Consider the following 126151-nt stretch of genomic DNA (forward strand, 5'->3'; position numbering starts at 1 on the left):
TAGCCTCGTTAAGACCCGAAGCGTGAAAGAACAATAAAAAATAAATAAGCCATCGTGAATGTGTAGATCGATGCACACTTCATAATATGATCGAACTCAAGAAGGGACGAAACAACCCCCGAACGCGATTAAACTATTATAACTTCAACAAAAACTCAAGAAGTTTTCCCGAAAGTTTGGGACAAATGATATGGATGAAAGCTAATTCGCAAAGACAAAAAAAATGCTGATTAATTATGTCCAACAATTGATTGGTCAAAACCTATTAACACCACGACCCAAAATGGTTACAGTGACTTATAGTCAACATAATGTTACTTCTAACTCTTCCTAACCTCGCACTATGTAGCTTACAGTTAACATAATGTTGTTGTTTGAGTTGCTTAATACTCCAACAGTGGCTTCTTAGCAAGTATAGCTATTTTTCGTTTTATACAGCAGCAAAAGTGACTCATGCCAATTTTTTAACGGAGATGCTTTCAAAACAAGAAAGTGTGTGTTTAATATATATGGAAAGACTACCTCACTCATTTACTTACCATAAATGTTTGGCACAAGTTAGGTCGTGACAGGCACGACACAATACTAGTCCCGATAGTTTTGATAATCCGAGTAGACTGTAATGGCCACAACCCGAAGTGGGTTGTGACGTCCACGAACCAAAATGAGCTACATGATATGATATGCCCACAGAGATGATCTAAAAACGAGGTGTACTGTAACACCAAAAACATCATCAAACATGGAAACGGTCTGCTATAAGGAATGAACTAGAATTTTACTGTCTACAAGAGTCATACTTACCATCTAAGTTGAAGACTTGACCTAAATCTAACCCCAGACTCGGCATCTTTATAAAAGGCTTTATCGCTCAACCTAAAACTACCATTTTTTGGTTTGATTCTCTAAAATAAATAGATACGTACGCATCTCGATCCCAAGTGCAGCCATTCAAGTACAAAAGTTAACAACCCTAGCATTAAATACAAATGAAACCTTAATTTTTATCCCACAACAATTAGTTTGATATTTAACTGTTAAAGAGTTATAAGGGCTAATTAAAAAAAAATTATGTGTGGCCATAGTGATAGTCTTGAAATAATTTACACATGAGTTTCGAGGTGAGATATGGATTGACACTTTGCTTTGTTAATGGAGTTCGGAAAGGATCATGGTATTGTTGTTTCTTATCTTAATCCTGCTACCAGTCAGGTTCTTTCTTATTTCATGATTCATTGATTTAGTTGTTGATTTATAAAGTTCTTTATTATGTTTGGAATAACTGTGTTTTTACATACCGGCCAGTCTATTTTATTTCATGATTCATCGATTTTGTTAATGATTTGTGGAGTTTTTGTTTTTAATGCTAGTCATTTAAGTTATTCTCAAATTGCTTTTAGCTAGTCTCTGAAATATGTCTCGAATAACGTAGTTAACATGGCTTAAGTGCGAAAATTATCTTGTTACACTACATGCTTACAATTTGTACACAGTGAGCTGCTATTTTGTCTTTATATAGTTATTCTCATAAATTAGACAATAGATTCTCTCGTGTAAGAATTATCTTGTTATACTGTATGCTTACAATCTGTACCTAAATCAGCTACAATTTTATCTATGTACTATTATTTTTATAAATTAGACAATATGTTCTCTTGTGAATGACCCTAACAAAATAATTAATAAATCAAGAAAAAAATAAAAAAAAACAAAATTAAAAAAAAACAATACCAAATCATTCAAATACACCACTGTATCCGCACAGTAAATCAGAGGCCGTAGTAGAAAAGTTTATTAAGATTTTAACTATTTAAATTTTGAATCCTTCAATAATATGTAAATATTATAACTTCATTAATTTCAATAATCCATACTTATTATTTTTCTTAAATTATTTTGATATAAAATAATAAAATTACAAATATTATAATCTGGGCATCGCCAAGTAGTAATTTAATCTCCACCCACCCTGTACACTATACATGTACTAATGTACTGCTCGGATCGAAAATGGGTTATGGAAATGTAATTCGGCCCAATCCATAAACTGAGAGTCTGGTCCGTTCGTTGAAATAGTGAAGTATAGTTTATTGTGTCATATTGTGATTTCAACAAAATATAAACATGGTGGACGTGCCGGAGTGGTTATCGGGCATGACTAGAAATCATGTGGGTTCGCCCGCGCAGGTTCGAATCCTGCCGTCCACGTTTTTTACCCATAATTCATTTTTGTTTTCTTTATGAACCATCTATTTCAAATTCTGTTTCTGCCAAAACTAGATAAAGGGTACGAGCTCAAAGAGTCATGGTACCTATTCAAAAAGGACCACTGAGTATCAAATATTTAGCTTATTTAACGAAGTTAAAAATTCAACGTCATGTTCGGAGTTTGGATCCGATTACTTTTATTTGACGAGTTTATTCATTTTTCGAGATGAATTGTACACCATCTATCCTGTATACAAGCCTGATTTTGCTAGCTTGCCTGGCAGCTGCATGCAAGTAGGTGAAATAGCCTGAGGCCTCTCGCCCCTTAGCAGCCGGCTACTTTACAAAGTGCATATGTATATAAAACTGTATCTCCAGCTCTTCTTCAAGGCATCTCCCTCTTGATGTATATAAAACTGTATCTAGCCTATGTGGCTCTTCTGCAAAGTGCATACAACTTGTCCTAGCTTCCTTTAGCATTCCTTTATCAACATATCTTCACATTGTTTAATGCATTCCTAAAATAGGGTCTGTTAAACTCCTCAAAACAGAAAGTAGTCAGAGGCCTATTCCTTGTACTTCAGCCCCTTACAGCTTACCCAAATCTCCAGGTCCCCCCCACCTATGTTTATTCAAACATTATGACTTTATCAAGATCCACCACTACATTTTAACTAAACTGTAAAAACTTGTAAAGATGAGATCTGCATTCATTTTCAACTGTATTATTTGGTAGCATGAAGTTGGTAAAATGATCATTTGGAATGATTTGGACTAGCTACTTGCTCAATGTTTTATAAGGATTACGTTAACCGAGTTGAAATCTCATTAAAATAACATTTCCGGATTTTGTTTGACAAATTCATGACTAGATAACATGTACAAATATAAGGCCAATACAGGAGGTTGTAACATATCATCAATGGAAAGAAAACACTGAAGCTGATAATTAAGATTTAATTAAAGCTGTAATACAATAAAGGCAAATACCCTGGCAAAATCTTAGTATGAAGATAGAGAAACAACTGCTCCAAAAATATCAGAAAATGTATTGCCCTATTACAGATGGTGCACATATAATAATTTCAACAAAAGAGGGCATAATAATGCAGTCTTTTGGTTCTTGGATCACATGCACCAAGACATAGATAAGTAAAGACAAACTTAAAAAAACATAAAGTAATATCCTGTTTTTGCTAATCAGTAAGAAAGCTTTAGTGACAAGTCAATAGAACTGGAAGAAGCACCACCAAAGCCAGCACTAGTATTTGTTGTAGAGAGACAAGAATTAGCTTCACCATAGCCTCCTGCTGCTGCAACTGAAGAAGATTCTGAGCCCAGTCTGATCCAGTCCTTAAAAATAGAACCTTTCTCTCCTTTCTCTTTCTTTGGAAAAAACTCATATTCCATCACCATATTTCTGCTTCCTCTCATTGAACCCTTGCATTCATCAACAGCCCCAACATCCTAAATAATGCCCCAGTAGAAAATCACAATTTATTTGCAGGCCAAGTGATCAAATAATATATGTACATATCTAACAGAATGGAAAAGCAAAGACACAGTACAAACATCTTTAACCTACTTAAGTAATGTAAATGGTCATGTAAAATCTACAATGAAAAAGAACACTTGCAGGTGCAGATAGATTTAAGTGAATGGCTATGGTGATAATGCAACATAATGAATACGAAAACACGAAATAATTAAAGGAATATGCAGACCTGAAGATCAATCTTAGAACCAGGAAAAGAGTGATGCATAGATAGTTTGGTGCCAAAATCTTGACTTTGTCCAAGATAGTTGCCAGCACTGATAATAGATGATCCATTGAAACTCCCATAGCTATCTTTCCTAGTCATCTCTCCAGAACCTCCAATAGTACTCTCAGAAATTTTACCATTGTAACGCTTCTTCTACAACCGAAATCAAAAATCAATAACCATCAGAAAGAATTAAACAACAGTCACATAAAATAAATATATCTCTCCACCAGACCTTTTACAACAAAAAAATTTGAACTTTAGACTAGAACAACATATAAATAGATATTTTTGCAAGCAAACATGATAAAAAGCACAAGAACTTTTTACCTTAGGGCAAACACGAGCCGCGCAATGTTGAATGCTTGGAACATAAGAGATCATGTCTTTGGACATGTCACAAGAACTCACATTAACATTCCCAGCAGTTTGAGGTCCAACTCCATACTGATCAAGAACCGGAAACTGATCCGGATAGACATACCCAAACCCAGAAGAACCCTGCCCAGGTGATCCAACAATCAAATTACCATTAGAACCAAGCCTCTGAACAACCAAACCTTGTTGCTGGTTCAAAGTACCAGAACTAAAGCTTCTTGATGCTGCAGCTTGATCAGTGAAATAAGAAGGGTAATATTGATGAACTGTTTGTGGAGCATAAGCATGAAACATGTTTGGGTTCTGGTTTGTTTCCTTCTTTGACAACAACCCTTCTGGTTTTGGATGGTTCATGTGCCATTCTAGCTGAGCCACTCCCATTCCTCTTTGTGGAACCTTTCCCTCATTTGACTTTGTCTTCTTTCTTCCACACTTTCTCCTTCCATTTTCATTACCCATTGAGAGAGAGAGAGAGAGAGAGAGAGATTTACAGAAGCCAAGAAATGCAAAGTAAGTTGATGCCTGGACTATATAAAGCCTAGTGCTTCTCTGTGTATGATCTTATATGTAAAGCTGAAGGGTACTTTATATTAAAAACCTATGTTGATATAAACACAAGTCTGATATCTCCACAAGTACTTTATATTCCTTCCACAAGTATGATTTGTCTTTTGTAATAAAACATATATTTTAATAACCCAAACCCTATTGGTCCCCTCCCCTATATATTTTTACTAACAAATCATTACTTGTGTTTTAATATTCATTTGTGATTTTTATTCTTTTTCTTAGCCTAACAGAAAAGCATGAAGACCTATATATGTAGCTAGCTAGTTAGACAAGTATCTCAAGCTATGTCTGTTTTTGTGTGCTTAGCCTGGACTGGCAGTTCAAACTCACACATTAGATCATAGGTCAAATATATAAAGTAAGATAAGCAATTATATAAAGCAAGAATGGACGTTACAGAAATCAGTCGATTTTTCAAAAATTATCGATAAATCGTCAATATATCCTTCAAAAATATAATACTGATTTGATAAATCGTCGATAAATCACAGATAAATTTTATGATTTTCCAATTATCGTCGAGAAATTACAAATCTGTAAATCAATCAATAAATTCCGAAATTTGTAATCACGAAAGTATATTGAAATATAAATATCTACTTAATTTGGGTGGCAAAAGAATCACAATGAAGCATGCATGCCAATTATATGAAGGGTTTAGGATAAATCAAAAGGATGAACAAATCCAAAACTTGTGATCCACCCAATAGAAACACACAATTCTTTTCATATGCATGCTATAGCTAGCCTATCTTCCTAGAACATAGCCTAAATTGTGTGTATAACTTAACGTTTGATGTTGTAAAAAGTGTGATGAGTGTGTGTGTATGGGGGCAGTTCAATACAAACCTTAAGTGGTCCCCACAATCCTAAAATGAATGTTGATCTTTTTAGGATTTCGACCAAAACTAGGCTGTTGATGGGATGGTGGTGATTCAATGGGGATTTGCAGGGTCAAGATTCAAGATTTTAGTTTGCCTTTTTTCTTCAACTTAATTTTTTTACCTCGAAATCAAGATCCAAGCACAAAACTTATGACATTAAGAAATACACGCATTTTTTAAAACTTACTCCGTCCGTCCCAAAATATTTTTCCCATTTTGACTTTTTGTACTGTTCATGATAAACGATTGATACTAATTTACGTCTAATATATAAGATCAAATATAGTAATGAGTGATTTTGTTGAATTCGTATTTATGAGTACTTTAATACAATGAAGTTTTTATATTTAATAATAATACCAAATTAAAGATATTAACAATCAAAAGTGTGTATTGGCAAACGTGTCCAACACAAAGAAAAAACATTTTCAAGGACGGAGGGAGTATAAATTAAGCCAAACTCCTAGAGGTCCGTTTGAAAAATTGGATTTCATTTAAAATTCTTAATCAACTAATCTGTTTTAAAATTTGGATTTGGATATTATTCGAAATCCAGTACATTCAAATATTAGTATAAACATGAGAAATTGAAATGACAACTCATATCCTGTCATTTGAAATGAAATGCAAGTTTTTAAACGGCATCCAAAGAGATTTGTTACGGGTTTAAGGGTAGTTGTGGGGTTTTAATTAAGATTGTTTCTACCTAAGAAAACCAAGAAACTAGCAACTCTAGCTTTATTCATCTTGTACAAAAGGCATACCATTCTGAATGTTATTTATTTTGTGTATGTGTGCATCTCAAATGAAAACACAAAAGAAGAGGGGGGGCAAGTAAAACTGAGCTTTTAGTAGAGGAACTAGATACATATGGATCTGGAGTGAGATATGGTGTGTCCATAACTTACACCAAAATGTGTACAAATATAAACACATCATTCCAATATCTCTAGATAGTTTGATTTTAATGGCAGATCATAGAGGAGGACTGTAACAAATCTGGACCATCCATATTATAGTCCACAGCTCATCTATCACACACAGATGTGTCAGTTTGTGTGTGTAGATTTACATATATGTGTCTGTATTGTTGTTATGAAACTTGTACTGGTTACACTCTTCAACCCCTTTATAAATCCCCATGCATTTATGAAAGATTTATAACTAGTCCTTTTTCGCCTGCAGGGCTGCAGTTCGTTGCTTTTGTACTGTAAAAGTAACCAGGCCCATCCACAAACACATTAACAACTTTTGTCCGCTTAAACATTAACAACCCTTCTTACCTCGCTGATTAAAGTCTACGGAGTCCACATTTTAATTGGATTACTCGTAGTGCATATATGTTCTGCAAATAAAATATCTTCTAAAACATGTTATCTTGAAAAACATGTTTCACAAATATCATTAATTCAATAAAATCATGCAAATATCATATATTTACAAGTACAATATGTATATTCTGCAACATGAACTTTATGTTCTCCAAACTAAGCATGTTTTGTAGAATAATATATTTTGCAACGTTCTACTTTTAAATCTATGCAATATTCAATATTTTCAATAAAATTGTGATATTTGTAGAATATCATTCAAAAAATAATACGTTTTACAACAATTTAAGCTATATTTTACTTGCAGAACATATCTGGACTCCAAAGAAATATGAGACTTCATAAAACCTAATCCTACGTTACTAATCATTTATTCGCTATAATTTTTTGCGATTAAGCAAAAACTCGAGAGTGAATATATTATGCATGGAGAGACGACGTGTCATGGTTGTTTTTACACAAAAAAGAAAAAAATAGATATTAAGTTTATTTGCGAAAAATTATAACTGATAATTGAATCGGACAGTTTTGAATGTAAAGAGATGTGCATACACACAATTACACATATGAATGTAGGGGACCTCAGACCTGGGCCTGCTTTCCTCTGTGCAGACTCCAGTACTTGAGTCCGCAGTACATTAGTGATAAGACGAGCTTTACATATTTAAATCTTAGCACTACGATCTTGTAAGATCAATTGGCTCTATGGTTCAAGAAATATATGCAACACAAACCGGTTTTTAGAAATTCCATCTAACCAGGGACAGTGTTTTTTGGTATCAATCTCAAATTATAAAGCCTAAGGTCATCCAAGAATAAACTATTGGCCTAAATTTGAACCGATTTCGGTCCAAATCAACCCAACAGTGATCTATTGTCATGTTCCAATTTAGACCGGTATATAGTGTCGGCCTAAATCTAAGCCGAGCCTAGCCTAAATCTTTTTATTAATAAGATATTAACTTTTTATATTTTATATATTTGTTAATTTGTTGATTGAATGTTATTATATATGTGTATTAAGTAGTTTTTAATTATATTTTTTGATTTTCACTTATTTACATTATAGTTATTTAATAAAATATATTAAACACCATGAATTGTTTTGATTCAAATTAATAATATATTAAACATAAAATAAAGATTACACTTGATAACAATTAATTGCACATACAACTTATGCAAAAGTATAATTTGAACTTAAATATCGATTCAATCAAATAAATTATTTCTTAATCCTGCAAGATAATGATAGCATTGATTATAATTATGATCGTTTGGGGATCCTTGACCTTCATCTTCCGAGCCAAATAAAATATTCCAGGTCCATTTGAATTAATAGGTTTGTGAATTAATATCAACTCATTAAAATAATAATATATTAATAGTTGAAAGAATAAAATATTGATATATGAATTTGAACCAAAATTTAGACCGAACTGTTGGAATAGAGAGTTGTCTCGGTCCAAATTTACGCCAAAAAACTTGTCCACCCTTGGAGTTGCCCTAACAACTAAAGAAAGTGTGATTATTTTTGTCGAAAAACGCGATTTTGGAAATGCTCGATATTTATTTATTATGATAACTGAATTATACCATGATTGTAAATTATTTTCGATATTGCAAGATTCGTTTAGAAAAAAATGATGAATAAGAAATTGGTGAAATAAATGAAGGGATCAAATAATTAAATAAATTTATCTCTAATTTATTATTATATAGGGATGACAATGTGTACCGAACCGATTGATACCCGATCCGTACAAATCCGATCGAGTTTTACCGAACCTGAATATTTCGGGTTTGGATATTCGGGTTCGGATTGGGGTTTGATTTTTAAACTAGAACCATTTTCGGGTCGCATTTGGGTTTAAGGCATACCATTCCAAACCCGACCAGAAAACCTGAAACCCGTTTTGTTCCGACCCGAACCCAAACTCGATCTGAAACTCGTGTTATTATATAAATAATATTTTATATTTTATAAGTAGTAATATAATATATAATATAATATATTATTAATATTAGTACGAAAAAAATATATTTTTTACAAACTATTGCATTAAAGTCTTTTAAATATGTTTTTAGCAAGTATGTTTAGTATACTGAGGGTCAAGATTGTTGCATTATTTCACTAACAATTTTATTCATAGAGTTATGATCCATTGTCTTCTATGAACCCTCTAATTCAACCCCGGAAATTTCAATATCGTCATATTTATGAGCACTTCGCTCAAATCGGATCCTAGTAATTTTTCAATAGAGTTTATGCAAATTAAGGTGCAATTTGATAGTGATCTACAAACCCGAACACGAACCGATCCCGATGGGTCCGGGTTCGGGTTTGGCAAAAATAATCGGGTTCGAGTTTGGTTTTTGCTAAACTCGTTTCGACCGACCCAATTGTCATCCCTACGATTATAGGAATGTGATAAATGTTGAGCATCTCTTAAATTATACAAGCGAAAATGGTGTGGTTATGGAATCATCTATTGATGGATAAATTATTGAGTCTGTAATAAACACTGATGAATGGACTAATTCTGAACGGACCAATAGCCATGTCATCCAAACATGTCATCAAATGAAGTATTTCAAGTAATCAAGACTTTAATAAATTACTTGTTACAACATGAACAAAATATATCACGAGTTATTGTTAAGTGGCATTTATATCCACTTCAAATGCTCTATAAAGGCTTGGATTGATGTTTTGTACTCAAGTTATTTGTGTTTTTTATGTGTTTTTGTAGTCTTTTGCATTTCACGCATATATAACAGGGATCGAGGTGATTTAGCATTGCTTTGATGCTAAAATGGTGTTAGGAATGTGTCATGAAGATTGCTCGTGCAAAGCCGTCAAGAACCAGCTGAATAAAACAAGCAGAAGAATTTTTTCCAGAAGGTCGGCGCGCACGCGCTGTGCTAGCGCGCGCCCGAGCCAGAGAAGCAGAACAGGATTCCAGATTCATATTTCAATTAGAAGACTGTTACTCTGGGCTTTTGGATTAATTGGGCTACTATATAATGACAACTTAAAGACGTTTTCAATAACAAAGTTTAAGGAGAAGACATCAAGAAGACCTATAGTACAATTCAACCAAGGCGGAGACGATCTAGTTTATTCTTGCGATTCTTTGTTCTAAGTTGTAATCTTGGATGCTCGTTCCTTGTTTTATTGAACATAATACTCTTGTTTAACGTACTTTGATTATTATTCATTTTTATAAATACCTAGTTTATTATACCATGCTTTCATCGGAACCCACGGTGATGATGAGTTCGGTTATGGGCTAATCGTTATCGTGAGGTTATAACGGATTTATCTATGGATTTCAATAGCTAATATGTTTTGATACCTTAGTATGTGGTGATTGTATGATATTCTAGTATTGGTTGTGCTTATTCGTCTTATGAGCGTCGCGAACTTATAAGATAGCGTGTTAATCTTTATTGAAGCGAAAGTGAATATAGGGGTTTAGAAATTGTCATGCTAGCATAAGTTCATGTATTTGCTATGCATGATGCATAGGTAATTTTAACCATCTTACTTGCCCTATGTAATCACGATAGATAACTTGCACATTAAACCGTTATGTTGTCAAATTCTATAGACATATAGGGTCTCAATATAATTGGTGTATATTCAGCTTCTATCTCTTTTGTGGATGTATAGTAGTAGGGTATTCGTACAACGAAAGTTGGCGTTTACTAGTTTCATGTTATCTGATTAGTATCATCATCATTGCATGCTAAGGTTAAGAACAAAAAGGCTACTGCGTGAAGTATTTACTGAAGTTAGAATCTCATGTTTGTGTTATAAAAGTTAATCAACCTTAATTCTCTTAGTAATATTAATTAGTATAATCTCATAGTTAATCGTAGTTATAAACACTCTCAATTTGTTATCATCTTAGCATTGAATAATAACCATATCATCGTTGCATAAGTACATTAATTGAAATTAACATAAACCAGTCTTTGTGGGAATGAACTAAAATTAATTATATATTACTTGCGATCGCGTATACTTGCGTGAATATTAACGCGTATTTTCGTCCTAACAAGTTATTGGCGCTGTTGCTGGGGACTCGGTGTTAATTTTTAGTTTATGTGCTTGACATCCGTGGTCGTTAAAGTTCATTGACTCGGATATTTTACTTACTTGTTTTTTGTTGCTTTTTCAGGTACTCTGGAGAGCGTGTATGCTAACGCGTTCTCAACTTCGAAAGAAAACACTAGAAAAAACAGAGGAGAAAGTTGAAGAAGAGGTCTTACTTGAGAAAGAAGAAGAAGCTCTTGTTGCAATGGGTGAACCAGAAGCGAATACAAAGGCTTTGATGGACTATTCTTAGCCGAAGATCAATGATATTCGGTCTAGCATTGTCAGACCAGCCATCGCGGCTAACACTTTTGAAATCAAGGTTAACACGATTCAGATGTGGTAGAACTCGGTTCAGTTTGGGGGTTCCCCAACTGAAGATACCAACATGCACACTAGAGATTTCATCGAGATCTGTGACACTTTCAAATTCAACAATGTGTCTGAAGATGTTATTAAGCTAAGGATTTTCCCATTCTCTCTGAGGGATAAAGCTAAGTGTTGGTTGCATTCTATACCACCGGGCTCTATTACTAAGTGGGAAGATATTGCTCAAAAGTTCCTTACTAAGTTCTTCCCTATGGCGAAGACTGCTGCAATCAGGAGTGCCCTTACTCAATTTGTGCAACAGTCTGGAAAGTCTTCGTGTGCGGCTTGAGAGGGATATAAGGAGATGTTTCGAAAGTGTCCTCACCATGGGATGCCTGAATGGATGATCATTAACTATTTCTATAACAGGTTGGGTGCAACTTCTAGACCCATGCTTGATGCAACATCAGGTGGAGCCTTATGGGCTAAAAGCTACGATGAAGCTTATGAGTTGATTGAATTGATGGCTGCTAATGAATATCAGAACCCAACTCAGAGACTACCTCAGGGCAAGGTAGCAGGAAGTCTAGAGGTAGATGCAGCTACTGCTATAACTGCTCAGCTTAAGCCTTTGACGATGAAGGTGTATTCTTTGTCTAGTTATTGAGTTAATCAGATTACTAGTGTCTGTGAGCTTTGTGTTGGTGCCCATGATACAGAGCAGTGTGTTATTTCTAGTGAATCAGCTCAGTTCGTGAGCAACTTTCAGAGGTCGCAGCAATCAGTTCCAGCCACCTATCATCCTAACAACCGCAATCACCCTAACTTCAGCTGAAGCAATACTCAGAATGCAGTACAATAGCCTTATCAACAGTATGCTGCAAAGCACTACAACCCTTCTGATTTTCAGCAACCGCAATATGCACCAAGACAACAAATCCAGCTGAAACAATCTAATAAAAAATATGAATTGGAGGAGTTGAGGCTCATGTGCAAGAGCCGAGCGGTGTCTATCAAGAACTTGGAGTATCAAATTGGTCAGATTGTCAATGCCTTACTGAATCGTCAACCTGGTACACTACCTATTGACACAGAAGTTATAGGCAAGAAGGAAGCTAAAGAGCAAGTTAAGCCAATTACATTGAGGTCTGGGAAGGTTGCATATCCCGAAAAATCTCAAGTTTCGGAAGATGAAGTTGTGGCCGAGGAAGAAGTGCAGAAGGAAGCAGATGTGGAACCAAGGAAGACTACTGTGGAACACACTCCTCCTGAGGGTAATACAGGGGAGAAATAGATCTATCCTCCACCTCTTTTTCCTAAGAGGCTGCAGAAGAAAAAGTTGGATAAGCAGTTTGAGAAGTTTCTAGAAGTGTTCAAGAAACTTCATATCAACATACCTTTTGCGGAAGCTCTTGAACAAATGCCTAGCTATGCGAAGTTTATGAAAGGTATTCTCTTTCGGAAAGTGAAGCTTGATGACTTAGAGACCGTTGCTCTAACGGAGGAGTGCAGTGTTGTGATGCAATAGAAGTTGCCTCCGAAACTTAAGGATCCTAAAAGCTTCACTATTCCTTGTACCATTGGAAAAGTGTCATTTGACAAATGTTTATGTGACTTGGGGGGCTAGCATCAATTTGATGCCTTTATCTATCTTCAAGAAGTTGGACTTAACTGATCCAAAGCCTATTTATATGACTTTGCAGATGGATGAATATTAACGTGTATACTTGCGTGAATATTAACGCGTATTTTCGTCGTAACAGTTATTTATATTTTACGTAAAGTTATGAATGAGGTTAATTTTGACTTTAGTGGAAAGAGAAAACAAGATACCACCAATTCATATTTTAAAAACAATTGATTTTTGTAAGTCATATGCATTAGATATGTATACATATATATAATCATGGAACTATTACTTTACATATTACCTGAGCCCTTAATAAGTTTCTAATCTTTTATTATCTAATACTTTTAGCGAGAATATTATATACATGTAAAATGGGTTAATTATCAACCAGGTCACTTACTGCGTCCAAATGTATCTAATGAGTCACTGATTGCAAAACTGACTCAAATGAGTCATTCATTTAAAAATTTGTATAAAAAATATCACTTTATCGTTAGTCGAAATTTTTAAAAATATTATATATTTAGTTTCGTATATTTTTAATGAATGATATTACATCCAAATGAAAAATTCAGAGTTCAAGTATTTTAGATGATATTTTTAGATTTTTAAAAATTAATCTACTATTTATTTTTATTTTTAATTCAAATAAAATGATCAAAAAACTAAAAATAAATAGTTGATAAAATTTTAAAAATCTAACAATATTATCTATAAAATAGTAGAACTCGGAACCTTTCATTTGGATGTAATATCATTCATAAAAAATGTGCGAAACTCGATATATAATACTTTTAAAAATTTTGACTAACGATAGAGTGATATTTTTTATACCAATTTTTAAATGAGTGACTTATTTGAGTCAGTTTTGTAATGAGATGACTCACTTAATACATTTGGATGCAGTAAGTAACCTGTCTCATAATTAACCCTATGTATAATACAATAACATGGGAGTTTGATGACTAATTTATTAATATGACGATTATATCCCTACATTAATAATTATATACTATTTATTTCACCTCATCATTCATTTATTAAAAATTATTAATTGTTGTATAATTAATATGTGCATACATACATATATACATACATACATGCATGCATGCATGCATACATACATACAATAAATATATATATATATATATGTAATTGTTAATAGTGAAGTATAAATGAGACATATGTATATAAATAGTTTATTTTATTTTTTATTTCGTATAATTTAATATAATATTTTGGCATTTCATTGTGTTGGAGAACGATATTAAATTGATGACAAATAAGAATATATATGAGTATTTATGTATATATAAATATGTGTGTGTGTATATGTGTGTATGCATGTATGTATTATGTATGTATGTATGCATGCATGTATGCATATATGTATGTATGTATGCATGCATACATACATACATAATACATGCATGCATACACATATATATATACACACACACATATTCATACATACATACTCATATATATTTTTATTTGTCATCAATTTAACATCGTTCTCCAATACAATGAAATGCCCAAATATTATATTAAATTATACAAAATAAAAAACAAAATAAACTATTTATACACATATCTCCGATTTATACTTCACTATTAATAATTATGTGACATATATATCATATATTCCCATCACCCCATAGGTTGTTAATATTGTTAGGGTGGTTGGCTGAGCAAATTAATTCATATGATAATTCTACTCCTACATATATATATATATAATATTTAATTCAACTCGTCATTTATTTATTAAAATTATCAATTGTTGTATAATTAATATGTGTATACGTATATAAAAAAATATATTCACACATATATAAAATAATACAGGGACATACAAACACACATATATACTCGTTTATTCTCATTTGTCATCAATCTAACCTCGTCCTCCAATATAATGAAATGACAAAATATTACTTTAAATTCAATGAAATAAAAAATAGAATAAACTATTTAACAGATATGTATGATTTATATTTCACTATTAATCACTCTATGACATATATCATATACTCCTATCGCCCTATAGATTGTTACCATCGTTGGTAGACACCGAGATTAAAAAAATGAATTATGTTGAAGAAAAACTAAGGAATTGAGGGTAAATTTTGGAATCATTATAAAGATGCAATGCTATTTTAGGAAAATTTAACAATTTGTTGAAATATCTTAAAATAGAAAGTTATCGAGACGGAGAGTATCACATGTCACTCAGTGAGTAATATTATCGTATGATAATATTAGATAATATTTTTTTACTTAAAAAATAATTAAAATATAAATATTCTCTATTAAATCTGAATTGAAATCACAAATAATATTTTTATCCAAATTAATTTAATTTAAATACTATGCAAATAATTTTAAATTATATATATTTTTAAATAATAATATCAAAAGATATCTATTTTATCAAATATATATGTATAGGTTTTGATATCACTTTTTGGCACGATCTTTATAATTTCTTATTTTTGTTTTAATATTTTTATAATAAATCTCTATTAAAATTATAAATTTCCTAATTTTTCAATTTTTTTAGTATTACTAAATACTTCATTTGATCCCTGTTCTTATGTTTATTTTTAAAATAAATTTGCTACAAAATATGTACCAAAATAAAAACTCGTAAAATGCATGCAATGTCATTAGACGTTATTTTTCTCGGAATCCACTGAAATAAGCTACTCAAACCAAAATTTTCTACTTTAGTCGGCTTGGTTTGGATTTCATAATATAATAATCTACTAAAAAACATCAAATTTTATTTTTATGTTGGGGTTCAAGATTTTGTGAATTTTCTAGCATTTGGTTTTGATTTGGATCGTTTTATAACATTAATTTTGGGTTTCCGTTTATTTATTTTTAAAAAAAATCACACCGGGCCCTAACTAGTTTTTCTGTTTATGTTTTGTTTTTTAATTTAATTTTATAATATATATTTTTATGGATTTCAAAAGTTATAAAAATTTAAAATAAAGTATAAATTATAAAACTATTTATGGTGCTTATTGTCAAAATATTAAAATTACGAGGTGCATATCGTCGTTATATAAATTTTTTAAAAAATCCGACTTTACTCATGCTAATAACGGTTATTTTGGATGAAAATTATTAAAATGGTGTAATATTGAGTGAAATTTATAACTAAGGGATACATTTTGTCAAAATTAAAAGTTTAAGATCAAACCGAAAAAATGAATATTTATAAGGGGTGCAAAGTGTCATTTACTCTATTATATATAAAATATAAAATATATAAAAATATATTTATAATTCAATTATTTTAATTAAATGGAACCAATAGTTTGAAGAACCAACTGAACCGGTTTAACTTCGGTTCAAACTGAAAAATAAAATTAATTGGAATTTTTTTAAAAGAAATTAAACCAAACCGAATTGAAATGTGTCGGTTTTATTGGATTTCGGTTTGGTTGGGAAAGTTTGAAGTTAGAAAACCCCTTGGTTAGGGCAAAGAATAGAAACACCCAAATCCAGTTGTATACGCAAGTGATATTCCTCCTCTATATTACTTCACATCACATCAGTTTTCACTCTCACATTTTGTAAATTTCAAAACCCTAGAAAACTGCAATGGAGCTTCTCCGATCAAATCTTCACCGGGTCAGAATTCCGGAGCCTACCAATCGGGTCTACAAACATGAATGCTGTATCACTTTTGATTCTCCGGTACCGACCTCTCTCTCTCTCACTCTATCTCTCTCGCCCCCCCTCTCTCCCTCTCTCTCTCTCTCTCTCCCTCTCTATCTCGCTCTCTCTCCCTCCCTCCCTCCCTCCCTCCCTCTCTCTCTCTCTCCCATTTTATATGATACTTGTTTGATAATGGAGTTATAACATACACTTAATCAGCGTAATACATGCCTTCACTATATATTTTACTTGTTCAATGTTCGATTGTCGATGTATATAAGTTTGATGCCTTTTAAATTTAATTTACACAATTACTCGCTGATATTATAAACCTAGTATGTGTCCATTATGTATCATACTTGTCTCGATAATACATAACAGCATTCTCTTATTAAATGCTTATACACACAGTTGTGCTAGTACCTTCGGTAGAAATTTGTAAAATGATTTGCGGATTACGTAAAAGCTCCTGAAGTTTTTTAAAATTTTTGGGAATTTCAATTGTTTGTAGGTGTAGTACTTTATTCGGACTCACTTAATTTATTGTGTGAATTTGTTTTTTGATTTTTCTGATGTATAAGCAGTTTGGCAAACAGAATGGGAAAGTTCGGTTCTATTTAATTTACTTCTTATGATCTGATTGATACCTCTGTGTTGTGATGTTTCCAGAAATCAAATGGTGGGTTATATATTGACATGAATTCATTCCTTGCCTTTGGAAAAGACTGTGTTGATTGGAACTTTGAGAAAACCGGAAACCCGGTATACCTTCACATTAAGCACAAAAAGAAGCCAGATCCTGAAGACAGACCTTTGAAGAAGCCAACTCTGTTGGCAATAGGTATTTGAGCTTATATGGATTCTATTCTGTTTACTGTTTTAATACTTGTAAATGTATCATCCTTGAGATGTATGCAGTCGTACTAATTTGAAAATTAAACGCTAAGTAAAATTATGACATGATTTGTTATTTCACCAACTCCATGAATTTTTTTCCCAGTTCTTGAGGTTAAATAAAATATGTTGCGCGGGGGGGGGGGGGAGGGTTTCGATCTTGTTTTTCAACCCTGAGCTATACATGTATTTCACTATTTTCTTACAGCTGCAATTGATCAAATGCAACACATTTTGGCATTTTTAAGATTTCTATCAGTCCATGTAATATATTTTAGGGTAAAACAATCTTGGTCTCTGCAGTCTGCATCATTTATTCCTAGTTCTTGAAGTTGATTTATGTTTTCTGTATGATTTCTGCCGTGCCCAAGGACCAAGGTTGTTTTAAGTGTAGTTTGTGCTGCTATTTTAGAATATAATGAACTTTGCATTAAAAAAAAATCTCTGTACCTGGTAGTACATTCTTGTTGCTATCTGTACCTCAGGTTATGCGTCACGTATATTGAACATCTACTTCCTCTGTTCCCCAAAATTTGTTTTGCTTACTCTATTAAATACTGAAAGTCGCTCTATGGTTGAAATTGAAACAGGCATACTAGTAATTCGGTATTGAATAAAATTCTTTTGGTAAGTATTAATAATAAATTACCAATATTAATAATTATGATAATTAACATATATCTTTAGGAATTTGGAATTGATAGTGGGAATGGTTTTGTGAAGTTGAGTTAGTAGTGTCTTGTAAATATTTATTGTTGACCTAAAATTTTTTTGATTTGTACATTAGTAATACGTTTAAAGATTCCATATGGTCTGTTTATAGGTGTTGACGGAGGATTTGACAACCATGAAGCTGAATATGAAGAAGAATACTGTATAGTTGTTTTGCCAGATTATGCAAATATAGCTTATCCTTCAATTGACTTGCCTGAGAAGGTAAACTGTCTTCTCACCAATTATGTAGTGATTGGAAGTAATTACAAAATAAATAATTAGAGAAGAGAATATCTAGGATATGACGTTCATCTATTTTCACAAGTTGAAATTTTCTTAATGATATGCAGGTAAGGTTGGCTGTTGATGCTGTTATTAGGGCCGAGGGTGCTGAACGGAAAGAGCAAGTTGCATCATGGACAGCTGATAAGAAGCTAATCAGTGAACATGCATTGACCCTCCAACAAATTGATAGCGGTGTAATTATTCCTCCTTCTGGTTGGAAATGTACTAAATGTGACAAGACTGAAAATCTTTGGTTAAATTTAACTGATGGAATGATCCTATGTGGCCGGAAAAATTGGGATGGAAGTGGTGGTAACAACCATGCTGTTGAGCATTATAAAGAAACTGGTTATCCTCTTGCCGTGAAGCTTGGGACTATAACCTCTGATCTGGAAGGAGCAGGTATTAGCACTTGCTTCTGTTAGAGAAGACATTGTGCATTCATATTTTTGGTTATACAATTTTAGTTGTTTATGTTAAAGAATGTATTAAAGCATAATATACGAGGATGCACTGTACTGGAACCGAATAAAGCTAGCTTTTCTACATATTACAATATTTGAATGGCTTGACCTTCTTTTTCTTACTAGAATTTATCTGTTTTTTGTTTCCTAAATTACATGTACTGGTATTTTATTTTATTTTATTTTTTAATTCTGGTTACAGGCTTTAAATTACTTAGTTCTGTTACTGAGTTGGCCTCTAATAGTCTGGTTCAAATGTTGGTTTCTATTTTTGTGTTTAAACCCGATTCAAATATAATTATGAATGAACTATTTTGGCAGCTCAGATGTTTTCTGTTATCCGGAGGATGAGAGTGTTTTAGACCCCCTTTTAGCGCAGCATTTAGCTTTCTTTGGTATTGATTTTTCATCACTGCAAAAGGTTAGTCACGTGTTAGGTTTAAAATTCTAACATATCAAATTTACCTAGATATTGTATCTTATGCTTTTTTATGCAAATAAATTTACTGTTTAGTTTTTTCCACATGATCATTCTTTAATTATTTATTGATTTGCTTGGTTCTGAATTTGGGTATATTTTTTCAAACTATAAAGACTGAAATGACTACTGCTGAGAGGGAACTTGATCAAAACACCAACTTTGATTGGAACCGAATCCAAGAAAGTGGACAGGAAGTTGAACCACTATTTGGGCCAGGTTACACAGGGCTTCTCAATCTTGGGAATAGGTAATGCTGGTCACAATGCATAGCTCTAGGATAAGAATAATGTGCCTCTTGTACTTCTTACATTGTATAATAATTTTACATCTTTGCAGTTGCTATCTGGCTTCCACCATGCAACTGATATTCTCGACTCGTTCCTTCTGTTCAAGGTCAGTAGTCTGGCTGAAGAATATGAATTTTTTAAAATTTTGTTGACAGTTAATCAGTTATATATTCACATACTTGTTCTGTTTCATGTTTGACATTTGTCATTTTGTTTTATAGATATTATGTGGACCAGACTCTAAAGTCTGCTTTTATTGCTGCTCCTGCAGATCCGACTATAGACTTGAATATGCAGTTGTAAGTATTAATAATTTTTTTTTGTAGTTTGTATCATGCGAGTGCTTTTTAGTTTATGCTATATTTTGTGATAAAAATATATTATCAAATATATTTATTGCAGTTGGCCTTATAACAGAACTTTTTGGGCAGAAGTTTTCTTGAAAAACGTTTGAACATCATCAAATAATCAAATTAATGTATTAATGTGTCTATGTCGAATAAATGATTTTAATCTTTGCATAAGAGATCATTAGTTTTAAATGTGTGTAATTAGTGTGGTGACAGAAGTTATGGACCCGATTTTTTGTAATTTATTATCTACAATTTAATCTTAATCCTTGAGGTTGAGGGTAACATGATAATGTTTCTTACTTAAAAATCTGTTAGTCTGATGTTATTATTATCCATATGTAATAATCTAATTAGGAACGGGAAAGTTTTTTAAGAGCATAATGCCTGACGATATTAAGCAAACCAAAGAAAATCTGCACTTCATGTTTATTTACAAATATTTTTCTGTTTCTGTATGTTATTGTTGATGTATGTCTGTGAAGATCAATGCCTGAAGCTTGACGAATAATTTTTGTTGAATTTTCTTTTCTTTATTAGCTAATTCATTGTAATGTTATCTGAGTTCATTGCTCACGGTTATCTGAGCAAATTTTTCCTGCTGCTGAAGGAGAATGTATGAATTTAACTGAATTACTGACCATAGGACATCAAACTAGGGTTGATTCAGACTATTTATTTTGATTGATTTTGTGGTAATTTCTTTTGATTTTTCTTGAAGAGGTTTTCATCTAAAAGGCATTAAAACTGGTCATTTTTTCCATTTACATGCACTGGTTTAACTGCAAGTAGAGTGCTTTGAAGGCTAAATTAACGGCTCTTTTTGCGCCTTCCACAAGAACAGCATAACGCAAAAGAATATGCTTAGAAGCTTGTTTTCTTTTCACAGTATTTGGATCTGTGTTGTAATCATCAATAGATGCATAGTTATAATAGTTTGCCAAGGGGTATTCAGGGGCAACTAAGTTGGGTGGATAAGAAAATTGAACGATTTGTTCAATTAGGTGTGTCAGTTGTTTGATGTGTCAGGCACTCGGGCTATATGCCTAGTGGATGACTTTGCAGGATAGATAAGTTACTTGGTGTTGTGAGGAGTCAAAACTTAGACATTTAAGGCTGTAGGTGACATGGCATCACCTTTCATTTATTGGGTATTAGGTGCCTGTATCCCTATCAGTACATTACATCACCGCAACTTATGGAGTTGGACTTTGAAAGGGTGATAATGGAGGCGTAGTACCATCATCGCTCACTTAAGCCCAAAGTCCAGCGTAACTCTGCTGCTCCTGATATATATCACAACTCATCCATACATTTTAAGTGCATATATCATTTTTGCCGGTGAATACAGAATAATAACAAGTACTTATTTTGGTAAACCATGCTTCTCTGAACAGTCAAGCCGCTTTTTAGAATTGCTGCTTAAGAGCTTGTACGGGTTAAGCATTGCTCCTTGTTCTTCATTCCCGGTCGGGTCGCAGGCGAAAACCGGCTCTTTTGCATTTAACAACTACGTGCCTGTTACGGGGGATAGGGTGTAGGATGTGTCTTTGCCACTATGCTATGCAATATGCATGATTCTTCTAAGCCTAGATGTTTATCCTTATTCATTGAAGTTCCTCGTATTGTCCCTTCTCTATGTTTTAGCTGACATGGCGAAGCATTGCTCCTTGTTCTTCATTCCCGGTCGGGTTGCAGGCGAAAACCGGCTCTTTTGCATTTAACAACTACGTGCACGTTACGGCGGATAGGGTGAAGGATGTGTCTTTGCCACTATGCTATGCAATATGCATGATTCTTCTAAGCCTAGATGTTTATCATTATTCATTGAAGTTCCTCGTATTGTCCCTTCTCTATGTTTTAGCTGACATTCTAATATTCCCATGATATGGTCATGGACTCATGGTGTAACTACTAGAGATTGTAAAACATAAATTGATGATTTACTGTGATTTTTATTGAGCAAGAAGCTTAGTGACTTAATTTTTTTTTTTTGCAGAACAAAGCTTGCTCACGGCTTGCTTTCTGGAAAATATTCAGTTCCAGTTGAGGAGGTATGTTGTGTTCAAATTATTTTATATCTTATTTTGTTCGTAAGTGTTCCGATGGTAATTGAATGGTAGTGCAGATGCCACTGCGAACTCTATTGTAAGTGCTGTAAGCTCAGTGACTAAACATAAAACATACATACTACTGAGAAATGACTGTTGGTATCATGTTAATGATTTGTAGTTGTTCACGAAGTTTTTCTTCTTTTAAGAATTTAAGAATCTGAATATTCTTATGAGAGCAAATTTTATTTGTTCGTCTCCAAATTTAACCATGTTCATGACTTTGTCTTTTACTATTATTTATGCGTATTCTAATACATATTTACGGATCTAAATATAATAGACTTTGTGAGTTTGTATTAATAATTTTTGGAGTATTATTTCTAATTACCTATTTTTCATGCTCATTTTTCCAGAAGCAGGATGGTATTCCTCCACGCATGTTTAAAGCAGTGATTGCTGCCAGCCACCCAGAGTTCTCTACTATGAGACAACAGGTATCTCTGGCACTAAACATGAAGCATATAAAATCAATCTCCCTCCTCTTTTTAGGTTCTTTTTGGATCATAATTCCTATTAAATACGTAATTTTATACTTTTTTCTTAGAACAAACAAAATATACATAGTATCTCTTGTAGTAGAGTAGGATCTGGGCAGAATATGATGTATGCAGTCCTTACCTCTACTTAAGGTGTAGATTGGATTTTCCAATTAAGAGCTATGGATTGAACAACTCTTTTTTTCTATATATTTATATGATTATTTTTTGCAATTTTTTGTGTCTGAGGTATAAGTTGAATAAATAATAAAGAATACTGTATTTCTAGGATGCCTTGGAGTTCTTCCTGCATTTCATTGACCAAGTTGAACGAATGAATTCTAGCAACCCTCAGTTGGATCCCTCAAGGTGCTTTAAATTTGGTATTGAAGAGAGACTTCAATGCCCATCTGGGAAGGTTGCTTACAATAGCAGACAAGACTATATTCTCTCTCTCAATATTCCACTGGAGAGAGCTGTCAACAAAAGTAGGTGTTTTGTTTTCTTCATTAGATGATATATTCATTTGAATTACCAATATTTTTTGCCTGGTTCAAAATGTAGAAGAGGTAGACGAATTCCACAAATTGAAGACAAGCAGAGGTGTAGAAGACAAGGAAGTGTAAGTTCTAAATTTGATCTTGCGTTTCTTGCCTAAATTATTACAAATTTCTGATATTTTAGCTGTCCCAGTTCTCCGGATGAAATTGTTCGGCCACGTGTTCGTTTAGAGGACTGTTTGCAGAATTTTTCGTCTGAAGAAGAGGTGCATGACTTTTATAGCACTGCTTTGAAATCCAAGACAACTGCTTTGAAGTAAGCTTTCTAATATTTCCAGTTTAAATTTAGATAGTTCAGTGTGCTGGTGATTAATATTTTTGCTGGAGGATCTTTGATGACTGTATGTCCTAAAATACAACCCAAAACTTCTATTCAGTTACATTATATAATGGATTTTAATTCCTACTTTATGATATGCTTTAAATATACGGAAAGTTTTCCAAAGTGATATATTCGCATATTCTAAAAGTAACATATTGTATGAGAAAGGGAAGGGTGAATTTTTCTACTGCAAGGATTTGATAACACAAAGTTGGCTATCGTACGTATTAATCTGTAATGGGTTCTGACCAGTATTAGTAATGGCGAAGGCGCACCGAGGCAGAAGACTCGCCTCAAGCCTGTGCCTCATCGAGGTCAAGCAGAAGTCTACATAAAATTAATAACTGTAAAAATTAAAATTGGATGTATACCTTAGAAAAGAACTAGAGAATCAAGAGTGGCCCAGCGGTGGCAAAGCTGATACTGGCCCTGAATGAGGGGTATAGTATGTTTCTTACTCCTTTCCCTGTGTACTTGATAAGTTGATATTATAACTATTGAAGAAGTTCTAAATTACCAAAACAATTTATGATAAATATGTACTATTAAATCAAGCATATAAAAAATTAATTATAGTTCATTAGCAGCTCAAAGTGATAAGAAACAAGTTATAGTGCTAATAATAATAATAATAATACTAATAACTAGCATGGATGCCCGCTTCGCGTGGCGTTGGTTTTTTAATAAATTAAAAGGACAATCAAGTGATTACACGGAACTGGTTCTCCAAAATTAGGAGTTTGGAGGCGTATTGTTATTTTTGGTATGAGGGCACCCAGGAAATGGAAGAAGGTTAAATGAATGGGATTACATAATTGTGAAAACCGCTTAAAAAGGATTGAGCGCGACGATTTTGTATTTCTTGGTTTTTTTGCCGGATTACTCCCTCTTCTTTGTTATTTTTGGTCCGGAGTGGAACTTGATATCGAAATCAGTTGAAGATTTTAACATTAGTAGACAAGAGTTTTGTAAATAATAAAATAAATATAGACAGTGAACAAAGAACAAAAAGTTAAAAAATTATAATAGTTTCATAGTTAGCTTATTGAAATAATTTTATGGTAATATTTAAAAGTTATGTAGTCCCATTCTTGATATGTTACACCGGTTATATTAGCAGCCAAAATTTGACTTAATATTCTGTCAATTGATGTTAAATTATAAAAATGTAATCCTACACATGCCAATGGGGAAAACAATGGGAAAAGCCTCTAAGTAGATTTTTAAGTAGGTGTTTTTGGAAAACGAGTAAAAGGGCCTTCACCCATTGAAAGGAAAAATAAAATTTGTAGCATATTTCACTACCGAGTACTGACATCACATGTCACCAAAAATATTAAATTTTGATCGCAAATTTTGTTTGTAGTGTTGAGTTATTCCTTCATATCATCTTCTGAGCTTTATTCATACAATTTACTATAAATAAGTATGTATATATGTATATTTAAATTTTACCAGTAATTAGAAGCTCGAGGGACCTTCCTTCCGCCTAGGTATGTGACACAGCACTCCTGTAATAACACTGATCTTGTCCAACTTGCTACTTTAGGAATTTGGCTGATTCTCTAAGGATGTGTTAAGTCGACAAGGGATTGAAATGGAATATATGGTTTTATTAGTTGGCTGGATTTTTGCATATTATCCATACTCCATTCCTATAGTAATTTGATTGTACTATTTGGACACCTTGTTCCACAAATTTCTCATCCCATCTTTCTATACTTCATCTCGTACATTTTCATGTTCTTTCACCTCTTTCATTTAATCATTTCACTATTGTATAACAAAATCATACACTGCAAATTTTATCATCTTGCTTTACACTTCAACTAACACATTGTCATACATCTTATAATTATTTGGGTACAATACATATTGTTATCGGTGCTTTAGATTTGTAAGTAGATTGGGTCAGATAGGAAGGGGGGAGGTTGGGATTGGAGCCCATGTGGCCTTGCCAACTAATCACACTGTAATAGTATGTGCGGACATTTCATTGGAGAGACCTAATTTGTGAAAGTTTACTAAGTTTGTTGAAAGAGTTGAAACATAGACTAGACGTACGTGATAGTCAGAAAGTGCTTATCTTTGTGACTAGATACAATGGATTTCTGAATCTCCTTTGCGATTCTGACATGCAAATATCTCTGTTCTTTCTGCAGAACTGCTGGTCTCACTTCTTTCCCTGATTATTTGGTGTTGCATATGCGAAAATTTGTCATGGAGGCAGGCTGGGTGCCAAAAAAGCTTGGTATAAATTACTAATGCTTTAAATTTACTATTTAACTGAACACTAGATGACTGATAGTACTGTTGTTATGGTTGGCTACATAGATGTTTATATAGATGTTCCTGAAACACTAGACATCAACTTCATGCGCAGTAGGGGTCTTCAGCCAGGGGAGGAGCTGTTACCTGAAGATGGTATGTGCTACGCCTTAGCATTTATTCGCTTCATCAACCTGAAAAATTGTATTTGTTATGTTGAAAAACAATTGTAGCCACCAGAACATTTTGGCGGCGGTAGTGGACGGATGGTCATTCTTACTCTTAGGCTGTTACAGATGTCTATGTTGTATTATTCTATATGATAAAACTATCAATGTTATTAGCATGCAACATCAATTGATTTTTTTTTAAATAGATGGGCATAAGAATTGAGGTCTTTCCTAGTTATGTTAAAGAATATATCGTGTTTTCGGTTTTCAATCAAGCTACCTTTCTTACATTACCTATTTATTACTCTTTTATTTAGGTCAGTTCCTATTTTATTCTTAAACATTACCTACTTTTGCTATCTATCTTAGGTTTTTTGATATATATATATATATATATATAATCTCTAAAAGTTTCATCACCCTATATTTACACTGATATATTTGAAAAATATGCTTGTGCAGTTGGTGATTGCGAGGTAGAAGTGCAGAGAATCTTACCTAACGAAGACATTGTTTCACAGCTCGTGGCCATGGGATTTAATTACTTGCATTGTCAAAAGGCTGCTATTAATACTTCAAATGCTGGTGTTGAAGAGGCAATGAACTGGTTGCTTTCACATATGAATGATCCAGGTGTCTTGCTCTCTTTTTTCCTCAAAAAGTGTTAGCGCAGAATCCAAGTTCATGTATAAGAGAATGTTGGCTGTGAGAAGATTTGTTAAACACAATTTCTTTTCTTACCAGATATTGACGCTCCTATTTCACAAGGTGGTGGAAAAGATGAGGTTTTTGTTGATCAGTCAAAGGTTGAAACTCTACTTTCCTTTGGATTTCCAGAAGAACTTACTCGGAAAGCACTAAAAGCAACTGTAAGCTCACTTCTCACCTATGACCAAATGTATGACGTATCTAGGATGTTGACAATGCCTAGCATGTATTGCGTAGATAAACCTTGTGGTTAACATTCTTAAAAAGTTGTTCCTTTGCTTCCTGTATAAATGAGCAGATGGGTTTGTCTTCTAGGTATCACTAGAAAACCCACCTTTCTCTGCCTTCTTACTTGGAAGTAGTATGCTCTGAACTCTCTCTGCAAATAATATACATGTTTGTATCCATGATATTTAGTTTTCGATGTTATGAGAAACAAGTTCATTATTTTGATTGTTTGGAGATGCGATGTATCTGATGTTGGCCGAATTGTTATACTATCAAACGTAAGATGTTTCTCACAGGCTATGCGAGTCCCCGCATTCTGCTTCCTATGTGCATACATAAGATTAAAGTTGCTTATGTAACTTTGATATTGCAGCGTGATAAATTTGATATCTTTTTTTCCTGTTCTTTTTTCCCCACAGGGTGGTGACATTGAGAAAGCAACTGACTGGATATTTAACAATGATGCTGCTGGTTCATCCGACATGGATGCTATATCAAGCGCAAGTGTTGATGCTGCTTTGCCTGATGGAGGAGGAAGTTAGTTTCTTATTCCTTCTTCAAGTATTTGTTGAACACATTTTATAGATCATGGATGCATGTCTTCCATTTACAGGCCAATTATTAAATTTTTGGGAATATGTCAAGGGGCTGTAATGGTGTCATTTCTGATGTGCCATATTTATAATATTTAGATATAAAGGATAAAAATATTTGTGAATATTGTAGCGGCTAATCCAAATTTTGTTAACTTTGCTGGTTTCTCGATTTGACATTGTTAATCTGTAGCCATAGAAGATTCTATATGCTTGTTTGGTTGCTTAATTTATGTTTAGTTTGGAGTCCTCTGATTTTAAAATATTCAGCTTAATTACTATTTTCCTCTATCCTTTCTTACAAAAGTCTTGGTTCCGTGCCAATGCAGAGTACAAACTTATTGGATTGGTGAGTCACATTGGTACTTCTACCCACTGTGGCCATTATGTTGCTCATATTTTCAAAGATGGAAGGTGGGTGATATTTAACGATGCAAAAGTTGGGGCTTCGAAAGATCCTCCAAAGGACATGGGTTACTTGTATTTTTATGAGAGAATTGTTTCTTAGATATTGGAAGGTAGAAAGTAAAAAAGGAAATCCTTAGATCAAGAGTTTACAAAGAAGCAAGTTAGCGTAGCAAGCCTGTTACTGAAGTCATTGGTAAAACACCTTGTACCATTGCCCCCGTCATCCGGCGTGGTTTACGCATTCGCATCTGCTGTTTTATTTCAGTGACGTATATACTATGTATCATGCGCTTTTGGTGGCATTTTTAGAAAGATCTTACTGCGAAATGGGTACATATGTTAGCATCAACTTGCAAAATCATGCATGCATATGTGATCATATTTTGGGTAAAATAGATTTGGAGAATATATAATTTGTTTCGATCATGAGCCAGAGGTGTGGTTAACTGATTATACAGGGTACATGTATTCGTATATCTAGACTTCCTGTTGCATTACAAGTTTAAAGTATTGTAGCAGGAAATGGGACATGAGCAATGTACCTATGTTTTGTTGAGTTTATGAATCTTTTTTATTGTTAAAACTTGAATGATTGAGTTTATGCACCTGCTGGTGGTTTGATTGATTGTTTAGCGCATGTATTGCAATTGTTTAGCCTAGCTCATAAGTCATAATATTTGGAAGCCTCGGTCCTGATTTTATAGTTTAAGCCGAATAAAGATGTTAATTGGTTTTTTACTTCAGCAAGACACCTTTCATTCTAGCTATAATTGTACAAAATAACCCCCCTTTACACGATTTCAGGCTGGCCGATTATACAATGACACCCATGTGAATTAATGGTATCGGGGCGGATAAATAATTTATATTAATCTATCGAGGTTTTCAATTTTACGACTGAAAATAATTATAGACGTTAAAGTCTATAAAAGGGAAAAAATCCAAAATATGGATTAAAAAGTTCAATACTTTAAGACTTTCAATTAAGAGAGAAAAAAATGACAAAAATTAATAATTTTTTTAAAAAATTAATCAAAAAAATGGTCAATTTTTGTCGATATAATATTTCACTGTCAGTTTGCTATTTCATATACGGGATATCCTAAGTGAATACTCTAATTATTATATCGGCTAAAGTTGAATAACTTTTTAAAAAAATAGTCATTTTTTTAATTTATATAAAAATAGGCTAAAATTGTCTTTTAAAAAAGCAGGAGAAATAGTGGCTTATAACAACAGTGCTTATTGTTTAAAATATAAGGGTATAATTAAATAGTTTTGATTTAGTTATTTTCCTTTTACTAAATTAAAAAAGATAAAGCCCTCATCTTATTACACCCTAAAATCCTATTCCTTTTGGATATCAATTATACACTAAAATCTTAATCCTTTCTCCATATCAAATAGTGTACAAAGTACAACGTAAATCCTATATATACCCTACAGGGCTACATCTATTTTCTCACACAACACAAATCCTATATATTTTTTTCAAGCTTCATCCTGTAACTTGTTTGATCGAGCATGGCACCTTTATCACATCCCAGAATTCTGAAACTAGGAAAATCAAAGTTAAGTGTTAGAATCAGGCAGACTTTTCCCTATGATCATCACCCTCCTTGCCCTTCTCCTTGCTCTTCTTCTCCTCTCCACATCACCTTCTCCACTCAATCCATGCACCGATTCCTGGACCCTGCTCGCGTCTCGTTCTCATCAATGTCGAATAAACCTGCTGTCATGGCCGAGCATGGAAAGATTGTCGGTGAAGAGACTATTTGTCAAGATGGAAACCTCTTTTTTGAACTTCAAGAAGAGGCTAATTCTAGGGTTGCTGTTAGGACCGCGCTTCGTTCCTTGAAGGTCAAGAAATCTCGTCATGGCAGAATTGTTAGAAAAGTAATGGCGTTTGGGCGACGATTCAACGATGAGAAGACGGTTTTGAAGGGCTTAATTGTTAGCATAATCATTGCCAAGAGTTTTATCGGTGACAGAGATGCGGTTCATGAGGTGATGGAGAAGTCGTATAATGCAAGCAAGTCTGAAGCAGGCGAAGATGGAGATACATTACTAATTGTCAATTGAAGAGTGCTTTTAAACTGATTTGTTCATGATATAGTATAGTTTTACGGCCATGATTTTTTCATCTTGTGTGTTCTAATGATCTGCTGTAGTATTGCTTACCTATATCAAATTTAAAATTGTCCGGTCTAGATTACAGTCGGTTCACTAATCGAGCTGTTCGCGAACAAATGCGAGCTTGACTTGTTAAGAGCTCGTCCATTAACGAATCGAGCTCGAACTCGAACTGACAAATGTGTTTGTTAAGTAAAACGAGCTCGAGCCGAGTTTTGAGTTGTTCGGCTCGAGCTCGCTCGTTAAAACTCAAAAAAATTATAATATATGCTGAATATTTTTAGTCATGAATTGGTATTTTGAATTTTTTTAAATACTATTTATTGATCCAACCGTATGAATGTCAATATATATATATATATTTTAACGATATTAACAAAATTTCAAAAAAAAATAATTTTATTTGATAAGTTATTTTCACATTCATATAGCGGTTAACCTGAATTTTTTGTGGCTCGGCTCGTTTATGTTCGCGAACAAACTCGTGTTCGGCTCATTAGTTAATGAACTCGAGCTCGAGCACAATTTTTGTTCGATAAAAAAGCTCAGCTCGGCTCTGTTTTTCTAAAAAAAAATATAACTCCGCTCTATTGGATCAAAATGCTCGACTCGATTCGTGAACAGCTTATCTAAATTTATGCAGTTCTCTGTCTTTTTAAACTCCAATCTTCATGTTAGGTCACACTTTCACTGTAGAGGGGGTGAATACAGTGTTTATTACAATCAAATCAAACTTCAAGAACTTATGTAACAGAAAACAAACTTTATTTAATCAATAAACTCTGTTACAATCTGGAACTGTTATCTCTCAGTAATGAACAAAATATCACGAGAGCTGCTAGGGTTATAGTAAATAATATTCTCGATAATGATAACACTTATAGTGTAAACCCTATGTCTGTGTTTATATACTACACAGTTACAAGATAATCGCTAATTGATATGGAATATAATTCTGCTTCCTAAAATATATCAATCAGATATCTTCTATTCCAAGTATTCCATTCTTCACGGAATTCCTTCTTCATGCATATCTCTTCTTATGTTTATCTTGATCTTCTTAACTTTAATCAGCTACTGTCCTTATCTGATCGTCCTTCAGCACTTAAGTTCTGATATCTATCTCCTGATAACATAAGTACTGATATCCCTTAAGTTCTGACTTCCAGTATAAGTACTGATCAATTAAGTACTGATTTGTTCTGTTCAAATAAGATCTGAAATCTAAACATAAAACATATTAGCCATGACATTATCAAATATATCTAACAATCTCCCCCAACTTGTAAATTAACAAAATATACAAGTTTAACAGATATTTGATGATGTCAAAAACATTAAGTACAAATGCATGAGAAATAGACAAGATAACTACAACTTACAGTCCTTAAAGTTTTTACCAATTCAACTTCTGATAACAACTTCAATCTGTATAAATATCAGAATTTAAGCAGTTGTAGATCTTCGACTTGGCTTCATCATTTTCTGATCTCTCTGATGTCAGGAGTTGTTCTGAGATAATTCTTCAACAAACATTTCTCAGCATATCTGAGTTCATCAATCATTCTCCGTTTGACATCTTTAAGCTCTGCAGTATCTTCACCAGTTTGAAATATTGCAGCTCTGAGATCATTAATCTTTGCTTTTCTCAACTCCCGATCTAGTCTTATGACATAAGCTTTATTAGACTCTAGATTGAATTCAAGCCCCTTAATACCAAGATATGTTCTGATCTGCGCAGTATTAGGCTTCATATCAACAATATCACCATTGTGATCTCTGTACTTTGGAACATATCTGCTGTCAGACTTAACAGAATAAAGTCTTTTCTGTCTCTGAATCTGTTCTTTTAAGTAGTTTGCAGCAGTCTCTGTTATTCTGTCATCCACTTGAAGTAAGAAAAGTACATGCTCCAATTCTTCAAAATACTTCAATGGAATGGCATTTTGTCTTATATGATAAACCCTACCATCTGTCATGAAATACAACATGATGTATTCTTTCAAGTAGGTATGATAAACCATCTGTACAGATTCTAGTTGATTCAATCTCTCAGGAGTTGCTCCAATACCTGGTTCACTCAAGGAAGTTGGATCATCGGTAGTGTTGTGTACTCTTCTTTCATCAGCACTTCCCAATCCAGTTTTATCTCTAGCTTCCTTTCCAGTAACTACTCTTGCTTCAAAACCACTTGAAGTAGTCTTCAAAGATTGAGTCTGTTTTGCTTTAGTGAATCCTGGTAGGAGTGTTTTAGATTTATTTTCTGATATCAAGTTAACTTGAGCACTGTCAGAGGTTACTTGCTTCTTTTGAATATCAGAACTTACAATTTCTTGACTCTGAACAACTTGAGCCATGTCAGAGGTTGTTTTAAGAACTTTTCTTGAAGTCAGAGCAAGATTATCTTTTCCATCAGTAATTTCTTCTTCATCAGGAGGTACATAAGGCTTGATAGGTTCACCAACCTTTTCTTTACCCTTGGATCTTGGATCTATCTGTGGTTGTGATCTAGCCAAAGTTTCTTCAGTATGTATCCTTTCTTTGATCACAATGCCTTTAGGTTTTGGAAGTAACTTTTTACCAGAAGCTTCAGATTTAGATGTGACTTTCTCTGATTTAAGTCTGGCTTCTTCTTCCTTTAAACTTTCCAAGTCCATCCCTGGATTTTCTTGAAGAAATAACTGTCTTGACATTTCCTCATCAAGATCTAGAAGTTCATCAGAACTTATCCTTTTACCAGCAGCAGAACTTATTCTTTTCCCAGTATCAGAACTTGTTCTGTGACTAGCTTGTCTTGATGTAAACCTTCTACCTTGACTATGACCACCACCCATTCCAGAGTTTCCTTGGTCATCTTTTCCATCATCCTTTCCTTGCAGTGACTTGTTGGTTTTGCATTTGGACTTAATTACCTTCTCCCCCTTTTTGGCATCAGCAGGTAATAAAAGAGAGATAAGTAGTTCCACTGAGGTCTGGATTTCAGTAAGTTGCGATTGCTGAGAAGCTTGATTTGTCAGAATTTGATCAATCTGAGCTTGTTGCTTCTCTTGAGTTTTCTCAATATAAGCAACCCTGTCAATGGTAGGTTGGAAGAACTTTTTCTTATCAAGTTTCCAAACTTGTTCCTGTTTAATAAAGTTCTCCTGAATCTTGTGTAGCTCTGCATGAGTGTTGGAATGAAGACCTTGTAGATGTTTAGTACTCAATGCAGTGACTCTAAGCTGGATTTTAAAATCATCAGAATGTAACATTTCATCAGCTTTAGTCAAGTGCTCAGCAAGATGTAAAGCATTTGGAACACATGAAACTGAGTTCCATTCCTTAGTCCACTCCTGACCTGCAGGAGTTTCACTCCAAGGTACTGGTGCATCCCTGATAACAAACTCCTTTAGCAGTTCAGACTTAGGAAGAGTCAGTGGAGGAGTATGTCCTGAAGGACCTGCTTCATCAGCATCTACAGTTGTAGCAGCTTCACCAGTATCTCCAACATTTGCAGCATCAGAACTTAAAGAATCAGTATCTTCTGATAAGACAACTGTGTGAGTAGCAATGGAGGCTTCAACATCCTCTAATTGCTGATCTGATACTAAGTTCTGATCAACAGCCATATCCTGATGCTCACCTAAAATCTGATCATCAGCATCTTGATGCAGAGAAGGTGTTAGTGATAACTCAGGAGTTTGAACAGCATCAGTAACAGGTGTTGTGGAAGGATTATTTGCTGTTGGAGCTTCTAAGAAAAGTATTTCAGGCACAACCAAGTTCTGAATATCAATTTCAGCACTTGTGCCTGGATCAACAAGAGACATAGAAGGTGAATTAGCCTTGTCAGATACAGGTTCCTGAGATGGAGTTGATGGAGAAGAAGTGACTGGAGCAAATTCCTTGTCTTGTGAGATCAGAGATTCCTGATCCCCTTCCTTAGCTGCTTCCTCCTCATCATCTGAAACTGGCCTCTGTGCCCTCTGTTTCTTGTACTTCCTTGTTGATTTGGATTCCTTGGGAGTTGCAGGAACCGTCATACGTCTAAGCCTCTTGAGAAGCCTAGAACCCCCAATTGCAGAATCCTTCTGAGAAGTTGCCTTCTCAGCTTCATCTACCACAGGTTCTGAAGAGGAAATCTGATCCTCAGAATCTGATTCATCTCTCAAAGTAATCCTCTTCTTCTTCTGAGATGTTTGAGGAACAGTCTTTGTTCTCTTTGGCTTAGAGGATGTAGGCTTCACAGTAGGTGCTGAAGAAGAAGGTTGAGCAGTCTGTGAAGTGGAGAGATAGGATTTGAGATAAGTTCTGAGGGTAGGTTGAGTAGAATGAGAGGTAGGGACTGAGGTTGATGGATTTTGGTTATGGTGAGTTGGTTGAACATTTGAGTAAACAGATTTGTAAGTAGCAGGATCAGCATTTACCAGAATCTGTTTCACAGACTGAGGAATCTGTAATTGTCTCACCATTGATTTCTTTGTGTCAGCATTTATCAGGTCGTTAAAGTACCTTTTTGCAACCTTAAAAGGTGGGGTTTGAGTGCTGACTAACTGGGGTTCAGCAGTACAATACGTATAAATAAGTTGACAGAATCTAGCAAAATAAACAACATCTCGATCCTCTGTCATCCTATCCCCAATAGAACCAATTATTCCAGTTGCAAAATCAAAATGAGTTTGATGGATAATAGCATACCCGATGTGCTGACTCAGAATTGGGATGGCATCAAAATTTGAACACTTGTTGCCAAAAGCCTTGGTGATGCAATCGAAGAAGAAACTCCATTCTCTTCTGATATTAGCCCGTTTCAACTGTCCAAGTTTCGTCAGACTCTTTTCATATCCCAAATCAGTCATTAACCCCCGAAGGTCTGATTCCTCTGGTATAGAGAAGGTACAATCTTCTGGAAGATGTAATGCTCTTCGTACTGTACCAGGAGTGACTACATAGGAAGAATCACCCACTTGGAAGATAATACTGGGAGTTCCTCGTTTACCACCATCATCATAAACTCCAGTCCTCCAGAACCGCAGAACTTGTTGACTTGAAAATAATTCAGGCTGAGTTAAGGCGTACCCAACCTCACTATGTGCAAGAAGATCTTGCACAAAATGCAATTCAGATGGAGCTTCAGCATGATCAAGAATTGCAGCATAGTTGTTTGGAACAAACTTTGCTCCATCAATGATTAAATCCTTTGGTGCCATGTGAAAAAATATTGAAATTCAAGTATGCCTGTTAGGTGTGTGAGATAATGTCTGTATGAAAAACCAACGTGAGAAAGAATGAGAAAGAGAGTAAAAGTAAGAAGAGAGATAAAGTATAAAGAAAGTAAAAGATTAAAGAAATCTTCTCTCTGTTGTTCTTATACTCTAAAAAAAATGTTACCGTTGGACACCTGTCAGACATGCAGTAATAACGGATAGTTACTGGGCTCGAGAAAACAGGAATGATTACTTATCCAGTTGCCTTGTTTCAAGGAAAAACCATTTCAGTTATCAAGAGACACAGGTTTAATTCAAAATTGAAACCGTTAGCACTGATTGAATTGTTTTTCACTGCAACATTAATATTCTGAAAATGAATCATGTTAAAAATGACCGAGATAATTTCGATGAATAAGTGCTGACAAAGAATCAGAACTTAAATAAAGACAAAATTTAAATGGTCATCAGAATATCAAGCAGGATTTAACAACACAGATAAAATAACTCAGAGACAAAATCTTGAAGTAAAAACAGTTTTCATTAATATATCAAGTCAATACATATATGAAATAGAAATTACATCAGTACAAGATTTTTCCCTAAGCTTCTAATTCTAACGTCAACAGCTTTAGTCCTAGCTAAGAAGCCTGACAAAGCTGAGGATGAAGAAGAACAGGAAGAAGACGAGATTAAGTCATCTTCCTCTTCCTATCTTCGACAAACAAGATGGCGAGTCGTATGATTCGCTCTTGCTGACGGATACGACGAAGGTGAAGGTCTCTTCGAACGGCCACCAGATCACGTTTGATAACCTCTGGAAATTGAATCCAGAGATTGTGAGGGATGTTGGTGATAGGGTAGGGAGTTGGAATTCCATTCAAAAAGACATGCACAGTCTCATCACCGTAATTGTAGAACCAGCCAAATTCAGCCATTTGTGATAGTAAATGAAAAACAAGACTGAATTTGTGATACAAGTGTGATGAGAAGACTAATGTGAAGTGGCTGTGTATATAGGCAAGAGAATGCCAAGAGACGCAAAGATATTTAATGCTGACAGGTAGAATTAATTCTACCTCGTCTCCCTAGACTTTGAAAAAGAATAACAGTCATTGGAAAAGGAATGTGCACATATAACAAGAGTGAACTGTTCAAGGACGAGTGCCATTATGTTTTAACCATAGACTATTAATCTTCCACTTCAACATTTCGAAATTGAGCTGAGACTGTTACCAAATTTTACTCACAGATAAGTCAAGTAAAGGGTTAGACTGAAAAATCAGAACTTAGACCTATACCAGAACTTAACAGTCATCAGAACATAATGTCGTAACTCGAACAAGGAATATCTATCTTAGTAAATACTCATCCAAGTTCTTAGTTATGAACGTCAGAACTTAATCATCAGAACGTGTAACTAGAACTTGTCCTCAGAATTTGTGCAAAAGTGACACAATGACTGTTTATCTAAAATAACATAGACCACCACAGAAATTTCATCATTCATATGGAGTGATGTGTGTGTGCATTAAGCTAAATAACAGACAAAGAGTAAAGTCTGATCTACTTCAGTACATCTTAGAAATAAGTCATAATTAAAATTTTGCTAAAGAGCTGTCATTATCCTGAAACCTACTGATAAATGAGTTCATGCATGAGTCCACCTCAACTGTTTTTGTGCTAATTTTATGCATCTTTTGAAATTCTATTTTACAGAGGCTTCTCAGTGTAAGTGAGTCACGACTGCTTATCAGAATTTATGCTATTATCAGAGTATTTCTCCAGTAATCATAGAGTGTGAAAAGTCACCAAGAAAAAATATTTTGCTTTTCTAATGCATATTTACTTAATACCAGCAATGCACTTGGGTCGTCCCATTCACATTTTTACTCTAGATCTCAAAGGAGTACCTGATATTATTCTTTGATTCTTTTTCTTTTTCTTTTGATAAGTGAGGTTTATCAGCACTTAGTACATTCAGCAGTTTTACTAGAATCAGAACTTAAACAGATGAGTAGCATTATTCTAATTTGGGACTTAGTAGTAAGATGAATAAAGTAAACTAAACTAAGCTCAAGTATCAGAATTTGCTTGTGTCATAAGATTTCCACAGAAATAATTACTTCTTTCATGGGATCATTTGTTTATTGAAGACTAGTAGGTCAGTAGTATCTAGCACAATTATCCTCATAGGGTAGAATAGTTACTAAAACAGACATATCACTTATCAGAGTTTAGAAATATGTATCAGACAACAATCAGTACTTAAAAACATTTATCAATTAATGCACAGAATATACAAAGAGATTAATTCTGTAAATACTGATCATAAAGTCTGATAACATAGAACAAGTTTAAGCAGATTTAGAGAAAGAACCTGAAATCATTCCAAGTTCATTTACCAATTTTGTAAAGGTAGCTTCACACAGTGGTTTTGTGAAGATATCTGCTACTTGTTGATCTGTGGGAACAAAATGCAATTCCACTGTACCTTCATCCACATGTTCCCTGATGAAATGGTACCTGATGCTGATGTGCTTTGTCATAGAGTGTTGAACTGGATTACCTGTCATAGCAATAGCACTTTGATTATCACAGTAAATAGGGATTTTAAAATATGTTAACCCATAATCCAGTAACTGATTCTTCATCCAAAGAATCTGTGCACAGCAGCTTCCTGCAGCAATATACTCTGCTTCTGCAGTTGATGTGGAAATTGACTTTTGTTTCTTGCTATACCAAGAAACCAACCTGCCTCCAAGAAATTGGCAGCTACCACTTGTGCTTTTCCTGTCAATTTTGCAACCTGCAAAATCTGTATCTGAGTAACCTATTAATTTAAAATCTGATTCTCTAGGATACCATAATCCTAGATCAGCTGTTCCTTTAAGATACTTAAAGATTATTTTTACAGCTGTTAAGTGAGGTTCTCTTGGATCTGCTTGAAATCTTGCACAAAGACAGGTAGCAAACATGATATCTGGTCTACTAGCAGTTAGATAGAGAAGTGAGCCAATCATACCTCTGTAATCAGTAATATCTACTGAATTACCAGTATCCTTATCCAGTTTTGTTGCAGTGGCCATGGGAGTGGATGCACTTGAACAGTCTTGCATTCCAAATTTTTTCAGCAAGTTTCTGGTGTACTTAGATTGACAAATAAAAGTTCCTTCTTCACTCTGCTTGACTTGAAGGCCCAGAAAATAACTAAGTTCTCCCATCATACTCATCTGATATCTTGACTGCATTAGGTTGGCAAACTTTTTGCAAAGTTTGTCATTTGGAGACCCAAAAATAATATCATCAACATAAATCTGGATCAAAAGTAAGTCCTTGCCATGGTTGAGATAGAACAATGTTTTGTCAATAGTTCCTCTGTTGAATCCACTTTCCAGAAGAAACTGAGCTAAAGTCTCATACCATGCTCTAGGAGCTTGCTTAAGTCCATAAAGTGCTTTATCAAGCCTGTAGACATAATCTGGATGTTTGGAATCTACAAAGCCTGGAGGTTGTTCAACATATACTTCCTCTTCCAATTCTCCATTGAGAAAAGCACTTTTCACATCCATTTGAAAGACAGTAAACTTTTTGTGAGCAGCATAAGCCATGAATATCCTTATGGCTTCTAACCTAGCAACTGGAGCAAATGTTTCATCATAGTCAATTCCCTCCTGTTGAGAATATCCTTTTGCAACCAGCCTTGCCTTGTTCCTTACAATTATGCCATCACTGTCAGTTTTGTTTCTGAATACCCACTTTGTACCAACAACCGATCTATTCTTGGGTCTTGGCACTAAGGTCCAGACTTTGTTTCTTTCAAATTCATTCAACTCTTCCTGCATTGCTTGCACCCAATCAGCATCTTGAAGAGCTTCTTCCACTTTCTTTGGCTCAGACTGAGAGAGAAAAGAATTGTAAAGACATTCATTCGAAGTACCTGTTCTAGTTCTGACACCTGCCTCAGGATTTCCAATTATTAAATCAGGTGTATGTGATTTTGTCCACTTCCTTGCAGATGGAAGATTTTCTCTAGAACTGGATGCTCCCCCATGATTCATGCTGTCTTCGGTTTCATTTTCTGATGCTCCCCCTGAAACTATGCTCTCTGAGTTGGATCCTTCAGTATTTAGATTTTCAGTACTGTCAGTACTTGGCTTATCAGAACTTGACGAATCTGAATTTGAAGAGCCAGATGTATGTTCTGATGCTTCTTGAGATGTGATAATATCTTGAGTATGCTCCCCCTGCATTGGTGCATCTTCCTTTGACGTAGTCACCACAGTTTCAATAACATCAGAGTTTAATCCATCAGAATTTACAGTATCAGGACTTAGACTGTCAGGACTTGAGGTATCAGAATATGAATCTTCATTTTCAAATCTCAGCTGATCATGATCAATGCAATCTTCAAGTCCAGTGATCTTCTTGTCATCAAAAGAGACATTGATAGATTCCATGACCACTTTTGTTCTCAAATTATAGACTCTGAAGGCTTTTGTAGAAAGTGGATATCCCACAAAGATTCCCTCATCAGCTTTTAGATCAAACTTGGATAGCTGTTCAGGATGAGTCTTGAGAACAAAACACTTACATCCAAATACATGAAAGTATTTGAGATTTGGCTTCTTGTTCTTCACCATCTCATATGGTGTTTTTCCATGCTTGTTAATGAGTGTTGCATTTTGAGTAAAACAAGCAGTCTGCACAGCTTCAGCCCAGAAATAGGTTGGAAGCTTTGCTTCTTCAAGCATTGTTCGTGCAGCTTCAATTAGAGTTCTATTCTTCCTTTCAACAACTCCATTTTGCTGTGGAGTTCCAGGAGCAGAAAATTCCTGCTTTATTCCATGATTTTTGCAGAACTCTTCCATTATCAAATTCTTGAATTCAGTGCCATTATCACTCCTCAAAATTTTCACAGAATCTTTGATCAATTTATCCAGATGTTTGACATGATCAATCAGGATAGATGCAGTTTCACTTTTTGTGTGCAAGAAATACACCCATGTGTATCTGGTGAACTCATCTACTATGACCAACGCATATTTCATCTTTGCAATAGACATGACATTCACTGGACCAAATAGATCAACATGAAGCAGATAATAAGGCTCAAGAATTGATGATTCAGTCTTGCTCTTGAACGAAGATTTTCTTTGTTTAGCCTTCTGACATGAGTCACAAAGACCATCAGGAACAAACACTGATTTTGGCAGTCCTCTCACAAGATCTTTCTTGATCAGTTCATTTATCTTGTTGAAGTTTAAATGAGAGAGTTTCTTGTGCCAATTCCAGCTTTCTTCAGTTGAGGCTCTACTCACTAAACAGATTGCAGAACCATCAGAACTTGTTGAAAGCTTAGCTTCATAAATGTTACCACGCCTGAATCCCTTCAGAACAATTTTTCCTTTAGATTTACTAACTATTTCACAATGTTCTGCAAAAAATCAACATGATAACCTCTGTCACAGATTTGACTTATACTCAGTAAGTTGTGTTTAAGTCCTGAGACCAGAGCTACATTTTTAATAATGACATTCCCAAGATTGATATTGCCATATCCCAAAGTTTTTCCAATGTTGCCATCTCCATAAGAAACACTTGGGCCAGCTTTCTCCACAAAGTCTGATAGCAGGGCCTTATTTCCAGTCATATGTCCTGAACATCCACTGTCCAGAACTAAAATATTTTTCCTGTTGCCCTTTGTTTCAGCAGCTTCAGAACTGCTCTCAGAACTTGATTTATCAGCATTTGCCATCAATGCATAGTTCTCCTCACTTTCAGAGTCTGAGGTGTCTGTCCAGCTTTTCTGCTTTGTGACAAGAGCTTTGCCTTTGTCACTCTTGGTCTTCTTGCAATCAGGAGATATGTGGCCTTTCTCACCACAATTATAACATTTAACATTAGCGTAATCTCCTCTGTCAGACTTTCCTACTCTTCCTTCAGATCTTCTGAAATTCTTCTTATCAGAACTTATGCCTTTTCTGGAAAACTTCTTTCCCTTCCTGAACTTCCTGTATGCAATCTTTGTGATTCCTTTCACCATAAGAGCACACAGCTTCATCATCTCCTCATCAGCATCAGTTTCAGGCAAGCTTTCAGAATCTGAGTCATCATCACTCTCAGAACTTGATGACTCAGTATCAGACTTTATGATAAGAGCTTTACCCTTGTCTTTCTTTGAGGAAGGTGGTTTGGGGGATTCCTCTTCAGTCTTGAGAGCAACTGTCCTTGACTTTCCTCCTTTCCTCTTGCTTCTTTGTTCCATCTCAAGTTCATGAGTCTTGAGCATTCCATAGATTTCATCAAGAGTTATTTCATCAAGATTGTAGTTGTCTCTTATTGTTGTTGCCTTCAAATCCCAACATTCAGGAAGAGCTAACAGGAATTTAAGGTTTGTATCTTCAAGATCATACTCCTTATTTACTAATGACAAGTCATTCAAGAGTTTGACAAATCTATCATATACATCAGTCAATGACTCATTAGTCCTAGAGTCAAAGTGTTCATACTCTTGAGTGAGTATTGTCTTCCTGTTCTTCTTAACTGTTTCAGTTCCTTGACACCTTGTCTCCAGTGCATCCCATATCTCCTTAGCAGTCTTGCAGTTGATTACCCTGTTTGACATTACATTATCAATGGCACTATGCAATAAGTGTCGTACCTTGGCATCCTTAGCAATAGATGCTATATCTTCAGCAGTGTAATCACTCTTTTCCTTTGGTACGGTCATTGCTGCTTCACCTGCAACTACAACAGCGAGCTTGGTAGGTTTGTGAGGCCCTTCCTTGATTCTATCAAGGTATTCTGGATCTGTTGCTTCCAGAAACATGGTCATCCTTACCTTCCATATGGGATATTCAGGTGGTCTCAATATGGGAACTCTGATAGTCTCATATCGACTCTGAGTTGATGTCTTTGATGATTCCTCAGTTTTGGTAGGCTTAGTTGGAGTTTCTGTGTCAGACATGATTGTTTTTGGATCTTTAACTGTATGTGTGTTAACAGAAGGCTCTGATACCACTTGTTAGGTCACACTTTCACTGTAGAGGGGGTGAATACAGTGTTTATTACAATCAAATCAAACTTCAAGAACTTATGTAACAGAAAACAAACTTTATTTAATCAATAAACTCTGTTACAATCTGGAACTGTTATCTCTCAGTAATGAACAAAATATCACGAGAGCTGCTAGGGTTATAGTAAATAATATTCTCGATAATGATAACACTTATAGTGTAAACCCTATGTCTGTGTTTATATACTACACAGTTGCAAGATAATCGCTAATTGATATGGAATATAATTCTGCTTCCTAAAATATATCAATCAGATATCTTCTATTCCAAGTATTCCATTCTTCACGGAATTCCTTCTTCATGCATATCTCTTCTTATGTTTATCTTGATCTTCTTAACTTTAATCAGCTACTGTCCTTATCTGATCGTCCTTCAGCACTTAAGTTCTGATATCTATCTCCTGATAACATAAGTACTGATATCCCTTAAGTTCTGACTTCCAGTATAAGTACTGATCAGTTAAGTACTGATTTGTTCTGTTCAAATAAGATCTGAAATCTAAACATAAAACATATTAGCCATGACATTATCAAATATATCTAACACTTCATGATTTTGGGTTTATAGGAATACGCAGTTGCCATTTTCTATAAATTATTCTCTTTTTTGGTAGTAATTTGGTAGAATACTCTTCTTTTTCGTAATAATTTGATGGGATACAAGTTGCTGGTATTTTTTGGGGTTCAAAATACATCCAAAAATATTTAATAATCAATGCGGGACGGATTCACGCATGGATTAACGGATACCCTGTAAAACCAAAAATTAGCAATTTTATTAAAATTTTAAGATATAAATATGTATATTTGATAAAGTGCCCCTATAATGCTAGTAATAAGTAAATCTTTCATAATTTGTTTCATATTTATTTATATATATAGTTATATGATCATAAAATGGAGATTAAATGATTGAAACACTAATTTTAGCACTTAGATATTTAGAAAAAATTAAAAAATTTAGTGAAAATGATGATTTTTTTTGAATTCCACCGCTGACACATAAGATAATCACTTTAAGTACATAATGCCCCCACAAAATTTGAGTTTTAAATTCGTCACTGATCCGATGTCACCAATAAAATCTTACAATGTCACATCACCAATTCGGCATCCTTTAATAATATTTTTGATATTCAATTTTGGTGTCGTATGTAATCAAGCATGTAAGAGAAAATATGAAAATCAAGTATGCAAGAGAAAGCTACTGAACTGCAGAATCAGGTAACTTTAAGAAGAATGCTGCCGGTATAAATTTGGTATATCTTTTTTAAGTGATCTATATTCGCTCTATTAACCTTCGAATCAAATCGGATCGGATTAGATACTCGCTCCATTGACAGCTCTAACACGGAGGACTCTTGCCTCTGGTGCACGTTTTAAAGAAGTATATATATCTTTATATGAAATTCACATTTTTAACAATATTAATTTATTAAATATTATTCTTTATGCCACCAAAATGTTAAAAATTTAAAAAATCGTCCTTGAGTGATGCAAGTAATGTGTAAATTATAACATGCACAGTAAGAAACCGCTTGTTAAAGTACAAGAGAGTAGGCCCATTCATATACAGGGTAAAAAGATTGACTAGTGCCCGGTGTAAAGAATTGTATACAAAAAATTTGTACTGCTTTATATAGAATAACATGACAATTGTCGTGAAATTTTTTAATTAAATTTTTTGATGTAAATGTAGGGGTTCATTTCTAATAAAACTTAACAAATGACATTTTATATACAATTTTGTATCAAATTCTGTACATCAAACATTTTTCAAAAATATAACGTGAATTTGGTTATAAATTGAATTCTCACAAATTTTATTTATCTTATATTTCAATAAGTATTTGAATTAAATTTTTTATTTATTCATCTTCAATTATTCTCCATCTCATATTTGATTAACTTTTTCTCTCAATTTCAAGTGTTACCCCCTACTTTAATTTTTCAATAAAGAAAATCAATTAATTGGTTATTAAAATTAGTAAAACTGTAAAACAATTAATTGGGTATTGGGTATCTATATTATATTATAATAACCGGAATGAGCTATAATTTGTTATATATTTTTTTCTTTGTTTTGGTTATCCCATTTATGACCGTCAGATCTTTTTTATCAAATGATTAGAACTGTTAGATACAAATATTAAAAAAATATACACTACTCAAACTCCGAAATTCAAACTCCGCCGATAACAAATATTTATATTATTATTTATACACTACTAAAACTCACATGTTCGAACCTCACCAACAACAAATATTTATATTATTATTTATACACTCTCCAAGATTCCGGTTCGAATCCAACCAACAAAAAATATTTATATTATTATTTATAAATATACTAATAAGATAATAATTTAAATTTATTTTATTATAATTTTAAATAATATAAAAATATTATACATCACGGGTTGTAAAGTTAGTATATACAAAATGTGGATCAATTACGGAAAATATAGCCCAAGGCCAAAGACCATTCATATTTTTTAAGGTAAATTTTCCGAAGGAGGCGAATCCAACAACCGGAACGAGCAGAGAATAAACTCAGGGATTTATTATTCACAGAGACATATACATATACATACACAACCGCCCGCCTATCCACGCCGCCACACCATGAGTAGCGCCGTCTTGAGATTGCCGGAAAAACGACGAGAATCGTCTGCCGACGAGAATTGTAAGCCGGAACAAACGCCGGAGAAGCGTGTGAAGTATATTGGTGATTTCGACAAAGGTACGCGATGATTTATGTTTTAGGGCTTTTCATGTTTTTAATCTGATTGATTTGCTGCTGTAATCGTACAATCAATCAATAATCTCTAATTTTTTTTATATTTTTTGGTATCATATTGTGAGTGAACCTAATATTGCTTTCCTCTATCTTATTGTAATGAAGCAACGAAGCATCGAATTGTTGTTGAAAAGTATGGTTTAGATTGTAGGATCTGTGGATTCGAAACTGATCACACGCAATATCAATGCCCTCAGAGACCCAAGTTTTTGAGATTGGCTTGTACTGAATGTCTTGAACCCTGCGAAATCAAAGAGCATCAAGATATGCCGATGAAGCCTAGACTCTTTTCTTGTTTCTATTGTGGTGCCCTTGGTGATCACTGGAGTAAAGACTGTCCTGATCCCATATGGAAAGATTGCGATATCTTCTAATCACAGACCACTCACTGCCATTCGTGGTAATTCACCTTAGTAAAGACAATGTCCTGATCCAATATTCGACGATTGCAATTTCTTTTAAATCATACAACTGTCGCCATGTTCCTTTTTCTTTTAGAGGATCTTCGGGTTTTTTCTATGTTATTATGTGTTTTCAGATTTGTTAAGTTAGATATTTGTCCCTGTCTACCTTTGTGATGATCACACACTATATTCGCCAAGTATATATGATCAATGATCAACGTCAGTAATATTCATGTTCCTTATGTTCATGTGCTTGGTGCTCGAGTTTATAATTTGTCCCTTTTTTTAATTACATTTTCCGGCACACGGTCATGGCCTGTCAATAATTTGCAGGAGGTACTTTTTTTAATTGTGCCGATGTTAGGAATACTTATTTTCTTCCCTCACATATGAGAAAAGAGTCCTGCTTATTGCTTATTTCTATTCTGCTATCTTGAACTTTCAAAGATTTGGTCTAGTTTGTTGTTTTTTAATTACCCTGGTTCTGTAATATGCTATTTTGTGTTACAACTACGCCATTCTTCACTGTTAACCTGCTAACAGAGTTTAAAATGTATTATTTGTGTAGTGAAATATAACAAACTTGAGAGTTTTTCAACAGTGTAGGAGACCAATTATTTGTTAGCTCCTTTTCTTTTTCAGAAATTTTATGTTTATTCTTAATACACGTATAAAATCTCGACAAAGAGCATTGTCGGATTTAGAGTCTTACATTTTTCTTTAATATGCTGGTCCTGAAAATCTTCTGGTTTTGTGAAAGAGCGGCGATTGTGTAAATTGCCGGAACGAAAGTATGCCACATATAAATTATTTGTAAGCAAGAAGAAAACTTGAGAAGAAGAAATGGTATATAATCTGGTGCTGCAGTAATTTGTAGTTGAGAAAGGGTAATATGGTTTATGATGTGGAACACGGGAATTATACACTTATTATTGATTTATGTTATGTTTATGCATAGAGATAAGTTGATTGTAAATTGGTTTTAAGTATATTATACATTTTCCTATATAAATTACAGTTGTCTATAGTTATTTAGAAGTAAAAATTATTTCAATAAATCTATGTTAAATAATTGATTAGATGATACATGAATAATATAAACCCGACAAAGAGCTTTGTTGGATTTAGAGTTTTACAAAGGGCAATATGACTGCCCTCAGAGACCCAACTTGTTGAGAATGGCTTGTACTGAATGTCGTGAACCCCGTGAAATCAAAGAGCATCAAGATAAGCCGATGAAGCCTAGACTCTTTTCTTGTTTCTATTGTGGTGCCCTTGGTGATCACTGGAGTAAAGACCGGTCTGATCCAATATTCAAAGATTGTGATGTCTTCTAATCACGACCACTCACTGCCATTCGTGGTAATTCACCTTAGTACAGACCGTCCGTGATCCAGTATTCGACAATTTGCGGACATGTTTTTAATTTTGTTAAGTTAGATTAACTAGGTCTGCAAATATCTACTCTTTTAATTTTGATGATGATCTTAAACTCTCTTTGTCCTTGTTTACCTCTGTGATGATCATAAACTCTATATGTCAAGTATATATAATCAACCTGGGTTAGTAATATTCATGTTCTTTATCCAAATTATTTTTTTCCTTATGTTCATGTTCATGTGCCTCGAGTTTATAGTTGTTACCTCTTCAAGGTGTAGGAGACATTCTTCACTGTTAACCTGCTAACAGAGTTGATGCTTATCTTGTTTTTCTTCCCCCCCCCCCCCCCCAAAAAAAACCCCCTTTTCTGGCCCTCTCTCTCCCCCCCCCCCCAAGATTTTGTATTTTAATTGAATCGACGTTTGTTTGTTTGCTTGATGGAGGAGGAAGTTAGTTTGTCATTCCTTCTTATAATAGTTCTTGAACCCATATTTATAGATCATGGATGGATGAACTTTCACTGATTTAAAAAATATTCAGCTTAATTACTAACAGAGTTTAAAATGTATTAGTTGTTTAGTGAAAAAGAACAAACTTGAGAGTCGTTAACAAATTGTAGGAGACATTCTTCACTGTTAACTTGCTAACAGCGTTGGGTAAAAAAATGGCTGCAATCTACCGACATAAACTCAGGCTGTCATATTTTCACAAAAAAACCCCGAGACTCTTCCGTATCTAGCGTGCCTTCCACTCGAACGAAACTGCAGCCGTATTATATATCAAATAATATAAAAGTGCCCTGGAGGCTCTAGCCACATGCAATTTAACCTTTTTTTCCTTGTATATTTTGGAACATTTGTACGGGAATTTAAAAGTCCCTGTCTTCTTCTTCAATATTCAGCCAACGATGATCAACACAGTGAGAGGCATCTAGTGTTCCTGGTTCGCTACATAATATACAATTTAATTTCAAAATGTATTACTTCGGTTGAATTTATATATGATTATATTTAAAAATAATAAATTTATTTATACGTACCTGAAATATGATTCAAAAATATCAGCGGGGATTGGATCGTACTTATCATCGTAGATGGAAAATAAGATACATTTTTCATCGTACAGATGATAGTACCTCATGTATAAAGGCAAACTCTGTATATTCCCGATCCTTTCGCAACGGGTTTTGTTAACCTCAAAAACTGAAAAATACAACATATATAATATAAGTGCATGCATAATTTCTATACTTTAATAACTTTTATTAATAAAAAAAATTTACTTTTGTTTCACCACTTTTTGTTTCCATTCATTTTTGATTTCACTCTTTTTAAATTCTTCTACAACTATAAATGTATTATTTTTGTTATTTTTTTATTCCTATATATGACCTATAATTTAATTTAATAACATTTATTAATAAACGAAATCTCTTTCTAGTGGTATTTTGATTTTACTTCCAGCAACTTTTAGTTTCACTCTTTTTGAATTCTCTTATAACTATAAATGAATAATTTTTGTTATTTTTTATTCGACTTATTATTTATACTAGCATAAAACCTGTGCGATGCACGGTCGTTTAAAATAATTGTTATTATATTATTTTTATTTCATTATTTTATTAATTATATTGTAAATTGTAAATATATCTGAATAATTATTGTCGAATATATCTTTCCTTATATTATAATAGCTATTACAAATAATTGCGTTTTAAAATAAAAAAATTCATAAACCGAGTAAACACTGTAGGTTCTGAAAAATATATATCGACCTAATTAAATATGTCATGTATTTCAGTTGAAATATTTTTAATTTATATAGAAAATTAAATTTTGGATCCTTAAACTATTGACGTTTTATTATTTAAGTTTCTTAACTAAAGATTGCGTATTTCGAGTGACTTAGCTTTTGAAATTTCTGATATAAGTACTTCGTCAAAAAGATTATAACGCCGTTAAAATCAGAAAAATAGGGTTCTTGGTATTCATACATATCAAAATAATTTTGAAGGTGTTAGTAATATTCAAATTTAAATTAATAGTCCAAGTAGTCAAATTGAAGATTAAATTATCAGCAACACTCGTATGACACCAAATTTAACAAACTATGTCCAATTTATAAAAGCCCTAAATTGGATCCAAAATTTAGGGTTCTTGATCGAATTTAAGGACCTGAATTTTTGAATTTTTGAATTGGACATCATTTGTGTAAATTGGTGTTATATGAGTGTTGTTGGTGATTTAAGATTCAATTTGATTACTTGAACTTTAAATTTGGGTATCACTAACACCTTCAAAATTGTCTTGATCCGTATGAATACCAAGAATCCTAGGTTTCTGTTCTAACGTTGTTAAAATCTTTTTGACGGAAGGACTTAAATCAGAAAACGAAAAAGTTAAGTGACCTGAAATACATGATCTTTAGTGCATGAATCAAAATAATAAAGCGTCAATAGTTCAGTAACCTATAATTTAGTTTCCCTAATTTTATAATTACTTAGGTTGTTGATAAAATTCAAATATTGGACTAATTTGTGTAATTGAATAGTGTATATTATTTACGAATTATTTTTCGATTTGAATTTTTAGATGGTTCAATAGTATAATTTTTTTGACCCGGGTGAACAATAATTTTTTTTATTCTGGCCCGATGTCATTATACATATATACTTATATTTAGATTTATATAATCATTTTGTGAATATTAATCTATAATGAGTCTTTAATATAACTAATTTATTCAGGTTTTCGTTTTTAATTTTATCCTCGATCAATAGTATAGTTTTGTTTAAAAATGAATGAATAGTATGTATAGGTTATAATTAAATTTGTATTTAAACATAATTATGTTATGAATATTAATATATTAATGAGAGTGTTTGAATGAATATGTGTATATATTTTGTTTTGTGTCCAAATAATAAAATCAAAGTAATAAAACTCGAGTATGTACTAAGACTATCAAATTTCTAATGTTTCGGATGTTATAATGTAATATATAGATATACATGATTTATATTTGATTTTAATTTTTAAGTTAATTAGAATCTAAATAAGTTAAATTTAATATTAGTTAAAATTAGTATAATTAAATAAAAGTAGTTAAGTAAATTTAATAGATACGGTACCGACCCGTAAAATTTTAATGTTTGATATATTTTAATATAATACATATATAAGTAAGGTGTCGTGGTCAAAGAAAATAAGGTAATTCTTAGAATTTTTGTACGGTTCGATCAACACAGGGTAAGTAGCAAGCAATATTTATGGATGTTGCAGTATTTATGTTGGAAACACATTGATATAGGGAAAATAACTGTTGGAGAAGTCTTCATATGAAATTAGGAGAAGTCGACTTTTATATTAATATTAGTTTAATTGTATATTAATTAGTAAGGGTAATTAAGAAATTTCAATAAGTACCGACCGACCAACTACCAAACTTTTAATGTTTCGTCTATTATAATATAGTATAGATGTATTCTTTTCTGTGATACTTTGGTTTAAATTTTTGATTTCACCATTTTTGAATTGTGTTATAACTCTAACTATACTATTTTTATTAATTTTTTATTACTATATAACTTATAATTTTATATGTATTATTTTTATCCATTTTTTACTCTTATTTACCTGATATTTATACCGTATTTCTAATTCTATCTTTAGTACTTAATCCCGTTATAGATTAGAATTCTATCTTTATTACTTTATTCTTGTCATAACTCAATATATGACTTATAATTCGATTTATATTATTTTTATGTGGTTTTTATTCTTATGTCTTATATTTATATTGTTTTTATAGATTGATATCTCGATTACTTCATTTTAATTTATTTATATTAGCTGCAATCAATTACTGAATGAAACCGTTTGTAGTGATACTTTGACTTCATCACTATTTGGTCTCATCAGTTTTAATTTCACCTTTTTTTGATTTTTTTTAACTCTAAATACATTATTTTTAGTCTTTTTTACTCTTACATGACTTATAATCTAATATATATTAGTTTTACCTGTTTTTACTCTTATTTTGTCTTATATTTATATCATTTTTATAGATTGAATATCTATCTTTGTTACTTTAATTAAAATTCTATATATGTTATTTTTACCCCTTTTTTTATTTTTATATGTCTTATATTAATATTGTTTTAATAGATTGGAATCGTATTTTTATTACTTTACTTTATTTTATTTTGTTTATTATTAGTTGCAATAAAGTACTTATATTATTATTTTATTCTTATATGAGTTATAATTCTATATATATAATATTTATCCGTTGTGTCCAAAATAAAGAAATATTTTATAATCAACATAAAATAAGAATGCACCATAAACTAAATAGCATATTAATGCAAAATTTATACCCATATTTTTTCTTAAAATTTATGGATAATATTTGTCGGACAAAATTTTTAAACCATTCGCGAATTTTCACCTAGACTGAAAAGTCATCAAAATCTGATTTGTTGAACTCAAGCCGAAATAAAATTAAACGAAATTCGATAATTTTTTTAATGTTAAATTTTAGTTTGATTTTTTATGACATGGAAATAATAAAATATTTGTTAAATAAATAATAGATAATTAGTACATTGCACGTCAAAATATTAATGATTTGATAGTCGATATCATACTTGATTTTATATAATACAGACATATTACTTTTATTACAATGTTGAAAATAGAGTATTATAATAATTATATGATTCAAACTTATTGTTTTATTGAAAAATAATAAAAAATTCTAAAGAAAACATAAGTATCGGTATTATAACATTATTCCAACAATTTTATATTATATTAAACATGTAATAATAATAATAATAATTTATTTATTATAATTTTAATTATAATTTAGAGTTTATCTAAGTGAAACAATATTTATTGAAGCGCAAATTACGGAAGTACCAAATTTGATACTCACCTAACAACAATGGACTTTTATTAGTATCCATACAAACTTCTATTTACTTTTATAAAAAAAAATCAGCAAATTTTTAATATATCTTAAGATTTTTTAAGTTAGATTAAATTAAGTAAAATAACTTATATATACTTTTAATTTGAAAAGCTATTCAAAATTGACATGAATAAATTTATATTCTCTTTTGAAATTATTTTTTTATTAATTAATGTTCATCCTAGCGTCAAATTATTTTTAAATTGGAAATTATTATAATGAAAATAATTAAGTAATAGTAATGACTTTAGTGACGTTTATTAATTTTTAAACTAAAAATTATTGATTTAACATTGTTCATCACAAAGTTTATTTATTTTTAAGTTAAAAAATATATTTTAACAGTAACAAATTTATTGATTGTATATAGATTATATTCAGTAATATTAAATTAAGTATAATAACATTTATTTACTTTTAACTTGAAAATTTATTTTATCAGTAATTAAGTAACATTAAATAAACAATATTAAAAAGTTAATTATAAGATAATTATTAAATAATATTAATTAATACTAAATTATCTAAAATAAAAAATATTTGATTCATAAGTTAATTATATAATTCGTTTCAAAAAACAAAACTATTATGTTAGGTTTCATAACAACTAAAAGAATGCAGAACTAGAATTATACTAGAAAATTTTATAAGTGCTTCGTTTTGTTTTACCTATATAATTATTCTTTGCAAGTATCAATTTAATATTTGATATCAATGTATTAATTTTGATATATATTTCGCACAAATTATGACTTCAATTTTGTACATATACTAATTCGACATTTTTAATTTCGAATCCGTGCTTAGCACGAGTTATCGAGTATCTATACTAATAAACGAAATCATGTTCTATTATAACACAAAATTATCAAATCTTGGTAATCAGTAGAAAATTATATAACTACTTTCAAAATTTCATATAATTAAATCTCAACTAACATGTATTGACTTCTGCTATATGTAAACTTTGTTTTCACTTCCTTTATCTATATTGTACACCAACATGGTATAAAATTAGCGAGACATTTTATTCATTTGAAATTAATAATTTGGATATCTAAAATTTAGTTAGAAATGATGTTGTTGGTTGGATCAAACTTGATCATATCATTCGTAAAGAGATATTCATATCATTACAACATATTGTCACATATATTATTAATAATATACGTAATATATGAGTGTCGTATATAGTAAGACATTTCATTTTTCACTTCAAATATAATTAGTAGATAATTTGAATAGTTAAATTTAGAAAAATAATAATTATATATCTATCTTCCTATATCCACACGGGTATCGATGTGTTAAAGACTTTTATACTGACAAACAAATAAAAAAAATTATATCAAAATTGCTATCCTGATTTATTATGATTTGTTATACTGATCACAATGTTATTGTATTATTTCTTTTTTAATAACATTTAAATTTTAGGAATTTTACTATCAATGTTTATAACAATTTTATCGAATTTAGAAAAATTTGGCACAGAAAATCGATATATAATTATTGAATTTGAATATTAAAAAAGAATGAAATCAAACATGAACAAAATGAAGAATGATTAAAACACATTAGTCTCTAAACTAAAAAATAAAATATAATCTGACACCAACACTACCACGCATAATAACATATTATAAAGTAAATGTCACATGTCTAAATAATAGATATGCCTATATTTGCTAAATAAACATTGTCGTGAAATATTTAAAAACGTTATATTAATACTTCAACATGAGAAATTTGAGATTGAGCCGATACATCTTCTACTTCATGTACAATAATTTTTTATCACCTTATACACATTTATGTTGGATCTACGCAAATTATAACACACAACAATATATTCAACTAAGAGATTATGAATAATAAAAATATATGTGTTCACTAGAATTGTCAAATCCTTCTAGTCAAATCCTGAAAAAGAAGGAGAATATATGTAACACAATAAACCATAATTTAAGCATCTAAATGATTATTGATCCTAAACTATATTATTTGCTATTTTTTGTATACTTTAATTAAATTATTAGGGATTACATAATTTACTTTTTAACCGTAAAAAGCAGATATTTGAAAAATTATATGCACCGTATTTCGATATTGCTGGAAAACGACCCATGCCTCACACGGGCTATTATCCTAATTAATTTCTATTTTCCATTGTTCATCCAAGCGTCAATTTACTTTTAAATAATTGTATTAGTAAAAGTTAACATATCAGATTTATATAACAAATACAATAACTAGGTGCATAACTAGAACCACATGGTGCCATTTTATAATAACATTTGATTTCGATTTCTTTTAACTACATAATTTAACGACATTTATTTATTATATTTCGATTTGTGTTTCGTACTGATTATGATATTCAATTTTATATAAAAAATAATTTTATATTATTTTTAATTTTTGGATCTATACTTCACACGTGTTATCAAATATCAGCTACCCATATTTAATATATAAAAAAAGACACAAGTAGAAAACTTACGGTGCAGATTTCCATCAGTGCTCTTGTCCCTGAGCGAAGCCAAGAAAAGGGAATTGTAGGCTAGGTGTCGAGACTCTTCACGAGATAGTTCGGGTTGATACCTGGCACAAGAAGTAAAAACATATTGGATACATATAAATTTAACGTTATATACAGTGTTGTAAAAATCGGGAATCGGTGAAGATCGGTCGAGCTACCGATTTAGAATTAATTGAAAATCGGGATTAATCGGAAGGATTAATCGGAGTAAAAAACGGATGTATTATAATATTAAATTATATTTAGTATATTATTATCATTATATTATTTATTTATTAACAAATATATATTTATTTTATCATAATTTCTATACTTATTCATATTTAAATTAATATAATATTTTAATTTTAAAATATATATATATACTCCTATAAAGAAAAATTTGTAATAATTAATCAGATTTCAAAGATCGAATCGGTCGGATACTTTGTGGAGGATTAATCGGAGATTAATCGGTTGAATCGGGGATTTTTAGAACACTGGTTATATTATATGTAAAATTGAGATTATAATTTAATAGAAATAGAACTTTGACCAGATTCAATAGCAAAAAAAGACATACCTATCAGCCATACACGATTCAGCATATGTACCTCCGCTTCCCAGGCACGTATATTTTTCAATTTCCGTGCTTTCTATGACTTCATCATTTACTACGAATTGATGAAGCCGAAAATTCTTTAAAGAGAAAAAATTTAATTAGTCAGACTATATAAAGATGGTAAATTTTTTCATTATATTCATTACTCATTTCGTTCCCTTTTATATGTCCATTTAGAAAAATTAACACATACTAAAAAATTGTTAGATACTCCCTCCGTTCTTTTGATTTCTTATCAAAAGGATTGGACACGAAATTTAAGAAATATGTATAAACTAGTGAAAAAGAGAAAGAAAAATGTGTGAAGTGGTGGAACCCATTGATTTTTAAAGTATAAAAGGAAAATAGTGGGGTAAAAGTAATGTGAAAAGGGAGGAAAAGTAGGAAAATGGTGGGACCCATTGACTATTTTTAGTAAGTTTTGAAATGTAAAGAAATATATGGACGTCCAAAAAGGAAAATGTAAAGAAATGAAAAAGACGGAGGGAGTATATAAATTTCTCTACTAAATGCCCTTAATTTATAGCTTGAAAATTGAGTATCCAATTAAGTTTTAAATAGTCAAAGGGAAAAGGAATTACAGGGATAATGTCATTCTTTAACAAAGTAATTTTCTATTTTTTCAATGTTTTTATGATTTTCTTGTTTATACTTTCTCCGTCCCAGCTAATTTTTTTCATTTGTTTTGGTTACGAATATTAAAAAATATGTAAAAAATAATGAAAAAGAAAAAAAAAGTGGGTGAAATGGTGGGACCTATTAATTTTTAATGTATAAAAGAGAGATAATACAGGAAAAGTAGTGTGGAAAAAGAAGTAAAAGTGAAAAAGTAGTGGGATTCATTAACTATTTCTGTTAAGTTTTGAAATCTAAAAAATTGGATAATATATTTTAAAAGGAAAATCGTAAAAAAATAGTTGGGACATAGCGAGTAAAAATTTAAAACAATAGAACAAGATAGATCAAAGAAAAGAAGCTAGATTAGGAGAGATACAAGTAGGAGATTGATAAAAATAGAGATTGAAATCAACAGATCAGTTTTGGAGAGAGAATAACATAATTTTTAGAGAGAAAAGACTTTATGTAAAATATATTTCATTTGCTGAATATTTCATAATGCATTCCTCATTTACAAGGCTACTGCTATATTTAGTAAGAATAAAATTCTTGAGGTTACCTTATGAAAATTTCCTAAGTTAATATAAATTGGAGATTCTGGATTTAACTGTATCTACGTACGTAACTGTCATATATAAAATAATTTTTTAGTGTATCTCAGGTAAATTTTCTAAGTTAATTTCAGGAAAATCATTCACTTATACTAAACAATAAACATCCTCCTAAATAACTACAATACCTTTACTAACTATTCTAATTAATAACTTTTATTAATAAACGAAACCTCTTTTCAAGTGCTATTTTATTTTCACTTATTTTTTGATTTCATCTTTTATGATTCATTTTATAATTTTAAAGTGCTAAATTTTTTCTTGATGTGGTACTTGTTTTCATCTCAGTACAGTTATGCCGTATTTTTCTTTCACCTCTAGATTTCTCTTTCATTTAGAGTTCTATGTTATTTTTAACAAAATATATAGATTGTTGGAATCATATTATAATTACGATTTTCTATTTTTCGTACAATTCCTTTTTATTTTTTTATTAAAATAATAAAATGGAATCATTTATACATTAATAACCTTTATTAACACTTAAGAGAAACCTATTTTAAAGGGCACTTTATTTTCACTTATTTTTTGGTTCCACCATATTTTGGTTTCACCTTTTATGATTCATGTTATAACTTTAAGTGTATTGTTTTTATTTTTTAGATTCATACATGACGTATAATTTTATATGTATTATTTTTACCCATTTTTTGAATTTTATAAGCCATAATTTTTTCTTATTTTTATAGGTTCATAAATTGGCCTAACTTAATCGGTTCCGAAAAATATAAATCACGACCAAGTAAATACGTCATGTGTTTAAATTGGAATATTTTAATTAGTTGGTGGAATTCCATTTAAATAAAATGATATCGATATTATAGAAACTGTATTTTGATTTCATCCCTGAAAATAATAAAATTGTTCAAAACGTAATATGATTACAATTCTATTTTCGTAAAACTCTAAATTATTTCTTGATAGGGTACTTGGTTTAATCTTAGCACGGTTATGCCGTATTTTGGTTTTACCTCAAGATTTTTTTTTCATGTAGAATTCTATATTATTTTTGAACAAAATATAAATTGTTGGAATCATATTATAGTTATGATATGTCTATTTTCCCTAGATTTTGTTTTATTAAGATAATAAAAATCCTTTAGACACCGTGATTGTTATATCTATATTATAAGCAAAACATAGTTTTGTTTATTCGGTTGGTTAACACCTTACTAAAAAATATGTTAACACCTTCTAAAAAAAGTTTAAACAAATATTTTTTAATTAAAATAAATAAATCATATATATAATCTAACTACAAACTCTATGAATTATTATCCATTTTAAAATCTAATCGCAATCAATTCTTTCTTAGTAGGAAACTTCTTTTTTAGTAGGGAACCAAACACTTTCAAAATTAATTTTATTAATTCAAATTATAATATAATAAAATATTTATTAAATCAAGAAATAATTAAAAAAACAATAGCAAATCATCTACATCCACATACACATATTCAAAACTCCCAATTTGCTATAGATTTATAATTTATTTTTTATATAATAAATAAATTACAAATATTATCATCAGTCCGTGCATCGCACGGGTTGTAAGCTAGTATACTATTATAACCAGAATGAGATATAATTTGGTATGCCATATTTTAAGTTGTTTTGATTATCCTCATTTATGTTCGTCGGATCTTTTTAATCAAGTGATCAGGACCGTTTAATAAAAATACTAAAAAAATATACACTACTCAAGCTCACAGGTTCAAATCCCGCCACAACAAGTATTTAAATTATTATTTATACACTACAAACCTCTCGGGTTCGAACCTCACCAATAACAAATATTTATATTATTATTTATACACTACCCAATATTTAGGTTCGAGTCCCACCAAAAACAAAAATTTATAATATTATTTATAAATTTACTAATAAAGTAATGATCAAAAAAAATATTATGAAAATATTAATAAAGACAGGTGCATCGCACAAGGTGTAAGGCTAGTTGTTTTTAATAGGGAAACCATCTTTTAAGGCATACTTTGATTTAACCCATTTTCGGTTTCACGATTTTTTGGTTTAACTCCTTTTTAAATCTTATTCTAGCTCTCAATATATCAATTTTATTTCTATACGACTTATAATTCTTTATGTAATATTTTATCCATTTTTTGATTCTTATATCTCATATATTTTTATATTTTTAATATGAACGGAATCATATATATATTGTAATTTCTAGCTTCATACATATAAAAGTTCTATTTTAGCACCAAATGCAAATTTATACGTAAGTAAGAAAATTTTATTTGAAAAAAATATGCGATCATAAACTATATAAAAACACAAACCCATTTAACAATAAAAAATCTAATATGCAATTACTTAGTAATTGTGATTTAAAGTTTTTGTAAATTATCTGTCAAACGTGTTGCTCATTGCTCAAATAAAATTTTGATATAAAATATTAGTTATGTATTTTTGAACAACAGATACATAATAACGATGAGTTTATTGTTAACAAGATTTGAGTTAATGATTATTTTACATATAATTTCAAAATAAAAATTGCAATAATCATACAATTTTATTTATTATATATTTTAATTAAAATTTGGAATAAATTTCTATAATCAATATTTAATATTAATATTTTAAATTTAACCCGCACTTCCCACGGGTTATTAACTAGTATAGTACATTAGCACTAAATAGTGACAAAACTTTTCGAACATCAATTATAAATCTGCTTAAAAATTAAAAATGACACGTAAAAGAGAAAAAATATTTCGAAAATAAAAATGTAAAAGGAGACTAATGGAGTACCTTGGTTGGAGAATCGTATCCGGCAATTATTATTGCGAATTGGTAACCCTTGCTTTTGTCAAGTCGATTGAAGTAATTGTTAACATAATCCACCACTTCAGCCACCTCAATTTCCATGAATGCATTGTGGTACTCTGCCTCAATCCAATCATTTAATTCGTGAAGAATTTTCAAGGATTTCTTCGCTTGACCGGCACATAGTACAACTAATCTTTCGAACACGATCTCGTATTTTTTCGTGATGCCCACTGCAATATTTCAGATATAATCTAATATTACGACCTCGAATACAAAATTTAATGAGCAAATAAAGTCAGTAAATGAGTGATAATATACCTTTATATTTCCAGTTTATCTTCTCTTCTCTTATGCGTTTCGAATCATTTGACACTCTGGAGTCCGCAATCAGATGTATTTTATCTTCGAGCTTATATGCTACTAGCGTCGTTCCAGCAAACTCATTGTCGATGAACCTAGTCCCTTCTCGAGCTTCTTTATTCACAAACTTCAAAATGAAGGCCTAATTAAAAATTACCGTAAACTAATATAGCAGTACATCAATGTGCAGTCATGGATGTCGAAGAAACAGAATTTACTTAGGAACGAATAAGAAAAGATTAACAAGTAACAACATATACATATAGTGCTGAACTAAATATATACAGTCCGGTAGTAATCGCTTGTTCGCGCGTAATCACTGATCAGCTTCTTCCATTACTCTCTCGCCCCCCCTCTCTCTCTCTCTCTCTCTCTCTCCCTCTCTCCCCCTCTCTCTCGTTTGTTGGAGAATGTGACAACTAAAAGGGATATGTAGAGAAGTGAGAATGACAGAGTAAGTATATATATGCGTGTTAGTGAGCATGATAAGAGCCTGTGAGTTGGTTAAGTTGGTTACAGAATCGAGTCGGGTAAATATTTTTAACCCTCGTTAATTACTGCTGTATTTCCATAAATTACCAGGAGTTTATGTATAAGTTGATTTTACTCGTGCTTCTATTCCCAGTTTCTACCCTATTTTGCTTTTTTTTTTAGCTTCAACTAACTTCAGAAATTGTTACCTTGTGGACAAGTTGCTTCCCTTTCTGTGCTTTTACGCTGGCCTCTTCGATTACATTCCTTTCTTGGGTTCACTAGAAATGTCATCTCTCTCTTCCTATCCGATATCAACCATCAAACCCTGTCGGATAGAAGCCTACCTACTCGGCTCATCTGTTTGCCCGAGTTAGACCGCTAGCATCTTACCTTACATCTAAAGTCCCTACCCCCACCTTTCTCTAGCCCGTCACAAGTTCAAGTTAATCCGTTACTATGTAAACTTCTTTTAAAAGACTATCTTCGAAGGTTTATTGTGCTCATAAATGGGTGTAATATTTTCTATTTATGAAAAATTAAACTTACCCAAGAATTAGTAGATTTAGGCCTCATTTATTAACAGGTGAATGAGTGATTATGAACTGAATCATTCTTTCAGATTGTTTGATTTAAATATTATGCATCGGGATGATTGGATTTCTTTTCCGAGCGGGCTTCTAAATTTTCACTCAAACAGTCAAATTATATTTATGTTATTTTGCTTTCAAATTATATTTATGTCATTTGCTTCTTTCAATTCTCATGTAGCAGTTTTATATTTTGTCAATTTATTTAATACATGTATTCATCTTTTATTAAAAAACAATCTTCTTGTCCTCGCAGTCGTATGTAGTGGAATCTGTTTTGTTACTAAAGAAGTTTGTAAAATTTTAAATTTCATGTTTTATATTCAGAAAATAAAAGTTTATTTTAAATTACTTCTGAATGAATCAAAAATAATTAAATATATAATTATTTGAATTAAAATATAAAAATACGTAAACATTCTTTGAAACTTATATATATATAGGTGTCAATTTATGAAGTACTTTTTATATGAGATCCGTAGAAAATTATTATTTAAAAAATATAAATACATAATTTATTTTATTTTTCATCATATATAGTTACAAATTTTAATTACCAAATTAATGATAAAATTTCATAAATTTTTTATTTAAAAAATTATTGTAATTTGATGAAATAGTTTAAAATGGTTTTGTATTATAATCACAATAAAATCACACTTAACCAAAATTATTTCATAATAGAATCAAATTTAAAATCAAGTTTTTTTTTCAAATTTCAATTGTTAAACTTTTTATTATATTTAAATATATAATTATTATTCTACATTAGCAATAAATTTGATGAAATTCTATAATATAATCAAGGGTTCTTTACAGTTATATATATAAGAGGGTTCTCTCTTGAAAAAAGCATATATATATATTTAAAAAAAATTCATTTTTAATATGTAGTATTATCTTAAGATTATTAGTGATTGTACTTATTTACTGTATAATTTTTAAATTTGCCTAATTATTACAAAATGATAAAATTTTAACTTATTAAACAAATATTTTAATTTTATATATTTTAATTTAAACAACTTTCAATCAAAAAAATTATTGAACATTATCAATCACTCAACAATAAAATGGTTAATGTTATCATTCAGAAATTTAAATAATTTTATGAAACACTCTATTCATCAATGTTCAGATTATTACTGATTCAGAAATTTTAACAATTCAGAAAATTGTGTTCAGATTTAACAAATGAGCCCTTAGGCATATGATTTTGATAATGTGTAGAACGGGATGAAGTTGTTTCAAGATTTGAGCAACTATCAGACAATGTCGTAGATTAGCTACCTACTACTAATTTATGTCTGTGCAAAAGATTTAGAAACGAGTATGTAAGAGAAAGATGCAAAAATGTAGAATCAGGTAACTTTACGAGATTTGCAGTTGGTCTAAAATTGGTTGCTAATTGTTGTACCCAAATTTTGGTATTGGAATAACTCGGGTCAAACGCAGACTAATTAAAGTCAAACTCGGTATTGCATTGCAAAAAGTGAGGACGCGCCAAGGCTCACAGGACGCGCCCACCTTTGAGGAGGTGTTTTACAAATGATGGTTTTATAATGAGAAAGTTTGGAAGCACATGCCCGGGGTAGAACGCGCCCAGGAGTTCTAGACGCGTCCAATATGGTGGAAACGTCTAACAGTTATGGTTATTTAGCAATGAAGGATTGGAGGACGCGCTCAGGTACGTAGGACGCGTCCTGTTGTGCTCGATGTCAGGGAAGGTGAATGCTAGAGGGGAATCCCAGTTTTATGAAGGTCAAGACGCGCCTAGGACATAGGACGCGTCATGTGATGGAAAGATGAATGAAGATTGTTTTTTATTAATGCATTTGTTGCAGCAGGTACTCTTTGAAGAATTCTCTCCTTGAGATGGTTAAGGAGGGGGATATCCGTGAAAAGCTTGAAGGCCTCCAGGGGTATGTCTGATGATTGAAGGCCTCCTCCTATTTTTAACGGGTGTCCCCGTTGGGGATGTGGGGTTATCTTTGGTGTGTGCTTTGGGAGCTCTGTTCTTGTATTCAACGGGTGTTCTCGTTGGAGAACTTTGGAGTCATCCTGCACTTTGCACCAAGAGCTTGGGATCACCTGTCCTGCTATCTGGTGGATTATCCTCATTCGGGGGACAGGGACGCGTCTGACATTTGGGGTGAACCGTGGCTATACTTGCGTCTGTAAATCAAGGGAGATAGCTGTAGCGGAGTGTTATCCTTGCGCAGGAAGATGCACTATTCGTGAAGTCCTACGATTACGGACGAGCCTTGGGCCTTCGCGGTTGGACCTCATAGTTGGGCATTCCTAAAGTTAGCGGAAGATGGATTTTGGAAGGACTTCTGCTGGGCCATGGAATACGAAGTCTAAGCCCATTAGATTTCTTGTTCCCCAAGAACCACGTCAGGCTTGATCCCTATATAAAGGGTACGTAGGCACATTGAGAGGGGTAAGAAGTTGAGAGCTGAAAATGAGCCACCACTTGCCTTGATCAATCTCATCCACCAACACCACACCCCGCTTGTTTTTCCGGCAAAGAACCACCGTCATAGATCTTGATTCCGACGAGAATCCTCAAATTTTGTTGTTACTAGATTCATTCGTCAACAAATTGGCGCTAGAAGGAGGGACTGCTAATCAAGATCGTAATCTTAGGAGGAAAAGATGTCTTACGATCATGATGGAAGTTCTTATGATGGAAGTGATAGCAGATTTGAAGGAGATGAGGAGGGAGGCTTCACTCAGCATGAGCCATATGTGCCCAGAAACGTGACGAACCCTCCACGAGCTCCAAACGTGGGAGGAACGCCCCTAGTTCTTGTCAACAACGCTGATATCTTGGAGTAGTTGTATCCCATGAGAGATACCTTGAATACCTTTAATTCGAGGTTGAGCACGGTGGAGCGTCGCAAGACAAGGCGAGGCCGCTGTCACCCCCGACATGGCCATGCTGTGGAGAAAGCTCCTATGATCGAAGGAGATGCGCGAGATTTTCGCGGGCAAGCTAGCGGAGGGAATCCTCGAATCACTCCACGACGTCTAGAGTATTCTGATGATGTTGAGCCTATCGTGGAGCTTATTGATGATGACACTGATGAGAGAGAAATGCTTCAGGTCGACAATCGGGTTGTTCCGCACCCGCATAGGTCTGGGCGTACGATGGACGAGCGTCGTCGTGCGGAGAATGTCCAGAATCAAGAAGAAGAAGGAAGAGATTTCTCAACCCTAAAAAGGAGACTTGGCATAAGGTTGGGAGATGATGATTTGAGAATGCTGATGCTGGAATGGCAGAAAGAAGGAAACGGTGGAGAAGCGAGGTTCCATGACGCGACGCGCGTGCCCCCTACGCATCCAAGAGATGATAGGGTGAGGCACCGCGAACATGAGCGTGCCCCTCCACGTGGAAGATTTGGGAGTTATGGCCGAGGCTATTCGAGGAATGGTCGGGGAAGAATGGGATACCAGTATAGAAGGGCGCCATACCATGGGAGACGTGAGGATGCGCCCTCAAATGAAGAAGCCCCTGTCATTGTTCCTGTAGCTTCCCATAGTGCTACGGGTAATGGATCTAGGACGCGTCCTCATGACAGAGACGACGTTCAAATTCAGGAAAGATTGCAAAACAATAATGAGATGCCAAGACATGGCCAAGAGGGACCTCGTGCAGACGGGGAGGTCCGAAATCAAAATGGTGACATACCATAGCCGCAGCCTCAGGGCGAGGGCGGCAAGATCCACCACTACGCCCGAGGGGTAACCAGGCGGAACAGTAACAAGTGGTGGGGCAACCTCAATAACTGAATGTTCAAACCATTCCTGGTATTGGAACATGTAATGTGAATGATCTAAAAAGGCTGTTCAATCATCTGGAAGGAGAAAGAGTTACAGCAACTGCGCAAGCTCCATTCCCTTTCTCTGCTGTTATAAGGGAGGCACAGTTGCCTATCGGATACAGGAACACGACCAATGACCTGCGTTTTCATGGGAACTCTGACCCCATGGAGTTCCTGGGACGTTTCAACATAGAAATGGATGTATATCAAGTGCCCGACTTGGCCCGGTGTCGACTTTTGGCTGCTACCTTCAGAGAGGGTGCTCAACAATGGTTTCAAAAATTTGGTCCAGGAATTATCAAATCGTGGGAACAAATGAAAACCTTGTTTCTAACTCAGTTTCAGGCTGCCGTGAAGTATACCCCACCTGTTACCACACTAGCAAACGTGAAACAAATGGAGGGAGAAAGCTTGACTTCATACTTCAAGAGGTTTAACGCCGAGTCAACCTTAGTGAGGGGTGCAACGGATGAAACGCTGAAAATACTTCTTATAGCTGGCCTACGAGTGGGAATAAATTTCTGGAAACATCTGCAAGGGAAGGATCCTGTGTCATTAGCAGACGTACTCGCACAAGCTGAATCCTTTAAAGCGATTGAATAGTCGCTCGCCGAGACCAGGAAGAATGATAACAACAACTCAAAGGGACGAGCAAAAAGGAGAGACAGGTCTATAAGTTCGGAGTATCGGCGCAATGCTCGAAGCCTCAACAGAGTAAATGCCACCAGCATGCGGAGAGAGTAGAGTCCGCCTTCGAATTATGAAAAGAGGGTAGGTAATTATACTCCCTAGGCTGCGTCCATTGATCATATCTTTAAAGTGAACAAAGACCGAGGAATCTTTAAAAAACCAGAACGCCTGACCTCCTGGCAAAGTAGAGACAAGAAGAAATACTGCGAGTACCACGAGTCGGCCGGTCATGATACTCACGAATGTCGTCATTTAAAGGATGAAATCGAGGAATTGATCAAAGCGGGGTATCTGGGAGAATTGATCGATAAGGTAAAGCGACGCAGGGGTAACGACGATAAGGTGAGGGATGAAAGACATCCCCCACAAGCTGATGCAGAGGAAAAACCAACGGATGTCAAGTTCCAAAGAGCTGGAAGTATCAGGGCCATTTTTGGAGGACATCCATTTGTTGGAGACAGTAATCGAATGTTGGAGAGAAACGCAAGAGAAGCGCGATATCAACCGCTCACCAACATTCATAGCTTGGAGAATAGACCACCAAAAATCTTCAAAAGAATATCGTTAGATATCACCTTCAGAGAGAGGGAGTCAAAGTGGGTTCATCATCCTTACAACGATGCGTTGGTAATAACCATGCTCATTGGAACGATGAATGTGCATCGGGTCTTCTTGGATAACGGGAGCTCTGCGAACATCCTGTACTACAGCACATACAAGAAATTGGGTTTTCCAGACAGTATATGAACTTCGAAGACGCGCATGTATATGGTTTCACAGGGGAAGCGGTGAGAGTTTTGGGTTCGATTAGACTTCTTGTCACACTTGGGGAAGGGACGCTGTCAGTCACTTAGATGATCGAATTCAAAGTATTAGACCAAGACTCCGTGCACAACGTGCTGGTGGTAAAACCCTGGTTACGAGCCTTCAGGGTGATAACCTCGATACATCACTTGATGATAAAGTTCCCAAAGCCGATGGAGTGGGCAGCTTGAGGGGATCATAATATGAATCACGAGACTGTTATCATAAGGCCCTTAAGGAATTCCGCAGAAGGAGGTATGAGGGAAAAGTCCTCCTCGAAGATGATAAGACGGATATCTAAGTGAGAACAACTTAAAACGATATGAAATACCTTGTCGAAGAGCGTGAAGAGAGAGTAGTGAGAAGGCGGGCAAATGTATATGAGACCAACTGTATGTATATGTTTGAATTGTGTCTATAGTTCAACCAACATTTCTCCATGGGCTCAATTTGTGACTTAGGCCCCAAAACATCCACCAGCCCAATACAACATTTTATTGTTAATTTACTTGTTTCAGAATTATTGTTCATTTATTATACTTGTTTCATTTTCTTTTATTTATTAAAATCAAATTTATCTCCAAGTAATGTCCAAGTTATGATTGCATTATGGTCAAAAAAAAATATTAAAGTACCCTATTTTAAAAATTCAGCTAAAATATGAAGGAATAATCATTTTTTAGAAATCATAATTCTTTGTAGATAAATATTTCAAATAATTTTTTAATATTTTTGGAATACCTGTAGCATAACGTTTATCCCAATAAAAAAAAGATAATATTTTTTGTGATGCCAAAATAAACGTGGATTACCGGAACTTGAAATTGGTATCCTTAATAATATTAAAAATATGATATTTGGTGGATTTTCATTTCTTGACCATGGCGCTAATGGCGAAAGATATAGACTCAGTTTGGTATTACTGTTGTTTCAGATAACTACAATAGTTTTTTGCAGAAAAACTATCAGAAATTTATTTGGTAAATTTTAAGCGATTTTGGTCCAAAAACTGCCGTTAGCAAAAGTATGTCCCCATATTTTGGAAAAAAACAGTTTTCAGTTTCAGTAAGTAGCTATCAGTTTTATTCACCATCAAACCTTCTCAAAATATTATCTTTATATTTTATAAAATATGCATAAATTAAAAAAAAATTAACAAATAATCATCTAATTTTCTTGAGAGCACTTTTTCCATCAGCACTTTTTCTCACAGCAGTTTTCAACAACACTCCCAAGCCAACTCCAACTATTCATGCCATCTTCATTGGGCATAACAGCAACCGGTGGAAGGATAGACCAACTAGTGTCGGACCGAGGATGGACCAACTAATATGGAAATCGTAACCGTATATTTTTTATTTTTAAAATCTAGAACCGTAACCAATAATTTGGTTTCTGTTTCAAAATTCCCCATTTGATTGCAATCAGCTCGGTTACAGTTTTAAAACCGGTTAACAAAAAGATGAGAACAAATATTACCACTAAATAAATAAAACTTAGCTATATAAAATTCATGAAATTGTAAAATCGGAGTCCAAATGTTTTATCCGGAATAAGCATGCAGAGTTTCGGTCAATAGGACTCTAGCATGATGCCAAATAAAGTCATTACATCATTTTATAGCACCAGAAATTTCATGTAGCTAATTGAAAATTGAAGAATGTTATTTTAGCAAAATGTCAGATAGGTACCAAAGCATTTAAACTATATAAAGCCACCAGGCTTCGGCATAATACTCATGTCACACACAGAGAATGATGCATCTGTTCAACTGTGCCCTCGAAGAACACATATGATAGATTAACAGTGCAAATTGCATGTATTTTACACAGGATGGGCTAAATGGAAGAGATAATTCTTATATATGATTCAGAAACATCAAATAAACTTAAACAAATCTTTCAGATTTAGAACAGATAATTCGAAGTTGAAAACATCCTGACAAATATTAATATACATGACTCGTACAAAAAGATTGCAGCCATGTAATTTAGTGGATTGGTGAAATACAAAATATAGTAACTAAACACATTTCTGGAGTGAGGGTACCAACCAAGTCAGATAAACAATTTAGTGTTAGAAAATAACAAAATATTTTTGGTGAAGTAGCATCACGGCAGATCAACTCATATACACAACCTTATTACTAATTTCTAATACTTGCCATAAATCAGAGGAACCCCTGTTTCATCGTAGCTAGCCATTGACAATATGTTTCCCGTCCGACAAGAGTTGGACACACTGATGTTTCCCGTCCGACAAGCGTTCATACTCAAGCTAGATTCAACAACTTCACCCCCCCCTGGACAATATGCGCACTTTCTCTATCATTATACTTGTCAGACTAATCCACAAATTTTCACATCATTTCCTAACCTCTCAGATTCTTTGTTATATATAGTATTGTATAGTCAAAAAGATATCAACTCACCAAGAAATAGCCTAGCCTGGCGGTAAAACCTCATCCTCCACCTCCTCCTTGACAAGGTCAAACATTTGGTAGTGGACATCATGGTTCCCTATAATATATCAGAAAAATTGATTTATAAACTTTAACACCCCAATTAATCACTAGAAGGTATCATAAAAGAGATAAGAAAAATCAGATAGGAAACCTTACACAACCAAATTAGACAAGATGTTTACCTGAACATTCCACTTTAATCTTGATGACAAATTGAAAATAAATGCAAATGATGATAATTAATCAACACATCAATGCAAGAATCTGTAAAATGTGATGCAGTGAAATGACCAAGCAAAGCCACCAAGATGAATATATAAAAACTGCATAAAAAGGTTCGTACAGGCATAGGAGCATATATAGAAAAGCAGTACTGGTCCTCTACTACAGGACAAACTAAGGACAAACAACTAACGGTACTAGGCTAACAAATCAACATGTGAATCTGAGCCCATTATTGGAAAATAACAGAATGACAGGTGGAGAAATACTGGAAGGGTCGAGAATAATTAGAGGCTGGTCCCATCTGATATGGACCCCTGTAATACTCCCCCTCAAGATGGTATGAAACTTGGAGAGTGAAATGCCAGCTTGTGAACATGGGACTGATGAAGTTGAACTGGGAGAATCTTGGTAAATATGTCCGCAACCTGATCAGTGGAGGAGACCTTCTTGGTGATGATGTTTCCTGCCTTTAATTCATCCCGAACATAATGGCAATCAATTTCGACGTGTTTGGTTTTTTCATGGAGGACGGGGTTGGCAGCAATGGCTAGAGCGGCTTGATTGTCACAATGGAGTATAGCTGGTGGTAAATTTGTGAGACCAAGATCTTTGAGAAGATGCTTCAGCCACGAGATTTCACATGTCGTGAGGGCCATCGCCCGATATTCAGCCTCAGCAGAACTACGAGCCACCACGGTCTGTTTTTTTGCTTTCCATGAGATAGGTGAGTCTCCAAGAAATATACAATACCCAGTAGTTGATTTTCTGGTGATCGGACAGCTAGCCCAGTCGCTGTCACAGTAGGCTTGGAGCTCAGCAGCACTTTGAGAGGCTAGGAGTATACCCTGTGTCACTGATCCAAGAAGATATTTCAGCAATTTCTTAGCAGCTTGGAAGTGAACAGTAGTTGGGGCGTGCATAAACTGACTCAGTAATTGGACGGAGAAAGAAATATCAGGACGAGTAATTGTTAAATAAATAAGCTTTCCAAGCAAGCGTTGGTAGATGGTAGGATTTGGCAGAGGATCTCCTTGAGTATGAGTAAGTTTGAGATGAGAATCAAGCGGCAATTTCACAGGTTTGGAGTGCTGAACTCCATATTCTGCAAGAAGATCTCTGGTATATTTTTGCTGAGAAATAAAGAAGCCAGCTGCAGTTCGATCAACCTCCAATCCTAAGAAGTATCTGATTGGTCCTAAATCTTTCATGTGAAAAGATTTAGCAAGCATATCTTGCAAATAATCAATCTGAGCATCATCATTTCCACAAATTAGAAGGTCATCAACATAGATGAGAACCACAGTAATAGTTGAAGTCTTTTTAAGAATGAACAGACAATAATCAGATTTAGCTTGAATGAAGCCCAGAGTGAGAAGGGTATTTGACAGCTTGGAGAACCATTGTCGCGGAGCTTGTTTCAGGCCGTAAAGCGCCTTGATCAGAAGGCAAACCAAGTCTGTAGTGGACTTTAGAGAAGGACTGTTCAACTCGATTCTGCAGCCCATATGTGTATACCCTTGAGGCAACTTCATATACACTTTTTCATGGAGTTCACCATTAAGAAAAGCATTGGTGACGTCCATCTGTGCCGTGTTCCAGTTAAGCAAAGCAGCAACAGCCACGAGTGTTCGAATTGTAGTCATTTTTGCTACGGGTGCGAAGGTTTCAGCATAATCCTCACCGTATGTTTGATTGCAGCCAAGTACTACCAGTCGGGCTTTCTTTCGATCCACAGACCCATCAGAGTTATACTTGGTTTTGAATATCCACTGGCAGCCAATAGCTTTCTTGTTTGGTGGTAGGGAAGTCAATATCCACGTGTTATTACTTTCTAATGCCTGCAGTTCAGTGTTCATCGCTTGTACCCAACCAGAGTCTTTGACAGCATCTTTGTAGTAGAGAGGATCATTGTGAATTGTCAAGGTTGACATAAAGCAATTGAATTCAGGGTGAATTGGTGTTTGGGCAAGGTTTGAGATGTGGGAAGCATGAGAAGATGTAGCTTGATAGGTCTGGTATTGTTGTAAGTATGGAGGTGGATTGTGTGTTCTGGTTGAATGGCGGGTAGGTGGTGGGTTTGGTGGTGTTGGAATAGTTGAGTGATCATGTGAATTAGGAGGTTCAGATGGTGTTGACTCTTCAGGTGTAAGTGTATCAGAGATATCTATGTCATCCCATGAAGGTTGTGGTTGAATTGTTGTGGCAGAAACAGGTAATGGGTTCATATATTTGGTGATTGAGTTTGGGTGATAAGGATAAACATCTTCATGGAACACAACATCACGCGAGGTGAAGATTTTTTTGGTGGTGAGATCCAGTAACTGATACCCTTTTTTTGAAACAGGATAGCCTACAAACACACATGGAACTCCCTTTGCTGCAAGCTTGTCTGTGGTAAAGCTGGGATTAGCAGCAAATGCGAGACATCCTAGAATTCTGAGAGTAGAATAATCAGGAGCTTCATTAAACAGTGCTGCATACGGGGTAATCACATCTGAAGGTACAACTGAACTCGGCAGTCTGTTCATGAGATAGACAGCTGATTCGATGCAGTATCCCCAAAGAGACAGAGGTAGATGAGCATGAATCAAATGTCAAGATGAATCAAATCAAATTTCTTTGCTGCTCTGGAGTCACTTAATTCAAATGGTAGTTTGCTGAACTTAGCCATGGGACAACTTAGACACACCAGTTCTTGTTTTTTTACTTTAGGCACATCAGGAATCAGTTGTAGCTTGGACATAGGCAGGTGACCAAGTCTATGATGCCACACATCAACAGCAACAGGCTTTGAAGTAACAAGATATGACTGGGGTTTTCTGATTTGAGCAGACAACCACTGCATAGGATTGTCAGTATTTACAAGATAATACAACCCATGCCTTTCTTGTCCTACTGCCTTCACAATTTGGGATTCATTGTCTATGATAACACAATATGTAGGTAGAAACTTAACTTCACATTATTAGACTTAAGCAGTTTCTGAACCGACAACAAGTTGTGTTTAAAATTAGGCACACATAAGACATCAGTCAACAATAAGCCAGAAGAAATAGTGACATTACCAATGTGAGAAATTCTTGCTGTTGCACCCGTTGGAAGATTAATGTGTTTGGACGAATCCAACAATTTTGGGGCCTCCAGATTGTTGATACAAGGTGTCATGTGGTCTGATGCGCCAGAATCAATAATCCACTCATTGTTGTAGGACTGAGCATTGTAACAGCTTATCATGCCAGAGAATGGAGATTCTGGAATATCTCCCCCTGAGGTTGAGGACTGTAGATGAGAGTGTTGCATAAACTGAGCTAGTTGTTGAAGTTGTTGTTCAGAAAACAGAGGTGATTCATGACAGTCAGGTTCAGAGCTCTGAGCAACATTGGCCATGCGGGAACTCTGAGGAGACCTGTAGTTGGATTTCCACCGTGGTTTAAGAGTGGATGGAGAGGGTTTGGCTTGAGAGGACAACCCTTGATTGGCTGGATTCTTTGGGTGCCACTGTGGATAGCCAACAACAGTCCAACATCTGTCGTTGCTATGACCTTTGCCACCACAGAGAGTGCATTGATATACTTTAGAAGGAGGGCCTTTGCCATAGAGAGCAACAACATCAGTATCAGGTTTGTGACCCAACGTCATATCACGTTGAGCCTCTTCTTGTTGAAGTGTAGCAGAAGCACTTTCAACAGTGGGTAAAGGAGTCATCAGCAACAATTGACTCCGTTGTGGTGAATACATTTCATTTAGGCCATTTAAAAATTGGAACAGCTTACCCTCTTCACGTTGGACAGCAATATCAGCAAGTAGTTTAGTAACTTCTGGAGTAACAGTTGTAACAACAGGCAAGGTATTAAGACTGTCTAATTCCTCCCAAATAGTTTTCATAGCAGTGTAGTATTCATTAATAGACATGGAAGATTGTTTAAGTTCATAAACATCTCTATTAAGCTTATATTTGCGAGAGCCATTAGTGAGGGAGAAACGTTGTTCAAGGTTATGTCAAATCTCCTTAGAGGTGCTCATATAAATGACAGATTTACGAATAACTGGTGAAACATTAGCAGTAATCCAAGAAATAACCATATTATCACATGTCTCCCACATTTCAGCTTTCAAAGGATCATCGGTAGGAATAGGAACAGTACCTTTTACAAACCCCAGCTTGCGTTTGGAGGAAAGACCAATTTCCATGGAGCGACGCCAAGACCTGTAGTCAGAGCTGCCTTGAAGTTTTTCAACCTGGATGGATGTAGCTCCATCAGAGGGATGCAAGAACAAAGGATTTAGCATATCCTGATATGTTACTCGAGAGTTATTGGTCATGGTAAAAGATGGCTGACTGATGAGAAAAAGAAAGTAGATCTGAAAAACAAGTTGAGAGAGGTGTAGATATAACACCCAGCAGGATCAAAGATGGATCAAGAGGAACCTTGCTCTGATACCATGATGACAAATTGAAAATAAATGCAAATGATGATAATTAATCAACACATCAATGCAAGAATCTGTAAAATGTGATGCAGTGAAATGACCAAGCAAAGCCACCAAGATGAATATATAAAAACTGTATAAAAAGGTTCATACAGGCATAGGAGCATATATAGAAAAGCAGTACTGGTCCTCTACTACAGGACAAACTAAGGACAAACAACTAACGGTACTAGGCTAACAAATCAACATGTGAATCTGAGCCCATTATTGGAAAATAACAGAATGACAGGTGGAGAAATACTGGAAGGGTCGAGAATAATTAGAGGCTGGTCTCATCTGATATGGACCCCTGTAATAAATCTCACTCCAACACTGACATTTCTCCATTCCAACTACATGATGCAATTACATTTGGCATAACTGGGTGAAAGGCAACATCTATGCATGCCTGCTCATACAACTTCACCTTTTTTATCAGTTCGGTGGATCTCGAGTTGTAAAAGTAGATGCACCCATCAGAAGAGCCAGATGCAAGTTGCTCGCCATCCAAGTTGAAATCACACTTCACTGGAAATCCAGAGACCCTATGGCTCTCAAATCTTCTATACTTATCAAGTTTGAATGGAACTTTGGCTGAGAAGATTGCAATGTAATTTCCATTCGACTGCGCAACAAAATATTGTTCGGATGTGTGGCATTTGATTGAGGGACATGTGTAAGCTTCAGAATAGACCTGTAGGACAAAAGACTCCGTAATCATTTTTCTGTAATTTTACACTAAGCTTGGACCATAATGATTTGTGGACAGTAGTAACATGCCATGAACTTTAAACTTAAGAAATTGAGACCATAATTAACGGTATGTATATCAGAATGCAAATATTCAGAAATATTGTTGTAAGAACATGCAAGGGACACCAGGTAATCCTTGTTAAATGATACGATCAATCTGGTGGTGCGTCTATTGACACTTGACACTCCAAAATTTTAGAAGAGTTGGTCATAAAACAATCCCAGTAACCACTTTCTCAGTTGCTCGAAAGGCAATATTATGTGCATAGTTTCTGATATACTGCATGACATTGGAATCATGCATTAAGCTTGTTAAACAAAAGTTAAACCTTGGTCACGGCTTCCAAACATGAGAAAGGAGTTAAGGACTAGAGAAAGTCAAAAACAAATATGTGTATTTCAGAGACCACATATCCGAGTTCAGACCACATTTCCAAACAAATATTTCGGGGCATATTACGTATTACTATTTCAAAATTATATACCATTTTGAAATGTACTCTCAGTGTTCAAGTGAAAAAAGAGCCAATTGTTCATTACCTGATTAGATAGGGGGACCTGTCGTGACACATCCCAAACCATAATGGAATTTTCAGTGACATTGCCTTTAGATACATCACTTGAAGAGATAAATTGACTTGCACCCTTGATAAACTCTACATCAAGAATCGGACCAAGACCTCGAACATATTGATGTACCACCTTTTGGGTTCGAATATCCCATAATTTAAGGACACCTTTTGAGCCCCCGGAAAGAAAGAGGTTGGAATTGTTCGGGTGGAATTTTACAACTCCAACTACCTGATCCTCCTTAAACACATGGGTCTCTAACCCCTTCTCGATGTCAAATAACCTCGACGTGCAATCATATCCACATGAGAGTAAAGAGAGTCCCAGTGCCGACCACTTCACATCTTTCACTGCCGCTGTGTGATGAATTAACACCCTTGCTTTCTTCTCATTTTTACTCCACGGATTCCATATACAGATCGTATGATCCATTCCAGCGGATGCAAGAAGATGAGCTGATGGCAATTATCAGAAACAAAAGATCTCAAAACTGTACTTCAAAATAGTTAGAAGAACAAGAATATAATGAAGAATGAAAAAGAGGTCAAGAACACTTGAAATGATGCCAACTTAATACGAAGTAAAAAAATAAACATCAGTAGTTGGTTTCAATTATCTGCAGAAGAAGTACACACAAAATATGTAGATATGAAGCTTTAACTAGCCTTAAACCTCCAATATGTTAATCTTGCATATTAGAAGTAGAAACATAATGAAAAAGGTTCAAACTGTATAAATCCAAAAAGTAATAAGTAAAGACTAAAGGCGTAACCTGATAAACTTATCCCTCATACAAACTACACATTTCTTGATGAGATAGTTGAAAAACCCAAAACTGAAGGTGCTCAGTCAAAACTCGAAATTTCAATCCATTCAACTTAGCATCAATGCATCAGAATTTTCACAATGAAGATATTTGTTATGTATACTACCTAACCCAAGGTTGTACTTTGAGCATAATTCCAGGGGCATAGCTGGAAAATAGTTGAACTACTCGACTCTATCAAGTACAATATTATTTAGTCATGACAACTAGTGGTACTATCAAATCTATCAAGTGCTCTTAGTCAAGAAAAAATCAAACTAAGTAATTGCGGTAAATTGAAGCAAGAGATTAGCATTGCCACCGAAATATGTAAATTCTACCATTAACAACAAACAAAGGGTGGATACTGAATATGAAAGTGTACTATATTACAAATTCAATAACTTACAATGAGTTGATGACCATTGCAGAGCATTAACAGCTTTGTCATGACCAATGAGTGACAAGGACAAATTTTCAGGTGGTCTCCCAATCAGGGGATGTCCTTTTCTTTGTTGCCTCAAAGACAGTAATATATCATTTCTTATATCCATAATTGATATACTTCCGATAACTGACAAAATACGAAGTAAGGTTCAGCAAATGACCTAAGCACACATAACAAACACAGACTCACATCTCAAACTATCATCCAAAAAGTAATAATCTTTCTCCAGCTTCAAAAGATATACCATATAGGAGGCATGTTGACGAAGAAAACAGTCTGCTTTAAATAATCTTTGTATTAGTGATACTATATGATTATTCATCAAAACTGTGGTTAAGTTGGTATTTTGTTTCATAATTAGTAGTTCTGGAAGTTGCACAGATACAAGCAGCTGGATTTCATTTTGTAGGCTTATAACGCTCTATCATTCGGGGAAAAATATATAGAAAAACAAGTGGCCATGAAACAATCACAAGCAAATATACACGCAACAAGTTATGGTTTGTGCATAGGAGAAAGAATTATCAAATGTTGACTGCCATAATTCATCGGTCAGATCGTTAAAATCTAGTCCGCTTAAAGAGACTGGTGATATACCCCCTGAAAAGATTGATACTTCGTTGCCATTTCTCGAAACATCCTACTTACATTCGTGATGCCAAATGTCAAAGAGTCACTACTCAGTCATGTTTACAACACAAATATTGATACATTTATTACATATATGTAGTACATAAAAGACAAAAATGTTTCAATATACAACGGACCACTACAATTAATGTAATGGGAACTAGTACTATAAAGTATAAACAAATCAGTAGAGTAGAATACAAGAATTTGGAAAGATAAGTAACCAAAAGGATTTTAGATTTTCTTTTACATTTTCCCATTTCTTTTAGATTTTCTTTTAGTTTCCTTCTTATCCTCAACCAACTTAAGCCTATTTTTCAGCTGATCTAAAGTCATGTGTCCTATATTCACCTCACTGGCATCTTTGGATGTGCTAGCTCCTTCTTTGACAAAGTTCTTGAAAGTTGAATCATCCTTCTTATTGAGATTTTTATTTTTAAAATTACTTGAATGTTTTAATTGATGAGCCTTCAACGGATGCTCTTTTTCTTCCTTCAACGGATAACTTTCATCATCCATTGATTCCACATCCGTTGACAATCCATCAATTAATTCTAACTCCTTTTTGTTTTTCTTCCAGGCATCCTCACAGAATGATTCAATTCCCTGAACCTTGCCAATCTGAACACTAACATTCCTAGATGTTTTCCAGGCCTTGATTACCTCTTGCTCACTTTTTAACTGTTTAGAAAGAATTTCTACTTTCTTAACAGCTTCTTCTAGTTCACTCTCAACAGTCAAACATCTAAGTTTAATCTTTTCAAGCTCAATTACCTGATCTTCTAACACAGCATTCCTATCACTTAAAAACACATTATTCTCTTTGATCCTAGTGTTTTCTTTAGCTAGTGATTTAAGGGAAATACGCAAATGATATAATTCATTGGACATATCATTTATGGCTTCATTGCATTTATTTTTAGAAAGCTGAGAGAGATCAGTAGTAATTACCTGGTTGCTTGATGAACTAGTTTCATTTTCATCAGAATTAGCCATCAGGGCTAGGTTGACATATTCCATATCATCATCTTCATTGACTCCATCTGCTGCCCAATCATCTTGAGTGACAAAAGCTCTTTCCTTTTGTTTGAGCAAATCAAAATACTTCTTTTTGTAATCAACTTGCTCAAATTTCTTCTTATCAGAGGTTGGCTTCCTACACTCACTTGCAAAGTGTCCACTAATGCCATAGTTATAACATTTGAACTTGGATTTGTCCACCATGTTTTTGTTTGGCTTATTGAATTTTGTATTTTTTCCTGAACTTCATCTTTGCAAACCTCTTGGACAGAAAAGCCAGATGTTCATCTACATCATCAGAGTCATCCTGACTGGAATTGTTTTCATCCTCAGCTACTTGCTCTTTACCCTTTCTTGATTCTGATTTGCTTGTGCCAATTTTGAGACTTGACATTGTCTTCTCCTCATTCCTGGCTCCAACCTTCTCACTGTCAGCTACAAGTGCAACTGATCCTCCTTTTCTCTTTCCCTTTTCCAACAGCTCATCTTGCTCCATCTCAAGTTCATATGTCTTCAAAATTCTATATAATCTTTCAAGTGTGAAGTCCTTATAATCTTGAGAATTTCTTAGAAAAACAGTCATAGGCTTCCATTCCTTTGGTAGAGACCTTAGAAATTTTAAATTGGAGTCCTTGACTTGGTACATTCTGCCATACAGCTTCAATCCATTCAACAGTTTCTGAAATCTGTTGAAGGTATCATTCAATGATTCTCCTTCTTCAAAATGAAAATATTCATACTGTTGAATGAGAAGCTGCATTTTGTTTTCTCTAACTTGCTCAGTGCCTTCACAGATAAGCTGCACAGTATCCCAAATTTCCTTAGCAGTTTGGCTGTTAATGACATTGTCAAACATATCTTGATCTAGACCATTAAACAGAATGTTCATGGCTTTCTTGTCCTTGTGAACCTCTTCAATATCTTCAACAGTCCATTCTGCTTTTGGCTTGGGAATAGACTGTCCAACAGCAACTGTTGCAGTAGCAGCTGTGGCCATCTTGTGAGGGATGTGAGGACCATTTTTAATGTAGTTGATGTAGCTTTCATCTTGAGAGAGAAGATGTAAATGCATCTTCACTTTCCAGTGATGATAGTTATCTTTTTCCAAGATTGGAATCTTTACACCAATATCCTTCTTACTCATGATGTTAGCAGAATAGATCTTTAAACTCTTTGTATGTTAAGAGCTTGCTCTGATACCAATTGTTATTCCCAGTGGACTAACAATGAGATTTACGGAAGGGGGGTTGAATGTAAATCTCAAAACTTTTTCAAGTTTTGAGTAATTTCTAAGGCTAAGTGTTTTAGTGAGCAAATGTGTGTGAATGGCTTGAAGCTAATACAGACAGATATATATTCAAACACAAATGTAAAGAACACAAAGAACTTAAAAACTTTTCTGGTGGATTTGTTGTTCCACCAGAGATGTGTTATTTCAGAAAATCTGTGATTCAAAGAATTAAATCACAGTTGCTTCCTAGTACAAACTAGATGATTTTCTCTCTGGATTTTTCTAAACAACTCTGGAAAATTCACATCTAATTACTAGCTGCTACTTGGTTTATATATATCACCAAGTTTACAAGTGAAGACAAAACTGTAAAATATAATTAAAAAGGCTCTTCACATGTTTCTTCTTTATTTCTCTATCCAATGCAATTTAGGCTTAGCTGTTACTCTTTGAATACTTCCTTGTTTGCACCAGAATGAAAATGTTGCATTTTCTTGATTCCTCCTAGAGGCTTCCACATTCCAATTTGTCTCTGTCAACCCATGTGCCTCTGTCAGCTTATGAATTGTCACTATCAACTGCTAATGAACTAAGCATCCGTTGAAGCTTTCATCCGTTGATGCCTTATCCGTTGAGGCTTTATCCGTTGATGCATTAGCAGTTGAAGTCTTTATCCGTTGAAGCACTTATCCATTGATGGATATTATCCGTTGAAGCTTTAGAGACATCCGTTGAAGCTTTGTTTCTTATCCGTTGAAGGTCTTCAATATCAGTTGATACTTCTTCACTTATACAAAATTACAAGGCATGAAATATTTACAATTAGCCCTCCTATTTGCATATCCAAGAAAAAAGGAGGCCCTTTTAAGGTTTGCGGGCCGGGCTTTTTGTCGGATCGGGCTTTTCGGATCGGATTTAGGGCTTCGAATTTTTTGAACATCCAAGACCCCGACCATCACAGACCCTTTATTGACAATATGTAAAGTACCATCTTTGTATTCTTAACATTGAAAAATATGTGTTACTTAACATATTTGTATCATATATATATATATATATGGGTTAAGTTCTATGGATACCACTTTTTTTTGGAGACCTTGGAGACCACTTATGTTTTGCAAGTTAAATATTGCATAAAAACATTACAAAACATATTATTTTGCGAATCATACTCTACAAAGATCCTTATTTTATTCAAAATTTTGAATATCATATATGTACTTCATGTAAAACATTACAAAAATATTTTATTCTGCAAAACATGTTAAGTTTGCAGAACATTTGTTCAGTTTGCAGAACATACACATTCTACTTATTAAACTTAAATGATCTTCAATAATTTTAATGAATTAGTGATACTCGTAAAACATACTTCACAAAATAATATATTTTATAGTATTTTGATTGCAGAACATATGTGGTCTCCAAGGTCTCCGATGAAAACGTGGTCTCCATAGAACTTATCTCTCTATATATATATATATATTATTTTTAAGTAATTTACTTTTGAAATATCCGAATTAAACCCGAAACCGACCCGAAACCCGAAAAAACATTTTCTTGTTTTTAATATCATGAACCGAATCCAATCCAAAGCCAACCGGAACATAACAGGTCAAATTTAGATCTTACGAAACCGACCCGAGCGGTTGGAATCCCTGCCCAAGAACGAATACGAGTAGATATAGGATATGGATCAATTACAGAATATATAGCCCAAGCCCAAGTACCATCCATATTTTTTTATAAAGACAGAGAAAACGGATATACATACACAACCGCCCGTCTGTACACGCCGCCACACCATGAGTATCGCCGTGCCTGAAAAACGACGAGAATTGTATGCCGATGAGAATTGTAAGCCGGAACAAACGCCGGCGAAGCGTGTGAAGAATATTGGTGGTTTCGACAAAGGTACGCGATGATTTATGTTTTGGGGCTTTTCATGTTTTTAATCTGATTGATTTGCTGCTCTAATCGTACAATAATCAATCTGATCTCTAATTTGTTTATATCATATTATGAGTGAACCTAATATTGCTTTCCTTTATCTTATTGTAATGAAGCAACGAAGCATCAAATTGTTGTTGAAAATGAAAAGTATGGTTTAGATTGTAAGATCTGTGGATTCGAAACTGATCACACGCAATATCAATGCCCTCAGAGACCCAAGTTTTTGAGAATGGCTTGTACTGAATGTCGTGAACCCTGCGAAATCAAAGAGCATCAAGATATATTACTTTTCAACAATCTAAACCATACTTTTCAACAACAATTCGATGCTTCGTTACTTCATTACAATAAGATAGAGGAAAGCAATATTAGGTTAACACTTTTTATTTCCTACGACTTCCAAAAACATAATCATCATGTTGCTTCAATGCTTTCAAGAATACATCCATGCAATGTTTTCCATAATGAGCAGCGACCGTCAAGTAAAACTTCATATCACAAGGAAGATCGTACTTATGTTTATATCCTTGAAACTCCCAGGTTTTCTCCAAGTACTTATTTTTGCTAAGACCATGCCAATATTCACGCATCACTTCGTACATTGGATCAGTTTTCTGAAAACCAATTTAACATATAATGAGCAAACAAACATATTTGTAAATCACAGAAAATCAGAGCTTTAAATGTAAAACAACCTACTTCGATTATATATTCAGGGGGAGACCTCCGGAATTCTTCCAAAAATTCTTCAGACAACGGGTTAAAAAGATGTTGTCCGGATACATATCCTGTCTTTACTTTATGATCTTCATCTTTAGCACCCACAACTTCATCTTTAGCACCCACATCTTTGCAATCAGAAGCATATATCACTGCCATTGGGTTATTGTCGTCCGGAATCTCGACTTCTTTCCCATCGATACAAAAATAACCATGAATTGCAAAGTATGGATAATCATATATATACCTGTCATTAGAATCTGGTAAAGTAGTGTAACGTCTTGAAGCTTTATTGGTGATCACCGTCTTGTACAGCAAGTAATTAGATGTAGGGTTTATATCGGACATTGTGTGCTTAGATTTAGGGTCTATATCTTTGTTTTGTTTGTGTCTTGAATTTTTGTATCGTGGATCGTGTCTAGTCTTGGGGTTTATGGGTTATAAAGGGTTTTAGGTTATAATGCCAAGATTTTTTTATTATATTTACAAAAATTACTAGTTTATAACGGCCCATTCGATATATGTATTATTTTAATATTTCATATATTTTTTAAATTTAATTTGAAGTAAAATTTAAAGTTATGAAAATTATTTATTTGAATTTTAATAATATAATTTAATAATACTTATTAATATACACATATGTGTATTAGTGATACTATAGTTTTTAAAAATAATGTAACGACTGAAATTTATATTTTATTTTTATAGGTATGTTAACGAAAGATTATTATATTAAATTAAAAGATAAATTTTAGCTGATATCAATAGTATACAAATTGTCATTAGTCTGTTAACTGACCAAATCCAACTAACTATATTCAGATAACCCGAATGACAAATTTAATATGTCAATGACAAAAACTTTATAACAGAAAAATTATGTTAGCTTAAGACCCGTTATATCAACCAAATCCAGCTAATTATACTTACTATTTTGTTTAATTTTATTTTAGCCGAGAGTGATTGTTATTATATTTAGACCGAATGGATAAAATGTATTATTTTATTTTAGTTTGATGACATTTTATCGACTCCACGATTTTTTTTTCAAAATTTTATTTTGTTATAATCCGGTCCAATAAAAGATATTAAATCAGGAGATATCAACAAAAGATATATTTTCAGAGATGTGTCGGTATATGACTTTACTTATTATAGCAATCAATAGTTGGATATGTATCAGGATTCCTTATTCAAATGGATATCATATCAACTGATTGATTGTGTAACTGTGACGTATATAAGCACATATTAGGTTAACACTATATGTGTCGAATATTGTTTTATTATCTTGTGTAACCTAGTAGCTCTCAAGAACACATGTTCATCATTTGATAGAGTTTTATAATCATTTTTTATATATGAATACAAAAATTCTTACTGTTTATTGAGCTTTAACTCGAATTGATTGTTTTATACCGTATTCACCCCCTCTACAGTATAACTAAAGGCCTAACAATTTTGTCCCTTTTTTTAATTTGTCCCTTTTTTTAATTACATTTTCCGGCACACGGTCATGGCCTGTCAATAATTTGCAGGAGGTACTTTTTTTAATTGTGCCGATGTTAGGAATACTTATTTTCTTCCCTCACATATGAGAAAAGAGTCCTGCTTATTGCTTATTTCTATTCTGCTATCTTGAACTTTCAAAGATTTGGTCTAGTTTGTTGTTTTTTAATTACCCTGGTTCTGTAATATGCTATTTTGTGTTACAACTACGCCATTCTTCACTGTTAACCTGCTAACAGAGTTTAAAATGTATTATTTGTGTAGTGAAATATAACAAACTTGAGAGTTTTTCAACAGTGTAGGAGACCAATTATTTGTTAGCTCCTTTTCTTTTTCAGAAATTTTATGTTTATTCTTAATACACGTATAAAATCTCGACAAAGAGCATTGTCGGATTTAGAGCATTGATTCATGTTATGTTTATGCATAGAGATGAGTTGATTGTAAATTGGTTTAGGTATATTAGACATTTTCCTATATACATTACACTTGTCTATAGTTATTTAGAAGTAAAAATTATTTCAATAAATCTCTGTTAAATAATTGATTAGATGATACATGAATAATATAAACCCGACAGCGACAGAGAGGATTAACAATAAGTTGCAATGCTGAACTAGAACAGTAGCAGGAAAACTCTGTATTAGATCCACTGCAATTTACATTCACACAATATCTTCACAATTTTACTGAAAAAAATTTGCTGCAATGTACTGACATATAAACTCAGGCTGTCATATACATCAGCTACCCGGAGGAGAGAACTTCATTAAGAGACACAAATGGACAAGAAACTAAGACAAACAACAGACCGTCTAGCTGCTATGATCGTCTGAAATTTTAAAAGTATTAGCCGCACCCAATCTCATCCTTTCTTCACGGTTCTCAAACTCTTCACTGTGAAAGTTACGGTCAACCTCAGATGTGTAGGATAAAGGAGGTGCACACATGTTTTTTGATCGGCAATGTGGGGTTGCAAGAACGGTGACCTGACCAAAGTGAGAAATTTCAAGAACAAAAGTGTCATCATTAACAGGGAGGGGTTGTTTCCACGGCTCTCCATCAATCCTCATGTATGTGTGTTCAGCTGCACCCTTGTTGAACTCGAAGTGTATCCTATTTGCCTAAGTTTAACATTAAAAAAAACAAGTTTCATATGCAAAAGTATAAAAGAGTGATACAAAGAACTCCATGTACACAGACTAAAGTAAAAACTTAAGTTCCGTATAATCCACTTGTTATGGATATACTAACTGCCACAACAGCTGCTCCAGCTTTTTCACCCACCCTTATACCTCTAAAACAATAGTATTCACGTCAATATAACAAAATGAACTTGTAAAGAACATATACATAGAACTGGATGTTTAGCTTGGTTAAAACCCAGCTAAGCTAAGTTGATGTGCCATTTAAAACAGTGTTTTAAAATAAAAAATCTCTAAAGGTTGGACAACAGGAAACATTGTGCAGACCTTCACTAATAATGTTACTAACTTAGCATGTCTATTCCGGATAATTAACTTCATTCACAGAACTCAATGCTGAACTATATTAAACCAGAGTACACTCCAACAAAGTCAAACCATGATCTCTTAAGAATCTAAGTTGTCTCTACCTGTGCAAGACGAGTGCCATGCCCTTTCGGTGCAAGCAAAACTAGCCCATGCCAAGCATTTCGGAAACCAACAATCTCAATAAGCCCATCATCAACATAAGGAGGAGTCAAATCTCTCTGTTAAAAAAAATATTAGAGAATATAAGCAAATAGCGAGGATATGCATTATGCAGACCAGACACACTGTTATTTTCACACATTGTGTAACCAGAAGATGAAACTAACAGAAAAAAGTCTTCTTCCTGATGGTGTTCCCCAAGGATTGAATCCACCAGAAAAGCTGGGTAAATTAAGACAAACAATAGACCTGATGCTGCACATAAGACAATATGTTCAGTACTTCAACATTAATCAAATTATTAAATCATTAAATCTACATGGACATGGTTTTAGATGAAAGCCTCGTAAAGTAAAGCCGTCAAGTTTAGATGGCGTCCAGAAATGTTGTGATAAAACATACTGGTATTGTGCATTGTTAAAGGAGAACTACACTGACTAGTTCTATAACATGGACAGAGACAAAAAGGCACAGTCTGAAATTAAGGCATTCTTATAGTTTATCAAAAATCTGCACTTTATATTTATACAATCACCTCTATCTAGTTAAAAAATAGAACATACAAAACTTTTTGACTTCGCGGACTATGTTCTAGCATCTAACGTAATCTAGGCTTTTTTTTTAATTTTAATCGAATAGAGTAAGTCTTCATTATTGTTCCATTACACAGCCTGATCAACAATCATTACGTAGACCAAATCTAACAAGTCCCAAAGAAGTTTACTGCTATATTTTAATTTAAGCTGATGATAACAGTACTAGGAAAATAAATTGAAGTGGGGAATACTAAAGCCAAGTGTCTATACAATTTGCAACAACTTCAAATCTAATATGAGTTAGAATTCTAAAGGTCTAGTTCATTAAACGAAATGTGTAATGAAAGTTGAATTATCAGAGATACCTGCTAGGTATCTTATCTATGCCCTTGAACTTTCTTGCAGATCTTAAAAACGATGAAGAAAGTAGACATAAACCCTATATCCTAATGTTTACCCTCACACCTCTTATAATTAACATTAACTTGATAAAAGTCTTAACCCAAGTCTACCTCCTAATGTAAAGTACAATATCTCCTTAAATATATAATTTTCTTATTATGTTTTTTTTACCAAACACTGGTATTAAATCATACCTTCCCATTGCACGACGCAACTCTACAATACCCAATTTAAAGCGTCTCTAATATCTCTTGCTCAACAAACTCTTCTTCTATGTGTTATATGTACTGATTGTCACTATTTCCATTCATCTCACAACTTTCACGTCGGTAGCTTACTGAAACACACAAGTAGAACTTGGATAACATTTGTTGATCACTAGCAATGAAAGAACTGACAAACCATCTCACAAGGCTGATAATTTATTAAGACAGTCAATATGGAAAAGTTACATCGGAATTAAACTGTAACTTAGATCAACATAAAAGCAGTACAGTAGATACCTAGATGGCCTTTACTCGAGCTTTACTTCTCGTGTTGGGGGGTCTAACTGCAAATAAGTGAATGGCTCAGTTCGCTCTTCCCTGAACCAATACATTCGACATACTTTACAGTAACAATAAATGCTTAATTAGAATATTAAAATAGAAAGACAGGTTTTTGCATGGTGATGGATATAAGTTCATAATCCTATTCTGATAAGAACTAATAAAAAAATGTAATACAGCAGTAGGAGGCTATGCTACTGACAGAGTTTAGGGTCCGAGGTCTTGCACAATCATGAAATAAGGACAAGTAGATATACCACCATTCTATTAACTCCTATTTTTGAAACATTCGGTTTAATTGGTTGGAATCAGAAAGAGTAAATTGAAATTAGGGTTGGAACATGAGAAAGGAAGGTATTGGATGAAAGAGATTAAAAGTGATGAAAAGGATTTTCTATTAATTTGCTGAACTGGAATGAAGTTATGACATCAACAAAGAAAATTTATGCTTAAATAGTACTCCCTCCGTTCCGGTGAGTTGTTTACGTACACAGTATTTCGAGACTTCAATAAAGTATAGTTTCATAATGTTTTTTTTTTAAAAAAAAATCTGAATAAAGTTTAAACATGAAACTTTTTTTCAGATTTTTTTAAAAAAAAACATATTATGGAAGTATACTTTAAACGAGCATTGAAAAGCATGCCGAAAAGTAACGTAAACAATTCAGTGGGACCGAGGGAGTAGCAAACTAGCATCTATAGTTTATTACCTTTTTGACCTTTTCATATAATTCAATCCTAATACACCAACAAAACATAAAGTTACATAAAAAGACATGATATTACATTATCATCTAGTGCTTGTGGAGAAAGGTTCCGTTATTTTAAACTTTAAGCAGTATGCAGGTCTTCATGACAAAATAATAAATAGTCAAAATTGCTAAACATATTCAAACATTGCACAGCAGGTCAAAGGCACGAAGGTGGAAAGGTGAAGAAGGCAATGAAAGAGATGGTTGGGAAGAGATATACTTGCAAAGAAACAAACTTGACTGCCATGAAGGATAATGGCAAGGTAACATGATGCAGGAAGGGCACAAAGTTGTGCATTCACATTGTCGACAAATGAAACAATAACAGGACATACATTGTTGATAAATAGAACAATAACAAGACATACCAAAGGGCTATTTGTTGCTTTCTCCCTGGCTAAGACAGTAGAAAAGCGACAACTATAACGGTAGTTGAACTGTAATCCCATAACATGTTAGGATTCAACTTTGTCCCACAAATTTCACTCATGGCATAACAGGAACAGAGATTCAAACTTTTCAGCTGCCAAATTGTTCAACCAAACAACTTTCAAAGCAAGGATACTAGCTCGTTACTATGTTTATTTATAACACTACTTGACAAGACAAGGAAACAACGATGGCACATAGAATGATCAAATTCTGATAAGAATCATTCATCTACTATTCTGCTTCTGCAGGTATGCTAAAAGAATGCCTAAACAACTCATTCATTTTAAACACTTGCACTAATTCCTCCGTAAAATTGGTTGAAGGACAAATTTAGCCTATTTTTACACAAAATTGACAAAAATAACCAATTTCTGAAAAGTTGGTCAATTTTGGCCGATGGGATAGCCAGAGGAGTATTCACTTTATATAAGATACCCAACTGACAGTGGAGTATTCAATCGGCCAAAATTGGCCACTTTTTTCAGAACGGCTATTTTTGTTAAATTTTTTCAAAAATCGACTATTTTTGTCATTTTTTCCGTAAAATTCATCTCTTTAATAAAAATATATATAATACCACGAATAAAAGACTAGTGTATAAATTCATTCGAACAGATACTTATCATTAGTCACTAATCATCCAACAAAACCAAAACACATATAAAATTCTAAACAAAAAACAACAAAAATTCCGCAACAATGAACAAGATAACATCAAAATTCAATTAGACTTCTTAACTAAATGATCAGGTACCACTTTGAGCAACTTCCGCTGCTTGGACTTCTGAATCTTCTTAAGCGTCTTGGGATTACTAATAATCTGAAGATTGGAACCGGTTCGTAAAATATTCTCCTGTTTCCTCTTATCCTTCTCCTCCTTATGCTTCCTCTTCTCCACCTTATGATTCCTTATCTCCTCTTTCAACTCATTCATCTTCTCCTTATACGCCTTCTTCATCTCCTTCTCCTTCGCTCTTTGCTCGAACATCGTTCCTCTCAAACTCACCTTCGTCGCCGACGATCGATGCGTCCTTACCTGCTTCCACTTCTGGCCGGAGACTTTTCCGGCAATGACGCCGTCGTAAGTCGGATTTCCGTACACAGGCTTGTTAGGATCGTCGGAGGAAGGCACAGCTTGGCGCTTCGCTGCCGGAGGCCCGTTGAGATCGATTTCCCTAGAAACGTCGTCGTTTAGGTTTTGAGGAATATATTGATGATATTTTGTATTTATAGCGCCAATAAATATTTTTCTACTTAAAAAATATAATATGAATAAATAAAATAGACACTTTCTATATGTATTTTGCTAGACTGGTTGTATTCTCTGCAAATCAAACAAATACTATATCTATATTACTATTTTATAAGAACTAGCTTTATACATGTATAAATATTTTTATAGTATTTTTATAAAAAAATACTATAAAAGTATTTATAATATTTTTTATAAAAATATTTTTATATTTATAAAAATATTTATATATTACACATACATATACATACATATTATGTATTATTGAATTTGTTTTATATTTCACTAAGTTTGGCTGTGATTACAAATTATAGGCCATTGAGTATCCTGCGTTGACTTTCTTAGGTAACTGCATTGGCGGACATTCATTCTCTCCATTCTCCCTCGAATTTTCAACGTGTTCCCAAAAAAAATGGAACGAGGAACGATAATGGAATCTGTTAGTGCACCAAAATTAACGGTTGTTGCAATTTCCATATTTTCGATTGTAATCTGGTTTTGCGTGTTGTTTGAGATTCAAGAGTCTGTTTTGTGGGTGTTCCATTGTTGGGTACTTTTTTAAGAAGATATATACATCATATACATCTTATCTGGGTGGATCTCTGAAGAAAAACGAGTGACTTGCGACAGTTACTTTCGATATAATGTCTTGTCTTTTTGGAACAAGGAGTTATTTGATTTACAAAGTAGATGTTATGCCAGTGTTCTTAAGCAAGATTGGGTTGGAAATATAAAAAGTGTTATTATATGGGATAAAAGTGACTACAAACAGTAACTATTCTGTATTGTGTTATTATCTCTTTTTATAGTTATATTCTATATTTACTGTTCACACACAAGCCGGGGGTCTTTTGGGAAACAGCTTCTTTATTCTTTCGAATGAGGGGAAGGCTGCGTACATCATACCCTCCCCAGACCCTGCTTTTGCGGGATATACTGAGTATGTTTGGTTTAATTTTATTTTATAAGATGCTATGTTTGTTATTTTAGTTTTATAATTTGATTTTATTTACTTTTAGTGGTAATATATTTTTAAACATGTCACGTGATATATAATATATTTTCAAGTTTTTTTTATATTTGTTAACTTATTTACAACTATTTTTTTGTAAAATATTAATTTGAATAAATTTAAATATCTACATTTTGTATAGTTTTATATTATATATGTTAATTTATTTTTAATTTCTTAGCATAAATATTGAAAATATATGTGTAAGTGAAATTTATAACTAAAAATTTAAAGTCAATCTTAAAAGTTTTTTTTTATAAATTGTCCAGTCTATCTAAATTTATGCAATTTTCTGTCCTTCTAAAATGCAATCTTCATGATATTAACCATATTTTTTTATAAACTGTTCTTTTTCATAGTAATTTGGTGGAATACAAGTTAGAGAAAATGCCCAAAATAACCACGCTGCAAACAAGTGCCCATTTTACCCAAGGAGACTCGCATACACTGAATGCGTATGCTAACCTCGCATATAGCACATGCGTGTGCTATGTGTTTTAGCTGCCAATCACAAAGACTGAAGTATCAGGCCGTGGAAGAGGCGGTGGCGGTCGTGGCTTCGGCGTCGGTGGTCGTGGTTATCAAGATGAAGGCCCTCTTGCTGAAGTTGTTGGTCCGTCTCTCTCTCTCTCTCTCTATCTCTATCTCTCTCTCTCTCTGTGTGTTTGTATTTATAGATATGTGTAATTATATGTATTTGTTGATGGATTGATTGTGGTGAATATAGAGGTTGCATCCTTCGTGTACCTCCCTCACACGTCACCTAACCAACTTTTTTATACTATACGCATATGTTGTATGCGTGGCATGTACACGGATTTCTTGTATGCGTGTTCCTTTGGTTATTTTGGGCACTGATTTGGAGCGTGGGTATTATTGGCAGGTTTTAATAAAAAAAGGTTATTTAAAGTTTTCACCCTACAAGTTACTGGTATTTTTTGGGTTTAAAATACATTAAAAAACATTTAATATCCAATGTCGTCTATAAAATCTCACAATGTCACATCACCAATTAGGCATCCTTTTATAACATTTTTGGTATTCAATTTGGTATCGTATCTTATCCAGTATGTAAGAGAAAATATAGAAATCAAGCATGTAAGAGAAAACTCTTGAACCGCAGAATCAGGTAACTTTAAGAAGAATGCTGCTGGCAAAATCTTGGTTGCTGATGATCAATGGAGTTAAAGGGTATGAAACTATTTCATGATAGTATCAAATAAATCTATCAAGGAGCTATGCATATGAACACAATATATCTTAGCAGACACATGTAAGACAAACTACAAAACCAGGTCTTCTTTAGAAGTTGCCTCTAAATTTCTCAAAGGTGCAGTAAAGCCGAGACGATCAAATTGTACTCGATAAATCTAATATGTGATTTTGACATGAGCTTTCTTTGTGCCCCGAATGTTAAAAATTTGAAAAATGCCCTCTTGAGTAATATGTTCTTCCTCCGCCCCTGCCTGGCATGACTCCAAAATCGAGCAACCATTCCCAAAAATCACGCAACCATTCCAAAGTTTGTTCTCGAGCTTCAAACATGGGTATTGGCCAGCACGTGGCTAGTGCATCGCACAAACTTCACAGTCCAAATCCATGATTGTATGGATTCTGATCATCCCATCCCAGTTCGAAATTCATCAGCAGATTGTCAACTGTAGCAAGCTCAGGTTTCTCTATCTCTTCCTGTTGTAAAAGACATGCATGTACTTTAACGCGACTAAGACATTTTGTCAACCCTAAGTAAGTTGTATTGTTATCTTAAATTTTATTTTGTACTTGTAACATTTAAAGTCTGTAAAAATGTCCAAGGAGCAGACTGAAGCCTTTTTCTATAAACAGTGTCAAGCCTAAGAATTCTATTTGGAAGAAGATCAAGAAGATCATGCCTCAGAAGAATTATGAAGAAGTTTGGAGTTGAATAAATCTATTTTAGGAAAAATACTCTAAGTCAAGATCTCTACAAGTTAAAGATTTAATGTTATAGAGAAGTCATTCGAGAACTCCAAAATGACTTATCGAGAAGTCAGGAAAGCTACTAGAGAACTCAGAGATATCGACAAGCCAAATTGAAGAACTGAAGATTGGAGATATCGACAAGTCATTTCTTCACTAGAGAACTCAGAGTTATCGACAAGTCTACATTCATTAGAGAACTCTGAGTTATCGATAAGTCAAGTTCCACTAGAGAACTCAGAGATATCGATAAGTCAAAATTCACTAGAGAACTCAGAGATATCGACAAGATCACTAGAGAACTCTGAGATATCGACAAGTTAATTTTGCTAGAGAACTCTGAGATATCGACAAGTCAAGAAGCCACTAGAGAACTAAGAGTTATCGATAAGTCATAGTGAAGATGTGAAGACTAGAGATCTCGACAAGCCTAAATTCTCTTATAGAGAACTGAAGACCTCTACAAGCCAAACTAAATATAGAGTACTAGAGATCTCGATAAGCCAATATACTTATCGAGATGTCAAGTGTTCTATAGACCTAAACTGGAGATCTCGAGGTATAATCTCAAAGTACAAAGTTGCAGATCAGTTCAATATCCAAGATAAACAATCCAAACAGCTGGATTGACAAGTCTACAAAAAGTAGCTTGAAGAATGCGCAAGATCAATGGTAAAGATTAAATGACAGAGGAAGATCAAAGTGAACACGAGATGCTAAAGATATGCTAAGCCAGAAATGGAAGATCTATTTTTCTATAAATAGAAATGACAAGTGACAGTTTAGAAAAGCTAATAGCATGTCTTATTACACACTGTGTAAACCAGCAGTTAACTAAGTTATAAAGTTAACACTGGTCCTTAGTCAGTTGTAACAATTTAGATCAAATTTCTTGTAACACTCTCAAGAAGAAGCTAAGCTCTTTATCAACAAAGATCCTAGAAATTTTGTAGCAAAACAATCTTAATTTTAATATAAAATTAAGTGAGTTTTGAAGATCCGTGTTCTTTATTTTCTGCAAACTTAAATTTTGCATGAACACATTTCACTACAAGAATTAATTTACTTTGTTCAACCAAGACAAAAACATTCAAGAAAAGTATAAAAACAATAAAACACATCCCCCCCGTGTGTTATTCATTTCCTAACAAGTGGTATGAGAGACAAATCTGAAAGTAAACAGATTCAAGATCTTGGAAGAATGAATACACAAAAAATCATAGCATCAAAATTCCTACTTTTGACAAAACTAACTACACTCTTTGGAAAAAGAAAATGATGCTGTTTATCAGGATGGCCAATCCACTCTACATTCAGATCCTCAAGAATGGACTCTTCATTCCTATGGTTAGAGTTGAGGAATCTACAGATGGAGACCTGGTTATTCCAGCTCATTATGCTCCAAAAGATCCTTCCGAGTATAGTGACCCCGAAAAAGAGAAAGTTTCCCTGGATAGCAGCTTGCAATTAATATTGATTGAGTCGCTTGATAATGTGATGTACAACAACATTGTCAACTGTGACACTGCCAAGCAAATATGGGAAAAGACTGAGATACTTTGTGAGGGAACTGAGGAAGTTAGATCAAATCAAAGAAGGATACTGATTTTACAGTATGAGGGTTTCATGGCTAAGCCAAAGGAAAGCATTACTGATGTGTTTGAAAGATTCAATAAGTTGATAAATGACTTGCAACTTTATGACAAATACTATAAAGCCGAAGAAGTGAATCTAAAGTTCTTGCTTACTCTTCTTGATCATTTGGAACAGAAAATCTCAGCAATCAGGGAAGGGAGAGACTTGAGCAGAATAACCGTGGAAGTTCTATATGGAATTCTCAAAACATATGAACTAGAGATGATTCAAAGGCAATCATTGAGATCTCTAACTTCAGTTGCCTTAACAAGTGAGCAAAGAACAAATGATTCACAAGAGCAAGTCATTCTGGAATTGGAAAATGATGAGTTCTATACTCTTGAAGAACTGGATGAGCTAGATCAGTCAATGGACTATTTGGCTAGAAAATTCTTTAACATTAGAGTAAAGAAGCCAAGATACTTCAAGAGTAAAGGACAGTCTTTCAACAAAGATAGCAGCTGGAAGGAAAAAGGGAAGTACAATTATGATAGCAAGAATTGCTACAAAACTGAATCTGTTGACAAATCTAATATAAGATGCTTCAATTGTGATGAACTACGCCTCTTTGCTACAGAATGCAGGAAACCTAAGAAGGCAAAGAAAGACAAAGCTTATCTTGAACTGGAAGCAAAATATGAAGCTCTTCTGAAAAGCAGCAAAGCAAAGCTTACATTGCACAGGGAAAGAGTTGGGATGATTCAATAATGATGAAGATGAGAAAGTTCGAAACTATGCTCTAATGGATTTGGAGCAAGGTGAATCATCCTCATCAAAAACACAAACACCAACTATACCATTATTGATTCAAATATGAATCAATATAAGAAAACTGTTAAAAAGATAAGCACAAAAATGTTTCACATTCACAGAAGCATGGTTGCTGCTAATGAAGAAGTTAGCAGATTAACAAAGATAAATGAGAAGCTTGAAAGTGAGAAGCAAGAAACTGAATTCTTGTTGGTGGAGCTTGAAGCTTTAAAACAAGAAAATGCTTATCTAAAGAATAAGCTCAAGTGTGCAAATGAAATTGAAGCAGTGCTAAGGGATAAGCTGGAAAAGAATGAAGTGAAGATGAAATCTTTCAGAAATGCATCTGAACTGGTTGGACAGTATCATGAGAAGAATAATCCATGTGCAAATATTGCTATTGGCCTTGACTATGATGCCATGAATGACAAAAAGAAGACTGTAGGTGACAAAGGGAAAACAAAGAAAACTGAAAATGCTCCAACCTTTTTTAAAAGAGGTTAATGCACCTATATTCAAAGCATGTGAAGTTAACTTCAGTGAAGAAGAATTGATTATCAAGAAAGAAATTGCTGATGGAGATAAAGAGAAGAAAACTGAAGAATCAGTTCAGTCTTCCAATACCGAAGAGAAGCTTATGAACAAACAAAGTCCCAAGACCCCTGTTAAAGAAACCAAAACTGAAGATGCAAGAAGAAAAAGAAAAACAGAAATGGGAAAATATGGATAAACAAAAGCAATAATTTCACCTATGTTGTAAATTCTCCTAGAAAGAAGTGTGAAGAATGTGGCTCTGCAAATCAACTAACTCACCTTTGTAAAAAGGTTGTTAGCAAGCCAGCTGAAGGAACTTGTAAATACAAAGAAGCAGATTCAAATGATTCATATTCATTCTGTGACAAGTTTGACTGCATTCCTTGCAACTTGAAAGTAATAAAGAGTTGCCACAAACTGATAGTAGACCTTAAAGAAACAAGAAATGAGTCCACATCAGAAGGAAAACATGCACAACAGTCACTGAATTCTATTTTTTCTAAAATAACTCATTCTATTTCTGCTGAACAAGTTACCAAGAAGAAACTACCCAACACTGCTTGGGTTTCAAAACATACTTAAGACTCATTGTGTGCAGGGCATAGTGTAGAGAGACATCTGGATCATAGACAGTGGATGTTCCAGACATATGACAGGTGGTAAAGCCCTGCTATCACAATTTAAGGGAGAGGCTGACCCTTTGGTGACCTTTGGAGACAACAACAAAAGATTCACAATGGGATATGGCAAGATTATTTCTGAAAATGTTGTCTTTGATAATGTAGCACTGGTAGCTGGTCTTGAAGTGAATCTTCTCAGAGTTAGCAAATTTGTAGACAAAGGCCTTAAGTCTTATTCAACAAAGTAGAATGCACTGTTATCAGCAAGAAAACTGGTAAAGTTGCTCTGAAAGGAGCAAGGAAAAGAAGCTTGTTTGTTATAAATTTTGACTCAACAAATAAGGATGGTGTTTGTTGCTTCTACACCAAACTATCCGAAGAAGTAAACAAGCTCTGGCATAAAAATCCGTCTCACTTGAATTTCAAGGAAATTAACACCTTGTCAAAAAGGAGTTGGTAAGAGACATGCCTAAGCTGGAGTTTGCTCAAGTTGAAGTTTGTGAAGTCTGTCAGAAAAGAAAAATGAAGAAACTACTCAACAGGAAAATCATGAAAATGGAAGCTCATCTCATACACCTGAATTTAATTGCACAAACTCAGGGGGAGAAAGAGAATTTTAAGATACTTGAAGGAAACTTCAACCTTGGGATTATGGTATCCTAAGGGAACTGGTTTTGAAGCTGTTGGTTACACAGATGCAAATTTTACTGGATGCAGGGTTGACAAAAAGAGTACTAGTGGAAGCTGTCAATTTCTTGGACAAAGAATTGTATCCTAGTATAGCAAGAAACAACAATCTGTATCAACTTCTACAGCTGAAGCCGAACACACAGATGTAGGAAGTTGTTGTGCTCAAGTGAGGTATCATTTCATCAGAGAACATGCTCTAAGGGTATCATTGAGCTTATTTTTGTACCAACAAAAAACAATTAGCTGACATTTTTACTAAACCTTTGGATGAAGCAACTTTCACTAGACTCGTAGGTGAAATTGGAATGCTTAACTCTTCATCCTAAGGCAAGAACTCAACTAATGTTTTGTAGAAGATTAATCTCCAGTAAATCAAAATTAATTTGATTAAATTGGAAATTAACTGAAATATGAATTATAAATATTTCAGAAATCTCCGCATATTTGTTTTTCAAATTCAAATTCAACTTGGAAATTTTAAAATTCTAAGTAAACTGCTCAGTTGTTAATTTACATTCTTAATATGTAAAATTAACACAAGGCAGAATAACAAAAACCAAAAGTATATAGAGAACTGAGTTCTCGATAAGTAAAAATTGACTTCTCGACAAGTCATTTTAGGACTTCTCGAGTGAGTCCTCGATAAGTCAATTTACTGACTTCTCGAGTGACTTCTCGATAGGTTTAAAAATGACTTATCGATAAGTCCTTGTAGAGTTCGCTAGTAGTGTTTATTCACAGAGTTCTCTACAAGTACAATTTTTGACTTATCAATAACTCAGAACTGAGATAATTTAAATTAATAAATTATTTTGGTAAAATATTCTTGGAAAATTCATTCTAATTTTATTTTGAATTTATTCAAATAAAAGTTGGAATTAATTCAATCATTTTTGGACAAACTGGGTATTTATTTGACATCTCGATAAGTCAATTTTGAGTTCTCTAAAAGAGTAATTTAAAATGACTTCTCGATATGTACTTCATTTCTTAAAATGACTTCTCGAATGACAAACTCCAAATGTCTATTTTTGAGTTCTCGACAAGTCATTTACTTTTTCTATAAATACCCAGACTTCTCGATACATACACTTACTTACAACTTTCGAGATCTAACGTGACCTAGCTTTCAATCCAAAGTCGATTTCTCTCTCGTTTTTCATCCTTTCTCAGAAATTTTTCTTACCCACTCATTCTTATCAATCAACAATGGCTCTAAATATTGCAAGGACATCTATCCCAGAGAAAGGAACCAATTATCTTACTTTTACTGATGCAAACCAAGCCCCTGATAGTTTCAAGGGGTTTGTGAAACTGTTGGCTGAATCCTATCTTGTAGGTGCTTTGACTGTAAATCCAGTACTGTATCTAGATGTGCTACATGAATTCTGGACTACAGCTGTAGTGAGGACTGATGTAAATAACAGCTCTCTTTCTATGGTGGTGACATGCACAATTGGAGGCTAACTAATAGAATTCAATGACCAAGATGTGAATAGAGCTTTGGGGCTGCCAACTGAGAATCTGGTGGAGGTACCAACTCCTGATGAGCTGACTAAGTTCATGGACCTCATCAACTATGGTGGGAAAATTAACCTGTCAAGCTTAAACATGACCAATCTAAGGAAGGAGGGTCTTTCATCTTTGACTCTGTGGTAAGGGCCTTCACCTGCAGAAAAACAAGATATGACAACATCTCAAGTGTTGTGCAAAAGCTGGTGTATTCAATTGCCCACAACAGACATTTGAATGTTGGTCTATTGATCCTGGAAGAGCTTGCAACCAGGCTAACAATGCCCTTATCAGCTAGAGGTAAGGAAATTTTCTTCCCTAGATTCATTATGTCCACTTTAAATCATAAAGTAGCAGACATACACTTACTGAATGGAATAGATAACACAAAAATAGGCAATTGTAAGCAAGTGTTCAAAATAATATTTAGCTCACTTACTACAAAGAATAAGGTAAATATAGGTGTGAAATTCACTCCATTTATGTTGGAGAGGTTTAGGACTTACCATTATCATATGCCTGGCATGAGATCTAACATACAATCTAGCTCAGCTATGATTCTTGAACCTGTGGAAGTACAAACATAGGAACACCCACAGGGATATTCCCAAGCTGCAACCATTCTTTCAAAACCCTTAGAAGCTAGGCAACCAACCACCTCATCTTCTCAAAAGGATGAGGTGAGTAAAAAGAGGAGAAAGGGGATAAACTTAGTTGTGATAACTGAGAGTGGTGAGAAAATAGCTGAAAGAGAAACACCTCTGGTCAAAAGATCTAAAAAGAGTAAACAAACTGAGCTGACCACTCTAACCTCCTCTACATCCTCCCAACATGATGCAGTTGTAAAAACAACCAGGAGTGAGTCTGCACAGCCAGCACAAGAAGCAATTCAAGTGTATGGTAGGAGGAACAAGGAAGGCACACAATGTGAGGACACATCTCTTGAAGCCCCCTCATTCATTCAGGGGGAGCTGCCAACAGTCACAACTGAGCACCAAACTCTTATGACTCAAATTTCTTCTACTCCAATTCCACTTGAATTCACTTCTCAAGTACACCAAAAATCAAGTGACTTAGCTCAAGAAGCTTCGCTCACCACCCAGACACTTCATTTAGATGGTGAGAGGATACATGCTGGGGTAGACCTTGATGACACCATCACAAATATGGGGGATTCATCAGTCTTTACGGAAGACCCCATGGATACTTCTAATGCACCTTCATGTGCAAAACTGTATTCACAGACTGAAAGGTTGGAGGGTAGTACTCTTAAGGGGGAGCTATCTAAATCCTCTCCAATTCAATTAGAGGTTCCTCAAGAAGGGAAAACTTCCCTCACAACTCTAGCAGAGACTGCCTTGACAGTTGAAGCTAGAAGTACAATTGCACATGATCCTGTCATAGGGGAGGCAATCATAGCACATTCAAGTGCCAGTGTGTTGCAAGACACACAAGGGTTTGAGGCTGGTGTATATGACAGTAACCCAGTCAAATCCCCTCCAATTAAATTGGAGGTTCCCACTACAAGTGGAGGACAACACGCTGTCAAAACCACAGAGCAATCTGTGAGTCAAACCGTGACCCCAGTCACAGGTATTTCTGATGAACCCTCCACCTCACAACCTTAACAACCTCACATACTCTCTCAGTGGCTGCAAGAATCTACTTCTCAACCAACTTTTGTAGATGATCTACTAGTAGAGCAGATATCTGGACTAACCAACATCTCACAGCATCTCCTGACTTTAAATATGAGCAACCAGGACTATCAAGCTATCATGCTTGCTTATAATGAAGAGGTTGAGGAGCAAAAGGAGAAAATTGTCAATGATGCTGAGCAAGATGGAAATGTGGATGCATGGTTGTCTGATGATTTTTCCTTAGAGCTGAATCAAGTTATGGCCAGATTCAGAGAAGAGTATGTTACTATTCTGGGCAGCAATGCAAAAGACTTGAGTCCAGAAGCTGTCTATGATGCAATTACAGATGTATACAAAGCTCAGCTCAAAGCATTTCATCTATTTTATAAGGCTCTTGAAATCAAGATTACTGGTCATGAAGACAGAATCAGAAAACTAGTGAATGAGAAAATGGACAAGATCATACCATCTCAACAGAAGATCTCTTCAAAAATCAAGCATTTTACTGAGCAAATGGCTAGGATGGATCTTGCCTCTATTGAGAAGGAAGTCAAAAAACCTCAAACTATCTTTCATCAATTCCATATAGTGGTCCAACAACAAATTACTCACTCAAATGAGACCAAGGTCCAGCTGGATCAACTTCACCAGAGCAGATTTAAGCCTTCAGCTTTGCTGATGGAAGGGATCAAATAGGCTGTAGAAGAACACTTTGGCACATCTAGCAGCTCATATCAGACTGGATCCACTTCAACAAATCTGCAAATTCAGTCTCTACAGGGTCAAGTGACAGCATTGCAAGACTCCAACTCTTCTCTCACTGCACAAGTTCAGGCTTTGACATCTCTTGTTAAGAGCCAACAAACAGATATCCAAAACCTGGTGGACTCCCATAAACATCTTCAAATGCAGAATTCTATAGCTTTGGGAGCCATCATGGGTAAACTCAACATACCACTACCTTCTTTGCCTGAACAAATAAGGCCTAAAATCCCTACTCCCCTTCTAATGCGTGTCAATAAGACTAAGGGGGAGATAGAGGCTAGGTTGACACGATCAAGGTCATCTCAACAGCAAGTTCAGGGTGCTAAAAAGAAAGCTAAAGAAGTTGATCAAGTCCAGAGTGCTGAAAAGAAAGCTAAAGAAGTTGATCTTGATATGGAGAGACTTATTAGGGCTGCTGAAGGACCTAGTCTGAGTAGAGAGTTTGATGAATTACTCACAGCTTTAAAAGTTTCTCCAACAATAATTACTTCACATACAAGAAGGCTCTGGACAAGACAATTAAATTCATAAGAGTGATCAAGGTCAATCAAGACAACTTTATGCATAACAGGATAGTGATCAATGCAAATGACTATGTGTAATATCCCGTAATTTTTAAAATTAGATTGATAATAGAATAATAGAATAAAAAGTATTAAAATTGGATAAGGACTAGGATTTAAAATTTGAATTAGACTAATGAGCCTAAAATTTGGATCAGATTTTAATATAGATAACTTGTAGGTTAAGATAAAGGGTTTTGTATAGTTATAAACACAAAATATCCGTCTTCCTCGCTTTTTATATTAAAATTCGTAGGGCTTTTAGCCATAAAAATCAGCAGTATTGTAAAATTAGTAGAAAATTCATCGTGAGTCAGAATTCAGTGATCCTGAACTTTTCGGAAAGGTCTTTCCATTCTCTACAACTTTCATGTTTCGTGTTTTTCAAGAAAATATTGTTTAGAGTGTCAAAAAGGCTAATTTCAGAACTGGTCAAACTTTGAGGTAAGTACTTTTTGACTTACTTTTATTTTCGGAAAAGTTTTGATACTCTAATTTTCGAATTTCGTATAAGATATAAGAATTATGTTTCGAACTGTATAAGAAATAAGATACGAGAATCTTTTGAAACCCAGTCTCTACGTTTTCGAACCCGTTCGTAATTTACGCTATAGTTCCGGAACTAGCCTTAGATACCCTTAGTAGGCGCACGAGTGTGCAACTTTAGATACCTATTAAGGGCGCGTAATTATTGAACTTTAGATGCCGACCACTGGCAAAGTGTGGTATAAAGAATAAGAATAAGAATAAGATTCCGGCTACTGGCAAAGTGTGGTCGTAGATCAAGACTGTGGTATTTATAAGAATTATCGTTTCATTCTGTTTTATTTTGTTCTGATCTGTTATAAAATCTGCTCTGTTCTGTTTTAAATTCTAAATTTTAAAATATAAAACTTTGAGTTGGATCTATTTTTAGAAATTATTTTACAAAATTATTATTATTTTGAGAAAAATCGCTTTATTAAAACACCCATTGTTTTCCGGTTAAATAGTTAGTCAATTTGTACTTGCCGAGCTTTGTAGATCACCCCTTACAATTTCAGGTTGCGTTCGAGATTCGAGTTGAATAGCCTTGGAGTTCGAGAACCATAGTTTGGCGTAGATTGACTTTTGGACTTCCGCTTTTAGCTGCGGTTTTGTAATAGTCACCATTGTAATAGAATTTTGGTTTAATAACTGGATTTCGTATTAGTTTTGATTTAGATTTAATGGTCCGGAAGTGCGAGCTGTTACAGTTGGTATCTAGAGCATGCTGTCCTCCGAAATGTGTTAGGTATGAGACTAGTACATTCCATATGATTCGATCTTGAGGACCATAGTTTGACCTTTGGTAGATCAAGGGGTAGACGTGTCACGAATTTTAGGATTGTTGTGAATTTGGGGACCAAATTCTTTTTAAGGAGGGTAGTATGTAATTTCCCGTAATTTTTAAAATTAGATTGATAATAGAATAATAGAATAAAAAGTATTAAAATTGGATAAGGACTAGGATTTAAAATTTGAATTAGACTAATGGGCCTAAAATTTGGATCAGATTTTAATATAGATAACTTGTAGGTTAAGATAAAGGGTTTTGTATCGTTATAAATACAAAATATCCGTCTTCCTCGCTTTTTATATTAAAATTCGTAGGGCTTTTAGCCATAAAAATCAGCAGTATTGTAAAATTCGTAGAAAATTCATCGTGAGTCAGAATTCAGTGATCCTGAACTTTTCGGAAAGGTCTTTCCATTTTCTACAACTTTTGTATTTCATGTTTTTCAAGAAAACATCGTTTAGAGTGTCAAAAAGCTAATTTCAGATCTGGTCAGACTTTGAGGTTAGTACTTTTTGACTTACTTTTATTTTCGGAAAAGTTTTGATACTCTGATTTTCGAATTTCGTATAAGATGTAAGAATTATGTTTCGAACTGTATAGGAAATAAGATACGAGAATCTTTTGAAACCCAGTCTCTACATTTTCGAACCCGTTCGTAATTTATGCTATAGTTCCGGAACTAGTCTTAGATAACCTTGGTAGGCGCACGAGTGTACAACTTTAGATACCTATTAAGGGCGCGTAATTATTGAACTTTAGATGCCGACCACTGGCAAAGCGTGGTATAAAGAATAAGAATAAGAATAAGATGTCGGCTACTGGTAAAGTGTGGCCGTAGATCATGACTGTGGTATTTATAAGAATTATCGTTTTGTTCTGTTTTAATTTGTTCTGATCTGTTATAAAATCTGCTCTGTTCTGTTTTAAATTCTAAATTTTAAAATATAAAACTTTGGGTTGGATCTATTTTTAGAAATTGTTTTACAAAATTATTATTATTTTGAGAAAAATTGCTTTATTAAAACACCCATTATTTTTCGGTTAAATAGTTAGTCACTTTGTACTTGCTGAGCTTTGTAGCTCACCCCTTACAATTTCAGGTTTCGTTCGAGATTCGAGTTGAATAGCATTGGAGTTCGAGAACCATAGTTTGGCATAGATTGACTTTTGAACTTCCACTTTTAGCTGCGGTTTTGTAATAGTCACCATTGTAATAAAATTTCGGTTTAATAATTGGATTTCGTATTAGTTTTGATTTATATTTAGTGGTCCAGAAGTGCGGTTCGTTTCACTGTGGGACAGATAGATGTATGCAGGTGTCCCTAAATTACCTTATCTCAAGGAGGGCATCTGAGTTAGATATCTTTATCAGCAAAGTTAGAGTTATAACTCGTGAAGATACCATGCTATTAACTGTTTGAGAGACACTCAAGTGGCTGCCTTTCCTGAAGTATATCTACAGCCAAACAAGGTTATAGCATACATCTGTCCAACCATCAAACAATTCAGACATTTTCAGATCCCCAAACATTGTGTCATGAGCAACAAGAAGCTTATCATGATCCTAGGAACTGGCTTAAGAGCTAAGAAAAACAAGAACAATGATGATATGGAAATGATAAAGCTACTAAGGAGATATCTGGAAAATGCAGAAGCCAACTTGCCCAAAACACAGTTCAACAAGGATAACTTGGATGATGATGAGCAGAAGAAGAATGATCAAAATCCTTCTGGCTCAAATCCTAGTCAGTCCAGTAAGCCATCTGGGAGCAAGGGTGGAGAGAAGAAGGAGGATGACAAGAAAAATAAAGAAAAGAAGAGAAGAGGTGAGAGGAAGAGCAGAAAGCCTCATGATGATTCAAAAACTCAAACAACCCTAAAAATCCAAACACAACCAACTCAAAACTCAGCTCAACCCAATATATCAACTATCTCGAACATCAAACCTTCCCAAACATCTAAACCAAAATTTCTATACTAACAAACAACCAACTCTTTTCTAAAAATTCCAATCACCTCAAGCCACACCAATCTCAAGAAAATGACAACCCTACCTTTAGCCAAGCCTTCACTAAAATTCAAGCTTAAATCAGTTGGGAGAAAACCTAAGATAGTCAAGCCTACAAAGAAAAGAGAAGTCACTGAAAGGGCCATCTGTAATTGCTTTAAGGAATCTGACTTCCTGCCTCTAAATTGGTGCATCTCAGATGAAGACCATTTCCAATATCTAGCTGAGGAAATTGTTAAAGTCTGGATTGTATCCTTGAGAGAAGTTAGAATTTATTTTGAGGATGGTACATTCACTCTTCTAGACAAAAGTTTAATGGATTCTTTGGCTCCCACAGAAATTAAGAGAGTGATAAGTTTGTTAAAAGATAACGATACTGCTACAAGGGCATGGAGATCATCTCTAGCTGAATGGTTAATTGAAAGGGAGGAAACAAAGAAAAGAGATGAGGATGAAGCTAAAGAAAGAAGAAGGAGGCATGATGAAGAAATAGACATGTTCATAAAAAGATCAGAAGAGTTGAAAGAAAAAGGAATGAGTAGAATTTCTAAAGATGGGAGATTTCTAAACATCAGAGCTAATGGATTCTCAAGATTCTGCCTAGAGGTTCTGGACAATGGTTATCCTAAGGCAGCAAGACAAAAACTTGTAGAAGCCCTAAGTGGAACACTTATCATAGAAGAACTTGAAATTCTTGACCATTTGAAGAATAAACTTAGAGAAGAAGCAGATGTAAAAACAGTCTTTACATGAGTCTTGTAATCATTGAACCTTGTGAATCTTATTATGTACAAGTTGTAATTCTATCAAGCCCTATGTATTAATTTTATTCTCCATCATTTCAAACTTGGGGTTAGTCTTGTTAACAGGCATGAATTTGTGTTTAGCAATCTTCTCACAAATTGGGGGAGATTGATGTAAAAGACATGCCTGCACTTTAACAAGACTAAGACATTTTGTAAACCCTAAGTAAGTTGTATTGTTATCTTAATTTGTATTTTGTACTTGTAACATTTAAAGTCTGTGAAAATGTCAAGGGAGCAGACTGAAGCCTTTTTCTATAAACAGTGTCAAGCCTAAGAATTCTATCTGGAAGAAGATCAAGAAGATCATGCCTCAGAAGAATTATGAAGAAGTTTGGAGTTGAATAAATATGTTTTAGGAAAAATGCTCTAAGTCAAGATCTCTACAAATCACAGATTTAAGGTTACAGAGAAGTCATTCGAGAACTCCAGAATGGCTTATCGAGAAGTCAGGAAAGCTACTAGAGAACTCAGAGATATCGACAAGCCAAATTGAAGAACTGAAGATTGGAGATATCAACAAGTCATTTCTTCACTAGAGAACTCAGAGTTATCGACAAGTCTACATTCATTAGAGAACTTTGAGTTATCGATAAGTCAAGTTCCACTAGAGAACTCAGAGATATCGATAAGTCAAAATTCACTAGAGAACTCAGAGATATCGACAAGATCACTAGAGAACTCTGAGATATCGACAAGTTAATTTTGCTAGAGAACTCTGAGATATCGACAAGTCAAGAAGCCACTAGAGAACTAAGAGTTATCGATGAGTCAAAGTGAAGATGTAAAGACTATATAGAGAACTGAAGACCTCTACAAGCCAAACTAAATAAAGAGTACTAGAGATCTCGATAAGCCAATATACTTATCGAGATGTCAAGTGTTCTATAGACCTAAACTGGAGATCTCGAGGTACAGTCTCAAAGTACAAAGTTGCAGATCAGTTTAATATCCAAGATAAACAATCAACAAACAATCCAAACAGCTGGATTGACAAGTCTATAAAAAGCAGCTTGAAGAATGTGCAAGATCAATATTAAGATTAACTGACAGAGGAAGATCAAAGTGAACACGGGATGCTAAAGATATGATAAGCCAGAAAAGGAAGATCTACTTTTCTATAAATAGAAATGACAAGTGACAGTTTAAAAAAGCTAATAGCATGTCTTATTACACACTGTATAAACCAGAAGTTAACTAAGTTATAAAGTTAACACTGGTCCTTTAGTCAGTTGTAACAATTTAGATCAAATTTCTTGTAACACTCTCAAGAAGAAACTAAGCTCTTTATCAACAAAGAGCCTAGAAATTTTGTAGCAAAACAGTCTTAATTTTAATATATAATTAAGTGAGTTTTGAAGATCTGTGTTCTTTATTTTCTGCAAGCTTAAATTCTGCATGAACACATTTCACTACAAGAATTAATTTACTTTGATCAACCAAGCCAAAAATATTGAAGAAAAGCCTAAAAACAGTAAAACACATTTACCCTCACCCCTCTGTGTGTTATTCATTTCCTAACACTGCCAATGGCACTTTCTCAGATCTGCAGAATCCTTTCTCAATTCCCTCTGGGAAAACAGAACTTGTATATGAATATTGCTTCAGCGCCACCTATTTCTTTCCAATTGCTTCACTGGATTCTTCATCAATCTGCTCTTTCCCTGGTCTGTGTGGTCGTCTTACAGGGCTTTCACGAACATCACCAGGGCTTGAAAATTGCTTTGGAGCCGTCTGTATATCTCCTACTGCTGTACTGGCTTCCTCAACAATTGGCTGTCTCCTCTGTGGTTGTGCTCCTTCCTGGAGGCTTTTTTGACCATCAACTAGACTTGACGATTGCTCAGGCACCGTCTATATCCCTATAAATGCTTCTCTGGCTTCCTCAGCAAATGTATCTTTCCTTTTCATCTGTGAACCGTCTTTAACGATTTCTTTACCAGATCCTGAAGGCATTGTGGAGGCTTCATCAGGGGCCAGATTTGGTGGCTGACTTGTTCCAACACCAACATTGATTAATCCTTTAGCTATCACTAATGAATTCATCTTGTTTTGATACGTTGTATGTATCATATCCACGCATTCAGCTAGCTCGTCCTACATATCGAAAATGTGAAAAACATACAATGTGAATTCCATACAATACTAATACCATTTGACATAATCAATTCGCAAAAAAAATAGAGAGTTCGTTGAACTTACTTTTACTGTGCTGTCAAAATGAGCGTAGATAAAATAACACTTGTAAAATTATTAAGATAATCTGGAAACAGCTTCTCCGAAGTATAGAGGATTGCAGATGCTGCAACAGTTGAAGGCCTGAACTTTGTAAACCTAATGTCTGATTGGAAAATAGCAATCTCATTACTAATGTAATTCGTTAAATTTCCATAAATAAGATAAAAGAATCAGGTATAAAATCTAACCAGTTTGAGTCCAGACGATGATCTTATAAACAGGCAAACGAGTGAAACCTGAAAGCACAGTCAAGAAATGAAGAAAGTAGGGAACAAAGCGAAATGGAAGTGTTTGTTTCGTCTTCCAGTCCAAGGCATGCAAGATATTCATCTCCATTTTCATTAGTCCTTTATTCCCAAACTTCATTTTTCGATCCAACTGCATTTTGTTCAAGATATTACATAAAATGAAGGCCTAATTAGAAGTTACAGTAAACTAATAACAGTACATTAATGTGCAGAATCTACCAGAAAGTCATAGATGTCGAAGTCATTCTCTCTTAATTTCCAAGAAATGGAGTGGTAGCTGATGATAAATAAAGTGAAGTTCTCTTGTTTATTCAACAAAACCTTCTGATAAAATAACATTAGTTAAACTACATCAGTAGCCAGAAACTCATCATCAAGCAAACTTAATTAAACGCTTAAATTCCGAACACACACAAGAAAACTACCTGTTTTACCTGTATTAATGGAAAATCATCAGGAAGAAGATGACTTTAACAAGACTGGAGAAAAAGATGATAAGCACAGACACACAGAGTCACACATACATATATTATACATGATCAAACGAGTTGATTATACTTTGACATACTCTGGAAAGTTACATAGAAATAATAACAGACCATATCATGAATTTTCAGATGATCAGATCAGCACATACACATATAAAAAACTAGTTCATTCTTTTTTCACCTATTAATCTATAAAACGCAACAAATTACGAATACTTTATCGAACTTGTGAATTCTACTCTAACCTAATTTGTCGAAATTCGAGAAATAGAGACACTTAAAATTATCAACACACACACACAATTACAAGACTTAAAGACCAATGTTGAATGTGTATTACCGGTGGTTCTCGAAGCTTCGAAATGACACGGTCAAAGAAGTTGATAACAACACAAGGCACAATAGCATCCATAGTCTGAGGATCATATATCTACACAAATCAAAACAACATAATATAATCGAATATAATTCACTAAAAATAAATAAAGAAGATAAACAAGTAACAACATATAGTAATGAACTAAATATCTTACAGTCTGGTAGTAATCAGGCGCTTGTTCACGATAATGCCTAGCCTTGCTGTTGTTTGAGTACTCCATTACCATTATAAACTCTGATTCAGTGCCAAACATTAACAATCTCTCCGTTTCTTCTATTTCTTCCTGCGTAATCATCTGATCAGTTTCTTCCATTACTCTCTCTCTCTCCCTCTCTCTCTCTCTCTCCCTCTCTCTCTCTCTCTTTCCCCTCTCTCTCTCTCTCTCTCTCTCTTTTGTTGGAGAATGTAAAAACTGAAAGTGATATGTAGAGAGGTGAGAATGACAGAGTAAGTATATATATGCGTGTTAGTGAGCATGATGGAGGAACGTGTGAGTTGGTTAAGTTGGTTACAGAATCGAATCAGGTAAATATTTTTAACCATCGTTAATTACTGTTGTATTTCCATAATTTACCAGGAGTTTATGTACAAATTGACTCTCTTAATTACTTGTGCTTCTATTCCCATTTTCTACCCTATTTTGCATTTTTTTTTCTTAGCTTCAATTTATTTCAGAAACTGTTAAAAGTTCAAGTTAATCCGTTAATATGTAAACTTCGTTTATTAGACTATCTTGGAAGGTTTATTGTGCTCATATATGGGTGTATTTTTTCTATTTATGAAATCAAACTTACCCAAGGTCGAATTAGTAGATTTAGGCATATGATGTAATAATGTGTAGAAGGGGATGAAGTTGTTTCAAGGTTTCAGCAACTATCAAACAATATCGCAAATCATCTACCTTCTACTAATATATGCTTGAGCAAAAAATATAGAAATCGAGTATGTAGGAGAAAGATCCAAACTGCAAAATCAGGTAACTTTACGAGGTATGCAGCTGGTCTAAAATTGTTTGCTCATGATCAACAGAGTTTAAGGGTATGAAGCGACTTCATGTTTAGTATCAAATAAATATATCAATGATCTATGAATACAATTATCCTGAGCGGAATCATGTAAAGACTACAAACTACAGACACAGATGGTAGCCTCTAAATTTCTCAAATGTGCAGTAAAGCTGAGACGGTCAATTTCATGGCGTACTTGGTAAATTTATTTTGTGATTTTGACACGAGCTTTCTTTATGTGGTGTTGATATCTCAGTATAAGTGGCATTTAGCTTTATCTATTGAAAAAAATCCTGAATCCCGTAGGATTCAGGGTCAGAAGATGATTTGTTGTCAGCCTCATGGAATGACTCCCATGGTCTTTGTGCTGCCTCTTTGTTCGTTAAGCCAATATTTTCTGGAAAATTGAGCAGCCATTCCCAAGAATCGCGCAACCACTCCAAAGTTTGTTCTCGAGCTTCAAATATGGGTATTGGCCAGCATCTGGCTATTGCATTGCACAAACTGCACATTCCACATCCGTGACTGTATGGATTCTGATCATCCCATCCCAGCTCGAAATTCATCAGCAGATTTTCAACCAAAGCAAGTGCAGGTTCCTCTATCTCTGCCACTAACATTTTCTTAGGTCCGCAGAAACCTTCCTCAACTCCCTCTGGGTCATCATCACTTGTATATGGAGATTGCTTATGTGCTACCTGTTTCTTCCCAATTGCTTTACTGGATTTCTCATCAGTCGGTCCTTTCCCTGGTCTGTGTGATTGTTTCACCGAGCTTTCACAACCATCACCAGGACTTGAAGATTGCTTAAGAGCCATATGTATATATGTTATTGTTGTACTCGCTTCCTCAGTGACTGACCTTTCCCCCTGTCTCCGTACTCCTTCCTCAAGGCTTTCTTGACCATCACCTGGACTTGACGATTGCTCAGGCATCGTCTGTAATCCTGTAACTCCTTCTTTGGATTCCGCATCAATTGTTTCTTTTATGTATCTCTGTGATCCTTCTTCAATAATTTCTTTACCAGACCCTGAAGGCACCATGAAGGCTTTATCAGGAGCCAAATTTGGTGGCTGTTATCCCAACACCATCATTGATTAATCCTTTAGCTATCACTAGTGAATTCAACTTTTTTTGATACATTGTCTGTATCATATCCAAGCATTCAGCTAGCTCATCCTTCATATCGAAAATGTGAACTTCATATTAATACCATTTGAAATAATCAAATTGCAAAAGAGAAGAAAAAAAGAAAAAGTTTGTGCAACATACTTTTATTGTGCTATCAAAATGTGCGTATCTGGATAAAATAACACTTGTAAAATAATTAGGATCATCTGGAAACAGCTTCTCTAAAGCACAGAGAATTGCAGATGCTGCAACAATTGAAGGCCTGAACTTTGTAAACCTAATTTCTGATTAGAAAATAACAATCTCATTAACAATGTAATTGGTTTAATTTCCGTAAATAAGATAGAATAATCGTTAAGAAATTTAACCAGCTTGAGTCCAGACGATGATTTTATGAACAGGTAAACGAGTAAAGCCTGGAGGCACAATTAAGAAATGAAGAAAGTAGGGAACAAAGCAAAATGGAAGTGTTTGTTTCGTCTTCCAGTCCAAGGCATGCAAGATATTCATCACCATTTTTATTAGTTTTTTATTTCCAAACTTCATTTTTTTATCCAACTGCATTTTGTTCAAGATATCACGTAAAATGAAGACCTAATTAAAATAATTAAAAATTATAGGAAATCAATAGCAGTACATTAATGTGCAGAATCTACCAGAAAGTCATAGATGTCGAAGTCGTTCTTTCTTAACTTCCAAGAAATGGAGTGGCAGCTGATGATAAACAAAGTGAAGTTCTTTTATTTATTCAACAAAGCCTTCTAATAGAATAACATTGGAAATACTACATCAGTAGCCATAAATTCATCATCAAGAAGACTTAATTAAACGCTTAAATTCCAAATACACACAAGAAGACTCAAAAAATGTTCTACATGCATTACTGGAAAATCGTCAAAAAGAAAATGAATTTAACAAGACTGGAGAAAAAGACGATAAGTTGCTGAGACAAACAGTCACACATACATATAATACACTGGATCAAACGAGTTGATTATTCTTTGACCTACTCCAAAAAGTTACATAGAAATAATAACAGATCACATCATGAATCTTCAATTGATCAGCACATACACATATAAAATAACTAGTTCATTCTTTTTTCGCCTATGAGTCCATAACGCTCAAATATTGCACAAACACATTACGAAAACTTATCGAACTAGTGAATTCTACAATCACCTACTTGTTTGTCAAAATTCGAGAAACAGATCCACTTAAAAGTTAAAACTATCAACACACATATAATTACACAACTTGAAGAATGTTGAATGTGTATTATCAGAGGTTCTCGAATTTTCAAAATGACACGATCAAATAAGTTGATAGCAACATAAGGCATAATAGCATCCATAATCCGAGGACCTTATATCTACGCAAGTCGAAATAACACAATATAAATCGAATACATTTCACTAAAAATGAATAAAGAAGATAAATAAATAACAACATATAGTAATGAACTAAATATCTTACAGTTTGGTAGTAATCGAGCGCTTGTTCGTGATAATGCCTAGCCTTGCTGTTGTTTGAGTACTCCGGTAGCATTATAAACTCTGATTCATTGTCGTGTAACAATCTCTCTGTTTCTTCTATTTCTTCCCGCGTAATCATCTAATTTCGTCGAAAAAGCTTCGTCCATCTCTCTCAATCTCTCTCTCTCAAGAGTTTGTTGGAGAATGTGAACCAAAGGGATATATAGAGTGTTGTGTGCACTGTGCATGATGGAGTATGTGAGTTAGTTAAGTTGGTTAAATATTTTTAACTTTTTTATTTACTGTTGCATTTCCAAAATTTACCACATGTTCATGAGTCATGACTCGCTTCATTACTCGTGTTTCTTTTCCCAGTTTCCCCCCTCTCTATTCAGCATTGCTTTTGTTTTTTTTCAACTAACGTAATAAATTGTTACAAGTTCAGGTAAAAGGTAAAAAAATCAGTAAAATTTCTATTCTAACATAATTCCATGACCAAAATGGCATTATTTTATAAAAGTCGACTCAAATTTAAATTATTAACATGATATTTACATCTAATATTTGATTTCAGAAAATATAAATTCAGTAACATAGAATTTATTTATTGTAATATAGATATTCAGGTTTGTTGTAATTAGTAAATACGGAAGTGTTTGTTTCGTCTTCCAGTCCAAGGCATGCAAGATATTCATCTCCATTTTCATTAGTCCTTTATTTCCAAACTTCATTTTTTTATCCAACTACATTTTGTTCAAGATATCACGTAAAATGAAGGCCTAATTAAAAATTACAGAAAATCAATAGCAGTACATTAATGTGCAGAATCTACCAGAAAGTCATAGATGTCGAAGTCGTTCTCTCTTAACTTCCAAGAAATGGAGTGGCAGCTGATGATAAACAAAGTGAAGTTCTTTTATTTATTCAACAAAGCCTTCTGATAGAATAACATTGGAAATACTACATCAGTAGCCATAAATTCATCATCAAGAAGACTTAATTAAACGCTTAAATTCCAAATACACACAAGAAGACTCGAAAAATGTTCTACATGCATTACTGGAAAATCGTCAAAAAGAAAATGAATTTAACAAGACTGGAGAAAAAGACGATAAGTTGCTGAGACAAACAGTCACACATACATATAATACACTGGATCAAACGAGTTGATTATTCTTTGACCTACTCCAAAAAGTTACATAGAAATAATAACAGATCACATCATGAATCTTCAATTGATCAGCACATACACATATAAAATAACTAGTTCATTCTTTTTTCGCCTATGAGTCCATAACGCTCAAATATTGCACAAACACATTACGAAAACTTATCGAACTAGTGAATTCTACAATCACCTACTTGTTTGTCAAAATTCGAGAAACAGATCTACATAAAAGTTAAAACTATCAACACACATATAATTACACAACTTGAAGAATGTTGAATGTGTATTATCAGAGGTTCTCGGATTTTCAAAATGACACGATCAAATAAGTTGATAGCAACATAAGGCATAATAACATCCATAATCCGAGGACCTTATATCTACGCAAGTCGAAATAACACAATATAAATCAAATATATTTCACTAAAAATGAATAAAGAAGATAAATAAATAACAACATATAGTAATGAACTAAATATCTTACAGTTTGGTAGTAATCGAGCGCTTGTTCGTGGTAATGCCTAGCCTTGCTGTTGTTTGAGTACTCCGGTAGCATTATAAACTCTGATTCATTGTCGTGTAACAATCTCTCTGTTTCTTCTATTTCTTCCCGCGTAATCATCTAATTTCGTCGAAAAAGCTTCGTTCATCTCTCTCAATCTCTCTCTCTCAAGAGTTTGTTGGAGAATGTGAACCAAAGGGATATATAGAGTGTTGTGTGCACTGTGCATGATGGAGTATGTGAGTTAGTTAAGTTGGTTAAATATTTTTAACTTTTTTATTTACTGTTGTATTTCCAAAATTTACCACATGTTCATGAGTCATGACTCGCTTCATTACTCGTGTTTCTTTTCCCAGTTTCCCCCCTCTCTATTCAGCATTGCTTTTGTTTTTTTTCAACTAACGTAATAAATTGTTACAAGTTCAGGTAAAAGGTAAAAAAATCAGTAAAATTTCTATTCTAACATAATTCCATGACCAAAATGGCATTATTTTATAAAAGTCGACTCAAATTTAAATTATTAACATGATATTTACATCTAATATTTGATTTCAGAAAATATAAATTTAGTAACATAGAATTTATTTATTGTAATATAGATATTCAGGTTTGTTGTAATTAGTAAATACGGAAGTGTTTGTTTCGTCTTCCAGTCCAAGGCATGCAAGATATTCATCTCCATTTTCATTAGTCCTTTATTTCCAAACTTCATTTTTTTATCCAACTACATTTTGTTCAAGATATCACGTAAAATGAAGGCCTAATTAAAAATTACAGAAAATCAATAGCAGTACATTAATGTGCAGAATCTACCAGAAAGTCATAGATGTCGAAGTCGTTCTCTCTTAACTTCCAAGAAATGGACTGTCAGCTGATGATAAAAAAGTGAAGTTCTCTTATTTATTCAACAAAACCTTCTGATAGAATAACATTGGAAATACTACATCAGTAGCCATAAATTAATCATCAAGAAGACTTAATTAAACGCTTAAATTCTAAACACACACACAAGAAAGACTCGAAAAATGTTCTACATACAAAACTGGAAAATTGTCAAGAAAAAAATGAATTTAACAAAACTGGAGAAAAAGACGATAAGTTACTGAGATAAACAGTCACACATACATATAATAAACTGGATCAAACGAGTTGATTATTATTTGACCTACTCCAAAAAGTTACATAGAAATAATAACAGATCACATCATGAATCTTACACATATAGAATAACCAGTTCATTCTTTTTTCGCCTACTAGTCCATAACGCTCAAACATTGCACAAATACATTACGAAAACTTATCGAACTAGTGAATTCTACAATCACCTACTTGTCTGTCAAAATTCGAGAAACAAATATATTTAAAAGTTAAAACTATTAACACACACATAATTACAAGACTTGAAGAATGTTGAATGTGTATTACAGGGGTTTCTCGAATCTTCGAAATGACACGATCAAAGAAGTTGATAGCAACATAAGGCACAATAACATTCGTAGTTCGAGGACCATATATATACGCAAGTCGAAACAATACAATATAAATCGAATATAATTCACTAAAAACAAATAAAGAAGATAAACAAGTAACAACATATAGTAATGAACTAAATATCTTACAGTCTGGTAGTAACCGAGCGCTTGTTCATGATAATGCCTAGGCTTGTTGTTGTTTGAGTACTCCGGTAGCATTATAAAATTTGATTCATTGTCGCGTAACAATCTCTATGTTTCTTCTATTTCTTCCCACGTAATCATCTGATTTTGTTGAAAAAACTTCGTCCATCTCTCTCAATCTCTCTCTCTCAAGAGTTTGTTGAAGAATGTGAATCGAAGGGATATATAGAGTGTTGTGTATACTGTGCATGATGGAGTATGTGAGTTAGTTAAGTTACTGTTACATTTCCAAAATTTACCACAAGTTCATGAGTCATGATTCGCTTCATTACTCGTGCTTCTTTTCCCAGTTCCCCCCTCTCTACTCAGTATTTCTTTTGTTTTTTATTCAATTAACCTAATAAATTGTTACAAGTTCAGGTAAAAGGTAAACAAATCAGTAAATTTCTATTCTAACATAATTCCATGACCAAAATGATGTTATTTTATAAAAGTTGACTTAAATTTAAATTATTAACATGATATTTACATCTAATATTTGATTTCATAAAATATAAATTCAGTAACATAGAAGTTATTTATTGTAACATAGAGATTCAGGTTTGTTGTAATTAGTAAATACGGAAGTGTTTGTTTCGACTTCCAGTCCAAGGCATGCAAGATATTCATCTCCATTTTCATTAGTCCTTTATTTCCAAACTTCTTTTTTTATCCAACTACATTTTGTTGAAGATATCACGTAAAATAAAGGCCTAATTAAAAATTACAGGAAATCAATAGCAGTACATTAATGTGCAGAATCTACCAGAAAGTCATAATAGATGTCGAAGTCGTTCTCTCTTAACTTCCAAGAAATGAACTGCCAGCTGATGATAAACAAAGTGAAGTTCTCTTATTTATTCAACAAAACCTTCTGATAGAATAACATTGGAAATACTACATCAGTAGCCATAAATTCATCATCAAGAAGACTTAATTAAACGCTTAAATTCTAAACACACACACAAGAAAGACTCGAAAAATGTTCTACATGCAAAACTGGAAAATTGTCAAGAAGAAAATGAATTTAACAAAATTGGAGAAAAAGACGATAAGTTACTGAGATAAACAGTCACACATACATATAATAAACTGGATCAAACGAGTTGATTATTATTTGACCTACTCCAAAAAGTTACATAGAAATGATGACAGATCACATCATGAATCTTCGATTGATCAGCACATACACATATAAAATAATGTTAGGTATGAATACAACACAGAGAGGGGGTGAATGTGTTTTGGCTTAAATGTTTGATTTTTGATCGACTTAGGCTTTAGGAGTTGGTTGTTATCAATGATTTAGTAGAATAGATGTTAAACATAAATAACTGTGCAAATATGTAAAACAAAGATCTTCAAAACTCACTTAATTTTATATTAAAAATCAAGCAGTATTTTGCTACAAAATCTCTAAGTTCTTGTTTTAGAACTTAGCTTCTGTCTTGAGAGAGAGCACACAATTTTCTATCTAGATAATTTTTTTTTTAACTAGAGGACCAGTGTTAACTTTATAACTCAGTTAACTGCTGGTTTACACAGTGGATAATAAACATGCTATTAGCTTTTCTAAACTGTCACTTGTCATTTCTATTTATAGAAAAGCAAATCTTCCATTTCTGGCTTAGCATATCTTTAGCATCCCGTGTTTACTTTAATCTCCTCTGTCAGTTAATCTTTGTCATTGATCTTGCACATCTCTCAAGCTGCTTTTTGTAGACTTGTCAATCCACCTGTGTGAATTGTTTGTTGATCTGCAACCTTAAATATTAAACTGTTCTGCAATTCTGTACTTAGAGAAATTTCTTCACTTCGAGATCTCCAATTAAGCTGTAGAGAACTTGACATCTCGATAGGAATTATAACTTGTCGATATCTCTGAAACTTCATTGTTGACTTGACTTATCGACAACTCTAAGTTCTCTAGTGAATTTTGGTTTATCGATAACTCAGAGTTCTCTAATGGACTTTGGCTTATCGATAACTCAGAGTTCTCTAATGAATGTATACTTGTCGATATCTCTGAGTTCTCGAATGGGTATCTGACTTATCGATATCTCCAATAGTATTTCCTGAGTTCTCGATAGACAATTCTTGAGTTCTCGATAGACAATTCCTGAGTTCTCGATAGGTCTTTCTGAGTTCTCGAATGACTTCTCTATAACACTAATTCTGTGACTTGTAGAGATCTTGACTTAGAATGTTTTTCACCAAATAGATTTATTCAACTCCAAGCTTCTTCATAATTCTTCTGAGGCATGATCTTCTTGATCTTCTTCCAGATAGAATTCTTAGGCTTGACACTGTTTAGAGAAAAATGCTCCAGTCTGCTCCATTTATATTTTACAGACATTAAGTGTTACAAGTATGAATTACAGATTAAGGTTACAGCACAACTAATCTTAGGGTTTTCCCCAAGCTTAACTGGTTGCTAATGACATTGTCAGCATCAGTAATCTTTGACATCATCATGTTAATGACATTGATAGCTTCAGTAATCTTTGACATCATATCATTGAAGATTAATGACATTGTTAGCTCCAGTAAACTTTGACATCATCTATTATATATTACAATCTCCCCCAACTTGTTCATTATGAAATTATGCACAAGTTCTGATTGATGATGTCAAAACTTTAACTAAATGCAGAAACCAAAACCAATCTTCCCATCAGGTCTTCTTTTGTTGAGTTGCATTTAGATTTATTCAACATCCATTAGCTATTTTGGCATTTAGATATATATATATATTCTCCCCCTTTTTGACATTATGTCCAGGAAGAATGATCCAGCTAAATGCACCTTGTTCGAGCTGCTGTCATTGTCCTTTTGAAACACTGTCTGCATCTTCAAGCTTCATTGAGATTCATGGTGATGAGTTAAAAAAAATGAAGTTTCAATTGGATCTGCAGAAAAAGTCTGTTAGTGATAAAAGTCCTAAGCTCTCTGTATTTGTAAATGCTTATGGGACTCCACTAGGGCCTGAATATCATGTTGTTGACTCTCAACCAATGCGGTTAGAGCTCTGACTTGTGAAGATAAATCTGAATTGGAAGCTTGAAGTGAAGAAAATTGATCTTGAAGTTCTTGTATTTGAGGAGTAGAAGTTTTGGCTGAGATGGACCCAAGGTTTTCATCAACAGCTTTTTTGACACCCTCCATGAGAAGAAATGAAGGCTCATACCTAGCAGTATGCATTTGATTTAGCTTTGCCCTGGTATTATTTGAATTTGTGATATGAGCTTGAACTTGATCAAACAGGGCCTTGAAAGAACTCCTCATATTTTAAACTTCCTTCTCAATGGAGGCCAGATCCATCCTTGACATTTGCTCAGTGAAAGACTGGAATTGATTCTTGATGTCCTTTTGAGAAGGCACAATGTCATCCATCTTTTCCTTGATCAGCTTCCTGATCTTATCTTCATGTCCAGTCAATTTTACTTCAAGGGCCTTTCCAAAGAGATGGAAAGCCTTGAGTTGAGCTTTGTGCACATCTATTATGGCATCATAGACTTCAGGAGGAGTGAGAGATTTAGCATTGCTTCCCATGATAGTGATGTACACCCTCCTGAATCTAGCCAAAACTTCATCCATTTCCGCCACATGATCATCAGACAACCAGGCATCTACATTTCCATCTTCTTCAGCCTTATCTACTATCTTCTCCTTCTGTTGTTCAACCTCTTCATTGAAGCATAGCAGTATAGCTTGATAGTCCTGGTTCCCCATGTCTGAAGTGAACAATTGCTGAGAGAGATTTTCCAGGCCTGATATTTGATCTACCAACATATCATCAACTGTAGAAGGCTGAGCTTCCATATTTTGTAGCCATTGAGCCATGACATGTGGTTGGCTGGATTGAGATGTGGATGGTTGCTGAGAAATGTCCAGATTACCACCTGTGACTGAAGTCACAGTTTGACTCACAGATAAATATGTGGTTTTGACAGTTTGTTGTTCACCACATGTAGTGGGAACCTCCATTGGAATTGGAGAGGATTTGACTGGGTTACTGTCATGTATACCAGCCTCAAACCTTTGTGCACCTTGCAGAGCACTGTCACATAAATGTGATGAACTTGCCTCTCCCATAACAGGGTCATTGGCAGTTGTACTCCTAGCTTCAACTATCAAGGCAATTTCAGCTAGGGTTTTGAGGGGAGTTGTTCCTTCTAGAGGAACCTCCAATTGAATTGGAGAGGATTTAGATAGCTCTCCCTCAAGAGTACTACCCTCAAACCTATTCATCTGTGAAGATGATTGTGCATATGAAGGTGCAAGAGTGACAATGGGGTCTTCAGTAAAAACTGATGAAACCCCCATGTTTGTGATGGTGTCATCAAGGTATACCCCAACTAGTAGCCTCTCACCATCTAGATGTTGGTTCTGGGTGGTGAGCACAGTTTCATGAACCATGTCACTTGAGTGTTGGTGAACTTGAGAATCAGATTCAAGTGCTCTATATGATGAAGAAATTTTGGAGATTAGTGAAGTTTGCTCAGTTGTGAGTGTTGGAAGCTCCCCCTGAATGGATGAGGGAGCTTCAAGTGATGTGCCCTCACTGTGTGTGCCATCCTTATTTCTTCTACCATACACTCTAGGTGCAGGTTGTGCTGACTCTGTACATGATGCATCGGGGTGAATGCTCTTTTCAATAGATACACCCTGTTGAGAGAATGCATCCAGTAACTGTTTACTCCCCATTTGTTCAACTCTGCCCTTTTGGGAGGACACAGAGGTGTCTAGAGTGGTCAACTCTGGTAACTTACTCTTCTTTGGTTTCTTGACCAAGGGTGACTCTGGTTCAGTTTGAAATATTTCACTCTCATTTACAACAACAAGGGTTGGTTCCTTTCTCTTCTTTTTACTCACTTAAGTCTTTTGAGAGACTAAAGTGGTTGGTTTGCTAACATCTAGTGGTTTAAAAGAAAGGGCTGCAGACTTGGAAGGTCCCTGTTGGTGGGCCTGTGTTTGTGCTTCCACAGGCTCAGGAACCATAGCTGAACTAGCAAATTTAGGAGCCCTCATGTCTGGCATAGGGTAAGGATAAGTCCTGAATTTCTCCAACATAAATGGAGTGATTCTGAGACTTACACTCACCTTATTCTTTGAAGTAAGTGAGCCAAATATGATTTTGGACACTTGCTTGCAATTGCCAATTCTACTACTATCAATACCAGCTAACAAATGTATGTCATTTACTTTATGAGCTAAAGTAGACATAATAAACCTTGGCAAAAAGATTTTTTACCTCTATTCTTCAAAGGCATAGTAAGCCTGGTATCCAGCTCCTCCAGAATTAGAGCCCCAATATTCAGATGCCTGTTATGAGCTATTGAGAACACCAGCTTCTGCACCACACTTGAGATGTTGTCAAAGCCAGTTTTTCTGCAAGTGAAAGCCATCACTACAGAATCAAACACAAAGGACCATTCCTTCCTAAGGTTTGTTCTGTTCAGGCTTGCCAAATTGATTGAGCCACTGTAGTTGATGAAGTCCATGAATTCACTCAGCTCATCTGTAGTTGGCATCTCTCCATAATTCTCAGTTGGCAATCCCAGGGTTGTATTCACATCAGCAGCTGAAAACTCAATTTCCTGGCCTCCAATTGTGCATGTGACCACCATAGAAGTAACATTCTCTAGAACAACTGTCCTAGTTATAGCTGATGTCCAAAATTCATGAAGAACGTCCAAATATAGCACATGACTTACAGTTAAAGCACCTGCAATATAGGATTCAGAAAGAAACTTCACAAACCCCTTGAAACTATCAGGGGCTTGGTTAGCATCAAGAAAAGCAATAAAGTTAGTTCCCTACTCTGGAATGATAGCTCTAACAATGTTTTGTGCCATTGTAGTGTATAGAAGTAGTGGGTAAGAAAAAGTTTTGAGAAAGGAGCAAAAACGAGAGAGAAATCGCCTTTTGTCTGAAAGCTAGGTCACTTGAGATCTCGAGAAAGTGTAAGTACAGTGTATGTATCGAGAAGTCTGGGTATTTATAGAAAAAGTAAAATACTTATCGAGAAGTCAAATAAACGTTTGATATTAAACTTATCGAGAAGTCAAAGATGACTTATCGAGAACTCTGATAAATTCCCAATTTGTCCGAAAATGGACTAAAATAATTCTAATTTATTTGAATTAAATCAAATTAAAATCAGAATAAATTTTCCAAAAGTATTTGTCTAAAATAATTCAATGAATTAAATTATTTTAGTTCTGAGTTATTGATAAGTCTCAAAATATCCTTGTCGAGAACTCTGTGAATTAACACTAGTAGAGAACTCTACATGGTCTTATCGATAAGTCATAATAGAGCTTATCGAGAAGTCATTCAAGAAGTCTGTAAATAGACTTATCGAGAACTCAGTTCTCTATACCTCTGAGTACTGTTTTTCTGCCTTGTGTCAATTTTACACATTTAAGATGTAAATTAACAACTAAGCAGTTTACTTAGAATTTTGAAATATTCTAAGTTAATTTTTTTTTGAGTTTTTAAGAAAGATAAATATACAGAGATTCTGAAATATTTATAATTCATATTTCAGTTAATTTCCAATTATATCAAACTAGGTTGATTTATTAAAAATTAATCTGCTGCAACACATTAGCTGAGTTCTTGCCTTAGGATGAAGAATTGAGCATTTCAATTTCACTCACAAGTCTAGTGAAGGTTGCTTCATCCAAAGGTTTAGTAAAAATGTCAGCTAATTGTTTCTCTGTTGGAACAAAAATGAGCTCAATGGTACCATTTGTAGCATGTTCCCTGATAAAATGGTACCTAACATCAATGTGCTTTGTTCTAGAATGATTAACTGGATTGGCTACTATAGATATGGCACTAGTATTGTCACACATAATAGGAATTTTGTGTAACACTAGACCATAGTCCATTAGTTGATTTCTAATCCAAAGCACTTGAGCACAACAACTTCCAGCAGCTATATATTCAGCCTCAGCTGTGGAAGTTGACACATATTGTTGTTTCTTACTATACCAGGATACAAGTCTTTGACCAAGAAATTGACAGCTTCCACTAGTACTTTTCCTATCAACCCTGCATCCAGCAAAATCTGCATCTTTGTATCCAACAGCTTCAAAACCAGTTCCCTTAGGATACCATAATCCCAAGTTTGGAGTTCCCTTTAAGTATCTGAAAATCCTTTTTACAGCCATCAAATGTGATTCCTTTGGATTGGCTTGAAATCTGGCACACAGACAAGTAGCAAACATGATGTCTGGTCTACTAGCAATCAAATACAGCAATGATCCAATCATCCCTCTATAGCTTGAAATATCCACACTCTTGCCTTTCTTGTCTTCATCCAACTTGGTTGCTGTAGACATTGGTGTAGATGCTGGTGAGCTATCCACCATACCAAATTTCTTCAATAAGTCATTCACATATTTGGTTTGGCTGATGAAAATACCATCACTTCTTTGACTAACTTGAAGGCCAAGGAAGTAACTCAATTCTCCCATCATGCTCATTTCATACTCACTCTGCATTAGCCTAGAGAATCTTTGACAAAACTTTTCATTTGTAGATCCAAAGATGATATCATCCACATAGATTTGAACTAGGATCATATCTTCACCATGCTTCTTGTAGAAGAGAGTCTTATCAATAGTACCTCTGGTAAAACCATGTTTGAGTAGAAATTCTGACAGTGTGTCATACCAGGCTCTAGGTGCCTGTTTCAGTCCATATAGAGCCTTCAGTAATTTGTAAACAAAGTTAGGGAATTCTGGATCTTCAAAGCCAGGTGGCTGTTGCGCATAAACTTCTTCTTCTAGTTCACCATTAAGAAAAGCACTCTTGACATCCATTTGATACACCTTGAAATTTGAGTGTGCAGCAAATGCCAGAAAAATTCTTATTGCTTCTAGTCTTGTAACAGGAGCAAAAGTCTCATCATAGTCAATTCTCTCTTCTTGTGAATAGCCTTTAGCAACCAGCCTTGCTTTGTTTCTTGTAACAATTCCATTTTCATCCATTTTGTTCATGTACACCCACTTAGTTCCAATTATGCTTCTATTCTTTGCTACAGGAACTAATTTCCAAACTTTGTTTCTCTCAAACTGATTCAGCTCCTCCTGCATAGCACATATCCAATCAGGATCCAATAGGGCTTCTTCAGTTTTCTTGGGCTCTACTTGAGATAGAAAATATGCATGTAGGCATTCATTAGCAGTTGCACTTCTAGTTCTCACACCAGCTGAGGGATCACCAATAATAGCTTCTACTGTATGACTCATATCCCACTTTCTAGTGTGTGTCTGTTAACTAGTGCCTTCATCATTTTCTTCAGTATTACCATGATTGTCATTTTTATTCTCTCCTTCTCCCCCTGAGTTTGTACCATCAAATTCAGGTGTCTGAAGAGAGCTTTCATTTCCATGATTTTGTTCAGAGGTTTCTTCATTTGTCACTTGTTGTGTCACAACTTCATCTTCCTCATCAGAATCACTATCAATGGTTAGATTTTCAAATGCAAGGGCTTCAGCATCATTTACATCAAGGCATTCCAAGCCTGGACACTTGTCATCATCGAAAGTCACATCTGTGCTTTCCATAATTTTCTTTTGATCAATCACATAAACTTTGTAGGCTGTTCTTTCCAATGAATATCCCAGAAAAATTGCTTCAAACACTTTAGAGTCAAATTTCCCCACATATTCAGAGTTGTCTTTTAGAATATAACACTTGCTTCCAAACATATGTAGATGCTTCACTGTAGGCTTCCTGTTAGACATGATTGAGTAAGGTGATTTTCCATGAGCTTTGTTTATGAGATATCTGTTTTGAGTGTAGCATGCAGTATTAACAGTCTCTTCCCAAAAACTAGTTGGCAACTGAGCATCTTGTAGCAAAGTTCTAGCAGCTTCAATCAATGTTCTATTTTTTCTCTCAACTACTCCATTCTGTTGAGGTGTTCTAGCTGCTAAAAATTCTTGAACAATGCCTTTGCTTTTGCAGAATTCACTTAATGGTGAGTTTCTGAATTCTGTTCCATTATCACTTCTCAATCTTTTCACACTAACTTTTCCTTCAGCTTGCTTCTCAATTTTCTTGATGTGCTCAATTATAATGTTTGGAGTTTCATTTTTAGAGTACATGAACTCAACCCAAGTGTATCTTGAAAAATCATCAACCATGAAAAGGGCATATTTGTTCCTTGAAATGGACAAGATATTTACTGGCCCAAACAAGTCCATGTGAATAAGTTGCAGAGGTGCACTTATGGAATTCACAGATTTTGACTTGTGACTTGATTTTTTCATCTTTCCTTTCTGACAAGCTTCACAAACTTCCAGTTGAGCAAATTCCAGACTGGGCATGTCTCTCACAAGCTCCTTCTTGACTAAGGTGTTGATTGCTTTGAAATTCAGGTGAGATAGCTTCTTATGCCATAATTTGCTTTGCTCTTCTGATGTCTTGGTGTAGAATAGCACACTCCATCCTTATTTATTGAGTCTAAGTCTGCAACAAACAAGCTTCCCTTTCTTACTCCTTTAAGAGCGATTTCACCAGTCTTTTTGCTAATAAAAGCACAATCTTCTTTGTTGAAAACAACTTGAAAACCTCTGTCTGCAAATTGACTAACACTTAGGAGATTTACTTCTAATCCAGCAACTAGTGCTACATCTTCAATGACAACATTTCCAGAAACAATCTTGCCATATCCCATTGTGAATCATTTGTTGTTGTCTCCAAAGGTCACCAAAGGGCCAGCCATCTCCTCAAATTGTGATAGCAGGGCCTTATCACCTGTCATATGCCTGGAACATCCACTATCAATGATCCATATGACCTTCTTTCCTTTGCCCTGCACACAATGAGGATTGATTGTGTTTAGCTACCCAAGCTGTGTTGGGCATTTTCTTCTTGTTAACTGATTTTGCAGAAGTAGAATGAGAATTTTGAGATAAAATGGAATTCATAGACTGTTGAGCATTTTCCCTTTCAGATACATAACCAATTTTTGATTCTATGAGATCAATTCTCAATTTTTGGCAACTCTTCATCACTTTCATGTTGCAGGGAATGCAGTCAAACTTGTCACAGAATGAATAGGGATCATCAGCCTTAGCTTCATTGTACTTGCAGACTCCTTCAGGTGAATTGCTAACAGTCTTTTTATAAAGATGAGTTAGGTGATTCATTGATCCACAATTCTCACACCTCTTTCTAGGAGCATTGGCAACATAAGCAAAATTATTGCTTTTGTTTATCCCAATCTTTCCATTTCTATTCTTCTTTTTCTTTTTGACATGTTCAGTTTTAATCTCCTTCACAGGCTCCTTAGTTTCTTGATTGGCTTTTGGTGTTTTAACAGAGATGGAAGACTGAGTTGTCTCATCATTTTTCTTTTCCTTGTCCTCATCAACTATCTCATATTTGATGATCAACTCTTTTTCACTGAAGTTCACTTCACATGCCTTGAACAAAGGTGATTCAACCTTCTTCAAAATAATTGGAACATCTTCAGTTTTAGTTGATTTTCCTTTGTCACTGATAGACTTCCTTTTGTTGTTCAAACCCTCATAATCAAGACCAATGGCAATGTTTGCACATGGCTTGTTCTTTTCATGATATTGGCCAATCAAATCAGAAGCATTTTTGAAGGATTTCAGCTTCACTTCATTCTTCTCCAGCCTTTCTCTCAATACTGCTTCAATTTCACTTGCACACTTTATTTTATTCTTTAAGTATGCATTTTCTTGCCTAGCAGCATCAAGCTCAACCAGTAACAATTCAGTCTCTTATTTTTCACTCTCAAGTTTTTCATTGATCTTTTTCAATCTGCTAACTTCCTCATTTGCAACAACCATGCTTGTATGAATGTGGAACATTTTTGTGCTCATCTTTTCAACAGTTTCCTTATATTGACTCACATTTAAATCAATTATGGTAAGAGTTGGTACCTGTGATTTAGATGATGAAGAGTCTCCTTGCTCCAAGGCCATGAGTGCATAGTTCCCAACTTCTTCATCCTCATCATTATCTGAATCATCCCAGCTCTTGCCCTCAGCAATATATGCTTTCCCTTGTTGCTTCTTTAGAAGAGCATCATACTTTGCTTTCAATTCAAGATAGGCTTTGTCTTTCTTTGCCTTCTTGGGTTTCCTACATTCTGTAGCAAAATGGCCCAACTCATCATAATTAAAGCACCTTATATTTGATCTATCAATATATCCAGTCTTGTATCCATTTTTGCTATCAGAAGTGTACTTCCCTTTTCCTTTCCAGCTGCTGTCTTTGTTGAAGGACTGTCCTTTACTCTTGAAAAATCTTGGTTTCTTCACTCTAATGTTAGAGAATTTTCTAGCCAAGTAAGCCATTGATTTGTCTAGCTCATCAAGTTCATCAAGAGTGTAGAATTCATCTTCTTCATCCAATTCCAGTATGACTTGCTCTTTAGTGCCATTGACTCTTTTCTCACTTATAGAAACTTCTGGAGTTTGGGATCTTTGCTCATCATTAGAGGTCTGGCCATCATTCACAATTAGTGCACTTGAGCCGTCCAGTACATATCCTTGACCAGTCCTTAATGATTTCTTTTGAATCATTTCAAGTTCATAAGTTTTCAGAACCCCATAGAGCACTTCCAG

General features: G+C 34.2%; 6 protein-coding genes, 2 long non-coding RNA genes and 1 other non-coding gene across 13 annotated transcripts; 4 read left to right on the forward strand and 5 right to left on the reverse strand.

Annotated features, from left to right (window-relative positions):
* Positions 1-2127: 2127 nt before the first annotated feature.
* TRNAS-AGA (transfer RNA serine (anticodon AGA)) lies at positions 2128-2208 on the forward strand. The gene has a single exon. It is a non-coding gene; the product is annotated as a tRNA-Ser (tRNA).
* Positions 2209-3152: 944 nt separating this feature from the next.
* LOC141717309 (uncharacterized) lies at positions 3153-4931 on the reverse strand. The gene is made up of 3 exons (XM_074519392.1): positions 4302-4931; positions 3933-4124; positions 3153-3675 (listed from the first exon to the last, which is right to left on the reverse strand). The coding sequence occupies exons 1-3, from the start codon at positions 4806-4808 to the stop codon at positions 3409-3411; spliced, it is 966 nt and encodes a 321-aa protein (XP_074375493.1). The 5' UTR covers positions 4809-4931; the 3' UTR covers positions 3153-3408.
* An 11400-nt stretch (positions 4932-16331) lies between these two features.
* On the forward strand, positions 16332-28802 carry LOC141721628 (ubiquitin carboxyl-terminal hydrolase 14). Its single transcript, XM_074524627.1, has 19 exons — positions 16332-16886; positions 17517-17688; positions 18565-18677; positions 18806-19142; positions 19531-19625; positions 19799-19932; positions 20022-20078; positions 20194-20271; positions 22322-22376; positions 22790-22870; positions 23202-23400; positions 23477-23534; positions 23606-23728; positions 25957-26045; positions 26129-26218; positions 26695-26865; positions 26977-27101; positions 27588-27705; positions 28091-28802. Exons 1-19 carry the CDS (start codon positions 16791-16793, stop codon positions 28267-28269), a joined length of 2370 nt encoding a protein of 789 aa, XP_074380728.1. The 5' UTR covers positions 16332-16790; the 3' UTR covers positions 28270-28802.
* Positions 28803-44832: 16030 nt separating this feature from the next.
* Positions 44833-46018, forward strand: LOC141721629 (uncharacterized). The gene is made up of 2 exons (XR_012574798.1): positions 44833-45309; positions 45472-46018. It is a non-coding gene; the product is annotated as an uncharacterized LOC141721629 (long non-coding RNA).
* A 2000-nt stretch (positions 46019-48018) lies between these two features.
* Positions 48019-60699, reverse strand: LOC141720066 (uncharacterized). The gene is made up of 7 exons (XM_074522420.1): positions 60673-60699; positions 59611-59794; positions 59275-59522; positions 55229-55344; positions 54628-54728; positions 48190-48352; positions 48019-48097 (listed from the first exon to the last, which is right to left on the reverse strand). Exons 1-7 carry the CDS (start codon positions 60697-60699, stop codon positions 48019-48021), a joined length of 918 nt encoding a protein of 305 aa, XP_074378521.1.
* A 7174-nt stretch (positions 60700-67873) lies between these two features.
* Positions 67874-75909, reverse strand: LOC141721630 (uncharacterized). The gene is made up of 5 exons (XM_074524628.1): positions 75731-75909; positions 74487-74971; positions 73512-73887; positions 68681-68696; positions 67874-68553 (listed from the first exon to the last, which is right to left on the reverse strand). The coding sequence occupies exons 1-3, from the start codon at positions 75873-75875 to the stop codon at positions 73516-73518; spliced, it is 1002 nt and encodes a 333-aa protein (XP_074380729.1). The 5' UTR covers positions 75876-75909; the 3' UTR covers positions 67874-68553; positions 68681-68696; positions 73512-73515.
* Positions 71311-72635, reverse strand: LOC141720067 (uncharacterized). Its single transcript, XM_074522423.1, has 2 exons — positions 71789-72635; positions 71311-71645 (listed from the first exon to the last, which is right to left on the reverse strand). The coding sequence occupies exons 1-2, from the start codon at positions 72633-72635 to the stop codon at positions 71311-71313; spliced, it is 1182 nt and encodes a 393-aa protein (XP_074378524.1).
* A 4361-nt stretch (positions 75910-80270) lies between the features above and the next one.
* Positions 80271-82921, forward strand: LOC141721632 (uncharacterized). The gene is made up of 2 exons (XR_012574801.1): positions 80271-80564; positions 80717-82921. It is a non-coding gene; the product is annotated as an uncharacterized LOC141721632 (long non-coding RNA).
* Positions 82922-83543: 622 nt separating this feature from the next.
* Positions 83544-87190, reverse strand: LOC141721631 (diacylglycerol kinase 1-like). 5 transcript variants are annotated; one of them, XM_074524630.1, is made up of 6 exons: positions 86197-86426; positions 85950-85996; positions 85641-85783; positions 84676-84763; positions 84451-84567; positions 83545-83959 (listed from the first exon to the last, which is right to left on the reverse strand). In XM_074524630.1, exons 3-6 carry the CDS (start codon positions 85646-85648, stop codon positions 83651-83653), a joined length of 522 nt encoding a protein of 173 aa, XP_074380731.1. In that variant the 5' UTR covers positions 85649-85783; positions 85950-85996; positions 86197-86426; the 3' UTR covers positions 83545-83650. The 5 variants fall into 5 exon arrangements, 3 of the variants coding, with proteins under 3 accessions (XP_074380731.1, XP_074380732.1, XP_074380730.1); XM_074524631.1 differs by having other exon boundaries at positions 85950-86030; XR_012574800.1 differs by lacking the exons at positions 85641-85783; positions 86197-86426 and adding an exon at positions 87115-87190 and having other exon boundaries at positions 83544-83959.
* Positions 87191-126151: the final 38961 nt, after the last annotated feature.

This window comes from Apium graveolens, chromosome 4 (genome assembly GCF_009905375.1).
Source record: "Apium graveolens cultivar Ventura chromosome 4, ASM990537v1, whole genome shotgun sequence".
In the NCBI taxonomy this organism is placed as follows: domain Eukaryota; kingdom Viridiplantae; phylum Streptophyta; class Magnoliopsida; order Apiales; family Apiaceae; genus Apium; species Apium graveolens.

Excerpts from the sequence above, each read along its gene's own strand:
- LOC141720067 (XM_074522423.1), bottom strand. The coding sequence starts at position 72,635 with ATGTCTATTAATGAATACTACACTGCTATGAAAACTATTTGGGAGGAA. Across the intron at positions 71,646-71,788 it reads AGCAAGAATTTCTCACATTG|ACAATGAATCCCAAATTGTG; the intron begins GTAATGTCACTA and ends GTGTTATCATAG.
- LOC141717309 (XM_074519392.1), bottom strand. The coding sequence starts at position 4,808 with ATGGGTAATGAAAATGGAAGGAGAAAGTGTGGAAGAAAGAAGACAAAG. Across the intron at positions 4,125-4,301 it reads CGGCTCGTGTTTGCCCTAAG|AAGAAGCGTTACAATGGTAA; the intron begins GTAAAAAGTTCT and ends TTTCGGTTGTAG. Across the intron at positions 3,676-3,932 it reads GTTCTAAGATTGATCTTCAG|GATGTTGGGGCTGTTGATGA; the intron begins GTCTGCATATTC and ends GGCATTATTTAG.
- LOC141721628 (XM_074524627.1), top strand. The coding sequence starts at position 16,791 with ATGGAGCTTCTCCGATCAAATCTTCACCGGGTCAGAATTCCGGAGCCT. Across the intron at positions 16,887-17,516 it reads GTATCACTTTTGATTCTCCG|AAATCAAATGGTGGGTTATA; the intron begins GTACCGACCTCT and ends TGATGTTTCCAG. Across the intron at positions 23,535-23,605 it reads GGTGTAGAAGACAAGGAAGT|TTCTCCGGATGAAATTGTTC; the intron begins GTAAGTTCTAAA and ends TAGCTGTCCCAG.
- LOC141721630 (XM_074524628.1), bottom strand. The coding sequence starts at position 75,875 with ATGGATATAAGAAATGATATATTACTGTCTTTGAGGCAACAAAGAAAA. Across the intron at positions 74,972-75,730 it reads GCAATGGTCATCAACTCATT|CTCATCTTCTTGCATCCGCT; the intron begins GTAAGTTATTGA and ends AATTGCCATCAG. Across the intron at positions 73,888-74,486 it reads AGGTCCCCCTATCTAATCAG|GTCTATTCTGAAGCTTACAC; the intron begins GTAATGAACAAT and ends TTTGTCCTACAG.
- LOC141720066 (XM_074522420.1), bottom strand. The coding sequence starts at position 60,699 with ATGAGGCCTAAATCTACTAATTCTTGG. Across the intron at positions 55,345-59,274 it reads GATACGATTCTCCAACCAAG|AATTTTCGGCTTCATCAATT; the intron begins GTACTCCATTAG and ends TTCTCTTTAAAG. Across the intron at positions 48,353-54,627 it reads CACTGATGGAAATCTGCACC|TTTTTGAGGTTAACAAAACC; the intron begins GTAAGTTTTCTA and ends TGTATTTTTCAG.
- LOC141721631 (XM_074524630.1), bottom strand. Across the intron at positions 84,568-84,675 it reads CAGGAAGAAGACTTTTTTCT|AGAGATTTGACTCCTCCTTA; the intron begins GTTAGTTTCATC and ends TTTTTTTAACAG. Across the intron at positions 83,960-84,450 it reads ATGGCACTCGTCTTGCACAG|GCAAATAGGATACACTTCGA; the intron begins GTAGAGACAACT and ends TGTTAAACTTAG.